Here is a 144,179-nt window from a genome sequence, read left to right as displayed (position 1 = left end):
GTAATTTCATCTGACTTTTTCCTCTTTTTTTGGTGAAGTTTTTTTTTTTTTAAATTTTAAGTCTATATTCCTGCTTGGATCACAGAGAGTAAACTGGAGTGATATGAACAACGCACATTCCAGGTAGGCATGACATAGAGCAAAATATGTCCTTCGACCTAAAGATAGTCAGGAAGGAATCAACCCGTTGTTCCCTGGACTATACATTGACAGTCTGACCTTGTGATATCTGAACAATGTGGGTTAAAACTCAAGGGAAGGACCTGTTCTCAAAGGATTTGTGTACCTGCTCATTGATATGCTTTATGAAGTAACTTGAGCCATTCAATTTTTCAGTGTAATGAGAAAAATCAACCCACAGATTGACTCTTAACCTTAAAGATTTGTAAGGTTTAACTAGATAAAATGTTTCTCTTTCCTTAGAAGCCAAGGATTTGTTATACTAGTCTCAACCAAGATAAATCAAGTATTTTCTTTTTCTTGAATTTCTTTGTTTTTCTGACAAAGCCGTTTTTATTTATTATACCCAATTCCACTGAACTCTCTAATTTCAATAGCTGCTAAAAATAATCCCCTAGAGGAGGAGAAATACTGAACAAAGAAAATAAGCCAACAACATGACATGGAGCTGCATGCACAGCTGGCTGTGTACTAATAAACAACATCCAAGAAGATTGGGTTCTTAAGAACGTTTCCCTCATTATGATCATGATCTGTGCCTTCCAAGAATAATATGTGCAATATTTTAACAAGGGTAGAGAAGACGTTGGTAACATGATCTCTATTTTCATTAGTTTTTAAGTCATGACATGTAAACAAAGATGTTTGTCTTATATATTCCTAGGAAAGTATGATAAGAAATCTTTAAACCCTTTATCAAAAGGTTAATAATTTTGAAAATATTTTTAAACTAAAATGATAAATCTATGATACTTTAAATAAAACCTCAAGGTTTCTAGGATGCTCAGGAGTTTCAAGGCGTGGATATTGTTTTCCCCTCTAATCCAAAGCAAGTTCTTTTGGAAATAACACTGCCAATTTCCTCTTTGTTTAATTTAGGTTATATTGTGTAATGGTCAGGGTTTATAACTGAATCTTCCCAGATGTATTTTGTTTCAGTGTTCTCTCTCTGGACTGTCTCCTCGTTTTTTCTGGTGTAAAGATTGTCTAATGTAATTTTGATGCTGAATGTTACTTGAGGTGAGAAAACAAACTGAAATCAAAGCATTCTGATGGAAAAAGAGAAAGCCATATACCTGTTTGCCTGTACTTCATATTTTCTTATTACTTGGCTTTCTACTCTTTACTACCTCCTCTATTTTGTGTGAAATTCAGAAATTTCAAACTGATTCTTTATCTTCCAATTTGCTAGATAAACTGTGTCTGGATTAGGAATTAAAGAACAGAGATTAGGAAATGAAGTATAAAATAGAATGAAGAATCTGCAGGAAAAGAAAAACAAAGGGAACCAGAAATCTGGAAAGGGACTTATGAAGCAGACAAACATTTACCTTCTGTTATCCTTGTTCAGCCTTTCTCCCCACCTCCATCATCCTTTCTGTTCTTTCATCCTCTTCCTGCCTAGCCTGATTTTCCTTTCTATAAGGCCTTGCCCTTTGCTACCTTGTCAGTTATTTCCTCGAAGATTAATGGACACATCTAAAAGTATTATTCTCACAGGCATTTGCATTTTACTAAAAGGCTGCTACAGATTAGAATTAATTAGAATTAATTCTAGTCCCAAGAATGAAATGGAATTGGCTGCACCATTTGTATAAGTGTTTTCCTTGTGGCACTACTTCCATACTTCTCACTTATATATCTGCTTCCCTCCCAAATCGCATTCTTCCATCTACCCCAGTCTGGCCAAGCTTTCTACATGTTCAGTTCCCAGAAGATATTAGTACTTTCACCAGGATGCTGTTGGATATGTATATGAGGAGAAGTGTGGACAATCACTAAATGTACACATACATACAAATATATGTAGGGATAGGTTTGGAAACTTGATTGAGGGCTATAATTCCAGTCTATGAAGAATGAAGACTATTTGTCTATGCAAACAACAACATAGGAAATACTGTTACAGGGGACATCTGCTTGACCACTACCTTCAGGAAAAGAGGATTTTATCTATTTCAGGAAACTCTTCTTCTACCTATGATCACTTAGTTGCTAGCTTATTGGATTGTCTTCCAGTGAGATTCGATTATTAGATCTGTGATACAGGTTTGAAAATAAGCTTTTTTTTTTTTTTGTTATTCAGAAACATTTAAGTCTCCATTTCTCTCTCTGTTTCTCTGTATCTGTGTGTGTGTGTGTGTGTGTGTGTGTGTGTGTGTGTGTGTATTCCCTTTGAATTGGCTTTTCTCCTCTTTCAGGGGAGCAGTATATGTAGGGCACTTATGCTTTATTGCTCTAGGGAACTGTAGGAGGCAGCCAAGATGATCTTGGGGAATATGGAAGGGAAGAGAGGACATACAGAGGCTTAATTCTTTTAATACCAACCTGATCTTAAATATGGACTGAAAAAAAAGGAAAAAACAAAATATAAACCTTGACAATTCATGAGGAAATCATCTGTTTTAGTATGATACTCTACGATCCCCTTGGAAAAGAACAGTTTGTGTGCAAAAAAGTACAGAAAGGACCATAAGGAATTGGAAGATATGTAAACACGGTGATCTGGTTGTGAACCTTTTCTCTAATAGCAGGAGTCTGAATATGTTCCCCCAGCCTTTCTTAAACTTGATTCCCTATGCATCGCAATATTGTTGTCTTTCTCTTGTCTCTTTAAGAATCAACTGCAAGCTGATAGCTGTTTACCAATATCTGTTCTTCCCTTTCTTTCTGTGCACACAGCTAGATTACATTTCCTAGCTTTTCTTGAACTTAGGTTAGGCCATCTGACTAAGTTCTCTCCAATAGAATAATAGTAGAAGTTACAGATGTAAATTCTAGGACTTTTCCATAGAATCTTCACATATGTATTTCCAAGCTTCATTTGCCTCCGCATAAGAAGGAATGATGGTAACCAAAGCAACAGTGGAATCTACATGTTGAAAATGAAATTCTGGGGTGCCTGGGTGGTTCAGTCAGTTAAGCATCTGCTTTCAGCTCAGGTCATAATCCCAGGGTCCTGGGATCGAGCCCTGCATCGGGCTCCCTGCTCGGCGGGAAGCCTGTTTCTCCCTCTCACACTCCCCTTGCTTGTGTTCCCTCTCTCGCTGTCTCTCTCTGTCAAATAAATAAATAAAATAAAAAATAAAAAGTTAAAAAAAGAGCTATTTCTTTGAAAAAGTAATCTGTTTTATTATATAAAATAATTATAAAATATAAATAATATAATGAAATAAATATGATTGCACACAAACACTCATGCACACATATAAAAACAATGTTATCAGTGTGTTTGACAACAGAGGGTTAAACATAATGGCATATATTTATGAGTTGTCTAGAGCAAAAGTGTGGAACAGTGGACAGAAACACTCATTTATTAGTTTAATTTCATCATCTTTCAAGATGTTGCAGTTTATATGTTCCCAGTTAAATTTTTCAGATTATCAAGTTTGTTTTTAATGAACTAACCATCATTTTGTGAGATTAATGCAAAGTATATTGATATTACTAATAATGTAAACACAAGTTAAAAGAATTGACAGTATTCTTTTCCAACCACACTATTAATTTAAATACAAAACAAAAGAAAAATAAATACAAACAAAAATTCAAAAACCATGATGATCTAATTAGACCTGCTAAAATGTTGTCCTACAAAGTTCAAAATTAACAAGAAGACTTTGACATATCAATTTATATCCTGTATAGAATCAGTAAATTTTACCCTAAATGTGTTTCGTGCCTTAAGACATTAGCAAATTATGACACTACACATGTATAATTTGTAAATAAACACTTCTACTGAGAGGGTACATTCAAAAGAAAACACCATAGAGTTTATTATCAACAAAGTTGGGAGACCAGTATCTTAACATAATCCCTTATCTTAATGTATTGGCAATATTTATTTACATATCTGTTTTCTGTGTTAAATACGAATTTCCTTGAGGGGAGAGGGGTTGGGTATTATGTCTGTATCTACAGTATGTAGCTCTTGGTTTTGCAGTGGTGGGTGCTTAATATCTGCTAAATGAAAATAGAAGTTGTAGCCAATATTAAATGACAGCAAGGACTAAAACAGCCTGAGTTCTTTTACTAAATACATATATAGTTTTTTGGTCATATGAACTTGAAATATGCAATTTTATTTTTCTCCCCTAGAAAACGGGGTGAATACTTCCTGTTCTACCTATTTCAGTGGTTTCTTATGAAACTCACATGCAAAAATAAAGATAAGGGGGCCTGGGTGGCTCATTAAGAGTCAGCCTTTGGCTCAGGTCATGATCCCAGGGTCCTGGGATGGAGTTCTGCATCAGGCTCCTTGCTCAGGGAGGAGCCCGCTTCTTCCTTTGACTGCCGCTCCCCCTGCTTGTGCTGTCTCTCTGACAAATAAATAAAATCTTTTGAAAAATAAAGATAAATTTTAAAGCCATGTATAGCTCTGATGTGTTCATATTATTTTTCAAGTATAAATTACTTTGGAAGCTTAGTATTATGAAAAAACTAAGAAAAGGAAATGACAGAAGAGAAAAATATTAACTAGGTCTTGAAAGTTAAAACAAATGCCTCTTAATGTGTTTAGCCTTTGGAATGCTGCCACTTTCCTCCAGCTGTTGGAACGAATTGTTTCAATGAACATGCTATAAAAGTTACAGAAGTTTCTGAAAGGAGAGAAGGAGCTGTAAGGCAAATGGCTTTGCCTACCATTTCCAAATGCCTCCTATAGTTGAAGTGGTTCAGCATTACCTTTGTTCTTGTTTTCGTCAATTATACTTAAAAATAACTCATTTAGAGATAAGAAATGAAAGTGGAAAGCACAAAAGAGAAATCAGTGGGGCAGCTTCCCTGTTCTGAGAACTCATTTCCTGAGAATGTGAAGGTTACAATCACAGGAGAAGGCAAGTCTTATACCTCACTTCTATTTTGTTAAGTAAGGTAACCAAATACTTTTTTGTGCATGCCTGAGAAAATGCACTATAGCAGTTTAATGAAACTAGGGAGATGTGGCACCTTGGGAGAAAGGAGCTTGCTACTAAAATGTCAAGTTTTTAGTAGGTGTGGATACCAGAAACAGGAATAAAAGGAGTGAGGCTTATATGGAGTGAGGCTGACTTATCCAGTCTGATCAAAGTTAAGGTTCATGAGGGGTGCCTGGGTGGCTCAGTTGGTTAAGCATCTGTTTTCTTTCTTTTCTTTTTTTTTTTAAAGATTTTATTTATTTATTTGACAGAGAGAGACAGTCAGCGAGAGAGGGAACACAAGCAGGGGAAGTGGGAGAGGAAGAAGCAGGCTCCCAGTGGAGGAGCCCGATGGGGCTCGATCCCAGAATGCCAGGATCACGCCCCAAGCCAAAGGCAGACTAAGCATCTGTTTTCTGCTCAGTTCATGATCCCAGAGACCTGGGATTGAGCCCCAGGTTGGTCTCCCTGCTTGGTAGGAACCCTGCTTCTCCCTCTCTTTCTGCCCCTCTCCCCACTCCTTCTCTCTCTCGCTTACTCTCTTTCCCAAATAAATTAAAAAAAAATCTTTTTAAAAAAAGAAGAAAAAAACAAAGTTAAGTTCATGAGAGACCCAGTTGAGATATTTCCTAATTATGCTCTGACATCACCTTTTGATTTTTTCCTGAACATTTTTGTATTCTCTTAAGTTCTGCACAAACCACTTGCTGTCACAAATCAGTCCATGCTTGTCTCCATTGTATTTTTGCATTCATTCTGCTATTCTCCTTTACTCTTTTTGCTTCTTGCATGTGTGCCCTTGTCTAAGTGTTTATAAACAATACATGTAATTTATATATGATTATATAGCTCTATATAAATAATGATAAAGTACAACTTCTGAGCACTGAATAAATGTTTTGAAATAAGTGAACAAAAGCAACATCCAATAATTGCAGTTGGATGAATAATACGGGCTATTTTCAACTTAGCAATTTAGCTGATGATTGATGCCTTCATTACTATATTAAAATAGCATGTCAGAGTGCCAATGTGTATACTAGCTATCCCTCATATGGATTGTTCAACACATTCATTCATTTAGAATGTATTTATTAAGCACTTAATGTGTGTCGGGTACTATTTCAGATACTTGGGTGTCATCAGTGAATGAAATAGACAAAAATATATCCTGCCTAGAACTTATGGTCTAGAGGAGGGAGACAAGTAACAAATGACAAAATAACCAACTATGTAACTAAATAAGTACATGATACTGTGTATTAGAAGGAAATACATGCTTTGTAAAATACAGAAATAGTAGGTGTACTGGGGGGTATGGATTGGTACAGGTTGAAATTCTAAATAGTGTGGCCACAGTGTAGGTCTTACTGAGGAGACATTTGAGACCTGAAGAAGCAAGTCACATACTGATCAAGACTGATTTTTTTTAGGACTCCTCAAATCTTATTACAAAGCTGCCTATGTGTAGGGTTGGTCCCAATTGTAAGCCACACCAGGGTTAAATTCAGAGGGCACCATTCCCTTCTCTTGTCGGGAGTCTGATTCAGTAATAGAAGACAGAAACGTTAGAGAGGCATTAGTTCTCGTCCTATTGTGTAATATATAGGAAGACAGCTTTTATATTGGCAATACCTTCATATGTTCCAAGAGTTCAAGTTTCAAATATATAGCATATGGCAATTACACCATAAAAATACACCTTGGGATGCACTATGTAAAACTTCATTAAATGAAGTGGTCTGGAAATGAGGATGAGTCTCTAGTGCTCAGCCAAAATATTTCTCTGGTGACATAAGAACTGGGGAGCCAAGAACCACATCACCCACTCCAGATTTCTGGCTTCCTCCCAGGAGTCTAAACATTTGTTTCCTGAGAAATACCACTTGAATAATTTCTTGGCTTCTGGACAGGAATACCACAGAGCTAAAATTGCATTGCCCTTATTTTATTTTGTGAGCTAGAGTCAGGACTTTATAATTTTTAAAAATTTGTATTTGCACTGTGATAACAAAGCTCTATTTTGGATAATCTGAGTAATATTGCTTAATATTATTCTGGGAGATAAAAAATTTTAGCAAGGAAGCAGATTCCATAGGCCCCATGGGAGTTCTGAATACATTCTAAAGAGTTTCAGAGTACAAAACAAAAAAGAGAAACTCACGGGCACCTGGGTGGCTCAGTTGGTTGGGTGCCTGCCTTTGGCTAGGGTCTGGTCCCAAGCCTGGTCCCGGGGTCCTGGGATCAAGCTCCTGCTGAGCAGGGAGCCTGCTTCTCCCTCTCCCCAGCTCGTGCTCTCTCTCACTCTCTCTCTCTTTCAAATAAATACATAAAATCTTTAAAAAAAGAAAAAAGAAAAAAAAAAAAAAGAAAAGAAAAATCCAGGCAGACCAGACCTTACCAGAATCCTGAAAAAACAAATAGGTCACAGGATGTAAGAAATGTGCTCTGAGGGGAATGTTGAAGGAATAATATAAATTAACGCAGAAGAAGAGAAGCCTTGTAGATAATTTAATAATTGTCTTAAAATGTCAATGACTCAGATGCAGAGGATAGTCAATAAATATTCTCTTTATTCTTAGATGACTAAGTAGACTTAAGAGAGGCCATGGGAGATTTTGGTTAGACTTAAGGAGGAATCGTGATTGTGAAACACTGGAAATGGTTCCTAAGGAAAGTTGTGGAATCTTCTCTAGAGAGGTTTATAAATAGGAAAAAGTCTCATCTGTCTGACGGTTTGAGTGTAGCAGCAAGACCTAGCGGTCCTAAGGTTTCTTCTGTAGTATTATATTTGGTACATCAGCTTTATTGGAATCATGCTGTCTGTATATAATGTTGGAGTGTACTGGCATGATTTGCATTAAAACTATTGGTTAAATAATATTAAAAATATATATCTTCTATAAACAAATTATAACCTTTAGTAGTTACCTCTCATTTCTAAACATTATATCATGACAGTCTGAGTATGTTTCTTTACCCTGTCATTAATAATTATTTCAGTGATGATTGGTATTAATATTACCCATTCTTCTTGAAAAGAGGGAAAATAATGTGAACTATGCCAGTCTACTCAAGTTCTGTTACCTTAAACATTTTGTAAAAAAATACAGTATTATTTAAATAATTTCCTTTCCACAGATATCATCAGGAGGTTATCACATTTAATGTTCTTTTCCTATAAGTTCATTTGCTTTTAACCCATATTACTCTCGTTACATAGGGCTTGTAAGACAATTCACAAGAAGTGGCTGGATCTCACACACATTTGGAAAGGTAAGTTTTAATTTTCTTAAAACTTGTTTTAAAAGTATAAAATAAATGTATTTGTAATGAAGAAAAATTTATTTTAAACTATTTTTCAGACTGGTTAGTGCTGGATATAACTTTGAAGGTCATCAAGCTTATTTTACTATTGAGGAAACAAATCCTGAGAAGAGGAAGTTTGTATCCAATATAGCATCAGGGCCAAATGTCAGGTCCCCTAACTCACAATCTAGTGCTTTTTGCGACACACATCACTAAATCTTTTTCTGTTTTGGTGGTTATTTAGTGGTTATTTGGTGGAATGAGTATGTGCATGTCTGTTAGGGTTAAGAATCTGTCGGTCCATAGAAGTGTGACAGCCATATGTAGGAGTGGAAAAAATTTCCCTTCTTCCCTTCTAGGTTCTTTGGCTGGTCTAATAATCAAATTGACATAAGGCAGGTTAACAGGAGAAAAATAAGTTTCATTTGTGCAGGAGCCCCATTAAAATCTGAAGCCCAGGAGGTAGTGAGGTTTTTGAGGCATCTATGTAACATGCTGAGCTAAGGAAAGAAGCAGGAGTCTGGGGACACAAAGGTAAGGAAGGCCATTCACAGGAAGGCAGGTGAGGTGAGATGTTTGGAAAACAGAGGTTGCCCTGTTATGCAAAGTTTCTTGGGTATCTCTCTTAATAGCACTCTTCCTGGTATAGGACCCCTTTCCAGTATAAATTAAGGCAGTTGATGGGGGAGGTTAAGAACTTCACCTGAATCTGCTGGGTTTTGATTATCTTCAGCTCAAAATAATCCTCATGACAAAGTGACATATTTTGGGGTGGTAAATTCTGCTCCCCTTCAGTCCAGTCTTTGAAACTTCAAATAAGAAATTTCACAGTCTAGAAGTTCAGTTGATTGTTTGTTGTATATCTCATTATACCAGTGTCAGTCTTGAGAATAGGTCAGTTCAGTTAAATGGTTTTGTCTCATTTCAGGAGGTGGTCTTGCAGGTGGACTCTCAAGGTTAGGCTTATATTGTGCAAGCAGTCAGGTAATTAACAAGAGGAATTTCTATGGAAAGAAGAGGAAAAGCTTAATGGTTAGAGCCAATTATAAACCCAGTATCAGTCCTAAAAGCTGCCAGTCAAGATTTCTAGATGTCTGGCTCAAAGCAACTTCAGAATAAGTGAGGGCAGGCAGTGGCAATCTGACAGATTTTCCTGGTTTGCAGTTTGAATGTCTTTAATGATGTCATATGGTAAACTCTCTGAGTTGTGCATATAGCAACAGGCATAGGGAAGATTGTCTAAGCATGAGCTATTGTGATTTCTCTGAAGTTTATATCAAGTCATCTAGTTTAGTTTGAGGGCTTCAGGAAAAGGGGCAGTTTTAGTTCCCAATGATTCCAGGTCAAAAGGATGAGAAAAAAAATTGAAATGTTAGTTTGCATATTTGTAGCCAGATATTTAAAGAAACTAGAATTCAGGATCCAGTCCAGTTTAAAGATAAATCATAAAACTTCAAAGACAATTAGTAGAACTAGAATCTGTTATCTACACATATGTACTATAGTTTCTATTGAAACAAAATTTTTCTCTCTACAATTACCTCCCTTTCTACCCAAGATAATTATAGTAAAACGAATTTGCTAAAATAAGTCTAGTTGTATTAAATTTGGCCTGATTATTTATATAAGTATAGCAAAGCAAGAATAGTGATTGATCATTTTAGGCTTTTTTAAATCTGCTTTGCTGGTACTTTTCATAAGGACTTTCAGAACTCTTAAAAGCCTCTCCAGGCTAGTAAGCCAAGCCTAGGACTTGCCATCAGAATTCACCTGCAATACCTATAGATTTGGGTAAATTCCTTTCTTTTTGAGGTCCCCAAAATATCCTGAGGTTCCTGCAGCTGCCAGAAAGTGACTTTCCTTACTTCTCTGGTTTGGCTGATGGGACCCTGTAAGCAAGTACCAGGCTGTTTTGCAAAGGGGCTTTATTGGCTCCATAAAGTCCACCTTAGTTCCTTAAAGCGATCTAGAATATCTGATTCTAAGTATATTCTCAAATCTGACATTGCAGTCAAAGCCTTGGTAATATAACCAATGTTTCCAGTAGTGTCCTGTCACAAAGAGAACAGATTCTTATTGAACTTTTGCAGATAAATATATTACCATGAAAATGAGAAGACTCACTAAGAATTTCCAAATTCTGGAGGGATCAGGTACGGAGAAAAAGTAATTGTTTCATTTTTGTTTACAAAGGTACACTTTACCAAGTTGCTCTAAGGGTTAGGTACCTTAGGAGATGTTTCCTTAAATCTAGAAAAACAGAACCAGCAATATTTCTTTCTTTCTTTTTTTTTAAAGATTTTATTTATTTATTTTGACAGAGAGACGCCAGTGAGAGAGGGAACACAAGCAGGGAGAGTGGGAGAGGAAGAAGCAGGCGCCCAGCGGAGGAGCCTGATGTGGGGCTCGATCCCAGAAAGCTGGGATCATGCCCTGAGCCGAAGGCAGATGCTTAACGGCTGTGCCACCCAGGCACCCCAGAACCAGCAATATTTCAAATAAAAAGTCATACAAATTGTAATCATCATGAGTTCATTCAGGCCCATGTAATTAATTAATTAATTCTTGTTCTGCCTGAATCCACTTTTTTCCATTAGTTTTGGAAAATTCTTATCCAGTTCAGTTTTATGATCTAAAAATTATCAGAAACATGTGCTTGCCAGAGTGCTTTCCGTAAATTTCCTTGAATATGAAGCACTTAAGCTGACGTCTAGGGGACGTGAATTCTTTGCTGTGGGTGTCCAGGATCCATTCATAAAGGGCATTGCATAGGAAGGCCTAAAGATGGCAGCACCTGATTACTGTGCCCTGGAAAGTAGGAGGAATAGTAAGGGGCAACAAAGCAAGTCATCCCTCTTGTCTCAGGTGTTTCTGCTAGATACATTTCCTGGCTTTTAGTATATACTTGTGTGATCTTTTTACTCTGGGTGGAGATCAGGCTGGAGTGCTGTCTGTAAACCTTATGAAGAAAAGGAAGTCAAATAGGCAGCTGGGAGTTTAAGGGATTTTCTGGGGAAGCTGTAGGAATTTTGGAATTTAAGGGAATTTGCTGAAGCAATGTGGATGGATTTTGAGAGGGGGATTTTAGACCAGGGGTCCAGAGATACAAAAGATCTTCTGGAGTGTCAGGGACAGGGAGTTGGGGATTTTAAAAGTGTATTTAAGAGTGCAGAGAAGGGGGGCGCCTGGGTGGCACAGCGGTTAAGCGTCTGCCTTCGGCTCAGGGCGTGATCCTGGCGTTCTGGGATCGAGCCCCACATCAGGCTCCTTTGCTGTGAGCCTGCTTCTTCCTCTCCCACTCCCCCTGCTTGTGTTCCCTCTCTCGCTGGTTGTCTCTATCTCTGTCAAATAAATAAATAAAATCTTTAAAAAAAAAAACAGAAAAAAGTGCAGAGAAGGAATTCACATTAGATGTGGATTAAATTTTTGTTTTAAGTCCAATTTATGTTCTTTCATCTTATTAAAGGGGTCCCTAAGGCTAGCTACTCCTTTGTATTCACTTTCAATCTAGTCTTTCCATAGGTACCAATACGACATTTGTTTAGGATGAGAGCTTTTTTTTTTTTTTCTTTTAAATCTGGCCAATTCAAAGGATCCATCATCTGGCCACCGACAAGTATGATCTTATATTCCTCTCAATAGTGGATCAAACCAATAAGTCTTTATGAAAGAGACATTTCTAAAGGAGAGTGAAAAAGATGCAGTCCTCATAATCCAAAAATTTTAGTTCCAAAGATAACAACAACAACAAAAGACAAAGACACATCTAGCTGCAAGTGAGATACAACCCACATTTTGTCTGGCCAAATTTTACAACAGAGAAAAAAGAAAACAAAAACCATCTTTGGGAGAAAAGGCATTTATAGAAAACAAGTGTCCTTATAACACACTTTTACCAAAGTGGCTATACCCAAGGAACTAGTTCACCCAACTCTTTTCTTTTGCTAATCTAAATTTAGAAAAAGAAAAGGACTCTCATAACTCTCACTTCCATCAGACTTGCAGGCAGAGATCTGGGAGACTGAGATGGTAAGAATTCTAAACTTCTGCTGGCTTTTGTCATAGGTCCCAGGATCTCACAGCTGCAGCAGCCCAAAGAGAGCAGTGTCCAGCCACTGAGGATTCCTTTGTTGTTGCCTACTGTGGGGTGGAATAATTTTCCTTTCATCCCTTCTAGCTTCTTTGACTGGTCTAATAATAAAATTGACAAAAGATTAACAGGAGAGGGGTGCTTGGGTGGCTCAGTCTGTTAAACCTCTGCCTTCGACTCAGGCCATGATCCCAGAGTCCTAGGATTGAGTCACTCTTAGTGCTCCCTGCTCATTGGGGAGTCTGCTTCTCCCTCTGCTCCTCCCCCAACTCGTGCTCTTTCTTTCACTCTCTCTCTCTCAAAAAAAAAAAAATAAATAAAATCTTAAAAAAAAAAGATTAACAGGAGAAAAATAAATTTCATATGTATGGGAGCCCCATAAAAATATAAGATCTAAAGGGCATCCAGATAATTGAGTCTTATAAGACATCCTGAGCCAAGGAAAGGGTTAGGGGTCTGGGGATATAAAATGAAGGAAGGCCATTCACAAGAAGGTGAAAAACCCTGCTATGCAGATAAGGTTCTTAGGAAAAAAGGTATCTCTGTTAATAGTTCTTTTCCTGGTTCAGGCTCCCTTTCAAATGTAAATTTTAGGCAGTTGATGGGGAGGTGAAAGGCTTTTCCTTTTTTTTTTTTTTTAAGATTTTATTTCTTTATTTGACCAAGAGAGACAGCGAAAGAGGGAACACAAGCAAGGGGAGTGTGAGAGGGAGAAGCAAGCTTCCTGCCGAGCAGGATCATGCCCTGAGCTGAAGGCAGATGTTTAACGGCTGTGCCACCCAGGCGCCCCTAAAAGGCTTTTCCTACATCTGCAGTTAAAAAAAATAATCAGCCTAAAACAAATCCTTATACCAAAGAAGCGTATTTCAGGGTGAAATATTCTGTTTCACTTCAAAAGTGGGAGATGATTCAAAAGAATTTGTTCTTTTTAAAAAAGTTTTTGTTTAAATTCCAGTTAGTTAACATACAGTGTAATATTAGTTTCACATGTATGATACAGTGATTCAGCACTTCCATACAATACCCAGTGGTCATCACAAGTGCCCTTCTTAATTCCCATCACCTATTTCACCCATACCCCCACCCACCTCCCCTCTGGTGACCATCAGTTTGTTCTCTATATTTAAGAGTCTGTTTACTGGTTTGTCTTTCTCTCTCTCTTTTTTCCCATTGCTTGTTTGTTTTGTTTCTTAAATTCCACATATGAGTGAGATCATATGGTATTTGCCTTTCTCTGACTGACTTATTTCACTTAGCATTATACTGTCTGGCACTATCATGTCCTTGCAAATATATTCTTTTTTTATACTAAGTAATATTCCTATATATATATATAAATATCTATCTATCTAACTGTCTATATCTTTTTTATCCATTGATTAATTGATGGACGCTTGGGCTGTTCCCATGATTTGGCTAAGGTTAATAATGCTGCTGTCAACATTGGGGTGCATGTATCCCTTTGAATTAATATTTTTGGATTCTTTGGATAAATAACTAGTAGTGCAATTGCTAAATCATAGGATAGTTTCTACTTTTAACCTTCATACTGTTTTCCACACTGGCTGCACCAGTTTGCATTCCCACCAAAAGTACAAGAGAGTTGCCCTTTCTCTACATTCTTGCCAACAGGTCTTGTTTCTTGCGTTGTTGATTTTAGCCATTCTGACAGGTGTGAAGTGATATCTCATTGTAGTACTGATTTGCATTTCCCTGATCATGAGTGATGTTGAGCATCTTTTCATGTGTCTATTGGCCATCTGTATGTCTTCTTGGAGAAATGTCTGTTCATGTCTTCTGCCCATTTTTTAATTGGATTATTTGTTTTTTGGGTATTGAGTTTTATCAGTTCTTTTTTAAAAGATTTTATTTATTCATTTGAGAGAGGGAGACAGAAAGTGAGCAAGCGTGAGAGGGTCAGAGGGACAGGGAAAAGCAGACTTCCCACTGAGTGTGGAGCCCAACATGGGGCTCTGTCCCTTAACCCCGAGATCATGACCTGAGCTGAAGTCAGCCACTAAACCAACTGAGCCACCCAGGCACCCCTCAGTTCTTTATGCATTTTGGATACTAACCCTTTATTAGATATGTCCTTTGCAGATATCTTCGCCCATTCTGTAGGTTGCATTTTAGTTTTGTTGATTGTTTTCTTCACTGTGCAGAAGATTTTTATTTTGATGTAGTCCCAATAGTTCCTTTTTGCTTTTGCTTCCCTTGCCTCAGGAGACATATCTAGAAAGAAGTTGCTATGGCTGAAGTCAAAGAAGTTACTGCCTGTGTTCTCTTCTATGAGTTTTATGGCTTCAGATCTCACATTTAGGTCTTTAATCCATTTTGAGTTTATTTTTGTATATGGTGTAAGAAAGTGGTCCAGTGTCATTCTTTTCCATGTTGCTGTCCAGTTTTCCCAACACCATTTGTTGAAGAGACTGTCTTTTTCCCATTGGATATTCTTTCTTGCTTTGTTGAAGATCAATTGACCACATAATTTGGGGGTCATTTCTGGGTTTTCTGTTCTGTTCCATTGATCTGTGTGTCTATTTTTGTGCCAGTACCATACTGTCTTGATGACTACAGCTTTGTAATATAACCTGAAGTCTGGAATTCTGATGCCTCTAGCTTTGCCTTTCTTTTTCAAGATTGCTTTGGCTATTTGGTGTCTTTACAGTTCCATACAAATGTTAGGATTGTTTGTTCTAGCTCTGCAAAGAATGTTGTTGGTGTTTTGATGTAGATTGCATTAAATGTGTAGTTTGCTTTGGTTAGTATAGACATTTTAATGATATTTGTTCTTCTAATCCATGAGCATGGAATATCTTTCCATTTCTTTGTGTCATCTTCAATTTTTTTCATTAGTGTTATATAGTTTTCAGAGTGTAGATTTCTCAACCTCTTTAGTGATATGTTTGGATTTCTTTCTCTTTATTCTTTGCATGTTTATTAGTGGTTTTTAACATATGGTTACCACTAGATTTGTATGTAACCTGTTATGCATGTAGCAATCTGTATTAAGTTGATGCTCTTTCAGCTTGAACCCATTCTTTTTTTTTTTTTTTAAGATTTATTTATTTATTTATTAGACAGAGACAGCCAGTGAGAGAGGGAACACAAGCAGGGGGAGTGGGAGAGGAAGAAGCAGGCTTCTAGTGGAAGAGCGTGATGTGGGGCTCGATCCCGGAATGCCAGGATCACGCCCTGAGCCAAAGGCAGACACTCAACGACTGCGCCACCCAGGCACCCCTGAACCCATTCTTTATTCATCTCCTCCCTACGTTTTAGGTATATGTTTTTATGTTTTATATCCTTTTTTGTGAGTTCTTTGGCTGATTTTTTTTTACAGAAATATTCATTTTTACTGCTTTTGTGTTTCCTGCTTTTATACTGTCACTTTTGGTCTCTCTTTTCCACTAAGTCCCTTTTAATATTTCTTGCAGGACTGGCTTAGTGGTCATGAACTCCTTCAGTTCTTGTTTTTCTGGGAAACTCTTTCTCTCTCCTTCTATTCTGAGTGATAGTCTTGCTGGATAGACTATTCTTGGCTGCAGATGTTTTTTCCGTTCAGCACATTGAATATATCATGCCACTCCCTTTGGTTTTGGAAAGTTTCTGTTTAAAAATGTCCTGCTTGGGGTGCCTGGGTGGCTCAGTTGGTTAAGTGTCTGCCTTCAGCTTAGGTCATGATCTCAGGGTCCTGGGATAGAGCCTCACATTGAGCTCCCTGCTCAGTTTGTCCCTCTCTCTCTGCCGCTCACCCCTGCTCACTCTCTCTCTCTCTCTCTCACTCTGCTCTCTCTCGAATAAATAAATAAATAAAGTCTTAAGAAAAAGATGTCCTGCTAGCTTTACAGTTTTCCTTTGTAATTTAAGGACTTCTTTTGTCTTGCTACTTTTGATATTTTTTTTCTTTATTGCTATATATGGCAAATTTAATTGCAATATGTCTTGTTGTGGGCCTACTTTTGTTGATTTTGATGGCGATTCTCGGTGTCTCCTGGATCTGGATGTCTGTTTCCTTCCCCAGATTAGGGAAGTTTTCATCTATTATTTCTTCAAATAAATTTTCTGCCTCCTTTTCTCTCTTCTTCTTCTGGGACTCCTATACATGAATGTTATTATCTTTGATGGAGTCACTGAGTTCCCCAAGTCTATTTTCATTTTGCGTAATTCTTTTTTCTCTTTTATGTTCATCTTCTTGTTTTCCCTTACCTTGTTGTCTAAGTCATTAATTCGTTCCTCTCCTTCTTCCAGCCTGCTGTCCATTATATCAAGCCTGTTTCTAATCTCATTTATTGCACTTTTCATCTCTGATTGATTCTTTTTAAACTTTTTTTTTATTTCTGTGGTAAGGGTCTCCCTGATGTCTTCTATTCTTTTCTGAAGTCCAGTTAGTGTCCTTACGATAGTTGCTTTAAATTCTCCATCAGGCATGTTACTTATATCTGTTTTGCTTGGATCTCTGGTTTGACCTTACCTTGTTCTTTCATTTGGAATAAATTTCTTTGTTTTCTCTTTTTGTCAAAGTCTCTGCCTTCTTCTCTTTGTTAGAAAAGCCAGTCTCTTGTTCCTGAAAGTAATGGTCTTATGAAGAAGAGGTCATGTAGTGCCCAGGGGCTGGTGCTTCAGGGATTGTCTTCAGTGTGTCTACATGAGCTCTGCTGTTGTGTTCTGGCTGCCCTACCCTTTAGGCCAGTCATCTACAGAGGCTCTCCTTACCTGGTGTTTGTTTCCTGGTCTGCATGTGGTGAGTTTTAACTAGGTCTGCTCTGGTCTGCTTTTGAAATGAGACCTGTCACCACCTCCACTGGACTGAGGCCCTGCAAAACTCTCCAGTTGGGAGATGTGGTGTGGGCAGGAATTTGTGCTGGTCTTCTGAGTGAGAGGCCTGCACCATTGGGACTGAGGCAAGTGTAACTGAGAAAGGTTGTTCCACTGGAGCACAAGAAGGTGCAACTTAGTGTAAGCAGTTTCCAGGAGTCAGTGTCTTTGCTTTGCTGCTTTCCACAGGTGGCTCTGTGTTTATGCTAAGGGGTCAGGGGAGGGAAATGGCACCAGCCAGCTCCTTTGTTCTGGGAGAGTTGTCTCTGTGAATGCTGCCTATCAGGTGTATGCTCAGAAAAGAGCAAATATTCTCCCCACTGTGTGCCCCAGACACTCCTCAGATTGCTGTTTCCACACTGTGTGTTCCCAGGTTGTTTCCCTGCTTTCTCTCCAAGAGCAGCACTGTGCCTTCTGGGCTCAATCCCTGTTAACCCCACTGAACTTAAAAATTCCAGGCTTTAAGGCCTGCTGGTTGGAAGAACTCATGAAATTCAACCCCTCTCATTTTCCAAGCCAATAGCTATGTGGAAACATTCTCCTTGTGCAGTCCCCTGTGTGCTCCTCTCTCTCTCTCTCTCTCTCTCTCTCTCTCTCTCTCTCTCTCTCTCGCCCTTCATCTCTGTAACCATAGCTCCCTCCCCTCCACAGCAGCCAGAATCCATTTGTCCCCTAAACCACCTCTCTGCTTTTCTTACCTTGTTTGATGTGGCCTTTTCTCTCCCTTTAGTTGTGGGGTTTGTTCTGTCAGTCTTCAGGTTGATTTCTGAGGGAGACTCATAAAGAAGGTATGTCTTGTGATTTTAGAGATGATATTTTTCTTTTTGGGCTCTTCCAGAATAAAGGGTGAGGAGAAGGGAGAGGTACTAACTTGCCATTTATGGAAATACAAACAAATGGTTGGTATTATGGGAATTTTCCTCATATTAAATATCATAGACAATAGTTAAGAAATTGAATGTGGCATGTTTAGTCACAACAAAATCCCACTAAACTTTATGTAATAGAATGTTCATAGCTATCAAATTTTTTTTCCCCTAAGGTGTCCATAGTAAGCAGTATCTATGTAGCTTGGAATTAGATTCTGTTTTATCATTAAGTATTTGAGTGACATAGCAAATAAGAATTGTCAAGCAATGTGGCCGTGTAAAAGATTCATGGCAACGTGGAAGGCCAATATCACTAATCTATTAAATGAAGGAAAAAGCAGCCCAAATTTATACACACTCAAGCTACTTTGTCCTAAATAAAAACCATGTTTGCTGGACCCATATCAAGTTTTGCTTTCCCAGACAACTCAAGTCCTCCCTCATTGCTTTCCTCCCTCTGACCCATCTCTCTGGCCCTACCAGATATGCACTTTATGTTAGATTCCAAGGACTCAGAGACAAATAACAATTTATTTCATTTCCTCAAGAAGCTCACAGTCCAGTTCAGGGAGGAAGAGAAATAAAGAGACAATTATGACACATTCTACTTAATACTATGATAGCAGGAAAAAATTTTCCATATGTGTTTATGGAAACTTAAGCTGTGTTTCAGTGAGGAGATGATGTCTGAGTGGAGTTTTGAGTGATAAATAGGAAGATCTCATCATCTCCTCTTTGGATTATTGAAAGTATTTCCTAACTGAACGTCTTGCCAACGTGCTTGCCCTACTACATTTTGATGGAGCTCCCTGTTGAAAGGCAGTGAGGCATAAGAAATTCATGGTGTGGGGGCGCCTGGGTGGCACAGCGGTTAAGTGTCTACCTTCGGCTCAGGGCGTGATCCTGGCATTCCGGGATCGAGCCCCACATCAGGCTCCTCCGCTAGGAGCCTGCTTCTTCCTCTCCCACTCCCCTGCTTGTGTTCCCTCTCTCGCTGGCTGTCTCTATCTCTGTTGAATAAATAAATAAAATCTTTAAAAAAAAAAAAAGGAAATTCATGGTGTGTCTGGGGGAAATGCCAGATGTTTGGTATGGTTTTACTGAGAGGTGAAAAGATCCAAATCAAGAAGATAAGCAGAGGCTCAACCATGAGGTGCCTTGTATACCGTGAACCCTATCTTGTTGAAATTGAAGAGCAGTAGAATATGTTGCAAGTGGAAGAATAACCCAGTCCAATCTGCATTTTGATCTTGTGATAGCTAAGTAAAGAATGGGTTGGAGGGAGGGTAAGCATGGTGGCAGGAAGCCCAGTTCAGAGGCACCATGAAGAAGATGATGACATCCTCAGCTAGGGCAATGGTGGTGGGAATAGAGGGAAATGGATAGATTTGAGAAGTGTTAGAAATTACTGTTGACAGAACTTGGTGTTAGATTGATTGCGGTAGATGAAATGAGGGGAAAGAACTAGGATTATCTTATCTGGCTTGAGCAACTAGATAGCAGTGCCATTCTCTGAAATCTGAAACAGAGGAGGAAGACCTGTTCTGGGTGGGGGAGGAAGATGATCAGTTCAGATTTGGACATGTTGAGCTTGACTCACCTGTGAAATATCCAGGTAAAAATTTCTAAGCAATTTGATACGATGGTCTGGAGCTCAGGAGAGTAGTTTGTATTCACCCTTTTCTGCCTCTTCTGAATGCACTTAGAATCCATCTTCAGTAATTTAACCCTTGATTTCATACTGTCCTAGGCTAGTCCTTTAGTTTCCCTCATTTTCAAAGTACTTCCCAGGTATTGTATACCCATCTGTGTCTTTTGCAATGGTTACCTGACTTTTGGGCATGAGTTGAGGACTTTGAAAAGGCTTCTGAAGATTTGCATGGCTACCTCACTGCTGAGGTTATTCAGGAAAAAAAAATAGCACTTTAGTAATTATTAAAAGTGTAAAGGATATTTAAGTCTTTATAAATAGCTACAAATATCACAAATCAAGTTTACATGTGTGACCAATTTTACTTGAAAGATTTGTAAGATAGTTTCCATGTCCCCATTCCCCTAATTTAAGTTTTCCAACCTTTAGGAAGAAGTGAAAATGAAAACAGCTTTTCTACACTGGCTTCCTCACAATCCTTTATTCTATCATCTGTCCCTGAGGTTCTGTAACCCACTTTGGCATATGGAGTTGATAAACCAGGGAAACGATCTGGTCATTGTTATTTCATGTTTGGGCAATTACAATTATTTGTGGATATTGTATCCTGAGACACTCTGCACTTCATTTTTTCCAAAGGAGGGGCCTCTTTTATATCAACAGTGGAACTTAAGAGATTTCTGTTAAGCATTTACAGAAAATGGTTCCTCTTAAAAAAATGTAGGAGGCTTAGGAACAGTTGCCAAGTGGGGAATGAGATCTTTGGTGGCTTAGCAGTTTTTGCTTTCTCATTTCCCTCCCTTTTGATACTTTTTCATTATGTTTATCCTCCTTTTTCTAGACTTTTTTGTTTCATTTATGCATGCATCCACATATTCATTCCTTATACATCACTAAAGTTTACCAGTCCTAGTCTTTGTACTTTGCAAAATACTCAAGATAAGAATTAGTCATGCGGTACAAATGTGAAAGACTAACACTGCTTCTTTCCCACACAGACCTGTTGAGTACTTTATGTAAATATCAATGGGTTTTTTAGAGAAAGAAATTCCTGCTTTAGGAGCTTGTCTTGAAGGAGTGATGCTAATATTGGGACTTAAAAAAACAAGTAGGTAGCAAGGGGAAATATTGGCAAGTAAATGACGGATGGAGCTTTACCCTTTTTTTTTTTTTTAAGATTTTATTTATTTATTTGACAGAGAGAGCACTAACAGAGGGAGTGGCAGGTAGAGGGAGAAGCAGGTTCCCCGACAAGCAAGGAGCCCAATGCAGGACTCGATCCCAGGTCACTGAGATCCTGACCTGAGGGCAGACACTTAACCAACTGAGCCACCCTGGCATCCCGGAGGTTTACCCTTCTGATCAAAATCTTCCATCACCTAATTCACACATAGGCTTACTGTGTGTGTGTCAGGCATATAGTAGGTGCCTTATACATATATATTCATTTAATTCTTACTATGATCCTGTGACGTAAGCCCTATTACTATCTCCCATTTTAAAGATGAGGAAACAGAGGGATAAAGATGTTTAGTACATTTTCCAGGGTCACAAGCTAGTAAATGATGGTTATGAGATTCAAACCCAGGCAATCTGACTCCAGATTTAATGCTCTTAGGTACTATATTCAGATATGGAACTAGTATGATCAATTTAGTATGTATATATTCATTTTCTCTTAGCTATTCTATGTCTTCTTCTAACTATGTGTCATATGTGTATGCTAGAGAGTAGCTCAGAACCAAAGAAAATGATATGTAACTTTGCTCTCAACATTTAAAGACAGCACACAACAAATTGGGGGGAATGTACCAAAAAGATCACCTAAAACTAGCAGTAACTGGAAATCAGTGCAACATTGGTGACACAAGAAAGAAGGATTAACAAAAAAAACTCCATGTTATTTATTTAAGTTTCTTTCTTTCTTTCTTTCTTTCTTTCTTTCTTTCTATCTTTCTTTCTTCCTTCCTTCCTTCCTTCCTTCCTTCCTTCCTTCCTTCCTTCCTTCCTTTCTTTCTTTCTTTCTTTCTTTCTTTCTTTCTTTCTTTCTTTCTTTCTTTCTTATCTCTCTGTCCAACATGGGGCTCAAACTCACAACTCTGAGAGCAAGCATTGCATCTCTACCAACTGAACTGAACCAGCCAGGTCCTCCACATTTCTTTTTTATTTGAGTATTGTTGATACACAATGTTATATACGTTTCAGGTGTCCAGGGGCCCCTGGATGGCTCAGTCAGTTAAGTGTCTGCCTTCGGCTCAGGTCATGATCCCAGGGTCCTAGGACTGAGCCCTGCTTCGGGCTCCTTAATTCAGCAGGGAGCCTGCTTATCCCTCCCCTCTGCTTGCTGCTCCCCCTGCTTGTGCTCTCTCTCTGTCTCTGTCAAATAAATAAATAAAATATTTTTTAAAAAAGTTTTAGATGTACAACATAGTGATTCAACATCTCCGTACATTACACTTTGCTCACTGCAAGTGTAGCTACCATCTGTCACCATACAATGCTATTACAATATCATTAACTATATTCCCTATACTGTACCTTTTATTCCCGTGACTTATTCATTCCATAACTGGAAGACTGTATCTCCCACTCCCCTTCACCCACTTTGTCCATACCCCCACTCCCTTTCCCTTTGGCAACCATCAGTTTGTTCCCTGTAATTATAGGTCTTTTTTGTTTGTTTATTCATTTGTTTTGATTTTTTAGTTTCCATATATGAGTGAAATTGTATGGTATTTGTCTTTCTCAGTCTGACTCATTTTAGTTAGCATCATACCCTTAAGGTCCATCCATGTTACCACAAATGGCAAGGTCTCACATCTTTATCCATTCATCTATCAAAAGACACTTCCATATCTTGGCTATTATAAATAATGTTGCAATAAACATAGGAGTGCAATTATCTTTTTGAATTAATGTTTTGGGGGGTTTTTTTTGGGTAGATACCCAGTAGCAGAATTATTGGATCATATGGTATTTCATTTTTAATTTTTTGAGGAACCTCCATACTGGTTTCCACAACAATCTGCTCATTTTTAAATTGAATTGCTTGTTTTGGGGTTTTGGGGTGTTCATTTGTATAAGTTTTTTATTTTTTATTTTTTGAGAGAGAGAGAGTGCACAAGTAGTTGTGAGGGGCAGAGGGAGGGAGAAGCAGGCTCCACACTCAGCTCGGAGCATGGCGCAGGGCTCAATCTCATGAACTCATGATCTGAGCCGAAATTAAGAGTTGGACAGTTAACTGACTGAGCCACCCAGGAGCCCCGAGTTGTATAAGTTCTTTATATATTTTGGATATTAACCCCTTGTCAGATATAAACTGTTGAGACTATATCAAAATAAAAAGGTTTTGCACAGTAAAGGAAACCATCCACAAAAGAAAGAGGCAACCTACTGAATAAAAAATTATTTTTAATAGCTTAATGAAGTTATCAGTGATATACATAGAAGTGAATATATTTAATGTGTACAAGTTGCTGGGTTTGGAGGATTTTTTTTTTTAAAGATTTTATTTATTTATTTGACAGAGATAGAGACAGCCAGCGAGAGAGGCAACACAAGCAGGGGGAGTGGGAGAGGAAGAAGCAGGCTCATAGCAGAGGAGTCTGATGTGGGGCTCGATCCCAGAACGCCAGGATCACGCCCTGAGCCGAAGGCAGACGCTTAACCACTGTGCCACCCAGGCGCCCCTGGAGGATTTTTTAAGTGTGTCATTTGAGTACTGAAATTTTGAGTCTTTGAAGAGCTTTGTCTTCAGAGAAATAGTCAGTTATTGTCCCCTAGTTGTCACATGAGCGCAACATTTTTTAAAATGATTTGTTTTTAAAATTTTATTTATTTGAAAGAGTGAGAGAGCATGAGTGGGGGAGGGGCAGGGGGAGAAGCAGACTCCCTGCTGAGCAAGGAGCCTGATGCAGAACTCGATCCCAGGACCCTAGGATCATGACCCAAGCTGAAGGCAGATGCCCAACTGACTGAGCCACCCAGGTGCCCCAAGCACAACATTTTTTTAATTGGTCTTCAACTTCCTTTGAAAAAGAATGAAATGTGTTGTCTAAAAGTAAGAGAGTTTCATATTTTAATGTGGTAATGCTATCAGCCAGGCAATGAAAATTTCTAGAAAAATATAAGAGCTTTTGTAAGAATGAGTTTTATAAAGTGAATAAAAGACTGTGGCTTTTAGAAGCTCAGTGATTAGCAATGTAGTGTTAGCATTGCTGAAACTTTGACTATTTAAAACAACTCAGAATAAGTTAAGGAAAGAGACTAAATTAGTTCTTACAGGTTACCATGTGAGATAATACACTTTTGTAATTGAGAATAAAGAACAAAAAGGTTAAAACCAACTAACCTCATTTGGTTTTGGGATGTTTGATAATTGTCCCAATCAGTAAATGTTCATCTTTCTTTAATGGTGTTGCAATTCTCTAGAATTCCTAATTTTTGAGTTTTAGAACTACCCATGCCTAAATTTGTTACACAGCCCAGACAAATGGTCACCAGGGAATCTCATTCAGTGTCAGGGATTTCAGTACCAAATATATATCATTAACTCTCAAAATTTTATCTTTAGTACTAAACTCTCCCCGAAGTTCCAGACTCATATATCCAGCTGTCTACTCTGTATCTCAATTTGTAAGTTGAATAAGCAGCTCAACTTGTCATGGCCCAAACTGAATACTTTATTCCCATACCAAGCCTGCTCCTCCCCGAGTGTGCCTCCTTTCAATAAATGTCATCACTGTTTACCTAGTTGCTTAAATTAGAGTACTTGGCATCATTTTTGATTATTCTCTCTTGTGCATACCCCATGTCCAATCCTTAGAAAATTATATCAGCCCTACTTTCACAATATATTTAGAATATGGCACTTCTCACCATCATCGCATATGCTGCCATTGTCTCCTGGCTAGACAGTTGCAAGAGCTTCCCAAGTTGTCTCCCTGCTATCATCTTGTGCCCACATATTTGGTTATTTACTCAGCAGCCAGAGTTATCTTTATTTTTTTTACGATTTTTTATTTATTTGAGAGAGAGAGAGAGCACACACAAGTTGGGGGGAGGGGCAGAGGGAGAAGCAGGCTTCCTGCTGAGCAGGAAGCCTGACTCAGGGCTCCATACCAGGACACTGGCATCATGACTGGAGCCAAAGGCATACGCTTAACACACTGAGCCACCCAGGTGCCCCCAGAGTTGTCTTTAAAACACTAATTTTACATACTTTCCTGATCAAAACCTTCCAGTGGCTCCCTATCTCACTCGGAACAAAAGTCAAAGTAAACTAGCCTACAAGGCACCACACAAACTGTCCTCTCTACCTCTCTGACTTTTCCTCCTCCTTTCTTCCCTACTCCAGTAACACAGGCACCCTAGCAGCCGCCCACCAGACATGGTCCCTCTTCAGGGCCATTGCACTTGCTATACCATCTGCCTGAAACACCCTCTACTCAGTCATCTTCATGCCTCCCTCCATCCTTTATTCAGGTTCTTCCTATAGAGACCTTCCTTATCTTCCTTTCTAAAATAGCCTCTTTCCCTCACTTCACACATCACTATCTAACATCTTACCCTGCTCTTTTTTAATGGCATTTATCATTACCTAATATATTTTTGATTATTTGTCTGTGATCTATCTCCATTACTGGAAAGTTAATTCAGTGAGGGCAGGAATTTGTTCACTCGTTGTATCCCAATTACCTAGCACAAACTCAATAACTATTTGTTGAATAAATGACTGACTGAATCAATGAATCACTAAATGGCAGTAACCTAGGGAGAAAGTAGGTCATGGTCGGAGGAAAGAAAGAAAACATTTCTTCAAAGATGTGCTGCCAATCTGAAATACCACTCAGAAGATCATCTCAATATTAGCGTAAAAGATCTAGCTGTTCTCTTTTCAGGGAATATAGCCACTTTAAAGTCACATGTTAATATGCAGTAAATATGACCCATAAAATCTGTGGTCTTCTTCTAGATTAAATGTAAAGAATAATAGATGAGATGATTTTGAAACCCTGTTTAGTAGCCTGCTTAAGCATTTGAAAACTCATATGTTTGCCACTAATAGAGTGACAACTTGAGAAAATTAATATGTGTTGTTGATCTTTATTTTTCCTGAAAGTATGATGTGCCCTGGCTGTTAGGAATTTTCTGCTGGTTGTCTGGTCTCCAGCTGGAACTTAACTTCCTGATTTTATTAAGCCTCAATCTAAGGACACACATGTGTACACTCTGGTTTCCTGTTACTAGTTCATTAAGAAGTTCATTATGTGGTTGTTCCTTTCTCAGCATTATCAAGAGACAAATCAGGAAAGATCATGATGTTACGGTAATATTCTATATGATTTTTTCTCTGGATTCTTTTGATTGAAGAACTGTTTATTTTATAATTCATTTATATATGAAAGGGGATAAATGGGAGAGTTGTTTTGTAACTCATATTCTTGGAAAAATTTAGTTAGAAGAGACTTATATTTGGAGAATAGCCTAATCTGTTTTAATGCATTTATAGAGAAAAGGCTTTTATTGCATTTCATTAATTGTTTTCAAAGAATTCAAGTAAATTAAAGAGTGCTTAACACTAAATAGCAATATGAATCAGAATATGGATTTTTTTTAAGATTTTATGTATTTGTAAGAGACAGAGAGAGAGAACACAAATGGGGGAGCAGCAGGCAGAGGGTTAAGCAGGCTCCCTACTGAGTCAGAAGCCTGATATGGGACTCCATCCCAGGACTCTGGGATCATGACCTGAGGTGAAGGCAGATGCTTAACCTACTGAGCCCCCCAGGATCCCAGAAAACTGATGGTTATTTAGGCTAATAAATGACCTTGATCAGATCATCTCTTCATTCAGGTCCTTGATTTTCTTGGCTATAAAAAGAGAGTGTTAGACTAGAGTTTTTAGATTTGTTTCAGCATTACCAGTTTCAGTTTCTGTGAACATACTGATGTCTGAGAATAGGAATATCAGTTCTCATTATATGATTAATAAATATGTTATCTTGATAGTTGTTGAATCTGAATAATGGGTACATTTGATTTCATTTAGCTATTTCTACTTTTCTTCTTTTTTTAAGATTTTATTTATTTATTTGACAGAAAGAGAGTGAGAGCACAAGCCAGGAGACAGAGGGAGAGGGAGAAGCAGGCTCCTCATTGAGCAGGGAGCCCGATGCGGGGCTCAGTAGGACCCTGGGATCATGACCTGAGCCCAAGGCAGCCGCTTAACAGACTGAGCCACTCAGGTGCCCCAGCTATTTCTACTTTTATGTATGTTTGAATATTTTTATACAATAGCAAATTTAGAAATGTAATTGTTTAACCAAATTCTTGATAGCAGATACTACATTCAAAATGGTCTTGTGAAGTCTATTTTCTGTCTATGCTGTTTTCTCCCATTGTTCTCTGAAATATTTACACAAATTAGCAGCCCTGGGGCACCTGGATGGCTCAGTCAGTTAAAAGTCTGCCTTCAGCTCAGGTCATGGTCCCAGGGTCCTGGGATTGAAGCCTGCTCAGCCTGCTTCTCCCTCTGCCTCTGCTCCCCCTGCTTGTGCTCTCTCTCTCTCTCTGTGTCAAATAAATAAATAAATAAATAAATAAATAAATAAATAAATAAATAGCAGTCCTTATGAACATTCCAGGGCTGTTTTCTTCAGTTTTTAGATAACTGTGCTAAGGGTTAGACCAGATTAAAAAATTTCCCCATGAACAGATTTTTCAAGGTAAAGTTATTCATTGATCAGGAAACTAACAAAAGTTTTTTTTACAAGTATGATATAATTTATATTGATTTGGCTCTCTCATAATATGTAATTTAGATTAGCTTAATTATCCGTAATTCATTCTTAAACCAGGCTGATTTTTTCCCTTGCCACCCTACACATTACCAGGCCATTTCTGGAGGATAATATGGTAGACCACATTGTAGCTAAGAAAGTATCTTTTAATGTTAAGCAATCCTGGGTTCAAATCTCTATTTCCGGGGCACGTGGGTGGCTCAGTTGGTTAAGCGTCTGCCTTTAGCTCAGGTCATGATTTCCAGGTCCTGGGATGGAGCCCTGTGTTGGGCCTCCTGCTCAGCAGGGAGTCTGCTTCTCTATCTCTCTTTCTCCCTCTGCCCCTCGCCACTGCTCGTTCTCTCTCTCAAATAAATAAAAAACCTTTAATAAAAAAAGTCCCTATTTCAGCTGTTTCCTAAATGTGAGATCTTGAGAAAGGTTTTTTTGTTTGTTTGTTTTTTTTTCCTTCCTTGAGCCTCAGTTATCTTTGCTGTACAATGGGAATGTCTATGGTAGTATATACATCATGGGGTCATTGTGACAACTAAAGACCATGGGTAATAATTAAACATACAGCCTGACATGTTTCAACCAACAATAACAGCTTATTCTGTCATTATTATTTTGGTCATTTAGTTATTTGCATTATTAGAATAAAAGTTATATGTGGCGGAATTTTTTTAAAAAGACAGGAAATATGGCTCTTTTGGTTACCTTCACTAGGAGCATTCAATACATATTTATTGAACATATGCTATATTCTAGGAACTAGTTTTATGAGGCAAGTAAGGCACACTTCCTGCTCTTAGGGAAATCACATACTAGGGAGAGAACCAGATATGTGAGAGCTTAGAGTCCCGGGCCAAATGTAAAGGAGTAACAGAGTAGGCAATTACTATCATGCTGAGATTCAAAGGGAGGTAAAAACAAACCAAAACCCAAACCAAAAACCTCTGGTCTGTCTCTAGGTCTGAAATATCATTAGGATATTTTTCCTTTGGACTTTACACATTCTTTGATTTGGGGGTTCTAGGTACAAATGACTTTGGGAAGAATAACAAATTATGTAATATCACTTGCACTTTAATGAGAATTTATTTCTGTATTATTTAGGGTACGAGATAAGTTGCTATAATCAAGAGACCTCAAAATATCATGGCTCAAGCAACAGACCAAAGGTGGGCAGGCAGCACTGCTGCAGGTCAGCCATAGCCCAGAATCCTTCTACCTTGTGGCTTTGCCATCTCCTAGTATGCTAACTTTGTGTCTTTGGTCAGATATGGTCCCTACTGTCAGGTCTGTGGGATAGCCTACTGGTTGAGTGAGGGCAGAGAAGGGAGGAAAAGAGATTTTCTTGTCAAAACATGATCCAAATGTTGCACATATCACTGTGCTTGCATACCATCTTCAAAATTTCTGTCATATCTTCATATCAAACTGCAAAGGAGTCTGGAAAATACAGTCTTTGATTGGGGGACTGTGTACACAGCTCAAGTTCATGAGTTTCAATTACTAAAAGGAAGAATAGGAGAATGGATACTTAGAAAAAATTAGCAAACTCTGCCACAGTGTATCAGACAACGTTATTTTGATAAACTTCCTGAAAGACCTAGGCCTTTCCAAATAGGTAGGCTATTTGATGCATAAAGAAACAGTTATAAAGAAGGTTGACTTGTCAGGGGTGTTTTCCGACATCAAGCAATTATCCAGTCTCAAATTCTGTGACACCAACTGGGTATCCTACCATTCAGTTCAATTCTGACATTATCCATGTAGTTATATTACACATGCTATACTACATTATACATGTAGTTAACAAATACCCCACAGGATAAGGGCCCAGGCCCAGAAGACTATCCCCACTTTAGATGCCAACTAAGAGTCCTGGTACTTATGACTAACCAGTGATAAATTTAGGAGTTCCCATGACCCCTCTCAGGTTTGATAATTCACTAGAACAACTCAGGAAAATACTTTACTTACTCTTGCATGTTTGTTATAAAGGATACAACTCAGGCATAGCCAAATGGAAAAGATGCTTAGGGCAAGGTGTGTGTGTGTAGAGGTGATACATCTTGAGGAGCTTCCATTCTCTCTCCAGGCAGGTCCCCTTCCTAGCACCTCCATGTGTTCACCCATGTGAACACTCTGGGCACCTGGCTGTTCAGGCATTTTTATGGAAGCTTTATTACAAAGGCATGGACCTGGATGTCGGGTCCACCTAGATTTTATTGCTCATGAATTTTTGACTTCTGGAAAGTAACTTAACCTATTGAAACTTGAATGATATCCATTTGTAAAACTGAAATAGTATCTACTTAGCTATCTCAGGGAGATAAATGGATAAAATAAAGTAATACCTATGTTCCTGCTAGAGAGGCCAGGGATAGCACTTGTCTCCCTTAGGTCCATCCTAGCTCATTTAATCATTGGCCATTGGTGATTGAACTCAACTTCCAGTTCCTCTCCCCTCCCAGGAGTTGGGGGGGGGGGATGAGGGATAGGGCTGATAGTTCCTACCCTCTAATCATAGGGTAGATTCCTTTGGCAAGTGACCCCCCCCCATCCTTGAAGATATCTAGGAGCTTAACAATAGTCACCTCACTAGCATAAGCTCAGGTATGGTTGAAAGGGGCTCATTATGAATAACAAAAGACACTCCTGTCACTCAAGAATTTCTAAGGGTTTTAGGAGCTCTGTGCCGGGAACTGGAGACAAAGACCAAATATGTTTTTTTTATACCACAATTTGACATCTGCCTGAAGATACCCTTCTCATGACAAAGCAGATAGAACGAGTTGTTCTCTTCTCTGAGCTCCTTAGCTGCCAATGATTGTGTAGCTTCTGTCATAGTATGCTGTTCTTATCACACTGTACTACAATTATTCAGTAGCTTCTAGTTTCTATAGCTCTAACTAGAATTGAGCTACATGAGATAGTATTAAACTCATCTTTATACCCCCAGCATCGAGCCCAGTGCTTGGCACATCGTTGCTCTGTAAGTGATTGAATGAATGTGAGCGAATAGAAAGCAGAGTCTGGCACTGCTGACCTCTGTGGTCTGTGGGTCTGTGTTTAAGCCTGTTTGGTGTTAATCTGGGGGCTGGATCATGATGTCGCTAATTGTATTTTTTAGCTCATGTGGGCTTCCTGAGAATCTCAGCTCTGGAATTCTATTGTTGAATCTATGGTAGTCTGGAGGGGAATTCAGGATTCATAAATTAGTTGGTTTCAAAATAAAAAGACTGGAATTTAGGGAAAGCAGGCAGTCTAGATGACTTTTGTCTCACAGACTGTGTTCTTTATAAGACACTGCTTTTCTGTACAATATGCCAAGCCTACCAAATAACTTTTCAGGTCAGTTTTCTGCAGGTGTCATGTGAAAAGAAAAGCTCTCAGAACATTATAAGTTTGACATTTGCCTGAAGGTTTAAAAACTGTTCTCAAATCTAGTAATTTTGTTAAGAGTTGTGTGTGTTTGTGTGTGTACATATAAACTAAATAGTGGTTATTTTATTTTTATTTTTTTAATATTTATTTTTCTTGTTTTTGCTTATTTAGTGTCCTTTAAACTTACAAAGGAAATAACACTTTGGGGCACTAAATACTGACTTTGCTGATTGCTTCATTTGAGCAGGAGTTCAGGAATACCCATTTCCTGTTTTGATGGTCAGGAGAATAGGAGCTATATAGCTTTACACAGTGAAAGAGAGATTACGATCCCTGCTAGTCAACTAGTTCAGCTACTGAGGTATCAGAGACAATTCTAGCAGTAGTGTGACTGCAGGAAAAGCACTGGGCTAGGTGTCAGTCCCACTTAGATTTTTTTTCTCTTGAATTTTTGACTTCTGGAAAGTAACAGCCTATTGAAACTTGAGTGATGTCCATTTGTGAAACTAAATAGTATTTACTTAGCTATCTCAGGGCGATAATGGATAAAATAAAGTACTAACTATGTTCCTGCTGGAAAGGCCAGGGATAGTACTTGTGTACCCTAGGTCTGTCCTAGTTTCACGTCATGGTGTCAGGCTAGGAAGTCTTAGTTCTTATGCATTTCTGGCCCAGTGAGAGCCATTCTCTTGTAGCAGGTAGAAATCTGGAAATAACCTAGTGTGTGCTATGCCTCTGGAATGGATTTGGGCCCCTAGGAAACTTTGTATCAGGTTTTAGCCTTTGTTTCTTACTCCACCATCTGCTGTTGGCTGTTTAATTGGACTTTGGCTCCCATATGGAAGCTCAATTCTCTGTGTCTCTGTTGAAATTAGGGCCCAGGCCTAAATCTTTTTGCCTAGTTTCTGCTGGCCCCCTTCCAGAACTGAATGTTCGTTGCTTGCAGAATCGTTTGTGTTATCTTGCCCGATTCTCCCAGAGGACTGACTTGATCCCCACTATCCTGAAGAACTTTCCCACACTGGGGCTTTGATATACTCTTCATTTCATGCCCCGTGGGTGACACTGACCTGGCCTGCATCAAATGTTGGTTTATATTCTCTTGATTTTGGACTAACTTCCAACTAGGGAGGGACTGCTCTAATCAGTCTTATCTAGCCTCCTTTCTCTGCAGCAATCAGGTTTACTCCCAAATTCTCTTTATTAGGAGTTGCAACATGCCTTGTATCTGGGGCAGAGTAATGAATGTTAAGGTACAAGCACACAATTATCATTGGCAACTTCTACTCATATCAGTAGAAAGCCATCAAGTAAGACTTTTAGTATATTAAAATAAATTGTCTTTTTTTTTTCTTTCTAAAGATTCTTTGAGAGAGAGTGTGGCAAGCAGGGAAGGGGCAGAGGGGGAGGGAGAGGGACAAGTAGATTCCTCACTGAGGTCGGAGCCTGACTCGGGGCTCAATCTCATGACCCTGAAATTATGACCTGAGCCAACATCAAGAGTCAGACGCTTAACTGACTGAGCCACCCAGGTGCCCTGGATTGTCTTTTTAACGTCTTTCTCTTCACAACATGAAACAAACCTTAGCCAATGTTTTCACTGATTAAGCTATAAAATCAGGGTAGAAGTTCATATTTAATGAAATTTAACATCTGAGGCATGGTACATTATTGCTTCCAACTGTATTTTATTTTATTTTAAAAATTTTTTCCCAACTGTATTTTATTAACTATATTTAGGTTATGATTTGCAAGCCTATGAGTAAATGCACTGTACCATTCCAAGATATGATTATACTTGTATTTCTTTGAATTGTACCTCTCCATTAAAACTATAAAGTATAGTGTAATGAGATGTTTGCAAGAGCCAGGAGATTTGGGGAAAACAGGAAGCTTGAAGAAAACTTCATGGAGAGTTTTTTTTTAATGGAAGAAGATAAATAAGTTAATTGAAATTGCAATCACAGGAAAAGGAAAGAAGATTTTGAATTTTGGTCTTTTTCTTACCATCATGTCAGCAAATTCTGATTATGATATTCCTCGTGTAAGTCTGATAAATGATTTTTGAAAAAATGATTGTGAAATAGACAAACTAGCTGACATCTGAAAAACAGATACCAAACTCCCTAAACAATGCTCAAGTTTTTTCCCACCTTCCAATTTCAATTTAAGGTGAACCATCAACTATACAGTGAAATAAAAAAGAAAAAAACCATCCTAGAGTAAAAGATAAAGTTAGCAATGGAGAGAAGGCTGTATCCATGGTTTTCTCTTCTTTCAGACTCATTGCCTTTTATTTGTTTTTTCACATATTTATTGTAAAATGTATTTTTGGTATCTGAGAGAATTTATCAAGTCTGAACCTGTGTTCTGAACCAAGGAAGACACTTTTTAACCAGTGGAATATTAGGTGATATATGGACTGGATTCAATCCCAATTTACTTGTATTTTGGAATAAGTACCTAACATCATGTCATGTACTTTAGAAAAGCATCCAAAGTGTTCCACCTTCTTATGGCTTTGCATGGTTCCTGGACATGGAGATTACTTTGTGGAGACTGGAAGGTTGAGGGGCTATTTGGTGGCAATCTCAGCTTCTTTACTTACTTTTACCTAGGCTGAAATAAAATCTTGTTTGGTTATGTAAAGATATATTTGATAAACTTTCAGTGGGAAAAAAATATACTTGACAATTACTGAATTTGATTACAGCACCAGGGATTTTAGAAACCAGAAACTTAAGACATCATTCAGTTCCAGCAGCTAATTTTACATACAAGAAACTGACCACCTCTTTGGTGAAATGCGGAGTCAATTTTTGCTTGGAATTGAAGGTTAAACTAGATGACTTCTGAGGTTCCATTTAATACATTTTTTTGAAACTGAGTCCTAAAGAATTTAAGGAAATTGACCAAGGTCACCTACACCTAGCTGATTGTGGGAGGGAGAGCCTAGAGTAGAACCTAGGTTTCCGGATTCCTTGTCCATTTACGACTCTTTTTCATACTTAAGGTATTTGAAACTCAAAACAGTGAAGTACTTTGGATAATACACTCTGAGGAAAGAGCATAGACCTGCCAATCACATACCTACCTTTGGATTATCTCTTAATTCCCAATGTGGTGAGTCACATAGTAAAATAACATTGGCATACTGAAATGCCATATCAGGAACTAATTAAAAGGGAAAGAAAATCACTCAGATGAACTTCGTGATTTCCTCTGAATCTTTTGACAAATGTAACCTTGAATGCTGACCTGCTTTGAATGCAGATTTTCTCATGACAGTACATTCAGTGGATAAACCAGAGCTCCTCCTACATAAAGGCTTCATTTCTTAGGTCATTTAAAATCCATTAAGCTAAGAAGCTGTTCATTGAGACAGATTTCAGTGGTATTTCAGAAGAATTTGATTATAACTGGACACATTATTCACTCACAGTAAGTCTGAAACTGAAGTCTGGGAGAGGGAGTGTGGGGATGAGAGGTAATGTATTTTAAAATTTAATTATTTCTTTTAAAAGAAATAATTAAAACTTTTTAAATAAAAAATAGGCTCATAAGTCTTTTTATGGCAAAAATTGAATTGATAGATATTAATTTGATGAAATACTGAATTTTTTTGCAGGCAGCTAATTAATAGGTACTGGATAATCAGTATGAATAACATTATTGCTTTTAATTTCTAGTTGTTTTCTTATTGGCCTTTATTTCCTATAAAAATCATACCTCTAATAAGCAAACCTGGTTCTTTGGAAATGGTAAGGATAATTGCATTTTAGAGTTAAGAAGTTTTCTGAAATTATTTTCTATGTGATTTTTCCCCCTATAAATGAGAATTCTCTACTTTGCAGCAACTTTTCTCTCTTAAGCTCAGAAATAACCATAGAGCTCCTCTAAAATGTATGACTTAATATATTTTATATGATGTTTTGATTTAATTTATGGAAAATGCATATCTTCTAATGTGATGATCTCATTTATTTGTGTAGTATGGTTAAACACATTTATTTGTGTAGTATGGTTAAACACATATAGTAGAGTTATTAAAATAAAAATTCCAATTTTCACTGCTTTTGCTCTGAAATGAGTTAGCATCTTATACATTTGATGCTTGTTTTCTTCTGAAAAAAGTACATATTTAACACTTAAATCTGACCATCACTTTTACACACTGCGCTCACTTTGGATATTTCCAGATTCATTTTCTTTAATATGTAAGAGGGTATATGAAGCCATGACACGAATACAGGAGATTTACCAGCTGTTTTTGTTACAAATTTTATTGAAGTATGAAATGTTTTAGAGAGTTTAAGACTTAAGTAAATTGCATAAAATTATAATTATTATTATTTTGAGCAAAGAATAATAAAGTAAGGACTAAGCGATCTTCATCTTAGTTTCTTCATCTGTAGAATGAGCCAAATGTCCTGATGACTAATGTTGTGAAGGCAACAGAAATGTTAAAAACAGGGGCACCTGGGTGGCTCAGTTGGTTAAGTGGCCGACTCTTGATTTTGGCTCAGGTCATGATCTTGGGGTGAGATTGAGACCTGCATAGGTCTCCGTGCTCAGCAGAGTCTGCTTGAGCTCCTCTCTCCCTCTTCTGAGTCATATGCTCTCTGTCTCTCAAATAAATAAATAATCTTTTTTTTAAAAGAAGTGTTAAAAACCAGTATTTAAATGGTAGGATTAAACAAAAGGAATGGGGGTGGAGTGCGTTGCTTGTTCTTTTTGATGTATTTTTCTGGGTGGCTCTTGGATGTGGAAGAAGTGGAAGGCAACTAATAACAATTGAGTTATGCCTACTATGCTGCAGACATTTATATCCACTATCTCATTTAATCATTTCCTAAACCCTATGGTGGCAAGTATTGTTGCCTTCATTTTATAGATAAGAAAATTGAGGCATAGAGAGCTGAAGTGTCTTGCCCAGATCTGTGTGGCTGCAATATCCATGCTGTTTCCATCATTCCATGCTGCTTCTAGTCTAGGGTCACACTGAGGCAATGCTGAGAAGATAAGCACTTTTGAATTTATTTCTTCCATTCTGTCTGTATAATCAAGACTTATGTTGAGGAGATGGATAATGTACAGGGTCATAGAGTATGACCAATCATACCACAGGTGCCTACATGGTATGATTTAGGAGACTGCTGACAGGTGCCTGCCCATAAATATTCTCTCCGTTGACCTGTCTCAGTCACTTTGCCTGAGATTTTACCACTAAAGTCATTACTTTGGATGTGGAAGTGTTTTGTTTGTTTGTTTTGTTTTGTTTTGCCAGTGGGGATATTGGGGGGACTTTCAAATGCACATATCCCTAGGAAGGTTCATAGATTAAATCTTTTATCACTTAATACCTTAGCAGGCAGCATGGAATAAAAGAAAGAACTCAGATCTTGGAGCCAGGAAGACTTGCAATTGAATTCTGATTCCACCACATCCTAGCTGTTTAATTTGCATATGATACTGCATCTTTCAGAGCTTCATTTTCTTCTTGAGTGAAACAGAGTTGGGGTGCCTGGGTGGTACAGTTGGTTAAGCATCCAACTCATAGTTTCGGCTCAGGGCTCAGGTTGTGATCTCATGGGTTGTGAGATTGAGCCCCATGTTGGGCTCCATGCTGGGTGTGGAGCCTGCTTAAGACTATCTCTCTCCCTCTGCTCCACACCCCATCCCCCCACTCTCTCTAACATAAATAAATACATTAAAAAAAAACAGAGGTAATAATGCATATGCATAGGCCCTTATTACAGTAATCAATATATTGAACATCTCATATGGGTTACTGTGGTAGAATGGGAAGAGCACTGGAATGGAATTCAGGAGACTTGGTGTTCTGCCATTATCTGTTTCATTTATTCAGGTAAGTATTTATTGAGTATCTACTATGTGTCTTGCACTGTGCTAGGCACTGAGGATATAACATAACCCATTTGAAGTCCCTGCTTCCTTATATCTTAAATTCTAGTTTGTTGCTAACCTAACTGTATCCATATTCTGGTCATGCAGAGCAGTATTAATATTCTTCACATCTTAGGGATGGGAAATGAAGGATTAAATTGTGAACAAAATAAATATAGTGGTGAACAAAATGAATATGATCCCTGACCTCACTGAGTTTAAATTAAATTAAATTAAAATTAGTATAAGATTAAAACCATTATAAGCCTTTAAAAAAGGAAATACAATGCTCATAAAGCACATAACAGGGGCTGCATTTCAACTTCTCTCAGCAAGTGACATCTGAGCTGAAATCTGAAGAATGAATAGGTACTAACCAGGCTGTCCTTCTACATGTCTTCTCTCAGAGTCTTCTGGATTTTCCTCAGTTCTTTTACACCCTCTTTGGTGGCTATTGCAAACTTTCTCCTCTGCTTTTGAGCCTTCTACTCAGCTACTACATATTTATTCTCGGGAGGTAGGCTTGTCTCCTATTTCACACAGAAAATAGGTGCCATCAGGTGTGCCTGAACCTCCTATCCACCAACCTCACTGTCTTTTATAAACCCATCAATTTTTGTCTTCATCCATGCTTTTGTCTTATCTTAGAGCCCTCTGTGAGTCCAAATTCAATCTTTCTACTTTTTGTTTTAGATTACATGCTGGTCTCTTGCTTTTTCAGGGATCTCTTTACATAATTACTCCCTTTCTCTTCTGTCTTTTAGTCTCTTCCTCTGTATGGGTTCTTTTCTTAGCAAAGAAATAAAAGATATCTTTTCTTAACCCTTCTCTGTACAGCCAACACCAGCACAACCCATACAACTAAACTTCAATAAAAAATAGCCCATACATATAACTGCCTTTACCAAAGTCACTAATTACTTTTTATTTCCAAGTACAACAGACACATTTCAGTTCTTGGCTTACTTTCCCCTATGCCATCCCTGTTGGCATCTGAGGCACTTGGCTTTTTAATACCTTTTCCTTGAAATCTTCTACTTCAGTAGTTTTCCTCAATACCGTTTCCTGTCAATAACACTTATTATCATCAGTGTAAGTCCAGGGTCTTTTAACATGGCTCAGAAAGCATGCCTGCATACATCTTACACTGCAACCAAATCAAACCACTTGTAGATGCCTGAATTCATTAAGCTTTCTCACTTCCCTGCTTTTGCCTAGTCAGTTTCCATTGAGGAGGAATCCTTCCCTCATATTCCCTGCCCCTGGAAATACCTACTCCTTATATATGAGATAGTTTAGGTACTACTTCCTCTAAGGACTCTTACTTGACCCTTTCATCTCCCCAGACCAGATTAGGTACCTGTCGTCTGTGCTTCTAAGTGTTTGCCTTTCTCTTAGAATTTACCACAACTGAAGTTAGTGTGAAGTTAGCCTGCAACTTTGGTATCCAAGAAATTTCACATTTTAATGTGTTCTTTAAGCTACCCTGTATTCAGCATTCTGCCAGGAAAGTAAGATATGCAATTTCAGTTAATACTTGAGACTCCTACCAGGTTATGCAAACATTCTGAGGCCTTAGACAACACCAAAATACTAGAGAGGCTCTTTTGGTCACTGATCTTTACTTTTCTGTCAACTCTCTGATACAGTCTCTGAGATACCATTTTGTCTCAACCAGGGATGGCCCTTTCAGGTTTTCCCCTTTGTAGGCTGCTACCATCAAATGTCGAGCTGCTCTCCTGGCTACCTCTAACCCCTGCCAGACCCCTGACTTCCTTTTGTCTAAAGGATTTGTTCCTTTCCCTCCTGAATACCCTAAAAGGAATTTCATCTGTCTTCCTGAGACCTGCATTGGCACTCCTAAGCATAATCTCTCCTATGAGGTTGACTTTTGGCAATATAAAAACTAGGAAGGTGAGTCAGTGTGCACAACTTCTGCTTTTAGTCTTGGCAACAGGGGAGGAAGAAATCCCTTGGGTGAGGTAAGGAAAATAAAAAAGCCTGGATATCTTCTTGAAATGGGAGGGAGAAGAAAAAAAGCTTTGAGCAAAACACAAATAATTATCTCAAAATATGTTGCCATATACTTGTCTGTTTATGAGTCTCTTTCATTAAATTGTGAGTGCCTTTTAATGTATTCTGGAATTTCATTTCCTAATATTTCAGTAGAGAGTGCAGACGTAACTCACAGTCTAGTCTGGGAGAAGGTGTACTCAGAAAGCATATAGAGGGAAGTGCTGCTACCTGAGCTAAATCTCAGTGACTAGGAGTAAAACAATATTAGTATCAGGGGACCTGCATAGACAAAAATTTAGAGATAAAACATGACCTTACTTTTTAAGATCTACATATAGGAAATGAGACTGAAAGTGTTGGTAAAGTCCAGATAATGAAAAGTGTAGATTGCCATGCTAAAGAGCTCGTGCTTTATTTTATGAAAGGCAATACAGCATAGAGGTTAGGGCACAAATTCTGGAATGACACTTGCCTGGCATTTAATCTGGCTCTATCACTTACCAGCTATGAGACCCTGCAATAATCATTTAGCTTCTCTGTGCCTCAGTTTCCTTATTAGTAAAATGGGATGACATCAATACCTATCTCATAATGCTGTGATGAGGATTAAGTGAATTAATACAGTAAAATGCTTTCAGAAGCACTGGCACACTATGAGCACATTGAATTATGAGCTATTATTATAAATTATTCTGTAGGGCAATGGGAAACTAGTGAAGGAGTTTGAAGGGACATATTTGTGTTTTGAAAAGGTCACACTGACTACAGCATGGAAAATGACATGAATCTGTCTTGTTAGAAGATGAAAATGCATCAGGAGTTTATTGCAGTTGATCAGTCAAGAGATGTTAAGGGCTGGGATTAGGGTTGTGGTAGTGAAGATGGAGTGATTATGGATGGCCGCCTAAGGTATTTAGAGAATGGAATCTTTATGATATTGTGTGTGTGTGTGTATTAAATGGTGATTGAAGATAAATGAGAAAAAGGAATCTAGGATGACTCTTATGTTTCTATTTTAGGACACTGCTTGAGAAGCCATGCTACTGTTTGCTACTGGAAATAGAGGAAAGGAAAGTGATGATAAGTTACGTTAATGTTTTGAGTATTCATAGTCCCCATGTGTATTCATGTTCTTTGAAACAGAGAAAACTATTTCTAAACTGTTATATCGTCTATCAGAGTTTTGAAATCACACGTAGAAGGATTATCTGGATATTTTAAGATCATCTGCATAAGTGGAATTTATCACCGTTCTTGGGTAGATATACATTCTTCAAGCTGTTCTTTGACAAGTACTGGTATGTTATTTACATGCTCAAAAATGTTATTGAGAAGAATCCTTTGGTGACTAATGTTGTGGAAGTATCAAGGTACCATGATAGAGCATTGGTAAATTTATTTTGGATTAGGAGTCTGTCAGTTTTCCAAAATAAGAGGACCTTTGGAAATAACTAGTTTAAAGTCTTAAGACCATATCAGTTCATTCATTCATTAACCAAAAAACTTATTGCCTATTGTGTTATAGGCATATGCTAATGTAAAAGTTCCTACTTTGAAAACAGAAGAAAGGCACTCTGCCTATAATGTAGAAATAGAGCAGGGCCAGAGTAAGTTCAAGGAGATGTATGAAGAAGCTGTTGTAGGGGCCCCTGGCTGACTCAGTCTGTACAGCATGTGACTCTTGGTCTTGGGGTCATGAGTTCAAGCCCCATGTTCAGCATATAGATTACTTAAAAACATGATTGTTAGTGCCCGTTGGTGATGGTTAAAGGTTGGATACAATTTTTTTTTTAAAGCTATTGTAATAGTCCTGGCAAATTATGATGGTGATTTGGCTTGGACTAGCATGGGGGGGTATAGATGGATATAAGAAGTTTCAAGGGATGTTTGAAAATGGAATAGAATTTGATTATGGATTGGACATGGGAGATGTAATGTCAGGTGTCTAGGGTGTCTGGTTTCTGGCTTGTACTGTTGAATGGACACTGCTGCTAACTAGTAAGATGGAACTACTACACCTTGAAACTACATCTCTGACAAGAGAACCCATTTTCAGATGGAAGATCATGATTTTGGTGTTTGGCATTTTACTTTTGAGGTGTGTTTGAGACTTCCAAGTGAAGATCTTAATAAAGCAATTAGATATACAAGTCTGGAGCTTAGAGCACTAGTTTGGATGAGAGATATATATTTGAAACTCATTGTCATATTGATGGTAATGGAAGGTGTAGGAGTGGATAAAATTACCTAGGGAGAACATAGAGTCAGAAGAAATGAAGGCCAAAGAACTGAGATGTGTAATATGAGGATAAGTAAAGGATAAGCCTAAAAATGAAATGAAGAGTAGCCAGAGAGATAGGAGGAAAACTGGGAAGCTGTTGTCAGAAGAGCCAAAGGGATAGTGTTTGAAGGATGGTGGTAAACAGGTGAATGCCACTAAAAGAAAAACAAGATTGGAATGAAAAATATTGATTCAGTAACATGAAGGTCAGTAATTATTCTAGTGGGACCTGTTTTAAGAGAGTCATGGATTGGTCGTGGGATGAAGGAAAAAACTAGAAGAAAATGGAGTGATAAAGAGTGAGTGGGGGCATGTGGAGAAAATAGCAAATATAGACAGCTCTTTCTGGAAGTTTGGCTGTAAAGAAATATTGGAGCAATAGCTGGAGGCACATATGTGGGCAAGGTAGTTTATGTTTTTTAAGCTTAGGGAGAGATGAGCATGCTTGAATGCTAATGGGATGTATCTGGATGAGACATACATACATACATACATCTTTTGTATGTTGAAGATATTAAAGAGAAGAAAAAAATTAAATTGTAAGATTTCTGATAATATGAGCAGGGTGGGAATTCAAAACACACAAGAAGTGTTTTATCTTAGATAGTAGGAAATACACGTCCTTCATTATAGCAGAAGGGAAGGAAGAGAGGATATGGGGAAAATATGGAATTAGGAAGATGAGGGAATTTCCATCTGATGGCTTAATTTTGTTTTTAAAGAGGTAAGATCATGTGCTGAGATTGGAGGAAAGGGGACGAAAGGGGATGAAATTGAAGATACTAGAAAAAGGCTTTAATTGTTGTTGATAATGGAATAAAGTTGAACAGAGAAGTGTGATAGTGTTTTTGAGTAGTACAGTGGATTTATATAAAATGGAATGTCAGGAATTTATCATGGAACTAATATATTGTGGGACTTGTTCCATTAGCAGTCACCTGCTCAGTAACAGGCACAGGGGAGGCCTGAGAGTTGAATTCATTTAGGGTTGGGATTTTGTTAGGAAGTTATAACAAAAAAGCAGACAGGCAAGTTTAGTTTGGGGCATGGAAGCCAATCTAGATGGCATAAAGGAAGGAAATAAGGCCAAATCTGATGGATGAATTTGGGAAAAAACAGTCAAGTCTTTGCAAAGCTGAAAACTGATCAAAGTGGCAGTACTTAAAGACCTAAGCTAGAATGAAATGAAATTATGGGAAAATCATTTAATTTCTCTGACCTCTGTTTTCTCATTTATTTTTAAGCCATGGTGATAGATGGTGGAACCTAAGTATGTGTTGTGTGTGTGTAAATTTGTATACATATCTCATTGTCTTTTGGTAGTAAGTATCAATAGAATCAGATGGGCCTAGAAACTCCTGAAGAGCATCCCACCGCTTTCAAAGGAATGAAGTGGAGTTGGGAATAGGAGGTATTAGTCATTCTAACTTTCCCATGGATGCTAAGGCAAAGAAAGACAAAGCCATGTTCTAAAGGTGTGATTCTATTACAGGTAGTGTTCTTTTCCCTAGGCATGTTTGACTTTGCTCATCCAGGAGTGACTAATCGCTAATTATTAAATCAGCCATTTGCTTTATCTAGTACTTTTTCAGGAAGAACAGTGTACGTTGTTGACAAAATGAGTACTGATTTATTGAGAGGAAACTTGAACTCCAGGGTATCCTGATAATAGCCAAAGCACGTGGGGTGAATTGTCAATATCTGGAAAAGGAGAAGTTACGTATAATTAAAGATATGTGAGTGCATCATCACAGCATCATTCAGAACACTGTGGCTGCAGCTTGTTGTGTTGGGAAGAAGTGCGGTGCTTCGCAAGAGCAATTATTACGAGCAGAACCTCCAGAGGGCCATAGAGACTCCTTCGGCACTTGTGTCCTCTTGTTTACCCCTATAAGGACTTCGAAGGCCTCAGAGGGGGAAATCGAAATGTTCTTTTGGTCACTGTAAAAAGTTTCTACTTCGGCATTTTGTGATTATAATATTTGCAAGTGGGGTGGTTCAAGTATGTTCCCCCCTCCCCAGCCCCAGGTATCTGGTTGCAGATTTTAGCCAAAGGAAGTGCTACATAGTTTAAATGTGGCCCTTTACAGGAATGAGCTTCTGACTCAGGCTATGTAGATAATGAGAGGTTGGACTGTAGAAGTGCAAACTTCTTTTATTTCTTGGAAATTTGTGTTTGAAAGGTTATGAGCCTTTGAAGTATTTTAATACACAATGCTAAATACTCCTTTAATTAGGTTATTGGTTCTGCTTAAATAAGAAAGTGGTTTATTTTGCTCTCACATGACTGTCTTGAGACAGCTAATCGAAGGCTGCAGGAAGAATATTCAGCTTTATTGCATGAGATCAAGAGCCTGGGCTACTCCAAACTCGTACCACACCTAGGGTGTTTCCCTCATCTACTTGATCAAAGGTGGCTCGCTACAAGACCATACTCTTTTTTAAAAATATTTTTTAAAAGATTTTATGTATTTATTTGAGAGAGAGAGAGAGTGAGAGAGCATGAACAGGTGGAGGGGCCAAGGGAGAAGCAGACCCCCTGCTAAGCACAGAGCCTGACATTGACACTGGGGCTCTGTCCCAGGGCCCTGAGATCAGGACCTGAGCCAAAGTCAAACACTTAACCGACTGAGCCACCCAGGTGCCCCTACCAAAACCCTATTCTAAGCAGCAGGATAGAGAAAGGAGAAAAGGGAAAGGGGAGAAAACCTCCATTCTTTTTAAAGGTAAGACCCAGAGAGGTGAGTGGGGTGATGGGGTAACTGGGTGATGGGCATTAACGAGGGCACTTGATGGAATGAGCACTGGGTGTTATACGCAACCAGTGAATCACTAAATTCTACCCCTGAAACTAATAATACAGTATATGTTAACGAAATTGAGTTTATTTATTTACTTATGATTTTATTTATTTATTTGAGAGGGACAGACAGAGATAGCAACAGGGATAGTGAGAGAGAGCATGAGCGGGAGGGAGAGGGAGAAGCGGGTTCCCCGCTGAGCAGGGGGTCTGATGCAGGGCTTGATCCCAGGACCCTGGGATCATGACCTGAGCCAAAGGCAGATGCTTAAGCCACTGAGCCACAAAGGTGCCCCGCTAAATTGAATTTAAATTAAAAAAAAAAAAAAAAAGGTATGACCCAGAGATTGGAGATGACATTTCCATTTACATCTCTTGGGCCAGGACTTAATCACATGTCACATGTAGCTGAGAAGATGTTCAGAAATGTAGTTTTCATTTTGTGTGGCCATGTGTCCTGCTAAACCTTGGGGACTCCATTACTACTGAAGGAGATGAATATTATGAGACAGCTAGTAATCTTACCAGCACCACCTCCAAAAAAAGATTTTACCAATTTATATTTCTACCAGTAGGCTGAGAAAAGGCTCACACTTTATTAATTTTGCTTGTATTATATTTTGCTTAACTCTAAGTTTATATAATTTATTTTTTAAAAGACTAATTTTAGGTTCATAGGAAAATAAAGAGGAAGGTATGGAAATTTCCCATATGCCCCCTGCTCCCACACGTGCATAGCCTTCCCATTTTCAATATCCCACACTAGAGTGTTTCATTTGTTACTATTGATGAACCTACGTTGACTCATCCTTACCACTCAAAGTCCATAGTTTACATTAGGGTTTACTCTTGATGGTTGTACATCCTATGTGTTTGAACAAATGTATCATGGCATGTATACACTATTATAATATCATACAGAGTGTTTTCGCTGCCCTAAATATCCTCTGTGCTCTGCCTATTCATCCCTGTCCCTCACTCCCTTGTCCCTGGCAACCATTGTTTTTATTGTCTTCATACTTTTGGCTTTTCCAGAATGTCATATAATTGGAATCTTATAGTATGTAGCCTTTTCAGGTTGGCTTCTTTCACTAAATAATAGGCATTTAAGGTTCCTCCATGTCCTTTCATGGCTTGATAACTCATTTCTTCTTAGCACTAAAAATATTCCATTGTCTGGATATGCCATAGTTTGTTTATCTGTTCACCTACTTGAAAGACATCTTGGGTTGCTTCTAAGTTTTAGCAGTTATGAATAAAGCTACTAGAAACATCCATGCTCAGATTTTTGTGTAGACCTAAGTTTTCAACTTCTTTGGGTAAATACCAAGGAGTACGATTGCTGGGTGGTAGAGTAAGAATATGTTTAGCTTTTAAGAAATCACCCAACTGTCTTCCAAAGTGGCTGTACTACTTTGTATTCCCAACAGCAATGAATGATAGTTCCTGTTGCTCCACATCCTCTTTATTATTTGTTGTTGTCAGTGTTCCAGATTTTGGCCATTCTAATAGGTGTGTAATGAGTGTTTTTTTTTTTTTGACTGCTGCTTCAGGAGACTTTAGGGTAGGGAACACTATGTCTTGCTTGTTTTTATATCTGTAGCCTTGAGTGCAAAATAGATGCTCAGGAAATGTCTGTGAAATGATCTGGATAGATGCCTATGACTGTGTCAGCACCAACACAGCAATCAGAGGACAGGCTGGAAAAATAGAGACTTTGAGGTTGCACTTTGATGAGAGGGCTCTAAAGTCACTTAGGAAATATTGTCTCACCCAGGCTCAAAAGCAGCTATTAAAAATAGTGAGAGGGCTGCCTGGGTGTCTCAGTTGTTAAACGTCTGCCTTTGGCTCAGGTCATGTTCCCAGGGTGCTGGGATTGAACCCCACATTGGGCTCCCTGCTCAGAGGGAAGCCTGCTTCTCTCTTTCCCACTCCCCCTGCTTGTGTTCCCTCTCTTAATGTCTCTCCCTCTGTCAAATAAATAAATAAAATCTTTAAAAAAAAAAACAAGACAGTGAGAAACTGGGTAGGTAAGCAGATCACTTAGGATTATGAAGTGGGTTTTGAACTTTTAAGCAGATATGATTATAAAAACCAGTTGTCTTAAAGCCGGAAATTCATTTTTATGAAGGGCAGTAAGTCCACTGAAGAACAATAAATCTCTGCCCACATACAAGTAGAGAAATAACTCTTTTTTTGGTCACTTTAGAAAAGCACTTTTCTAAAAAAAATATTTATTTATTTTGGGGGGTGCAAAGGGAGAGGGAAAGAGAATCTCAAGCAGACTCCCCACTAAGCGCAGAACTTGCCAGTGGGCTCCATCCCACGACTCTGAGATCATGACCTGAGCCAAAACCAAGAGTCTGACGCTCAACTGACTGAGCCACCCAGGTGCCCCTGTCATAAGCACTTTTGAAAAGTAAGCTTACAAGATTCCAAAACTGGTTTAATCTTCAAGTGATCAAGTGATTATTCTGAAGCCAAAGAACTAATGAAAATGTACTGAGAAGAGAGAATGCTCCAGTGTTTTAAAAATGAGGACAGCCAGTGATCCAAAAATATATTAATTTATACTTAATGGAAAAGAGAAACATCAGTAAGAAAGCGGGAAAAGAGGGAAAAAAACAGAAACAGAAAAGAAAAGGAAGTGGGGGCAGGAAAGAGAGGGGCAGGAGGGAGAAGAAGCAAACAGCAAGAGCCTGAAATGATGGATGAGCTACCCTCCGTGGTCTGAGTCTCAGATATTATACAGATCCTCTTGCCTAGAGAGATGCACTTTATTGGAACTCTGGGAGTTTGTCCAGTTGTATTGTTTGATCCCTCAGTTTCAAAGTTTCAACATATAATAAAGGCTATGTGTTCCTATTTTGCATTTTGAAATCAGGACCAGAACCAGAATCACTGGTATTCCTCAATTCAGATCCTCAATTATGTTTCTAGACTAACAGCTGAATTTTTTTATATGCCTTATAAAAATAAAATAGTTTCTGATGACTTTTGCTGCAGAAGACAAATTTAGAAGGAAAAAAATGAAATCTCAGTTGCAAATAGAAAGTAAAGATGTTCTATAGTCTGGAGAAATGGTAAGTTTTTAAAAATATTATTTCATTAGAAATGTGAGAAGTTAGGGGCGCCTGGGTGGCACAGCGGTTAAGCATCTGCCTTCGGCTCAGGGCGTGATCCCGGGGTTATGGGATCGAGCCCCACATCAGGCTCTTCTGCTATGAGCCTGCTTCTTCCTCTCCCACTCCCCCTGCTTGTGTTCCCTCTCTCGCTGGCTGTCTCTATCTCTGTCGAATAAATAAATAAAATCTTTAAAAAAAAAAAGAAATGTGAGAAGTTAGAGATAGCTTTGCAAAACAATTTGAATAGATGGAAAGTATTTGTTAAAGTAATCATTAGTGAAACTAAACTTTAATAGTTTCTAGTTGCCCTAGAAAAAATGTTCTGTCTTGGTATGGTACACTTTCATAGTATAATTCTAAAATACTCTGGCCTGTGTCCCTCAAATAAGAACACCTGCCGTTACTGAACAGCTATGGCAAAAATCCAAGGAGGCACGCCTGGGTGGTGCAGCAGGTTGTGTGTGTGATTCTTGGTTTTGGCTCGACTTGTGATCTTGTGGTTGTGGGGATTGAGCCCCAAGCTGGTAAGTGTGGAGCCTGCTTAAGGATTTTCTCTCCCTCAGGGTGCCAGGGTGGCTCAGTTGGTTGAATGTCCTACTCGGGGTTTCCGCTCAGGTTGTGATCTCAGGGTCCAGAGATTGAGCCCCGCCTCAAGTTCCCCACTCAGTGGGAAGTCTGCTTCCCTTCTCCCTCTGCCCATCCCCCTGGCTTGTGCACACACACTCTCTCTCTGAAATAAATAAATCAATCTTTTTTTAAAAATTATTCTCTCTCCCTCTTCCCCACCCTCTGCACATGCTCTCTCTCTTTCTCTCTCTCATATAAATAAGTAAATCTTAAAAAAAAATCCAAGGAAGAGTAGGATCAGACCATGTGAGATATTCTCCATTTATGTTTTCAAGAGGGAAGAAATGAGTGATTGCCTCCCAGCAGGAGCACCTATGATCTCATAGAGGTACCTATGTCCCTGTATAGCAAACTTCTCAGCAAAGTTAAATGTACTCATTGTCTCCATTGGCCCATCCATTCTTTCCTGAGCCCACTTTAATCCGAGTTTTGCTCCATATTCCACCTGTTCCCTTATCAGTGTCACCAGTTATTTCCCCTTTGCCAAATCCATTAGATCTTTTTCAGGTCTCATCTTAACTTGTCCTATCAATCAGCAGCTTTTGACATTATCTTTCACTGTCTCCTTGAAATATTTTTCTTTCAAGATTTTATTTATTTATTTGACAGAGAGAGAGAGCACAAGTAGGCAGAGGGGCAGACAGAGGGAAGGGAGAAGCAGGCTGCCCGCTGAGCAGGGAGCCCAATGCGGGGCTTGATCCCAGGATCCTGGGATCATGGCCTGAGCTGAAGGCAGCTGCCCAATCGACTGAGCCACCCAGGCACCCCAAAACATTTTTTTACTTGGTTTCTGGGTCACCACAAACTCTAGATTTTCCTCTTACTTCCCTGGCCTCTCCTTAGTCTCCCTTGTTGGTACATCCTCATTTCTTTGACATCTATATATTGGAGGGTTCCAGATCTCAGTTCTTGGTCCTGTTTTCTTTATTTCATCTATTTTATACCCTAGGGGACTTCAGTTGTTCCTGTGGCTTTAAATACTATCTATCTACTGGTGACTGTCAAATATATATCTATAGCTGTAGCCTTTCCCCTGATCTCCAGAGTCAAATATCCAACTGCCTATTCATCTTCCTCCCTTGGGTGTTTAGTTAGGCAGCTTAAACTGAACCATACAAAGCTGATCTTTTGTCCATCATCCCCAGGCTGCATAAATAATTACCCAGTTGCCCATGACAAAAATAGAAGCATCATTCTCTGATACTCTGCACTCAATCCATCAGTAGATCCTATCAGCATCTCCACTTCTATCAATTTGATCCCCGTCACCACCAGCTCTAGCCTGCATTATTGCCTCTACCCTTTCCTTCCATACATCATTTTGCTATACTCACAACTGTCCAGTTGCCTACCATTTTACTAAAATAAATGAGAACTTCATTACCATGGTCTACAGCCTGCCTATCTTTATGAGATCATAAAACCTTTCTCTTTCCTATCCTACTGGTCTTGCTATTTCTAGAACTACTGAGCTGATTACCACTTCAGGGTTTTTGAATGTGCCGTTCCTTCTACCTGGAAGATTCTTCTCCTGTGTCTTTTACCTGATTCGTTTCCTCACTTCATTGAGGTCCTTAATGCCACTTTCAGAGAGGCATTCCCTGACCACCCCATCTAAAAGGAGCCCTCATTACTCTCTTTCATATTTTCTTGTTTTATTTTTCTTTATAAAAATCAAAATTAGAAATTTTAATTATCTGGTATGTTTATTGTCTGTCTCCCACACCAGAAAGTTCCAGGAGGGCAGGTTTTTTGTCTTGTTCACTGTTGTATCCCTCATGCTTGGAAGAGGGCCTGGCTTTCAAAACTAATTGTTAAATAATGAATACATGATAGAAATATGTATTTGTTTTTGTTAGCATTCTTTTCTAGAATTGATGGTACTGTATATAATACCATATTTTCAGGTATTTACAGTTTATACCTCATGGACATGAAGGAATATACTGGTAGAATAACCTTGAAGTCATATAAACCGTGCTATGTTGGGGCACCTGGGTGGCTTAGTCGGTTAAGCGTCTGCCTTTGGCTCAGGTCATGATCCCAGAGTCCTGGGATCAGGCCGCTTCTGGCTCCTTGCTCAGTGGGGAGCCTGCTTCTTCCTCTTCCTCTGCCTGCTGTTCATGCTTGTGTTCTCTCTGTCAAATAAATAAATAAATAAAATCTTTAAAAAAATAAATAAAACCTGCTATGGTACATTTTGTATTCTGTTTTTGCTTAATTGGAGGGGGTGGGGCACACTCTATTATTTACTTTTGAAGTTGTTACGCGAAGTTAATGTTTTGAGTACACAGTGTTTGCTTGCTGACAAGTATTTGGGAGCATCTGGTAGTGGGGAGAAGGGTGTTGAACAAAAGAGATTGTTTTGCTAGTTCCAGAGAAGTGGTGCCTTTCAAGATACTGCATTGCTCTTCAGCTGTGACTTCACTTGAATAGAATGTAAGGTATATTTCATAATAACAATTTGACCTGTTCTAAAAAGTGGATGAAGTGGGTTCTTTTTTTTAAAGGGTTGTAAAAGCCTGTTGGTGTTTGTTTTTGTTTTTGTTTTGTGGGATTATAAACTAATAAAGCTCTGATCGGCTCAGATTAGGGACTGATTCTGAAATGTGTAAACTGCTTTATGAATTAACACTGTAAACCTGGGAGTTGGTATTGTAGCTCAAAACTGAATTCACTGGCTTTGTGCGTGCTTTAGGAAACTTGTTAGCTGGATGAACTCAGGGTGTCATACAGGAAAGCATCTTACAGAAAGAATGTTTTTTGTATACAGTGTTAGAATGTAATGTTGTCAAGGACACAAATATAATCATAGGTAACCAGTTGTTACAGTGGTATTTGTTAAAAAGAGATCCTACCTGTATTTCATTGGTCTACAGTGATTTTTATCATTCAGCACGTACCTAACGTATTTGTGTATTTTTGTGGGAGGTGACTTAACACTTGACTAGTGGCAAGTATGATGAATCTGTCTGATTCAAAGTTTTTTGTGTGTGTTTGAAAGTACACAGTCATTTTCAGCATTCTTTATGAATTACTCCACTGCAGAACAAATTATTTGCTAGTTATTATCTAAATTAAATTTGACTCACCACTAGTTCATATGCTGATTGAGCCATGTATTGATCTCAGCATGTTGTCAGGCCTCAGGATCTGGCAGGTTCCAGAGGTGCTGATTATGATGCTGAGTCATGGCCATACGCCAGAAGCTATGAATAGACATTTGTGCATGTTGGATAGTCTCCTTGAAATGAGATTAGTTATTCAGGAAGCTAGGCTTTTGAGTCACATCCTGAAACCGTTCATGGATACACAGCAGATTAACTGATGAAACAGAGTGGTATCCCAGGGATAATTTGTATGAGAGGAAATTTAGCTTTACTAAAGTGATATTAGTTGAAAGACAGTATTATATGTTAAAAGGGACATAGTCTGTAAGAATCAGATATACACATCTTCTCTTGCTTAAGTTACATGACCTTGAGTAATTGACTTAACTTTTCTGAGCCTCGAATGACTAATTTGTAATATTGGGATAATAATATAGTAACTATCAATGTTTGTGAGACTTAAGTGAGCTAATCCATATTGATGTGGTTTTAGAATATAGGTGAGGTTCAGTGGGGTGAAGTCCGGAGCCGACGACCAAGAAAGAATGCTTGAGATGTCTTTGGTGCAAAAAGATGGTTTATTAAAGCATGGGGACAGGATCCTTGGGCAGAAAGAGCTGCTGCACCGGGGTCTTGAGGAGTGGCAGATTATATACTCTGGGAATTGGGAGAAGTAAGGAAAAGGGAGGTTCAAAAGGATTTTCATAAGTTAAAGAAGACCCTCAGGATACTGGAGGACTGGCTATTAGGAAGCTAAGATTGTTTTTTCCTCTGGCAAGGCATTAACCTTAAGATAATTGGGAGATTCCTGGAAGAATGTTACACATTTCCCACCCAGGAATGGGGAGTGAGGGGAGGCTGCAGGATGTCAGCTTACTCTTTTCTCTTCAGCTAGCCCTCTGCTCCCTCATCACATATCAAGCATCTGGCACGGAGCTTGACACCTGGTAAGAGCTTAAAAAACTATAGTCCCTGTTATTATTATTTTCTAAATCCCCTGGCAAAGTTGGTGCTAGAGCCCAGATCTCCTAGTCAGTGTGCCTTCTCACTTAAGACCACGTAAATTGTTTCACCCACAGATGACATTTAAGCTTTTGCAATCACCCCACTTTTCCATTTTTCTCTCCTCAAGCTCTACTTCTCTATTTGCCCATTTTCTTTTTCCCCAAGCCCTATTCTTATTACTTTGGCTGGTTTTTTAGATTACCTTAAATAATGTGAATGGTAAGTATCAAATTTTGTAACACTGTTTTTTTTCTCAGTCTAATGGCAACATAAATGACATGGCCATACTTTGTGTTTTTTCAGAAGTCACTTCAGTGGCATTGCAAAACTACATTCATTAATTTTTAAAAAATAATTATTTGTCTCTTCAACTTGCTCACTGCCTTTATAAATGAAACAAGAACCTGTGGTCATTTCAGATACTTTGGAATAGTCTTTTTGTATTTCTTTGTCAAGGCAGAAAAGGAACTTTTCCGCAAAGCCATATTATCTAAGCAACTGCATTCTTAGGCTTGCAACATTTTTCTGTCCCTTACTACTTTTACCTTGCCTTTCCATGCAGATTGTATCAGCTGTGAGATCTTGTGCAAGTCACATCACTTCTCCAAGCTGCAATGTTACTGATTGTTAATATGTAATACCAACCTTATACACCTGCAGATTTGTTAAAATAATTAATAAGTTCTTTGTAAACTGTAAAAGATAAGCAAAACGCATGAAATTATTATTATTAAGGCAAATATCAGTAAAGGTAACTGATGGATCAAAAAGGGTGGTGAAAGTTGGAGGTTGATAGTAATTGTCTACTTAACTGTGGAAAGGTCAATTTTGCTGAATTAGTAGGAGCAAATGTGTAGGGTTGCAGCAAGTTATTTTCAAATTTTTTATTAGTAGCAAGGTGCTCAGAAGCAAACTCCTCCTATGCATTCAGAGCAACTTAACTCTTCTTATAGTACTTTCACATACATTGTCTCATTTAATCTTCAGCACAAATCTGCCAGGCTGGTGTCATTACCTCCATTTTATAGATGGAAATTGAATTATAATTTGCTTCTAGGAACATTAGTGGTTGAAGCAGGGCTGAAATCCAAGTTGATACTTACACCATTGTGCCTTTTGTTATGACAAGTTCTTCAGCTATATATCTATTTGTTTATCCAAAGATTAATTAGTCCTGTCAGCTTTTATATACCTTGCTGTAATACTAAATTTGCTTTAGATCCTTTTAGCCCCACCCATAACCTCCCCTGTCTTGTGACTTACAGAATCTGTATCCTGGCCTGCTGGTTATTTCAGGAACACCTATCTTTTTTTTTTTTTTTCCCCAGTGTGCTCGATCAGCAGACAAGAAGGGAAGTATTAGAGATTCTAATTAATGTCTCCAAAGTGAAGAAGAGAAAAAAAAGAGGACCTGTGATAATTCCTGTGATAATTGCCTATGATAATTCATTTCTTGGGAAACCATATTATTGGTAAGTACCTGGAGTTTCTCCAGTCATGCAAGGATTATCCTTGTCCAACTCCTAGAACAAGGGAATAATGTAGCATGGCTTTGAAGAGGTGGGGAAGTGAGGCTGAAAAAAGGAAATAGTTTAGGCTTGCCATTCCAAAGGAGATTCTCAGTGGGAAACTCTTTAAGCAATAGTGTTGTATGAAACTGAGTGGGTAGAAACAGGAAGCTGCCCTCCACATTGATTTTAGCAGTGGAAAATGCCTAGCCTAGTGATTGTCATTAAGGACTCTGGTACTAGACTGTCTGGATTCAAATCCAAGCTTCACCATTTATGGTCTGCATGACTTACAGGAAGTTGTTTAATTTCTCTGTGTCTCAGCTTCTGGTCTTTAAAATGGGAATGAAAATAGTACATACATCCAAGGCTGACTATGAGTATTATACAATATAATGTATGTAGAGTGCTTAGCACAGGGCAGTGCCTGGAATGCTGTTGAATGCTGAATAAATAGTAGGAGGATTGCTACTATTGCAGATATTATAACTTGTCACTTGCACCTCGTATCTTGGACAAGATTTACCTGAAATAGTATCTGGCCAAAAAACAAAAAACAAAACAAAACCAAAAAAAAGTGCTCTGTGAAAGCTTATTGAATTATTACTCTGCCAGAAATGTCATGACGGTAAAACTGTGTGGTGGGTTGATGGTTTAAGTGGTGAAAGTAGGTTGACCAAGGTTCAGGGGAGGCTTCTGGTAAAAGAGGCTCAGGACAGACTCTTTATAACAAGAAAATTTATTGTTTAGTCAGTGTAAAGGGCTCATTAGAACTGGTTTTCAGTCCTAGTTCTGCCACCAATAAGTTGTGTCAGTTTGGACAATTCATCTACCTCTCTTGGTATTTCCTCATTTTTAAAAATAAGGAGTTAAGGCCAGATGAGGCTGTTGTTAACTGTGGTTGTTAACTATGGTCTGGGGTCGGAGAGTATGAGTGGTTGTTAATTGTGGGCTGGGGGTGGAAAGTATATCAGAAACTTTTAAATTTTGCATGTCTGTGTTTTCATCTGCCGTCTTCACTTTGTCTTCAGGTCTCTTCCCCTCTTGTGAAAAATCCTGTCTTTCCTGGTAACCATATAGCATGTGAGGCACCTCATTGCTCAAGTGGCAATCGTGTAACCCAGAAGCCAAGGAAAGAGCTGTCTTCACAACCATTTGTGTGAGAAAGTCTAGGTGGGGCCCTAAGTGTATTGTAATTCAGGGAACTCCTTTCATAGGTTTATAGAAAAGTGACTCAGGAAATGACTATTCCATTTCCTACCTTTGCTTAAATGTGTTGGGCTGATCTAGGAAATATGCCATTTGATAGCCTGAATCAAATTTCAGTAGCCTATAAAAGAGTAGAAGCAAGGGATTTTTAATTCTCACCATTTGAGCTGCACATGACACAGGGCTATGAAAGTATATAAGGACAGATTGATATGGGGAGAGAACTTTAAGATCTCTCTGGGAGCATTTTAAGGGAATTCTGATAGGCCTCGTCCTTATTAGTAACAGGAAAGGATTTCTCTTTGTCAGACGTATTTGCTGCCTTAGATCCCAAAGTAACCAGTGTGTTAATCTCAATTCACGAGAGCAGCTCTGTGGAAGATCTGTTGACAGACCTACCTACTACTTATAGATGCTTTAGAGGACAGCAGTGGGTTTGCATGTGGGCAGGGAGGAATTGAGGAGAGAGATTTATTGGACCTCAGTAAGAGAAATGCTATTCTCTAATGATTTTATGAGACATAGAAAAAAATAGCATGGTGTGGATTCAGCCTGGCTAGCTAATTGAAGAAATGGTGGAGTCCCAGAGGAAGAGCTTTCATAATCCTCAAACGTGTGGGGTCCGGCATAATAGGGCGGAAGTACACTGGGTTAAGAATCATGTTTCTGGCCTACTTCCAGCTCTGTTACTAACTTGCTGTGTAATCTTGGGCAAGTCTGAGTTTTACTTCCCAATATATAGATGAGGCTGGGCTAACATGGTCTCCAAAATACATGCTGGCTTTAGTAGTTTGATCTCAGAACTCTATGATGTAATAATTGAAACCTACCAACGTTAGAACATTACAGATGGACCAGGTAGGTTGAAGAGGGTGGTGCAGGGGGAGAGGGTCTCCCCTGCTTAGTGAATTTATGTAGGAGAAAAGAAAGGTAATCACTGAATATTGAAATAGTAACCTTTACTCCTTAACTTCCTGTAAAATTGTTGGTTCCAGGAATATAGACTTAAAGAGAAGTATAGAACTGGGAGTAGTGATTTTTCTTTGAAAGAAGAGTGGTTGTTGATTAGGTATGTGGAGACATGAATCCTTTAAATTTTGGTCATACAACCAACATTCTTCAAGAATGTAAAGACTATTAAGTTGTATTCTATGACAGTGAAGTATTGTTTTAAGAAACAGGTGAAAAGTAAGATTTGCCCTTTAGAGAGGTCATTCTTGCTGTATGTGGTATGGAGGATGGTTTGGAGGCAGGAAAGACTGGATAATGAAATCCTGATGATAAGTTCCTCATCTTGGAAAGGGTAGTGATAATGAAGAAGTTGTATGGGAGAGGGAGAAGTTGAAGAAAACTGCCAGGTTTCTGGTTTGGGCAACTGGGCAGATGAAAATGCTCTTTACTGATACGGCAAACAGCAAAGGGTGGAACAGATAAAGAGTAGAGGACAGTGGTTTAATATTTATGGAACAAAAACAGTTCTGAGGTATCTGAGGCTTTGGTGTGGGTTCTGTGCTTTCTTAGTAATCAGATAACTTTCAAATACTTTTTAATTTCAGAAAAGAGTATCTGTATCAGTGTATTTACTTTGTTGCTAGGGCAGAGGGTTGCTATGGAGATTAATGATATCATAACCCCCACTGTGAACCAATAAGGACACTCTAGTGGGTCTGACTCAGTCTTCAGGATGAAGACTATTTGAAGTTATCCTATCCTGGCCAGCACATGTGTTGTATGGAAAAGACTCTGTATGTGTGTGGGGGTGGGGGGTATGAATGGGTACAGGCAGTTGTATGTTTGTATGTCTGTTTTGCTTTTTTTTTTTTTTTTACTCTTATAGAAAAATGAGCCTAGAATCCTCCCTTTCCACTTTATTAGTTCCAAACCTGATTTTTTCTGTTTCCATGGCTCAAAGGGGCACAGTTTTCCCAATTCCTGGTAGAAAGTACACAGAGTTTCCAAATGAGTTTTTAATCACATATAGTCATTTGGTTATTTTTTTATTTGAAGTAAAATACAGTTAAAATGTTGTATTTTTCCTTCTTAGAGTGGAAATTTCAAAGTATTGAATCTTGGAGAAATGGCTTTCATTCATTTGGATATCAGATGTCTCTATACCCTACTTATTTGCACAGCATTTGGCTCTGTGCCTTCAAATGCTGAGATAAAAGGTAAACCAACAACGGAGTAGTTTTAAAATTTGGGATACTAACTGTCTTTTCAACCTACCCCTTGGAAGTGCATAACAAATAGTTACTGGAAATATTTCAGGAAGTTCATACACAAAAGATATGTCAGCCTCACATCTAAAGTAACTAATGATAACAAACATTTTACAGGATAAAAGCCAATCTAAAAGACACTTTCCATACCTTTTTGTATAGTCTTCTAAGAAATAGGTTAATTATATGAAGCCTCATTGCCTGATACTCAGATAACTGGAAACTTTCCTTATTTGCCATTCTTAACTTTTGAGACAATTAGATAAATATGGAAATATATACAGAGATTTAAAGTAAAATTTAAAAATAATTACAGAATTATTAAATCATGTCTAATGAGTTTTTCTTATTGCACAAGGTAATCAGAACAATGCATTTCACAAAGATTTGTAACCATAAGAGTTGAAACAACAGGATTGCCATTTCATCCTCAATAGAGACCTTCTTTATTGGTACCTGGTGGGGGTCCCATGTCAAATCATAATTTGTGCCACAATTTCTTTTTGTAGATTCTTTTCTTCACCTCAGTAAGTATTATGAAGTTAGGCATTAAAATGAACAAATGGGCAGAAATGAAAGGAAATTATTAGCAGAATGGCAACATGAGGGCAGTACTATAATACTATTAGATTTGCTAGTAGGAAAATTTATAGAATTATTTGTTTGTTTGCTTTTTAAACCACCGGTTGGGAGAGCCATTGCTGTCCACTGCTCCCTCCCCACAAATAAAATGGCTTTTTCCTGATGCCACTCTGCTGAGCTGCCTGACACTTTTTCTTAAGTCCTTCCAATGAGTGGCCCTGGTTTGCCCTGGGATAGCTCTGAACTTTAGAGGATTCAGTTAACCAGAATGAAGTGACAAGATCTGCTTGTTCTAATCCTTAAGGTGTTTAGCCATAGTAGTCATATTTTACATTTTCTATCCCTTTTGTGTTATGTGCATATAGTAAACACTGAATTAATACTAATTGGTTCTTGCTATTAACGAGATTTACGTAATAAAGTGTTCCCATTCTAGGCCAAATTCTGGTCTATATATAACCACAGAGATAGCTCCATGTTGAATTGCCTGTTTCTTTGAAAACTTAGTACCTAGATAGGCAAAGTCATATTTGCATAAAGCAGTAATCTAGACTTTATAACAGCTTTATTGATATGATTTCCATAGCATAAAACACAGCCTTTTAAAGTGTACTGTTCAGTGGTCTGTAGTATCTTCACAATATACTTGTGTAACAGCCTCAACTACTCAATTCCAGAATATTTATATCCCCTCCTCCAAAGAAATCGAATATTTATACAGCAGTCATGTGTTATTCTTCCTTTCCTCCAGCCCCTGGCAACTACTAATTGACTTTTGTCTCTATGGATTTGCCTATTCTGGATATTTCATATAAATTGGTCTTATGTGATCTTTTGTGACTGGTTTCTTTCAAATTAGCTTAATGTTTTCAGCGCTCTTGCATGTTGTAGCATGGATCAGTACTTCATTCTTTCTTATGGCTGAATAATATTCCATTGTATAGATATACTACAGTTTATTTATCCATTCACCATCTGATGGACATATGGATGTAATCTAGATTTAGCAAGTTTTGTTATAAGATACAGGAAAAAAGTAAAAATATCTTATTGATTTTATTTCAGTTAATCCTCCTGAGAATTTTGAGATAGTGGATCCTGGATATTTAGGTTATCTGTCTTTGCAATGGCAACCTCCACTGTTTCTGGATAATTTTAAAGGATGTACAATAGAATATGAATTAAAATACCGAAACATTGATAGTGAACACTGGAAGGTAAGTAAAGCATGTACTTGCAATTCTGTGTGATAACTAGGACCTTTCTTATAATTTTTGATGTCACTATCCACTCTTATTCCTGTATCTCAATAGCTGTTATTTTTTTTTTTTAAGATTTATTTATTTGACAGAGAACACAAGTAGGCAGGGCGGCAGGCAGAGGGAGAAGGAGAAGCAGGCTCCCCACTGAATGGAGAGCCCGATACAGGGCTCGATCCCAGGACCCTGAGATCATGACCTGAGCCAAAGGCAGATGCTTAACCAACCGAGCCACCCAGGTTCCTCCTCAGTAGCTACTATTAAGAAATATCAAGCTGCCATGCCTGCTGCTATCTCCTATGCATCCTGCCACATCTATTTTTACCCCATCCAGTATTAAGACTACCATTAAAAGTATAGGAAAAAAAATTTGGTGCCATGGAATATGGACTTGAATAATACATACAGATTTTACTGTAGTTTACAGTTACTTACATACCCGTATAAGGATCTTATATATGCTATTGGACCGTAAGCTTTTTCTTTGTAGGAATTAAGCCTTATTTATCTTTGTACTTGCCCCACAGAACACAGGATAGTTCTTTGCATATATTATAGTAAGTGTTCAATGAAAGTTTATTGACTTATTAGCAACATAGTCAAGCATGTTCATTCAAAGATTTCTGTTGTATGAGGCATACTGTTATCTTCCTCATTCAGTTTAGGTAGTTTCAAGAGACAATTCTTTTCTTTTCTTTTCTTTTCTTTTCTTTTCTTTTCTTTTCTTTTTCTTTTCTTTCTTTCTTTCTTTTTTTTTTTTTTAAGATTTTATTTATTTATTTGACAGAGAGAGAGACAGCCAGCAAGAGAGGGAACACAAGCAGGGGGAGTGGGTGAGGAAGAAGCAGGCTCCAAGTGGAGGAGCCTGACGCGGGGCTCGATCCCAGAACGCCAGGATCACACCCTGAGCAAAAGGCAGATGCTTAACGACTCAGCCACCCAGGCACCCCTCAAGAGGCAATTCAAATACAACATTTATTGAGCAACATTTTCTGCCAGGCACTTGGCTAGGTATCAGGAATACAAGGATATATAACATAATTGTAGTCCTCTGGGAGCTCACAGTTTGTCTGGCTTTCTCCAGTTACCTCCAAGATTTTACTGTATATAATTCCTGAAGAGTTCAAGTGATATTTGAAATGTGATTAGATCATTTGTCATGTAATATGCATATGGTATCTGAAAATTATCTCTTGATTTCAAGTTTGTTATGGCTCAAGTTCTTGCCATAGAGACTCTTTTCTTTTTCAGAGTTTTTTGGGGTTATTTTTGGTTTTCTTTTGTTTTGTTTGTTGTTGTTGTCATCATTGTTTGTTTGATTTTTTTTTAAAGATTTTATTTATTTGACACAGAGAGAGACAGCCAGAGAGAGAGGGAACACAAGCAGGGGGAGTGGGAGGGGAAGAAGCAGGCTCCCAACGGAGGAGCCTGATGTGGGGCTCAATCCCAGACCGCTGGGATCACACCCTGAGCCGAAGGCAAACGCTTAACAACTGAGCCACCCAGGCGCCCCTGTTTGTTTGTTTTTAAGTAGGCTCTACACTGAACATGGGGCTTGAACTCAGGATCCCAAGATCAAGAGTTGCATGCTCTACTGACTTGGCCAGCCAGGCACCCATGGGGTTATTTTGAATAAGATGTTAAGATTCTGGGGCGCCTGGGTGGCACAGCGGTTAAGCGTCTGCCTTCGGCTCAGGGCGTGATCCCGGCGTTATGGGATCGAGCCCCACATCAGGCTCCTCTGCTATGAGCCTGCTTCTTCCTCTCCCACTCCCCCTGCTTGTGTTCCCTCTCTCGCTGGCTGTCTCTATCTCTGTCAAATAAATAAATAAAATCTTTAAAAAAAAAAAAAAAAAGATTCAGATGATCTCATCAAATGATATAATATGCAGAAATGAGCTCTGCCAGGAATATATCTAGGACACTGTATCAGATAATCATTAGAAATTTCTTAGATATTGGGAACATTCCAGGGTGACTTCTTAGCCCTAATAATATGGCTCATGATGCTGTCACTGTTTATAAGTTTGACTTTGTCTCATCTTCTTATCAAACAGACCGTCATTACCAAGAATCTACATTACAAAGACGGGTTTGATCTTAACAAGGGTGTTGAAGCAAAGATACACACACTTCTGCCAGCCCAATGCACAAATGGATCAGAAGTTCGAAGTTCATGGTCAGAAACTGCTTATTGGACATCACCAGAAGGTTAAAATTAAGCTCTCTTTTCATATTTAATACTGTCAGAACAATCCATACCAGGCATAAGGCCCTTAACCCTTATTTACCAGATTGTATGTATAAATGAAAGTGTGGCAACAAATAGATTCTTCTTAGGAGTGTGTGACTGGCCTTTTGGAATCCTTTAAATCAGCAAACAAATTTGGCGAAACCTGCATCTTATTAGGTTAATATAGTCCCCAGTTTTGAGGTCATATTAGTAAATATGTATGTGAGTATTTGCTCAACTGCTTAGAGCATTCTAGAATTATTTTGTACCTTTGCATCTGTTTACTACCTTTAAATGAGCCCTCAGAGTTTTTGATTTTTATATGCCCCATTACAGGGAAGTGATTTCTAACAATTTCCTTTTGGAATGTTCCTGATTATATATTAATTGCTAAATGAAATAGAGAGATCAAAAGAAATGAATTAAAATTGCATAGCGATTTCCCAAATGATTCATCACCATGCCTTTCAAGCATTCACAGTTCATTCATTCCGTAGGAAATCTGGAAACTAAAATTCAGGATATGGACTGTGTATATTACAACTGGCAAAATTTACTCTGCTCTTGGAAATCTGGCATGGGTGTCCATTTTGATACCAATTACCAATTGTTTTACTGGTAAGTATTTTTATAATAAGAATTCCATCTTAAGAAAGTATCTATAAAAACTAATTTATAGTATAAGTAACTATATTTTTACAAAATTAAATTTATTATTTTTCAGAGTTGAATTTATGATGAAGGTTGCTTACAATTATTTGGGGTTTTCAATGGGAGTAAGTAGGTTTAAGCTGCAGCTACTGGATGATATAAAGATGTAGCTATGGGTGATATAAGGAATGCAACACTGTTCCTGTACTGGATTAAATTTTGTATCCTTTAGATATATAGGATTATAACCTAAGAAGTTTTGGCATATTTTAAAAACGGGTACCTAATAACACTGGATCCTTTTTCTGACTTCCCTTTTTTAACTATCACTGAGGCTTTTAAACTTAGAGCCATCTGAATCTTCTATCTCCTTCATTCCTTCATCGTTTCATGATAACATTGAATACTGCATTCTCACACCAAGGTTGCACATCTGTTCTTTACTTCCCATCTCTACTATAAGAACTCTACTGTAGGCTCACCTCATTCCACACCTGGATGACTGCCGTAGTTTCCCAAACAATGGTGTCTGCTTCCAGTCTCTTCCCTTCCTATTCGCTCTGCACCCTGTAGCCAGACTTATCTTCCTATATTGCTATTTTCATATATCAAAAACTTCCAGAGGCTATTCATTGCCTCCAGGATAAAAATCTAGTCTGGCATTCAAATTTCTGCCTCACTGTATCACTGCTTTTGCAACATTACCTTCTACTATCACCAGTGTGAGTGTTCTACTCCCGTTATGCCCATCTCTACGTTTTTTTCTCATCCATGTTACGATCTTTTATGCCTTTGTGTGCATTACTATCTGAAATGCTCTCTGGCCTTCTCACCAACTCTTACCCATCTTTCAGGGGCCATTTGGTATTCAATTTCATTAACTCTTTACTGATCACATCAACTTCTCTTCAGTTTTTCTCTGAACTATTACTTATTTTAGCTCTTAATTCCGTGTCCGGATGGCATTTAAATTTTTGTCATGTATGTGTGCTTTGTCTGCTCCCTTAAGTTTTTAAGAGATTGATGGGCATGAACTGTTTCTTACATTTCTCTTCACTATGCTGTGCTATGTCTATAGTAGATCATCACAAAATATTCATTAAATGAATGAAACAAATGAGAGTATTGGTACATTGATAAATATGTATCAGAATTTATGCATTTATTAAGTAACATAAAAAAGCAAGAGAGGACAAAGTGTTACTCTTTGTGTTTCAGGCCCAAATTATCATGGATTTTTTCTTTAGACAAATCATAAGATATAAGTGATAAGGCATAAGCTATTAAGGATACTGAGAACTGGGTTCTAATGCCTGCTCTGGCATCATTGAGTTTGGTGGTCTTGAACAAGCAGTTTTCCTTTCTGGGGTCTCAGTTTCTTCATCTGGAATTGGCGGGTCAATTTCTACAGTCTAATTCATTTGTTCATTAATTCAACAAATATTAAGCAATTATTAAATGACAGGCACTGTTCTAGATAAAAAGGCCAAAAGTATGAATAAGACAAAGTCTCTGCCCTTTTATATATTGTAGTTCTTATTTAACATAGCTTTATCCTCATCTTAGTAGTGAGGGATAAATATTGACATTTCAGGAACTGGAAAATAAGGGTGCCATGAGGCTTTGCACTGGCACATAGTAAATCTGGGTAAAGTCAAGCCTAGAACTCAAGTCTCCCAAACATAATCAGGTGAATTAACCAAGAGACTGTAACTTTGCAACTCTGCCCAAATAAATACTTGGCTACTTGAAAAGGGAAATTAAAGCTTATTATAGAATGCTTATATTTTTTTCCCTCTCTCTAGAACAAGTATACTGCTGGCAGCAATAGCATTAAAAAATAAGGTATATTTTCACTATCATAAAGTTCTTTTTTCACTCCCCTCAGGCAAATAAATAACAACTTGGGGTGAAAAACAAACAAACAACAGAAACAAACTAAATATTGGCATAGTGAATTCAGTAAAGTCTGGCTGTTTGTATCAGCACCTGATCAACTGCTAGATTGGCCTAATTTCAAAAGGGATTTTGGCTGCTTTTACAGATGTCACATTTTGCATTGCAAAGTATAATTTAGGAAAATAAACCAGGCATTTGTGCTTTGAAAATCAGTAGGGAAATCCACCCTAATTCCCATTAGCTTTATTACTGGAAAGAGGTTAACTTTCAATGATATGGCAACATTTCTTGGCTAGGAGAATGGGAAATTAGATATTTGCTTGCCAGACAGCTATTTTTCTTTTTGACCCCTCTGTTGGCTTTTCTGAGGCTTATCTCTTGATGTGTATTATATCTTCAGAGGACTTTCATTCACTTTATTACACATAACAATATTTTGTAAGTCTGCTTTTAGATGTGCTTTCTTCTAATATAAATTCTCCAGTACAATATAAAAAACGCAGTATCACCCAGCATTATCTATATAAACCCCAGGTTTTCTTAATAGAAATCTTACCCTTTGATTCTTGTGGGTAAGTCAACATAACCTAAGTACATGAGTAAGAATCCTTGCCTTATCTTTGATATTTTGTAAAGACTCCCACCAGATTGTAATCTCCATGAAATTATGGACTATGTCTGCTTGCTTTACTATTGTATCCCTAGCACATAGCATAGGATTTGGCACAGAGTTGGTGCTCAATAAATATTGCATGTTATTAAATGATTTTTTTATTTACTTGGTATCTTAAGATAATTGAAAACTGAATACCACGATACTTTAAGATATTGGTAAGCACAATTCTTACAGTATTTCTTTTTACAGGTATGAGGGCTTGGGTCGTACAACACAGTGTGCTGATTACATCAAGATTAATGGAAAAAATATGGGATGCAAGTTTCCCTATTTGGAGTCATCAGACTATAAAGATTTCTACATCTGTGTTAATGGGTCATCAGAATCCCATCCTATCAGACCTAACTATTTTATTTTTCAGCTTCAAAATATAGGTGAGTTCAACAACTTCAAAATACTTCTAGTTTAGGCCATTTACAACCACATGGAAGAGAAGAGATGGAGACAAAGATATAGAGAAACTTATGGAAATGCAAAGCCAGAAAAATGAGGGCCAAGAGAGGGTATGAAGAAGCTCTAATTAAATACAAAAGTACAGGAATAAGGAATTGAATGAAGAATAATTTTTTTTAGAATTTTTTAGAATTTAGTTTATCCCTCAGCTTCAAAGATTGCTGTAAAGTATTTTTGTCTAGTGTTAATGATGGAGTAATTATAGAATCCCTTATTCCCACATTTCAATAGGTCAATGGTTGGATATTCTGAGTTCTTAGTTCTAACAGTTACAATAATGACAGGTTTTAGAGTCAGCCATACCTGCATCTGAATCTTGGATTTACTACTTTCTAGCTGTATGACTTTGGGCAAGTTACTTTTGATGTCTGTTTCAATTTCCTTATCAGTAAAATGAGGATAATAGAGGACACTTCATAGATTTATTGTGAGACATGAGTGAGGTGTTTTTTTGTTTTGTTTTGTTTTTAAGATTTTATGTATTTGAGAGAGAGAGAGTGAGCAAGAGAGAGCATGAACAGGGTGGTGGGGGAGAGGGAGGAAGGAGAAACAGACTCTGCTGCTGAGCAGGAGCCCAATGAGGGGCTTGATCCCAGGACCTGAGCTGAAGGCAGATGCTTAACCAACTGAGCCACCCAGGCACTGCCATGAGTGAGTTTATGATGTGACATCCCTGGTTCAGTGCCTGACACATCATAAGGTCTAAATGAGAATTAGCTATTGATAAAAATAGTAGTAGTAATGGTTGTGGTGGTTTTTCCTAATGCTACCAAATGGAAAAATGACTGTAATGATATGGATCTTCTAACTTTTCTTTTGGGCTTAAATATTTGTCAAAATGTGACTTACCAAAATTTAGTTTCCAAAATAACCAAGTTTCTCAATAAACTAATCTTGGTTGGCAAGCAACTTTGATTTTAATTCACATTATAGAGATTAGTCTTGACCCACCCAATTTATCTTAGAAGCTTCTCTTATTAGCTGTCCCTAGCTTTTGATAAGAGCTACTGCTAAACTTAGTGACCTCCATGTTGAAATGCCTTCCTTTTGCTTTTCAGTTAAACCTTTGCCACCAGAGTATCTTAGTCTTACTGTGAAGAATTCAGAGGAAATTAACCTGAAATGGAGCATTCCTAAAGGACCCATTCCAGCAAAATGTTTCATTTATGAAATTGAATTCACAGAAGATGATTCTACCTGGGTGGTATGAACATTGCATTTATTTGGGAAAATCACAAACATAGCCTTTTATTTTTTTTAAACATAGCCTTTTGAATAAAATAAGCAAACATGAGAACCAAAATCAGTTGCTATCCATATGAGGAATAGAATATGACATGTATCTTAGTATAATTTCCGGAAAACAATATAATGTAGGGGACAAAAGAAAGATGCTTGCTTGTAGTCTGAAAGCATAATCAGTCATACCAATTTTAAAGCTACATTAGGACTTTAGAGATAATGTAGTCATTTGTTTCTAATATTGTGCCAACAAATTAAAGTTGCCAAGTGTAAGTATGAGATGGATTATGATGAGGCCTTAGGTGAAAAGAAAAGGAAAAAATACAAACGTAGAAACCACTTCTTGAGAAACAAGCATCAGGTCAGAATTAGACTCTGATGGGGCTACTTGAATTGCTTGTAGTGCAGAAGGGGGGCTGACGGAGGAAGTAGGCAATGATTGCAAGACTCTTTACCCCCTAGCAACAACAATGTGATGATGCCTTTAGCCCTACATTGTTATATGTTATTTTTATTCATTGGTTTCCAACTTAGAAAGTGTTGGAGACATGTAGGTGAGCCATTAGTTCTAATCAATTAATTTCATATACGGGTGAGAAAACTGGGAGTTGAATTGATTTACATGCCCCAAGGAAGTGAATTGACTTACAAATTACTCCGCTATTCCCAGTCTACTACATTATGCTGGCTCCCAAGAAAAGTCGCAACAAAAGAGAAGCTGTTATTTTGGATGAGAAATACTGTTCAGTTCTTTGAAATGCAAAACTGAGGCAGTTTCTTCAGTGATTTTTTTTTCCCCTTTGAGATCATCCAGCCTTGTGTATTCTCATATCTGAAGAAGTTTCATGCTAAGCCCTGAGCACTGTTACACAGCTTTTACGGCAGTTAACCAAAATAAGGAGAGAAAAAAAAAAAAAGACTATGTGTATGAACTCTATAGTTTCCATAGAAGTAACATTCACATGATGGCTCCTTTTGCTAACTCAGTATATGTAGCATTTTCCAGTTTATGTAATCTGAGAAATCTGACACTAATCCAAATACTGGGTATCATAAACACTAAAGCTATCTAGGCGTTTTGCTCTGTCGCATGAACCTTTACTACAGGTGATCCATTATCACTATAGAAAAATTTTGTAAGTAAGGAAGGGAAGGAAAAAAAATGAAAAAAAAAACCAAAAACACCCCACCATACAGAGAGAGAATCACTGTTAAGATTTGGTATATAGCTTTCTAGTCATTTGATATGTGTATTTTAGGTAACAAAATCCACTACAAAAGTGACAAATCAAATGGGATCTATCTAGCTGCAATTAGATCAAATAACAGCATCTTATTTTTTACTTGGCTTTCAGACTACCACAGTTGAAAATGAGATACAAGTCACAAGAACATCAAATGAAAGCCAAAAATTATGCTTTTTGGTAAGAAGTAAAGTGAATATGTATTGCTCAGATGATGGAATCTGGAGTGAGTGGAGTGATGAACAATGCTGGAAAGGTATGAGATAAGAGCAGTAACTAAATAGCTATTTGCTAGCAAATTTATTTTCTTTCAGTGTATTTTCTAATTATGGAAATCAAAATGCTTTTGCATATAGTCTATAAACAGAAGATAAATTAGCAAGCACCTCAAACATAGATTTATGGAAAATATATTCAGTTTTAACTAGGAGTAAACTAGTTTAAGTAAGAATCTTGTTATAGTTCTCTCATCAACATTCTTGTTTCTCTGGCTGTTGGTAAAGAGAATATGCTAGTTCTTTTTTGGGGAAGCCTATTTTAATCAATATTTTTCTAGACTCTCAATTTTGAAGAGAACAGAAATCTTAAAGCAAGGATGGGTCAGCATACACTTGTTTTTGAGTGTCTAGTACTGTGCCTAATGAGTATTTTTCTAATTAATATATCATCATGAGTAAAAGCAATTCCATTCACTTCCAATTCTGATTTAAAGTGACTTATGATAGGAGCCGAAGGCAGATGCTCAACCAGCTGAGCCTCCCAGGTGCCCTGAAGTTGGTAAAATATTTTTAAAGGGAAACTAAGTATTGTCTATCAAATTATAGAAATAGGGATTGGAGGTTAAGATGGCGGAGGAGTAGGGGACCCCTTTTTCAGCCGGTCCCCTGAATTGAGCTGGATAGGTACCAGACCAGCAGGAACATCCACGGAATCAGCCTGAGATGCAGGAAGATACATCTGGATCTCTACAAATGAACATCTCCAGCGCTGAGTATCGAGGTACGAAGCGGGGAGCCGTGAAACCGCGCACAGATATCGGAAGCTAAACAGAAGGGGGAGGGAGCCGCCGTGTCAGGGCGCCGGGAAGCGGTAGCCACCTGCAAGGGGGAGCGGACAGACCGCGGACCCGCACGCTTGAGACAGCAGGCTGAGAAGGGAGCTCCGGGAGCGCACGCGGGACGGCTGGCGGTTGGCGGGCCACCTGCACGGGGGAGCAGGCGGACTCGCGGACGGCACCCGCGAGACAACAGACTTAGAACGCGAGCTCCAGGAGCGCGCGCGCAGGGCGGCTGGCGGGCCACCTGCACCGGGGAGCGGGCGGACCGCGGACCCGCACTCTGGAAACGGCAGACTGAGTCCGTGAGCCGGGAGCGTGCACCACCAAGCATCTCACGGAGCTCCGGAGCTCCGGTGTGCTCACTGGATCGAGGCTGAGACCGGGAGCTCCGGGAGCGTCCGCGGGGCGGCTGGCGGCTGGAGGGCCACCTGCACGGGGGAGCAGGCGGACTCGCGGTCAGCACCCGTGAGACACCAGACTGAGACGGGGAGCTCCGGGAGCCCGCGCGGGGCGGCTGGCGGCTGGCGGGGTTGGAAACACAAAGGACAGAGACGTGCCGGCCCTGGAAGTGAGGGCTGGGACGCCGGGTGTGGGGCGCACAGCCCGGGATGCTGCAGGGTTGAGCAGCACCAACAGAAACAGAGTTAAAGTGGCCAGAACATCAGTGGAGAACGATCCGCGATCCCTCTGTTCTGAGACAGAGGCTGAATTTCAGCCGCTGCTGCTCTCTCAGAAGAGGCATAGCAAACCGCCAGGGAAAGCCGCCAGAGAACAAAAGCCCGGAAATACCGGCTCACAGGGTGCCCATCCCCATCCCCCCTCGCAAGGGACACAGAGACTCTACCCAAACAGGGTTTTCTGAGTACCGGCAGGCAGGCCCCTCCCCCAGAAGGCAGGCTGAAAAATCAAGAAGCCCACAACCCGGAGCGCCTGAGTGGCGCAGTCACCAAGCACCTGTCTTCGGATTAGGGTGTGATCACAACGCTCCGTAAGGAGTCCTTCATCGGGCTTCTCCACCGGGAACCTGCTTCTTCCTCTCCCACTCCTCTGCTTGGGTTCCCTTTCTTGCTGACTGTCTCTCTCTCTCTCAAATAAATAAATAAACTCTTTAAGGAAGAAGCCCACATCCCTAAGATCTCTATAAAACAAGGGCGCACGGCCTGGGTCCCAGTCAACACTTGGGCTCTGGACAACCCTGCAATCTCTCTTCATCAGAATGACGAGAAGGAGAAGTCCCCCCCAGCAAAGAAAAGATAATGAGTCTGTGGCCTCTGCCACAGAATTGGCCTCGGCCACAGAATTAATACATATGGATGTATCCCAATTATCAGAAATGGAATTCAGAGCAACAATGGTCAAGATGATGAGTAAACTTGAAAAAAGCATCAGAGAAAGCGTTGCTGAGAATATAGAATCCCTAAGGGCAGAAATGAGAGCGAATCTGACAGAAATTAAAAACTCAGTGGGCCAAATACAGTCAAAACTAGAGGCTCTGACGGCCAGGGTCACCGAGGCAGAGGAACGCGTTAGCGAATTGGAGGATGGGTTAGTAGAAGAAAAAACGAAAATAGAAGCTGGTCTTAAAAAAATCCACGCCCACGAATGTAGATTACGGGAGATTACTGACTCTATGAAACGATCCAATGTCAGAATCATCGGCATCCCTGAAGGGGTGGAGAAAAACAGAGGTCTAGAAGAGATATTTGAACAAATTGTAGCTGAAAACTTCCCTAATCTAGCAAGGGAAACAAGCATTCGTGTCCAAGAGGCAGAGAGGACCCCATCCAAGCTCAACCAGGACAAACCTACGCCACGGCATGTCATAGTGCAATTCGCAAATATTAGATCCAAGGATACAGTATTGAAAGCGGCCAGGGCAAAGAAATTTCTCACGTACCAAGGCAAAGGTATCAGGATTACGTCAGACCTGTCTACAGAGACCTGGAATGAGAGAAAGGCTTGGGGGGGCATTTTTAAAGCTCTTTCAGAGAAAAACATGCAGCCAAGGATCCTTTATCCAGCAAAGCTGTCATTCAGAATTGATGGAGAAATAAAGACGTTCCAAAATCGCCAATCATTAACCAATTTCGTAACCACGAAACCAGCCCTACAGGAGATATTAAGGGGGGCTCTATAAAGGTAAAAAGGCCCCAAGAGTGATACAGAGCAGCAAGTCACAACCGATACAAAGACTTTAAAGAGAAATGGCATCATTAAAATCATATCTGTCAATAATCTCTATCAATCTAAATGGCTTAAACTCTCCCATAAAACGCCACAGGGTTGCAGATTGGATAAAAAGACATGACCCATCCATTTGCTGTCTACAAGAGACTCATTTTGAACCCAAAGATGCATTCAGACTTAGAGTAAGGGGATGGAGTACCATCTTCCACGCAAATGGACCTCAAAAGAAAGCTGGAGTAGCAATTCTCATATCAGATAGACTGGATTTTAAACTAGAGGCCATAGAGAGAGATACAGAAGGGCACTATATTATTCTTAAAGGAAGTATTCAACAAGTGGATATGACAATTATTAATATATATGCCCCCAACAGGGGAGCAGCAAGATACACAAGCCAACTCTTAACCAAAATAAAGAGACATATAGATAAGAACACAGTAATAGTAGGGGACCTCAACACCCCACTATCAGAAATAGACAGAACACCCTGGCAAAAACTAAGCAAAGAATCAAAGGCTTTGAATGCCATACTCGACGAGTTGGACCTCATAGATATATATAGAACACTACACCCCAGAACCAAAGAATACTCATTCTATTCAAATGCCCATGGAACATTCTCAAGAATAGATCATGCTCTGGGACACAAAACAGGTCTCAGCCAATACCAAAAGATTGAAATTATCCCCTGCATATTCTCAGACCACAACGCTCTGAAATTGGAACTCAACCACAAGGAAAAACCTGGAAGAAACTCAAACACTTGGAGGCTAAGAACCATCCTGCTCAAGAATGACTCGATAAACCAGGAAATCAAAAAACAAATTAAACAATTTATGGAGACCAACGAGAATGAATACACAACGGTCCAAAACCTATGGGATACTGCAAAGGCAGTCCTAAGGGGGAAATACATAGCCATCCAAGCCTCACTCAAAAGAATAGAAAAATCTAAAATGCAGTTTCTATATTCTCACCTCAAGAAACTGGAACAGCAACAGAGGGACAGGCCTAACCCACTGACAAGGAAGGAGTTGACCAAGATTAGAGCAGAAATCAATGAATTAGAGACCAGAACCACAGTAGAGCAGATCAACAGGACTAGAAGCTGGTTCTTTGAGAGAATCCATAAAATTGATAGACCACTGGCAAAACTTGTCCAAAAACAAAGAGAAAGGACTGAGATTATTAAAATTATGACTGAAAAGGGAGAGGTCACGACCAGCACCATTGAAATTGCAAGGATTATTAGAAACTTTTATCAACAGCTATATGCCAAAAAACTAAACAATCTGGAAGAGATGGAGGCCTTCCTGGAAACCTATAAACTACCAAGACTGAAACAGGAAGAAATAGATTTCTTAAATAGGCCAATTAACTATGAAGAAATTGAGTCAGTGATAAACAACCTTCCAAATAATAAAACTCCAGGCCCAGACGGTTTTCCTGGGGAATTCTACCAAACATTCAAAGAAGAAATAATACCTATTCTCCTAAAGCTATTTCAAAAAATAGAAACAGAAGGAAAGCTACCAAACTCATTCTATGAGGCTAATATTACCTTGATCCCCAAACCAGGCAAAGACCCCCTCAAAAAGGAGAATTACAGACCGATTTCTCTAATGAATATGGATGCCAAAATCCTCAACAAGATCCTTGCTAATAGAATCCAACAGTACATTAAAAGGATTATCCATCATGACCAAGTGGGATTCATACCTGGGATGCAAGCATGGTTCAACACTCGCAAATCAATCAATGTGATACATCATATCAACAAGAAAAGACTCAAGAACCATATGATCCTCTCAATTGATGCAGAAAAAGCATTTGACAAAATACAGCATCCTTTCCTGATTAAAACCCTTCAGAGTGTAGGAATAGAGGGTACATTTCTCAATCTCATAAAAGCCATCTATGAAAAGCCTACTGCAAGCATTATTCTCAATGGGGAAAAGCTGGAAGCCTTTCCCTTAAGATCAGGAACACGACAAGGATGCCCACTCTCGCCACTATTATTCAACATAGTACTAGAAGTCCTTGCAACAGCAATCAGAAGACAAAAAGGGATCAAAGGTATCCAAATCGGCAAAGAAGAAGTCAAACTGTCTCTCTTTGCAGATGACATGATACTCTATATGGAAAACCCAAAGGAATCCACTCCCAAACTATTAGAAGTTATAGAACAATTCAGTAAGGTGGCAGGATACAAAATCAATGCCCAGAAATCAGTTGCATTTCTATACACGAATAACGAGACTGAAGAAAGAGAAATTAGGGAATCCATCCCATTTACAATAACACCAAAAACCATGCGTTACCTTGGAATTAACTTAACCAGAGACGTAAAGGACCTATATGCTAGAAACTATAGATCACTTTTGAAAGATATTGAGGAAGACATAAAAAGATGGAAAAATATTCCATGCTCATGGATTGGAAGAATTAACATAGTTAAAATGTCCATACTACCCAGAGCAATCTACACTTTCAATGCTATCCCGATCAAAATACCGAGGACATTTTTCAAAGAACTGGAACAAATAGTCCTTAAATTTGTATGGAACCAGAAAAGGCCCCGAATCTCCAAGGAACTGTTGAAAAGGAAAAACAAAGCTGGGGGCATCACAATGCCGGATTTCGAGCTGTACTACAAAGCTGTGATCACAAAGACAGCATGGTACTGGCACAAAAACAGACACATCGACCAATGGAACAGAATAGAGAACCCAGAAATGGACCCTCGGCTCTTTGGGCAACTAATCTTTGATAAAGCAGGAAAAAACATCCGGTGGAAAAAAGACAGTCTCTTCAATAAATGGTGCTGGGAAAATTGGACAGCTACATGCAAAAGAATGAAACTTGACCACTCTCTCACACCATACACAAAAATAAACTCCAAATGGATGAAAGACCTCAATGTGAGACAGGAATCCATCAAAATTCTAGAGGAGAACATAGGCAACAACTTCTATGACATCGGCCAGAGCAACCTTTTTCACGACACATCTCCAAAGGCAAGAGAAATAAAAGATAAAATGAACTTATGGGACTTTATCAGGATAAAGAGCTTCTGCACAGCCAAGGAAACAGTCAAAAAAACTAAGAGACAGCCCACGGAATGGGAGAATATATTTGCAAAGGACACCACAGATAAAGGACTGGTATCCAAGATCTACAAAGAACTTCTCAAACTCAATACACGAGAAACAAATAAACAAATCATAAAATGGGCAGAAGATATGAACAGACACTTTTCCAATGAAGACATACAAATGGCTAACAGACACATGAAAAAATGTTCAAAATCATTAGCCATCAGGGAAATTCAAATCAAAACCACACTGAGATACCACCTTACGCCAGTTAGAATGGCAAAGATAGACAAGGCAAGAAACAACAATTGTTGGAGAGGATGTGGAGAAAGGGGATCCCTCCTACATTGTTGGTGGGAATGCAAGTTGGTACAGCCACTCTGGAAAACAGTGTGGAGGTCCCTTAAAAAGTTAAAAATTGAACTACCCTATGACCCAGCCATTGCACTACTGGGTGTTTACCCCAAAGATACAGACGTAGTAAAGAGAAGGGCCATATGCACCCCAATGTTCATAGCTGCATTGTCCACAATAGCCAAATCATGGAAGGAGCCGAGATGCCCTTCAACAGATGACTGGATTAAGAAGCTGTGGTCCATATATACAATGGAATATTACTCAGCTATCAGAAAGAACGAATTCTCAACATTTGCTGCAACATGGACGGCACTGGAGGAGATAATGCTAAGTGAAATAAGTCAAGCAGAGAAAGACAATTATCATATGATTTCTCTCATCTATGGAACATAAGAACTAGGATGATCGGTAGGGGAAGAAAGGGATAAAGAAAAGGGGGGTAATCAGAAGGGGGAATGAAACATGAGAGACTATGGACTATGAGAAACAAACTGAAGACTTCAGAGGGGGGGGGGTGGGGGAATGGGATAGACTGGTGATGGGTAGTAAGGAGGGCACGTATTGCATGGTGCACTGGGTGTTATACGCAACTAATGGCATCAAACTTTACATCGGAATCTGGGGATGTACTGTATGGTGATTAACATAATATAATAAAATAAAATAAAAAAAAATAAAGTGACTTATGATAAAAAAGACATTTAAATTAAATAACAATATAAACTAAAAAGCTTTGAAAGTGAGGCAAAATATTATTGTGCTTTACAGTATACTAGCTTTATCAACAGAAATTGCTAATAATTGTTCAAAAGTGAAGGAAATTAACTCAGCATTACTTTGTCAGGTATATAGATATGTAAATACATATACAGATACAGATACTGTCATCTATCAATCATTCATCTCTTTTCCTATTGTTCCATTTTAATAGAATCCCTGTTTGACTGTTATCTCACTATTATATTGATATTGTTATCTTTCATTCATCAAATATTTATAAAGCACCTAATATGTGTCAGGACTTTTTCAGGCATCAGAGATATAACAATAAAAAAAAAATCCCTGTCCTCACAGAATTGATATTTTATTCTCATATTGAATAGAGATAAGCAATAAACAAAGAAGCTAACTGTATCATATAATCACTAAGGGCTATGAAGAAAAAACAGGTAGAAAGGGAGAACTCAATTAACCAAGAGATGTATGGAATCAGAAAGAACACACACTGGTTCTGTTATTTATTTTTGTCACTGCTATAAGATATCTGGAGACACTATGGAATTGACATTGAGAAAATCATATCCTGAATTATATCTTATCATTAGTCAATGCATAGTTTAAAGTGGGTATGGTGAGTTTTTAGCCACGTTCTTTTTTTCTTTTTTTAAGATTTTATTTATTTGACACAGAGAAAGCACACAAGCAGGGGGAGAGCCAGAGGGAGAGGGAGAAGCAGATTCCCCACTGAGCAGGGAGCCCCACATGGGGCTCGATCCCAGACCCTGGGATCATGACCCGAGCCGAAGACAGACACTTAACGAACTGAGCCACCCAGGTGCCCCCTTTAGCCACATTCTCAAAATAATACATCCTTTATGTGTATTACATACAATCTTTAGTGCAATATTGATGTCCGAGATTTATTTTGCCCTGATGGGTATCTCCTGGTAGAATCTTAATAACTCTGAGATTAGGAAGAAAGAACTTCCTGAGATACATGTGGTCTTAGCTCCTTAGGAGATTACTTGAATGTTTCAAGTAATAGAAATATAGGACAATACTTTCTTTTGGAAATGAAAATATATCTTCTTTAGGATTGATTCCGTGTGTAGGGAAAGCAACCGGAACCTCAAAGAAGTCTGCTTTCCCACTGTTAATTTTGTATGCCAAAAAGCTTACACATTGGTCATTTCTATGGATTATATCCTTGCAGATCTTAATTGAGCTAAACATACAAACTTGGTAATTTTTTAGTGGAAAATAAGATCCTAAGGGAACAGGACAAAGAAAACGATGGGGTTGAGGGTAGGTTTGAGTGTAGGTATGGGCCTAGGATTTAAGATGTTCTGTAGTACTTCAAAATAAGTGGAAGATATTCATTTTGGAAGGACAAGTTTTGTCTACTTTTTAAGTTTGTGTAGTGATTGCTCACTTCTTGCTATGCAGGGGAACCATTAAAACTTTATCCTAAAAAGAAAAGAAAAGAAAAGAAAAACAACCTCATCTCATTTAGTCTCTAAAATGTAAAACAACTTTAAAAACGTGACCTTTAACGACTAGCTCCATTATTCACACAGGGACTTTTATAAAGACCAGTGTAGGAGAGGAAAAATGTTACTTCTACCCTTCTATGTCCTTTGGCTGGTCTAATAGTTAACTTGGTATATGACAGACTAACAGGAGAAAAACAAATTTAATTTTGTTTGTATAGGATCCCATAAAAATATGAAACTCAAGGACAGTCAGGGCTTATTATATACCATCATGAGTTAAGAAATGGGATAGGGGCCTGGAGCTTCTAAGGGGAATAGGACTCATGGGACAATAAGAAGAGCAGATGTTTGGTAATTAGATGTTTGCCCTACCATGCAGATGGGTCATTCAGATAAAAGTTATCTTTGGTGATAGTTCCCTCTCTGAGGCAGACCCACTATCTAAATTCTTTAGGTAGTTAAGAGAGAGGTAAGTGTTTTTCTAAAGACTGCTGGAGCTTGATTGTCTTCAGCTCAAAATAATAGCCAATGTGGCACATTTTGATTCATGTATTCTGCTCCTCTTCAGTCTTGCCTTTGAAACTTCCCTAAGAAGTTTCATAGCCAAGAAGCAGTTTAGTCAAATAGTTGTGTCTCATTTCAAGAGTTGGTGATGCAGGCGGGCTCCAAAAGTTAGGTCTATAATGCAAGCAATCAGGTATTTAAGAAGAGGGACTTCTGTGGAAACAAACAAAAAATGGTTAGTATTTGGGGAAGATTGTGATTTCAGTTTCTGACTTTTGAAGGCAACCAGTCAAGAAGATTTCTAGATGTAACTGCTTAGAGCATCTTTAGATAGACCAAGGGCAGGAAGTGGCAACCTGATAGATTTTCCTGGTTTGCAGTTTGAGTGTCTCTAGTGATCTTTCTCAGTAGCCCACACTGCAATAGGCATAAAGATTGTCTATACATGAGCTGTTGTGTTGATTTCTTCGAAGTTTATATCGAGTTGTTTAGCTTTAGCTTACAGGGCTTCAGGATAAGGGATTTTTTCTTCTCATTGATTCCAAGGCAGAAGGGTGAGAGAACGTTGGAAATGTTAGTTTGGAGGGTCGTACCCATATATGGAAGGAAACTAGAAGAGTTCAGGATATAGTCCATTTTATAGGTAGAACACAAAGCCTCAAAGATAATTAACAGTACTAGAATTTGATATCCACAAAGGTGTATTGCTAAAACATAAGTTTCCTCTCTATAGTCAACTCCTTTTTTTTATCAAAGAGAACCACAGTAAGATAAATGTGTTTGCAAAGTCTAGTTTCAATAAACTTGGCCTCATTATTTACATAAGTGCAGCAAGAATAGTGATTGATCATATAGGCTCCTCTAAATCTGCATTGCTGGAACTTTTCATTAGGAATCTCAGATTGGATTTTTAAAAGCCTCTGGAGGCTAAGAATTCAAGCTGAATTCTCATCATTAGACTTTACTTGCACTACCTATAGATTTGGATGAATTCCTCTCTTCTTGAGGTTCCTCAAATTTTCTGAGGTTCCTGAACCTGCCAGGAAGTGACCTTCCTTACTTACCTGGTAATGCTGCCAGGAACCCTGTAAATAAGGCACCAGGCTGATTTTTTTCCAAGGGGCTTTATTGCCCCCATAAAGTCCACCTTAGTTCCTTAAAACTGTCTGATGATATCTGAGTCTATGTAGATCTCTCTCAAATATGACATTGTAGTCAAAGCTTTAGTAATATAACCAACATTTTCAATGTGTCCTGTTAACAAGGAGGACAGCTTCTCATTGAACTTACACAAATATTGCCATGAAATAAGAATACTCACTCCCAGTTCTGGAGGGATCAGGTAGGGTGAAAAGTTGTTCCATTTTTGTTCACAAAGATACACTTTACCAAGTTGCTCTAAGATGTAGGTAGTTCAAGAGAAAAAAGTTTCTTCGAATCTGGAAAAAGAAGCCATTAAAAAGCCAGCGAAGTTTCAAACAAAAAATTTTTTAAATTGTAATTGTCCTCATCAGTTCATTAAGTCCCATGTATTTAATTCTTTTTCAGCTTTAATCTAGTTTTTTTCATTAGTTCTGGAAATTCTTCTCTAGTTCAGTTTTATGATCTTAAAGTTATCAGAAACCTATTCTTGTCAAAAGTGCTTTCCTTGAATCTCCTTGAAGTCCTTTTTTTAAAAAAAGATTTTATTTATTTATTTGAGAAAGAGAGCATGAGCAAGAGAGCACAAGCAGGGGGATCAGCAGAGGGAGAGGGAGAAGCAGAATCCCCACTGAGCAAGGAGCCTCATGTGGGGCTCCATCCCAGGACCTCGGGACCGTGACCCAAGCCAGAGGCAGCTGCCCAATCAACTGTGCCACCCAGATGCCTGGAAGATGAAGTACTTTTAAAGGAATACTCTTGCAAAAGCATATGAGTAAAACAGTAACTCTGTAAATGAAAAAAGTTTTTAAAAATCCTTATTGAGTTAAAGGTCTGATGAAAGTTCTTTACAATGGAATTGACAAGGAAATTTGATAATTTATGTAACATACAACATTTTAAGATAATAACTGGAATTATGACTGACAATCATTATACCAAACATGCCACATTTCTAGGAATTTCACATAATTTTGGAATACTTATAATACTAACATATATCCACACAAATATAATCTAGGAAGTTTCAGCATCACTTATTTGGCAATGCTTCCCATGTAATTACATAGCAAATAAGCTTAATTAGTTTAACATCTCACTTTTTATAAGGAGAAAGAACATATCTTTGGGATGTTCCAGAAACTCTCGAGAAAATCCCCAATTTCTGAGTCAGGACTTCATTTAGAATTTGATTTTAGGAAGTTTGTCAAAAATATCAAAAGGTTTGGACACTTGACTAAATAGGATCACATATCATTATGAAACAATATTTAATTATTTATTTGACCAAAGTGACAATAAAGTATTTCAAAGGCAAGTACAGAAGGTTACATAGTTATTAACAAAACTTTCCTCTTTCAGTATTGAGGAGATCCAGTTTTCTTAACTGTTGAAGACCAGACATGAAGCACAGGAAATTACTTAGATAAAACACAAAATCTTCACTTTCTAGGTAAACTACTTAAAAGTTAAGAAAAAAACCTTTTATAATCTCTTATCAAGAGCAGGTCAAGAGTCCAAGAAAATTTTGTCCTTTTAACAGATAAAAGAAAATTAAGTTCCAGTTTTATGTAAGTGCATTACTGATTTTAAAGCTTAATTTTATAACCCCTGTAATAAACTAATTCTATTTTAGCTAACTTGAGCACACAAGGCATGATTCTCTTTTTTTCTTTCTTCCCAATTTTCTATATAATTTGTCCTTTATTTTCTTCTTTCTGCTTCTGCAACAGCCAGTTTCACTTTAGGATAAAATTACTTTCTTTTGCCTCAACAAAAAATGCATCTCCATTCCTCATAACTTCTCTTACCAAAAATACATATCCTACTTTCCTTGCATGCAGAGGTGTTTTCCTTATTATTTCTAGCAGCTTTAATTACATATATTAATTAGAATTCTTAACCCTTAGAAATCTTAATTTGTAGTGAAACTAAGAAGTAATTGTGAACTGTATGTTATGCCAGCATTCTTTAGATGGAAAATTTATGAATACAGTTCATAATTTCTAGAAACATATGTTTCTTCACAATATAGTCTTTCAGTATAACACAAGACATGCTCACCAATGGACCCAAATATCTTAGTTTCTTTGTAATAGTGTTTAAGAAACAAAATTAAACTGTGTAAATTTGAAGATCTAATTGGCTTTTGTAAGATTTATAAATTGAGCAGCAACCAATTTAGCAAATAGGAAGGAGCTCTGAGGAGCTGTATGAAATGGAAGGCTTTTATAGGCAGAAGGGGGAAAATCATGGATTATTTCTGGAATGATCACCTTTCTTTATGGGATGAAAGGGGTCAGGGGTCTACCAGGCAGATTACCTCACTAGTACTGATCAGGTAATGCCAGACACTCGATAAAGGTCATGTCCCTGGCAGAATGCTGAAACTGTAATTAAGTTAGATATTAAGTCTTAGTTTGCTGGTGTGGGGCTTAGTGATTCCATTTTGAACCTATTGTCTTTTTCTTTTAACAACAAGAAGTAAAAAGATTAATCTATGTTCAGTAATTAATGTTTTAGTATTTTATCTTATTTAAAAATGATTTTTTCTTTTTTTAAAGAATTTATTTATTTGTATGAGTAAAAGAGAGAGAGCATGAGCAGGGAGAAGGGCAGAGGGGCAGAGGGAGAAGCAGACTCCCCACTGAGCGGGAAGCCAGATATGGGGCTGGATGCAGGGCTAGATGTAGGGCTCCATCCTGGGACTCCGGATTATGACCTCAGCTGAAGGTAGACACTTAATGACTGAGCCACCCAGGTGCTCCCAAAATGATCTTTATTTATGACTATATTATGGGTATTTAGAGCTATCCATCATTTAACTTAACTTAGCAAAACTTTAAGGCTTTAGGTTACCAAAAAGATCTGGGGAAACCGAAAATTTCACCTAAAAACTCTTATTTCATAAACATCTATCTAATTCACTTGTTCTCAACAATTACGTTTAGATTACTCACAAAAACTTGATGAGACATTAAACAAAGTCAGCCATGATCTCAAGCCATTTTTTCATGCTGACAGATAACTCTTTTGACCTTTAATAAGCCTTGGTAGAATAAAAGAATTATGCTTAATCCTGATAACTCTAAAGACATGCCTGTTTTAATTAAACCAACAAACTTGAAGTAGCTTTAATACCCAATATCTTCCCAGATCAGTTAAATAGAATTCTTTCACAAATTAATTTTGTCAGCACTATCCGTAGGCAGAAAAATACCTTACAATACATATATATAAACACACACAAGCAGGGGCACCTGGGTGGCTCAGTTGGTTAAGCATCTGACTTCAGCTCAGGTCATGAACTCAGGGCCCTGGGATCCAGCCCCAGTACGGCTCCAAGCTCAGCAGGGAGTCTGCTTTTCCTTTTCCCTCTGCCCTTCCCCCTGCGTGTGCATGTGTGCTCTCTCTGTTTCAAAAAATAAATAAAAACTTTAAAAAAATCTATAAATATACAGATAGACAAACAGAACTTATAGCTTCCATTTAAAAATTACTGCCGTTGAATCAGGTACAATAATACAAATTAATATTTGTGAGAAGCATTCATCTTAAGTTTCAAATGACCTTTTCCTTTTTGTGTTCTTCTGATAAGAATTACTTCTCTGAAGTTTGTACTTTAAAGAGATGACCTAGATGCACTCACAATACTTACAAGCCTTTAGACATAAAGAGGGGAGATTTGGGGAGTGATAAAAAGGAATAAGTGAACTTTAAACTACCTCTACAGCTGCGTTTCTAGTTCTGTAAAGATTTATAAGATAAAGACAGTTACTCTCAGTTTCTCCAAGAATTGGATTGCAGCCTAAATGATATCATAGGTTGATCCACCCAGTCAAGTACTTTATCTTCAATTTGCCTTTTAATACCAGGGATATTTGGAATGTTTTATTAAATCCTTTTACAAATGCTTCAGAAGGTTTTTCTTTCTGGGTGCATAATTTCATTTTAGTTTAGGGAAGGAAACCTAAAAAAATTTCTTTCAGGCTTGGTATATCAGCTTTCAATTTCTGACCAACTTCTGACCATAGAGCTACTAAAAAATCCTTTGGACTATCTTGTCAGTTTTCAGCTAGGACAAATAGTATTTCTAGTGGTACTTAACAACCCCCACTTGGGTGGAAGAGGGGCCCCAAAGAGGATGCAAAAGGTATTACCTTCCCAAGATCCAGAGTCAGTCCCAAAGATAGCCAAAGGAAAGAATCAACCACCTGCATGTCCCAGGCATATAGCTATCTCTGGGAAAAAAAATAAATAAAGGTTTTTAATTAATTTTAGTTCTAGTTTCCCCTGGCTGTTTAAGGAAATAACGTAGCAGTTTACCAGAAAATCCCTCAGGGTCTCATCAAACTCTGGGTGGGGCCCATACAGGAACCTTCCCTTTAAGGATAGATACGAGGGCATTTGAGTTGATGTTGAAGAATTTGCACAGGGCCTTTATAAAATCTGTATAAAACTTTTAAGCAAAGGCCTTCTTTCTGAGTGTACAATTTAAACTTGGACCAATTCACCTTTGTCGTGGGGTTGGAGGGAAGCATCTCCTGTTGCTTCTATCAGCCCCTCCTGTTGCTTCTATCAGCCCCTGAACATTGGCCATCAGCTGATCATTTGTAGGAGGACCTAGGAGAAATTCTGGTCATCTGTTTCCTGGGGGGGGGCAGTTTTCTCAGGGAACCATATGATTTGTCTCTTAACTGCTATATCCCTGTGGGTGGGAAGAACACCCCTTAGTGTCTAATAAGGTCCTTGTGAGTGGGGGGGTTGAACGGCCACTAATCTTTCCAACTCCTCTCTAAATTGGTATGATCTTCTGAAAGTGAAGGTAAAGGGGTTTTATCATTTAAAAGATAGGCTGCTGTTCATGAGACATGAATTCTTTGCAGGCGGGGTCCAGGATATACCTGAAAAGGACATCGTGTGGGAAGGCCTGAAGCTGGTAGAGCCTGATTAAAGTGTCCTGGAAAGTAGAATTTATAAGGGATAGCAAAGTGAGCCCCATCACCCTTCTTGGGTGCTTCTGCTAAAATCACTTCCTAGCTTGCAGCATTTACACAAGTAACCCGTATACCCTGGACCTGGAGATCAGGCAAGAGTGTTCTCTGTAAATGTTAGAGGAAAAGGGAAGCTGAACTAGGCAAATGGAGCCAGATTTTGAAAAGGAGAATTTACATTGGATGTAGACTTTAATTTTTTTTCTAATTTTTGTCCCTTCATTTTGTTAGGGGAGTCCCTAAGTCTAGCCATTATTTTCCTTTGTGTCCCATTTTTAATTTAGTTTTTCCGCAGGTGTCAATAGGATGAATGCTCTCTAAAAATTTTAATCTAGAAGTCCAATTCAAAAGTCCATTGTCTGACCATTGATAAGGAGAGTGCAAAACATGTAGACCTCACAAGATCCAGCCTAAGAAAATGAAGACCTTTATTATCACAATGAGACAGTGAAGGTTGAGATGGCAAAGGCCCCTTATGGAATGGACCCCTTCCCCTGACAGCTGGCAGAGTCAAACAAAGAAACCTCACTCCAGACCTAGTTTAGCCCAAGTTCTGGTTTTTAAGTTGGACCCAGGCCTAACTCCAGTCAGCTCAGATCCACAGCCTGTTCAGCTGTCTTCCAAATACATACTGGTACATGTACCCTTTGGTTGGCAGAATATTTTCAGTGCTCATAAAGCCAAGCTCTCAAATTGTAGAAAGTGACAAGGGGAAACAGAGGAAAAGGATCAATAGAAAACAAAAGTACTAATACCAAATCTTTACCAGACGTACTATACCCGAGGAACTTGTTCCGTAAGTATTTCCTCTTGCTAATCTAAATTTAGAAAAAGAAAAGGACTCTTACCACTCTTGCTTTCATGAGACTCTGTAGACAGAGATCCAGGAGACTGACATAGTAAGAATTCTTGCCAGCCAGTTAAAGTTTATCCTGCTGAATACGCTCACTGTTGTGGAGGAAAAATGTTCCTTCTAGTCTTCTAGGTTCTTTGGCTGCTCTAATAATTAAAATGACATAAGACAGGGGCACCTGGGTGGCTCAGTCAGTTAAGCGTCTGTCTTCGGCTCGGGTCATGATTCCAGGGTCCTGGGTTCGAGCCCCGCATCAGACTCTCTGCTCAGCAGGGAGCCTGCTTCTCCCTCTCCCTCTGCCTGTCGCTCTGCCTACTTGTGATGTCTCTCTCTCTGTCAAATAAATAAATAAAATCTTTAAAAATAAATAAATAAAATGACACAAGACAGATTAACAATAAAAAAATTTAATTTCATACAGGGACCCCATGGAAATATGAGACCCAAGGGCAAGTAGGGCAGTTGAGGCTTGTATGCTATCATGAGCTAAAGAATGGGATTGGAGCCTGGGACTTCAAAGGGGGAGAAGGGTAATTCACAGGACAATAAGAAGAGATGTTTGGTACAGTAGATCCCCCTCTTATCAACAGGGGATATGTTCCAAGACCCCCCAGTGGATGCCTAAAACCATGGAGAGTACTGAATCCTATATAAACTGTTTTTTCCTATATAATCTATGGTAAAGTTTAATTTATAAGTAGGCACAGTGAGAGATTAACAGCAATAACTAATAAAATAGAACAGTTATAACATATACAGTGATAAAAGCTATGTGAGTGTGGTCTTTCGAAATACCTTATTATACTCAGTGTTCTTCTTGTGATGATGTGAGATGATAAAATGCCTAAGCAATGAGATGAAGTGAGGTGAATAATGTAGGCCTTATGACATGGCATTAGGCTACTAATGATCTTCTGATGATACTTCAGAGGGAGGAGCATCTGCTTCTGGACTTCAGTTGACCACGCCTAACTGAAACCATAGAAAGCAAAACCATGGATAAGGACGTGGAGGTGGGGGGGGGACTACTGTAATTAGATGTTTGCCCTGCCATACAGATACATCATTCAAATAAAAGTTGTTTCTGGTAATAGCTGTCTCTCAGACCAGGCCATCTAATCTAAGTTCTTTTATGTAGTTAAGGGAAAGATAAATGTTTTTCTTGAGTCTGCTGGGTCTTGATTGCCTTCAACTCAAAATAATCCCCATGCCAATGTGGCATATTTTCTGGTCGTATATTCTGCTCCCTGTCACCAGCTCTTGCTCACTATAGCGTTAGGTGATACAATATAAAGCTTTGACTCAGTAAGAGTTAAGAGGTAAACAAGACCTGTTTCTCTAATCACTTAGCTAATATTTTATCATTTTGTTATGAAATTTCACAAGGTCAAATTTTAAATAAAATCATATCAGAAAATAAGAATTGAGCTTTGGGGAGTTGTTTCTCTAAGTGAAATGAAGAGATGTTAGCAGTTTAATAAAGTAATTGTTCTATATACAAAGTGCACAGATGAAAGCAATGCTATACTCAAACACAACTGGTATCTATGCACTAGCAAATATGGCAGATGTTACCAAGTTTAACTCAGTTCTTCACCAGTTACCAGTTTATTTGTAAACTAATTCAGTTTCAAAAATAATTGTAAACATCTAACCTTTCCCCTTTTTTCGTGATTTTTAATCCTAGGTGACATATGGAAGGAAATCTTAATATTTTTCCTGATACCATTTGCTTTTGTCTCATTATTTGTTTTGGTAATAACTTGTCTGCTTTTGTATAAGCAAAGGGCTTTACTGAAAACGGTAAGTTGTGTAACATACTGTTTAGTCTGAGATAGTGAACAAATAAATGTTCTGCATTTAGAACTGATGGACCTATGTTTTATAATTTTTCCTATAAACTGTGGGTGTACAATTAATGTTGTATGGATTATGATGATGTCTTCAGAAAATACAATGATTTAAAAAACCCTATAAAACTAAATTTGGAGGTGGATTTACTTTTGTTGAAATATAGGAATAATGCTTTAGAATATGAAACACTATTTACCTCTAGATTAGGGAACAATATCAGGAAAGAGTTACAGGAGAAAAGCAGGATTGGGAGGAGAGTGACTTAAACTGGATGTAGATTAGTATGTCACAGACAAAAATCACAAAAATTGAAAAAGATAGTATCTGCACTCCAAGAGCTTATACTCTAGTTGGGGGAGATAGAATCCATAAAAAATATAACCTGTACTGTGAGCTGTTTTCAGATGATTCGTATTTGAGCTGTACAGATGTTATAGAATTTCAGACATTGAAGGTCACTACTGATTGGTGGGCTTTAAGGAGAAATTGTGACTGGAGAAAAATATCTTAATACCAAGTCTTTTAAAGATAAAGGGAAATTTGAATGTGTATGAAATGTTTTACTTTTTTTCTCTGCTGAATGCTTTTTTAAAATCTATTTCTCTGAGTTACTGATCTGAGTTGAAATAGTTTGTGTTATTGTTGACTATTTGTTAATAATGGAGCTCTTTTTTTAATTTCAGATCTTTCATACAAAAAAAGAAGTCTTTTCTCATCAAGAGACATTCTGTTGACTCATTAACTTTCAGTCTTATGGCCAAATGTTAAATATGAGTCTTAAGCTGAAGCTTTTCTCCAAATATTGAATAAACCTTATTTTAAAAGCATTGTTGTATTTAAATAGGCTTTAGTATACTCAAACCCTCAACTAGTAGTACATTTTCTGGATTCTATTAATAGGTCTTTTCCTCATTAATATATGGTCAGGGTGCTACACATAAAGAAGTCAAGGGTTGGGTCAGATTCTATTCACTGATGTGTTAATAAAACAATGTGATTTTATAACTTGCACTAAGCCAGAAATGTTGAATCCTGAAAGATGAGATTCTAATTTCTTTTTTAAATTGTACTTGGGATGAATGTATTCACCGTAAGTTGTTTGGCTTTAAAAGTAACCTGTGGAGAGGGTTAATAAGAAGTGAGAAGTTTTCACTATGGACTATGAGAAACAAACTGAGGGCCTCAGAGGGGAGGAGGGTGGGGGATTGGAATAGGCCGGTGATGGGTAGTAAGGAGGGCACGTATTGCATGGTGCACTGGGTGTTATACGCAACTAATGAAGCATCAAACTTTACATCAGAAACCGGGGATGTACTGTATGGTGACTAACATAATATAATAAAAAAACACTAAAAAAAAAAAAGAAAGAAAGAAAGAAGTTTTCAATACATTCATAGTCTAAATGTGTGCTTTACATTTCATGAAAAAGGTGGAAGAAATGCAATGCATAGAAGGCTGAAAAAAATAAAATGAGTATAGAGAGATCATATTTGAAAAATGCAGATGTCACAAATATGCAGTAAAAGCTTGGGAGTTCCCTGTACTAGTTGGCAGGCAGCATCTCCTACTTTCTGATGGTGTGATTTTTTTTTTTTTTTTTTAAGTTCAGGAACCAAAAGGCAGACGCCTTTTAAAAGTGCATCCAACTTTCAGACTAATTGATGATTGATTTCTGGGAGAGAACGTGACAACCTAAGTGTAGAGAGTTGCTTTAAAACTTAGGGAATAGGGGCGCCTGGGTGGCACAGCGATTAAGCGTCTGCCTTCGGCTCAGGGCGTGATCCCGGCGTTGTGGGATTGAGCCCCACATCAGGCTCTTCTGCTGTGAGCCTGCTTCTTCCTCTCCCCACTCCCCCTGCTTGTGTTCCCTCTCTCGCTGGCTGTCTCTATCTCTGTCGAATAAATAAATAAAATCTTTAAAAAAAAAAAAAGAAAAAAAAAGAAAAAAAAAAAACTTAGGGAATAATGACCTATATATTACAATCAAGAGCTGAGTTTTAGTTTGGACCAATTTCTGTTTAATATTATTCAGAGTGTTTCTTCTCTGTGGTCCATAGACCTATAGAGTAGGGATTTCCTGGGAGCTTATTAGAAATGCAGAATCTCAGACCTTAACCCAAATCTACTCAATTAGCAATCTGCATTTTAAGCACTTCCCCAGGTGATTCATTTGCATATTCAATTTGAAAAGCACTGATATATAGGCGCATTTTAGAATGAAAAGGCTTAAAATAGTATAATGAAGAGATAAGCCCATGAACTGGATAACCACAACTTTGACTATTATTGGTAGTGACCATTTTTCTCTAAAAGGGGGAAAAGAGCTAAAACTGAGGTGTAAACCAGAATACCATCCTCTACTGTCACTTGTAATCTATGACAGGTTGCGCACCACTTCCCTAAGTAGACCTATCCCTATTAAACATTAAAACCCCCGTGGTAATGTATAATATGTACTCTCAAACCAGGTCTTGCTAAAGATGTTTTTGATGCATTGAGAGGTGTTGGGGAGGAAGGAGGAATGTGGAGGGAAAAGGTCAAGGCTAGACAGGGAAATGGCAGTCAACCACATGAGTGGGTCTAAGGGAACTAGTATTTCAATTCCCCTCTTCAGAGCTGCATAAAAATCTCTACTAATCAAAAGATTTCTGGAGTTCCTGCCATAAACCTAGAAGTCCCTACCAGAATTGCCCTAATAAACTGGATATGACAACAAAATGACAACAAATCTGGACAAAAGGCCCTTGCAAAAGGACCCCTGGAACTCCTGGCCTGCTAGCTGTATAGGTTTATTAACCTTTTGATAATATGACTCCAAATTTTCTGAAATTGAATTTTTTAAAGTCCTTTTTTTTGCATTATGATAGAATTTTAAGATATCAAATATTTCCCAAATGCTCGGTATACAGACAGTACTCTAAGTTACATTCCCCCCTCTCTCACATCTGACTTCTGTCACCTAGGGCTGCCCTATGCCCTCACTTAGAAGCCTCTCCCTAAGATCTCCCAGAAACACCTTTAATAACCTTTAAATAACACCTTTCATAGCAGGAGTTCCCTAGGATCCTACTCTAGGGCAAAAATGAGTGAGGATGACTTCATGATTATATGTCCTGGGCAATTACAAGGTCCCTATGCTTGGGGGCTTGGAAGGACCTCAAACGTGATTTAGTGATCATCTGCTGTCACCATCTTGAAATTCCTAATGAGTTTTGAAGAAGGAGCCCCATATTTTATTCTTCACTGTACCCTGTTAATTATATAACCACTCCTGATAGCCAGCATCAGTTCTGATTAGACTGCTCAGGTTGTACATAAAAACATCCATATTCCAGTTTTTGACTATGATTTTTCCTCAGGAGGGGTTGGCCACCAGCATTACTTATCCTTTCCAGTTCTGTGTTGCAGAAGCTCTCTTGGCAAGGAATGTTTGAGGCTCCCTCCCTGCACCTAGCTCCCATTCCCAAGCACAGCAAGCTGAGAATACTGGGTTCCAGTAATCTTCACCCCAGCTTCCATGTAGGGCTGAGGTCCTATGCTGAAAGGGACAAATGAAGAAGACCAGAGATGCCCCTTCCCTTCCTGCCCCCCAGTCCAGAGTCTTGCTTGAAATGGGTGGTACTGCAAGAGTAAAATTTCCTGCCCCCATCTCTGGAACAGTAGCACAGAGCTTCACATATGGGGAGAGTCCGGCCATAAGAACAGAGAGCTTGGTGGCTCTCCCTAAAGGGGTTGACTTTATTTGGAATAGAGACTGGAAAAGTTCGTTTATGGATGTTGTCAAAAAATGCAGATTTGGGGGCGCCTGGGTGGCACAGCGGTTAAGCGTCCGCCTTCGGCTCAGGGCGTGATCCCGGCATTATGGGATCGAGCCCCACATCAGGCTCCTCCGCTATGAGCCTGCTTCTTCCTCTCCCACTCCCCCTGCTTGTGTTCCCTCTCTCGCTGTCTGTCTCTATCTCTGTCGAATAAATAAATAAAATCTTTTAAAAAAAATGCAGATTTGGGGCACCTGGGTGGCTCAATCAGTTAAGCATCTGCCTTTGGCTCAGGTCATGATCTCAGTGTCTTGGGATTGAGTCCTGCATCGGGCTCCCTGCTCTCTGGGGAGTCTGCTTCTCCCTCTGTCCCTCCCCGGGCTCATGTGTACGTGTCTCTCTCTCACAAAAATAAATCAATAAAATCCTTAAAAAATGCAGATTTTGCTGGTGAGCAAACATCAAACAAAAAGGCAGAAGAGGGTAGAGCTACATAGGAGTAACATTTCCCTATCTCACTGTCCTTAAGTTGGTATAAATTTGAAGTAGATCTGAGAAGTTAAGATGTACACTGAAAGCCCCAGTGTAACCAAGAAAATAAATTTTAAAAATAGTGAACAATTATTAAAATAATTGAAACACTACACTAAAAATATTCACTTACAAACAAAGACCATGAAGAGGAAAAGAATGAGAAAATAACAAGAATCATAGGAAAGCATAAAGTAAAATGACAGTTGTAAAACCAGTCATGTTAATAACAATAAAGCTGTGAATTAGTTAATCTATGCAAAAAGCAGACATTTTGAGACTGGATTTTAAAAAAAGATCCAACTATATACTATAAACAGGAGACAGATTTTAGATTTAAAGATACAGGATTTTAAATGAAATGACTGAAAAAGATATACCACATAAGCATCACCCAAAGACAGCAGAATTGTCTGCACTAATATCAAACAAAAAGAATTTTAATTTTAAAAAGTCACTAGAGATAGAGACATTTTATAATGATGAAAGAGTGACTCCATCAGGAAGATATAACAACTATATATGCACGTAACAAGACTGTCCAAAAAAACATGGAGAAAAAAACTGATAGAATGGGAGAAATAGACAACTCAGTAATAATAAACTTCAATAACTCTCTTTTTTAAAAAAGATTTTAATTTATTTGAGAAAGAAAATACAAGCAGGGGGAGAGGGAGAAGCAGACTCCCTGCCGAGCGCAGAGCCCGATATGGGGCTCGATCCCAGGACCTTGGGCCTTGATCTCTGAGATCAAGACCTGAGCCGAAGGCAGACACTTAACTGACTGAGCCACTCAGGTGCCCCAATAACTCACTTTCAATGATAGAACATGTAGGCGGAAGATAACCAGGAAACAGAGAGCTTGAACATGATATAAACCTGCTAGGCCTAACACATCTATAGAAAGTTTATCCAACAGCAGCATACACATTCTTCTTAAGAGTACATGGAACATTACTCAGGATACACCATATGCTAGGACTTAAATTTTAAAGGATCTAAATCATTTGAAGTATGTTCTCTGAATATAATGTAATGAAATTAGAAAATAATAAAAAATAAATATTTAGAAATAAACAAATATGTGGAAATTAAATAACACTCCTAAATAACCAGTGGGTCAAAGAAGGAATCACAAGGCAAAGTAGAAAATGCATTGATAAGACTGAAAAAAAAGAACATACCTAACATGGGATCCAGCCAAAGCAGTGTTTAACAGTAAATTTATAGCTACAAATTCATATATTAAAAAGGAAGAAAAAAATCAACAATGTAAGCTTCCACTTAAGACACTGGAAAAGGAGAGCAAACTCAACCCAAAGTAAGCAGAAGATAGTATATGATACAAATTAGCGCAAAATAAATGAAATAGAGAATAGAAAAACAAAGACAATAAATCAAAAAAGGGCTACTTGAAAAGATCAATAAATTGACAAACTTTTAGCTATATTGATAAAAAGGAGAGAGAAGATTCATATTATTAAAATTAGGAATGAAAAAGAAATTACTACTAACCTTAGAGAAATAAAAATGATTTTAAGGGAATATCATGCCACAAAGCAAAAAACTTAGATGAAATGGATAATTTCCTAGAAAGACGCAAATGACTGAAATTGACTCAAAAGGAAATAAAAGATCTGAATAGTAAAGAAAAGAGATGGAATTAGTAACTTTGAAACTTCTCCACACAACAGCCTAGGCCCAGATGGCCTTGCTGTGAGTTCTACCAATATTTAAACAAGAATTCATGTCAAATTCTCCACAAACTCATTCTAAATATAGATGGGGAAGAAACATTGCCCAACTCAATTCTCTGAGGCCAGTATTACCTGGATGCCAAAACCAGAAGCCAGTTATTTTGTAGGAATCTCTTCAATTTTGGTTCACCCAGTGTTTCCTCATGATTAGACTCATGTCATACATCTTTGACAGAAACATCACAAAAACAACGCTGTGTTCCTCTCATTGCGTTTTATCAGGTAGTGCATGATTTCAATGTGTCCCGTTATTGATGATGTTCACTTTGGTAACTTCATTAAAGTGGTTGCTATCAAGCTTTTCCCTGTAAAGTTACTCTCCCTCCACCTTGTAATTATTATTTTCTATTTTAAAGAATGTAAATATTCGATTCCTCATCAAACTTTAGACTTGTTGATTTATATCTGTTAAATTAGTGGTTTCTTCTTTTACTCACTAAATTATAATCCATCACTAATGTTTATTTTGGTGTTAACGTTGTTCCAGATGTGTTGGACAATGGGAACTTTTCAAGCTGGATTCTCCGTCCTTTTGACACGTCCCTGTTGTTCTTTGAGCAATTCCACGCTTTCAGTACAAATATTCTGGGCCCATTTTGTACTATTCCTGCCCTAGCCATGAAATTAACTATTTCTCTAAGAAGTCCCAATTCCTGTCAGTGGAGAATGAAATTTAGAAGCCAATATGTAAGAGATGTATGTACTCATTATTTTCCAACTTTTCTCATTGGACTCTGCCATGTGCGGACAACTTCCTTACTCCAGTCAGTCTCTGGCCACGTAGGGCAGCCCCACCCCTTGCATGGATTTGCTCCTCATCTCGCTTCGCTTCTGACTTTCCATGCCAGCCTGCTATGTGGTGAATTTCTTCCTCTCCCCACTCAGGCTATGACTCTATACCACAGGCCAGGCTCCTATTTGGATACTGAGCTGCTTCCCTGTACAGATGCCTTCCTAATTCCACTTAGGCACTGACTGCCAATGTCAGGACAGGTTCTAGCATGAACATTCTATTTACACTAATCAGGCTCTGTCATCTCATACTACACCCCCCTCCACCTTTGTGGATCTCATCTTCTCACTCTATTTGAGTTCTGACACCCAATACTAGGTTACCCTGACTGCATGGATATCCTCTTCACCCCCCTTCACCTCTAACATCTCACTCTGGAACACCATGGCTCTACTCCTGTACATCATGGATGCCTACCTAGATCTATCCCAGCTGCTTAGCAAGAGGAAGAAGGGGAAAGGGGGAGGGGGTGCTTGAGTTGAATTTTGAAGGAAAAGTGGGCATTGCCAATCAAAGGTAAAGGGAATTTCAGTAGGGAACTTATATGTGACTAATGGGGTATAGAAAAACAATTTTTCAAGTTTATCATCTTTTCCAGAAAGTTACCCAATAATTGCATCACAATTTGGTGATCAAACTGTTTTCTCCCAATGTAAAATGACACTTTCCACATTTACCTTTTATTTAATCGGTGTGTGTGTGTATATCTTAGTTTGTTCAGGCTGCTATAACAAAAAACCACACAGTGGGTGGCTTGTAAATAACAGAAATTTATTTCTCGTAGTTCTGAAGGCTCGAAGTCCATGATCAGTGTATGAGCATGATCAAGTGAGGGCTGTCTTCCAGACTGCAGACTTCCCTTATATCCTCACATGGTGAAAGAGGCTAGGGAGCCCTGTGGGGTCTCTTCCATAAGGGCACTAATCCCAATCGTGTGGGCTCTGCCCTTATGGCCTAAGCATCTCCCAAAGGCTCCACCCCATAATATCTTCACATTGAGCATTAGGATTTCAACATTAATTTTGAGGGGACAAAAACATTCAGACAAAATTAGTGTGGTTGTGTAGTCGAGTTTGTTTTCGGACTCCTTTCTTTCCATTGAGCTAAGTCAAATCATGTACCACTACTAGCCATGCACCAGTACCTCTGTTTAATTATGTAGCCTAATAATATGCTTTAAGATCCAGTAAGGAGGGGCACCTGGGTGGCTCAGTTGGTTAAGCATCTGCCTTTGGCTCAACACATGATTCAGGGTCCTGGGACTCTCTGCTAAGCACGGAGTCTGCTTCTCCCTCTCCCTCTGCCCCTGCTGTCCCCCTGCCCATGCCACTCTCTCTCTCTCAAATAAATAAAATTGTTAAAAAAAAAAAAAAGATCCAGTATGGACAGCACTCCCCTCTCATCAGTCTTTCTTTTCAGAAAGTTCCTGCTTCTTGTTACATCTTTGTTTTTCCCTATATATTTTGGAATTAGCTTGCTTTATTCTCCACTTCAATCATATTGGTATTTTTTTTAAAGATTTTATTTATTTATTCGACAGAGATAGAGACAGCCAGCGAGAGAGGGAACACAAGCAGGGGGAGTGGGAGAGGAAGAAGCAGGCTCACAGCAGAGGAGACTGATGTAGGGCTCGATCCCATAACGCCGGGATCACGCCCTGAGCCGAAGGCAGACGCTTAACCGCTGTGCCACCCAGGCGCCCCCATATTGGTATTTTTTTTTAATTGAGATCACATCATAATTACATAATAATTAGGGGAGAATATTTAAGTATACAAGATTGAGTTTTCCTGTTAAAGAAAATGGATGCCTTCCACTTTGTCGGCTAATATATTGTGTTTTTCAGTACCTTTACAAAATTGTCTTCAAACAGATGTTGAATGTTTCCTGTTAAATTTCTTTTTTTTGTATTTTATTTTATTTTATTGGCTTTTTATTGCCTTTTATTTTAATTCCAGTTGGTTAACACAGTGTTATATTAATTTCAGGTGTATAATATAGTGTTCTGGCAATTCCATGCATCATTCTATGCTCATCATGACAAGTGCACTCCTTAATCCCCATCATCATTTCCCCCATCCTGCCACGGCCCTCCCTCTTGGTAACCATCAGTTTGTTCTCTAGAGTTAAGAGTCTGTTTCTTTATTTGTCTCTCTCTCTCTCTTTTCTTTCTCTTTCTCACTACAGGTTTGTAGTATAACTTGAAGTGTAGAATTGTGATGCCTCCAGCTTTGCTTTGCTTTTTCAGGGCTGCTTTGTCTGTTCGGGGACTTTTGTGGTTCCATACACATTTTAAGATTGTTCTCCCTCTGTGTAAAATGCTTCTGGTAATTTCATAGGAATTGCATTATTGCCTTGGGCAATATAGACAATATAGTAAAACAGTATTTATTCTTCCAATTCATGAGCATAGAATGTCTTTCCAGTTCTTTGTGTCATCTTCAATTTCTTTCACCAGTGTTTTATAGTTTTCGGAGCACGGATCTTTTACCTCTTTGGTTAGGTTTATTCCTAGGTATCCTATGGTTTTTGGTGCAGTTGTAAATTGGATAAATTCCTTCCTTTCTCCTTCTGCTGCTTTATTATTGGTGTATAGAAATGCAACAGGTTTCTGTACGTTGATTTTGTATCCTGCAACTTTACTGAATTCGTGTATCAGTTGTAGCAATTTTTTGGTGGAGTCCTTCAGGTTTTCTATATATGGTATCATGTTGTCTGCAAATAGTGAAGGTTTGATCTCTTCCTTGCTCATTTGGATGCCTTTTATTTCTTTTTGTTGTCTGACTGCTAAGGCTAGGACTTCCAGTACTATGTTGAATAAAAGTGGGGAGAGTAAATATCCTTGTCTTGTTCCTGACCTCATGGAGGTCTTTTCCCCATTAAGAATGATGTTAGCTGTGGATTTTTCATATATGGCCTTTATTATGTTGAGGTATGTTCCCTCTGAATCTACTTTATTGAGGGTTTTTATCATATATGGATGTTGTACTTTGTTAAATGCTTTTTATGCATCTATTGAAATGATTAGATGGTTTCTCTTATTGATGAGATGTATCTCATTGATTGATTTGTGAATATTGAACCCCCTGGCAACCCAGGAATAAATCCCACTTCATCTTGATGAATCATTTTTTTAATGGATTTTTTTATTTGGTTTGCTAGTATTTTGTTGGAGATGTTTGCATCTATGTTCATCAGGGATATTGGCCTGTAATTCTCTCTTTCAGTGGAGTCTTTATCTGGTTTTGGTATCAGTGTCATGCTGGCCTCATAGAATAAATTTGGAAGTTTTCCCTTCTCTTCTATTTTTTGTAATAGTTTGAGAAGAATAGATATTAACTCTTCTTTAAATGTTGGTAGAATTCATCCATGAAGCCATCTGGCCCTGGACTTTTGTTTGTTAAGAGTTTTTTGGTAACGGATTTAATTTCTTTGCTGGTTATCAGTCTGTTCAAGTTTTCTATTTCTTCCTGTTTCAGTTTTGTTAGTTTATATGTTTCTAGGAATTTATCCATTTCTTCCAGGTTGTCCAATTAATTGGCATATAATTTTTCCATAATATTGTCTTACAGTTGTTTGTATTTCTGTATTGTGGGTTGTTATTTCTCCTCTCTCATTTGTGATTTATTTGGGTCCTTTCTCTTTTCTTTTTGATAAGTCTGGATAGAGGCTTGTCGATTTTAATGAGGTGCCAGTTTCACTGATCAGTTCTTTTTTTTTTTCCTTTAAGATTTTATTTATTGATTTGTCAGAGAGAGAGAGAGCACAGCAAGGGGAGCAGCAAGCAGAGGGAGAAGCAGGCTCCCCACTAAGCAGGGAACCTGATGCGGGACTCTATCCCAGGACCTTGAGATCATGATTTGAGCCAAAGTCAGACGCTTAACTGACTGAACCACCCAGGTGTCCCTCAGTGATCAGTTCTATTGGTTTTTTTGTTTTTGTGTTTTTAGTTTCTATATCATTTATTTCTGCTCTAATCTTTATTATTTCCTTCCATTTGCTGGGTTTGAGTTTTTTTTTTTTTTTAAGATTTTATTTATTTATTTGACAGAGAGAGAGACAGGCAGCGAGAGAGGGAACACAAGCAGGTGGAGTGAGAGAGGAAGAAGCAGGCTCCCAGCGGAGCAGGGAACCCGACGCAGGGCTCAATCCCAGGACCCTGGGATCATGCCCTGGGCTGAAGGCAGACACTTAACGAATGAGCCACCCAGGTGCCCTGGGTTTGGGTTTTGTTTGTTGTTTTTTTCTAGCTCCTTTACATGTAAGGTTAGGTTGTTTATTTGAGATTCTTTTTCTTTCTTGGGTATGCCTATATTGCTACAAACTTCCCTCTTAGAACCACTTTTGCTGCATCCCAAAGATTTTGGACTGTTGTGTATTCATTTTCATTTGTTTCCATGCACTTTTTAATTTCTTCTTTGATTTTCTGATGTTTTTCTTGTGGTTGACTTCTATTTCATAGTGGTGTTGTCAGAAGAGATACATGGCATCCATCTTCTTGAATTTTTGAGGCTTGTTTGTGGGCCAATATGTGATCTATTCTGGAGAATGTTCCATGTGCACTTGAAAAGAATGTGTACTCTGCTGTTTTAGGATGGAATGTTCTGAATATATCTATTAAATCCATCTGTTCCGTGTGTCATTTAAAGTCATTGTTTCCCTGTTGATTTTCTCATTAGATGATCTGTCCATTGATGTAAGTGAGGGTATTAAAGTCCCCATACTATTATTGTCTTATTATCAATTAGTTGATTTATGTTTGTTATTGTTTTGTATATTTGGGTGCTCCTATGTTAGGTGCAAAAATATTTACAATTGTTATAGCTTCGTGTAGTTTGTGTCCATTGTTATTATAGGTCCTTCTTTGTCTCTTACAGTTTTTGTTTTAAAGTTCTATTTTTTTTTCAGATGTAAGTATTGCTATTCTGGCTTTCTCTTGACATCTATTTGCATGGTAGATGTTTCTCCATCCCCTCATTTTAAATCTGCAAGTGTCTTTAGGTCTAAAATGAGTCTCTTGTAGGTTGCATATAGATGGGTCTTGTTTTTTAATCCATTCTGACACCCTTTGTCTTTTGATTGGCGAGTTTAGTCCATTTACATTTAAAATAATTATTAATATACATTTATTGTCATTTTATTATTTGTTTTGTGGTTGTTTCTGAAGATTTGCTCTGATCCATTTTTGTCTTTCTCCCATGGTTTGGTGATTTTCTTTAGTAATGTAGTTGGATTTCTTTCTATTTACTCTTTGCATATTTATTAGTGGTTTTTGATATATGGTTACCATTAGGTTTGTATATAACCTGTTCTGCACATAGCAACGTATATTAAGTTGATGGTCATTTAAGTTTGAACCCTTTCTTTACTCCTCTCCTCCCAACATTTTAGGTATGTGTTTTTATATTTCTTACCTTTTATTTTGTGAGTTCCTTGACTTTTTACAGAAGTATTCATTTTAACTGCTTTTGTATTTCCTACCTTTATACTGTCACTTTTGGTCTCTTCTTTCCACTCAGAGTCCCCTTTAAGATTTCTTGTAGGGCTGGTTTAGTGGTCATGAACTCCTTTAGTTTTTGTTTGTTTGGGAAACTCTTTATCTCTCCTATTCTGAATGATAGCCTTGCTTGATAGAGTATTCTTGCCTACAAATTTTTCCCATTTATCACTTGGAATATATGTAATTGCCACTCCCTTCTGGCTTGGAAAATTTTTGCTGAAAATGCCCCTACTAGCATTATGGGTTTTCCCTTATAAGTTACTGTCTTCTTTTGTCTTACTGCTTTTAGAATGTTTTCTTTATCACTATATTTTACCAATTTAATTACAATATGTCTCTGTGTGGATCTGCTTTTGTTGATTTTTGTGGGAATTCTCTGGATCTGGATATTTGTTTCCTGCCCCAAATTAAGGATGTTTTCAGCTATTATTTATTCAAATAAAATTTCTGGCCCCTTTCTCTCTCTTCTGGAACTCCTATAATACAAATGTTATTACGTTTGATGGTCATTGAGTTCCCCAAGTCTATTCTTGTTTTGCATAATTCTTTTTTCTCTCTTTTGTTCAGCTTGACAACTTTCTGTTACTGTCTTCTAGGTCACTAATTTGTTCCTCTGCTTCCTCCATCCTGCTGTTCATTCCATCACGTGTGTTTCTTACTTCGTTTATTGAGCTCTTTATCTCTGCCATGTTATTTATCTCTGTGTTAAGAGTCTCACTCATGTGTTCCACTCTTTTCTTAAGTCCGCTGAGTATCTTTATGATCATTACCTTAAATTCTCTATCAGGCATGTTACTTATATCTGTTTTACTTAAATCTCTGGCCATGGCCATGTCCTATTCTTTCATTTGGGATCAATTTCTCTGTCTTCCCATTTTGTCTAAGTCAGTGCACCTGTGTCTGTATGTTAGGAAAGTCACCTATGTCTCCTGTTCTTGAGGGTAATGGCCTTATGAAAAAGAGGTCATGTAGTGCTCTGCCATGTAGTGTCCCCTGTTTCCCAGGGCCTGGTGCTTCAGGAAGTGTCTCCAGTGTGTGTTGCGTGTGCTCTGCTATTGTGTCCTGGCCACTTTATCCTTCAGGCAAGCTGTCTGCAGAGGCTTTTTGCCTGTTTTGGGCAGTGTTGATCCCTGGCCTGAATGTGGCACATTTTAACTAGGTGTGCTCTGGTCTGCTTGTGAAATGAGACCTGTCACCACTGTTGCTACAACTGAGATACCACAAAACTCCCACATGGTATGACATGGTGTGAGCAGGGGTATGGGCTGTTCTTCTTGGGGCAGCGGCCCACTTCACTGGGACTGACGGAAGCATGGCTGAGTGGGGTGGTTCCACTGGAGTATGGGGGGGCAGGGCTTGGTGTAAGCAAGTTAGGTAACTAGTTCGGGTGCTGTGCTGGTTCCCACAGGTGGTCCTGTGCTTATGCTGAGGGATAAGGGAAGGGGCTGGGAAGGAAATGTTGCTGGCCAATTCCTTTATCCCTGGAGGGGTTTCTCCATGAATGCTCTCTCTCTGGGATGTGCTGTGACATGAGCAAATAATCTCCCCACTGTGTGCCTCATGCACCCTTCAGATTTCTGTTTCCATGCTGTATGACCTCAAGGCATTTGCCTGCCTTCTCTCCAAGAGCAGCAGAGCGCCCCCCAGGCTCTATTGCATCCAAGCCTGATGACCTTTAAAATTCCAGGCTCTAAGCCCCACTGGTTGCAAAAACTCACAAAATTCATCCTTTCTCACTTTCCATGCCAGTTGGTTTGAGGATTCATTTTCCCCATGTGCTCCCCTCTATGCTCATCTGTCTCTCCTCCTTCTCTGCAGCTGTGGCTCCCTCCCCACTTCAGTAGCCACAATCATTTCTCTCCCAAACTGAATCTCGGCACTGCCTACCTTCTACAATCTGATCTCTTCACTACCTTTAGTTGTGGAGTTTGTTCTGCCAGTCTTCAGGTCAACTTCTGGGGTATTTAGGATGATTTAATAGCTATCTAGTTGTATTCATGGGACAAAGCAAGCCTAGGATCCTTCTACTTCACCACCATCTTCCAACCTCTCCAGTGCAAAGTACACCAGGGCATCGTAGCAGAGCCAGGGAAGCACCTTGGGGTCTACTGCTCCTCACTGATAGCCCAAGATGCAGGTGCAGATAGCCCAAGGTGCAGGTGCAGTGTGCAGCCCATGACCAACAGTGTGGTGCACAGGGAGTAGCCCTGTTAAATTTATTTCTAAGTTATCTGTTTATAACTATTGTAAATGGTATCTTTCTTCCATTATAAATGTAACTGGTTGTTACTACATAGAAACACTTTTTTTTAAAATATTTTATTCATTTATTTGACAGAGATAGAGACAGCCAGCGAGAGAGGGAACACAAGCAGGGGAAATGGGAGAGGAAGAAGCCGGCTCATAGCGGAAGAGCCTGATGTGGGGCTCGATCCCATAATGCCGGGATCACGCCCTGAGTCGAAGGCAGACGCTTAACTGCTGTGCCACCCAGGTGCCCCAGAAACACTTTTTTTTATATATTATTTTTATCTAGCCATCTTGCTCAATTCTTTTAAAGTATATGGTAATTTTCTGTGGGCTCTCCATATATACAACAATGTCATCAACAAATAATGCTAATACTATATCCATCATCCTACTTTTTAAAAAATAAACTTAAAAAAATTTATGGGGCACCTGGGTGGCTCAGTTGGTTAAGCAACTGCCTTCGGCTCAGGTCATGATCCTGGAGTCCCAGGATCAAGTCCCACATCGGGCTCCCTGCTCGGCAGGGAGCTTGCTTCTCCTTCTGACCCTCCTCCCTCTCATGCTCTCTCTCTCCCACTCTCTCTCAAATAAATAAAATAAAATCCCTAAAAAAAAGTTAAAAAAAATTAAAACAGTTTGATATTTACAAAAAAATGTGAAGATACTACAGCAAGTTCCCATATATCATACACATTATTTATTATTATTATTATTATTATTATTGTTATTATTATTATTGATAGAGAGATGGAAGGGTGGGAGGCAGAGGGAGAGAGATCAAGAATCTTAAGTAGGCTCCTTGCCCAGCACAAAGCCTAAGGCAGGACTCAATCTCATGACTCTGAGATCACAATGACCTGAACTGAAATCAAAAGTCAAAAGCTTAACTGACTGAGCCACCCAGGGGCCCCTCACATACATTATTATTAACTAAAGTCCATACTTCATTTAGATTTCCTTAGTTTTTACCTAATGCCCTTTTTCTGTTCCAGGAACCCAACCAGGATACCACATGGCATTTAGTAATCATGTCTCCTTAGACTCCTCTGGCTGTGAGAATTTCTCAGACTTTCCTTATTTTTAATAAACTTGACAGTTTTGAGGAATGCTATTAAGGTATTTTATAGAATTTCCCTCAACTGGGGATATTTTTCTCATGATTAGATTGAGGCTATGGGTTTTTGATGAGGAAGACCACAGAAGTTAAGTGCCATTTTCATCACATTATATCAAGGGTATGTATTATCAACATAACTTGTCCCTATTGTTCTTGACCTTATCACTTGGCTGAGGTAGTGTTTGTCAAGTTATTCTACTGTAAAATTACTCTTTTTCTCTCTTTCTATATTTTATTCTTTGGAAGGAAGTCACTATGTATAGCTCACATTTAAGGAATAGAGAGTTATACTTCAGCTCCTTGAAAGCAGAGTTAATCTACATAAATTATTTGGAATTCTCCTGCATTGGAGATTGATCTATTTCCCCACATTTATTTATTTATTCAATCATTTCTTTATATCAATATAGACTCATGGATACTTTTATTTTTTTAATTTTTGAAAATTTTTAAAGATTTATTTATTTATTTTAGAGAAAGAGAGAGAGAGAGAGAGCTCAAGTGGGAATGGCAATGAGAGGGAGAGAGACTCTCAAGCAGACTCTGCACTGAGTGGGGAGCCTGACTTGGGACCCTGAGATCACAGCCTGAGCCAAAACCAGGAGTTGGACATTCAGCAGACTGCACCACCTAGGCACCCCATGGATACTTCTTTTATTCTTTGAGTTTTATTTATATATTTATTTTTATTTATTTATAAAGATTTTATTTATTCATTTGAGACAGAGAGAGACAGAGAGTGAGAGAGCATGAGCAGGGGGGAGAGGCAGAGGGAGAGGGAGAAGGAGGCTCCCCACTAAGCCAGGAGCCCAATATGGGGCTTGATCCCAGGACCTGGAGATCATGACCTGAGCTGAAGGCAGACACTTAACCATCTGAGCCACCCAGGGGTTCCTATACTTTGGGTTTTAATCCAATACTATTGTATTTATGTTATTGCTAATATTTTTATAGCTTTGGCCATTGGGAGCTCTTTCCTGTCTCCCTTTGACATACCCCCATCATTGTGGGGCTTTTATGTTTTAGCACTTCCTTACTTTTTGACATTATAAGACCCTCTAGTATCATCTTCTGTTTTCCTTCTCTGAGCCCTAGAATGAGTCATTTCTCCAAAGAGCCTGGTCCTTTTATTGGAAAATGGTATTAGAAACCAAAATCTGGGCACATCATGTGCTTATTGCTACCTAGTAGTTTTCTTTTAGATTTCTGAATTGTCATGTTTTTTAGGTCTTTTCAGCTAATAGACCAAAGAAATATATGTGTGTATACTCATATCTTATAATCATATCATATACCCATATTATATTAGTGTATAGATGCACATATATAAGTATTTCTATATGTAGCCACCTGTATCCATAAAAGTTAAATATGAATTAGACTGATGTATCCAGCAGTAATCCATTGCCACACAAATAAATCATTTTAGCCTTCTCCTGTTGCTTATCTATAACCTCCCACTCCAACAATGAGAAACCTGTCTCCCACCATCTGCTATCTATTTAATTAATTATTCAATTTAAGTCTACATGTATAGTGGTATGATTGTTAACCTGTACCCCCATAATAAAGAACATCATCAACTAGAGGACAGTGCTTTTTTCTTTTGCCTTTAGTGTTACAGATTCTACTAATTTCCGTTAGTGTTACAGACTCAACTTGTTTCCAAAGTTACTCAAGTCAGTGCTGTTTTTCCCCTTCCCCTTCTTACCATATGCGCTATCCATCATGCTCCTAGGTATTTAACCAACTGATCTGATAGCTTATGCCCCCACAAAAACCTGCACATAAATTTTATAGCAGCTTTATGCATAATCACACACGCACACACACCTGGAAGCAAACAAGCTAACTCCAAGGACTGGAATATTACTCGGGAGGAGATAGACATTAAAGGATGGCATTTGTGTATCTTGGGCTCGTGGAGGATTAGATTTGATTACCGCCTACTTAACCAAAATCTGTGATTCAGTCTGATGCTGAATGAGAAACAAGTTGTCCTTCAGAGTCTTTAAGGTTGGGAAAAAATATTTAGTAGGAAGATGACTGCCAGCAAATAAGACAATACTGATAGTGGAGTTCTTACACCTGCTTCAAGTGCTGCCCAGCCAACAGCTGATGGGACTGTGGACTGAGTGAGATAGATAGAAGTGCAGTCTGTCCTCTGCTCACTTCCCTGGCGAGTCTTCCTCTTCTCGGCCCTGCCACTGCCATGTAGTCAGGCCCCAGATTTCTGTTCTGAGCACTCTCTCTTTCCTTTCCTTTCCTCTCCCTTCCCTTCCTTTTTCCTTCATTTTCTCCTTGCATAACCTTGTCCATTCTCTTGGCTTTGGGTACCTCCTCCATTTCTGGGTCTTCAACCCAGATTTCTGACCTGAGCCTTAGATCTGCATCTCTACTCAAATGTCTCACAATCACCTCAAAGTCATCCTCTTCAAAATCCAACTTCTCCCTCCTTCCCACTTCAAACCCCTAGTTTCTTCTTCTGCTTGGAGCTCTGTGAAAGGAATGTTCCCAGGCAGAAGATGGGATGTATTGGTGCTGAGGACATGATCTGAGTGGTAGTGTGAAAGCAACCATCTCCAGGCCCTCTTCTACATGTTGGTTTAAAAGGAGAAGTGGTGGGATGCCTGGGTGGCTCAGCTGGTTGAGCATCCGTCTCTTGATTTCAGCTCAGGTCTTGATCTCGGGGTCGTGAGTTCAAACCCCACACTGGGCTCCATGCTCAGTGTGGAGCCTACTTAAGAAAAATTAAAATAAAAAGAGAAGTGGAGAATTAGAAGTCCCTGAGCAGGTATAGCTCAGGGTCAGAGATCTTATGACTTCTTGTTTTAAGGGAGAAGTTGGAGAGAAAAGGGGTGAAAGGTGAGAAGTCTGGCTGAGATAAAGACATAGTTTTTGTTAATAGATGTGCACTCCTGGCAGGAAGGAGCTCAGGCACGCTGTCCTTCTATTCTCCCTGGATGTAAAGAAACAAGGATTAGGGGAGGCAAAGAGAATAGCAAGAATGTTCTTTTATTTACTTTTGAGAATCCAATAGTTGTGATAAAGTGTTTATGACAAAGCAAAGTTATTGGCAAAGGAAAAAATCACTTTATAAAGGCTTTAGATTTCAAAGTATTTTGAAACAGTGACCACATACTGTGGTGTGGAAAAAGTGATTTTTTTTTCCTTTTTTTTCTCTAGATTAAGAGATTTGGTTGTGGTGAGGCGGTTGCGGCTGGGGTGGGTTTTGTGGTGTTCTAGCCAAACCAAGGGTTAAAGTTAAGATTAATTAACATCTCCAAGATCAAGATTCCAAATGGGAGAAGAATACAACTTTGTAGCATTTTCTTTAGGATTAAATGACCATAGTATGTAGCACTTCACTAATCACAAGGTAAGAGCTCAATAAACATTATGTTTGTTTTTATTTCTCTTAAAAGATGTAAAATGACATCCTTCTCCCCAGAATACAGCTTATCAATAGTGTCTGAGCCAATTTACAGCTTGAGGACTGTTGCATTATGAATATCCAAGGAAAAAAGGGAACACATATGCACAGGCAAAGCGGACCTTCCTTCAAGACAGGATTTGAGTTCTGAGTTTGTGAGTGCTTTCCAAAAAATATTTTCACACTAATTTTTTACACTAATATTAATAATGTCATGTTATAATATTATCCATATAGGACAACAAAAAGTGTTGTCATATTTTTCTGCCCTTTAAGGAAGGGCACTACTAACAACTGGGGGGTTCTTGGTTTGCTAAGTAGGTTTTTGAGTTTGGAAGTCCCTAGACAGAGATAATGGAATATAAGAATAAGAAAGAGAAGAATAATGTTGCTGAATGGAGAAACTAAAGCTGGGGAGGCTAAGCATCACAGAAGAGGGTGTAGGAAAGGAGACCCACTGGAAAGATTTAACAAATGAGGATTTTTGAAGAAAAATATTTTGTTTAGTGAACCTACTCCAATTTGCCTCTGAAATCTTTAGTATGATATGCATATGACAAAAAGGGCTTCTTTATATAGAATGCAAAGAATTTCTGAGTCCTGTTTCACAGTTGGTGCAGGGGCAAAAAGAGGTATTGTCTGTGGATACTGCCGACACGTGGATTATACTAGTTCACAAATAAAGGTACAATAGCGAGGTTCACAGAGATTACGAAATGTGTTCAAGGTCAATAGCTAGGAAATGAAGGAGCCAAGATTTAACTCTTGCTCTATAATGTCCCAATACCTATGATCTTAACCTTTAAAACAGACTACCTCTCTGAATATTTTAGTTTTAAATGCTTTTATCAGTTTATAATCTCAGACCCTAACCTTTAATCTGGGGCCCATTGTATTCTTCTGGCTCACTGGAGCACTACAATGTGTCCTCCTTGGCCAGAGGGTAGGGGATTCCTTTACTCTTCCGCCTTTTACAAAGTGGCTTTGAGGAAGGTAAGCAAAGTGTGACCTTTTCTGGAATAAATTTTAGAGGGCTGCCTGTCAAATGTATGGCTTCTGACTTTCAACTGAAGAGCTGAATAGCGTAAAATGTTCACCATGAAATGAATAACACAATGTAAAAGCGTATGGCAGAAGCTTAACCTTTAAACACCGTTTCTTTGCTTAAAACACTTCTTCAGTGGCTACTTTCCCCTCCTGAATAGAAAATGTGCAAACACTTCCTACATTTTTTCCTCTCAAATTCCCCTCTTCAGCTCCCCCCACCTTTGACTCCCTCTTCTTCACTGAATTTTCCAAAGCAACTTTATACGGTTTAGTGCTTCAAATTCCCATTGAATTCGCGTTCCCCCTCCAAGGTGTTTCCTGTGGGGTTATTGAGCTAAGTTTAGACCCAGATTTATCAAGAGCTACCTGAGAGCCCAGGCCTCAATTCAGTGGCAAGGGTCTCTGGTAGGAATTATCTGCTGGAGCTGGTTGTAAATCCAGGACCTGAAAATGCAGAATCTCCTGCCTTCCAAATGCATCCACAACTGAGTGACTAGAATCATCTGTAGCTGGTCAGTTGGTCAGGAAAGTGTGAATAGACCAAGTCTCCGCCATCTTTTAGAACTCCAGAACCAGCCTCACTGTGTCTCTTTGGTGTGCCAGAATCATTTGGGCAGTGGCCCCTCAGAAATCTGAGGCCAGAGCTGGGCATTGTGTTGCCTCAGTGCTCCCTTTTTGCATTTTCAATCTTTTACCGCCTGTTTACCCAGTTCCTTATGTTAGAATACATGTTGAAATACCTAATACAGTTTCTGTTTTTCTATGGAAGTGGTTTTTTTTTTCAGTGTCTTGATAGATAGATTGAGTCAGTCAAGAGATTTGTTGCATTTCCCATAATTTTCAAGATTTTTGACACTGACCCAAATCCTAAGCAACAAAATAGGCCAGGAGGCTAAAAGGGCAAAATTTTTTTGTAAGTCCTTCATTGGCTTCTTTTAACTTAATTATCTGCAATTAGTCTTCAAGGAAGAGAAACACATGGAGGTCATTTGTGGGTGTGTTTTAGTCTATTCAGAGCTTCACAACCTATATATGCCTGATTTCTGTATGTATCAGAGGATTACAGGAGTGCTGAGGTAGTAATCCCCTCGAATACCCCACTTCCCTAGCCCCTGTTTTCCAGCTATAAGGAGCCTCGTTCGTTTCCCTGTTTATACTTCCTTCCGAGGTAGGCATTGACAAGAAATGATTGGGAAGAACTGGTCTATTGCATTTCAAGCAGACTTTGCTAAGACCTCTAAGTTTAGTGTTCCCTGAAGTATATTCTGTGGAATAATGGTCTCTCATGAGGTGTGCAGGTGTAGCAAGGGGTAAAAGATGTTCTGTGGCCAAACTAATTTGGAAAGTTCTGGGTTAAGTAGCAGACTAACCATAGGTCTCAATTTACACAGGACATTTCCAGTATGTGCTTGCAGTCTCCGTGTAATTATTAACAACATCCCCTTTGGCACTCAGAAGTGGCCTAGTTTGGGTGATTAATTATAGGTCACCCTATCTTTGAGACACAGAGTTTACTGCAGCATTTCCAACACTTAATTGTCCGTGAAACTTTTTTCAAGGGGTGTCTTACACGCTCCATGGAATATGTTTAGGAAACATTGTATTTGGATATATTTGATCTTTTATGACTGTTAAGTAGCTTGAAGCAGTGTAAAGGGCATTTAGTTTCATGAGGCCCATTCCCTTGCTTCTGGGCAGAACAGAGGAAATGTGACCTTATAATCCACAAGATTAGCCCTGGGCAGGCTTTTGAGGCTTGGAGTCTGAAGTCAACTGAGATATTAGGAGGTGGGGAATTGATGTTGCAGCTGTTTTCTTTAGAATAATTCCCCATTCTTTCTATACTCTTGGAATCAGAGACTTTAACCACTGCAGGAGGAAAGAGAGAAAAAAAGATCCCTGTGTTTCACATATGATCTCTATTCCCTAGATTCCCTGCTGGATTCTATACCAGGTCTTTACAGCTGTGCTGATCCCAGTGTCATTCTGGAGTTCCATTCCCTCAGCTCTCAGTTGACCATCAACCAATCTCTGTGAAAGTGTTAGTGGGTAAGAACTTGAAACAATGGACCTCTACCTTAGAAACCATGAATGGCTGTCTTCTTTTGAAATCGCAGGGCCATGGAGTTCCATGGGGAGTAGGGAACTACTGCTTTATGTTATCATATTCTAATGGTGTAGATCGTGGTTAAACACACGGACTTAGAATCAGACAAATCTAGGGGCGCCCGGGTGGCTCAGTTGGTTAAGTGTCTGCCTTCGGCTCAGGTCATGATCCCAGGGTCCTGGGATGGAGCCCCGCATCGGGCTCCCTGCTCAGAGGCGAGTCTGCTTCTCCCTCTCCTGTTCACCCTGCTTGTGCTCTCTCTCTCTCCCCCACCCTGTCAAATAAATAAAACCTTTATTTAAAAAAAAAGAAATCAGACAAATCTAGATCTGAGTAACCATTGGCAATTAAATATTTTGAGCTTTGATTTCTTCATCTGTAAAATAAGGATAATGTTACTTTTCAGTAGGTTTGTTTGAAGGTTAAATGATGTAATTCTTATACATTTACTGGCACAGTTCCAAGTATATAGTAACTGCTATATAACAAGTAACTAGAAATATTAGAAAATACAGAATTGACTTAGGTTTTGCACTCATACAGATCTGGATTTGAATTCTGATTTTGATCACAAGCTGTCTGATCACAAACTTAATCTCTCTAAGGATTAGTTTATTCATCTGTCAAATTGGGATATTAACAGTATCTAACTCACAGGATTTTGTACATGTATGAGATAATGCATATAGTTTCTAGTACAGTACCTGGGATATAGAAAGTACTGCATTATTAGTATCATTTTTGTTTCTATTATTTATGCTTCTATTATAATTATTACTTGTGCTTCTATGGGGACTTGAAGACAACAAAGAATTTAAGGCACCAGAGAATGGTTTTATGATATTGGAATTATGGAGGTCCAATGACAGTTAAGTGGGACAAGGGCTCTAATATCGTCCGCTTTCATTGAAATAATTCTTTGTAAAATGAATGCTGGTTCAGGTAGACTGGTCATGAGAATCACTGCATTGCAGCTATTATAGGATCTTCAAAATTGTGGTAAAGAGCTTCTTCAATGTAATTCCTGAGATAAAGGTAGTTGAGACAATTTCCTGGTGGATAATTGACTCTAAAACAATGATGAGTTAGAATAAATTATGAAATAAAATTCAAAATTTTCATTTCTTTCAACAAGAATATTATAAACCTTAACACAACTTAAAAATAGTGTTCTCATTGAATCTTTACGGAAATATCAAGTATGAATTTCCTTGTGAACTATATTTTTGGTGACCTCAACTGAAATACTTACTGACTTGGACAATTTATGTTACTGCTTATGAGTCAGCTGTGCCCTTTTGATGAGTGGACTGTTTCACCGTAATCTCTGGATGATTTCAATTGTCAGAATTTCTCTTTAGACTCTGTAGATTAATCATTCAGCTCTCAGAATGAAGTCCATGCTGGTTAAGAAAATAGAAATTAAGCACCAGAACAATTTGAGCACATTATAAACTTCCTTCTGTGAGAAAGTGTGGATTTGTCATCTGAATGATTTTTCTATAATACAAATCTGATTATTCAAATTCTCCTGATTAAACCTTTCAACATGTTACTATTGCTCTCATGATAAAGATCAATTCCATTGCATGGGATACAAGACCCTTTGTCACCTGGCCCCTCATTAGTTCTTCACTATGTTCTTCACTCTTCCTCACCACCCTACTCTCTTGGTTCCTCCTCCTCCTCCTCCTGCCTGTTCTCTCTTTCAGCCATACTAAACTATTGGCAATCCCTTAGTCATGGCACCATCTCTCATGCCTCTAGTCCTTAAAATTTACTACCATCTCTGCCTGGAACACACTTCAACCACTCCTGCTTTGGCTTGACTGGCTGACTACTATTTGTTCATTGTGGGACTAAATGTCATTTCCTCCAGAAAGTCTAACATGAGACAATCTTTTGTTGTTGTTGGTTTTTTTTTTTTTTTATTATTTATTTGAGAGAGAGAGCAAACACGAGGGAGGGGAGGGGCAGAGGGAGAAACAGACTCTCCACTGAGCAGGGAGTCCATCGATCCCAGGACCCCAAGACAATGACCTGATCTGAAGGCAGACATTTAACTGACTGAGCCACCGAGGTGCCCCCTCCCCTTTATGTATATTCTTATTGTCAGTGTTTTGCAAACTTTTAAAATCCATATGTACTTTAAGTAAATAAGGATGCCCTATTCTCTTTGTAATTTAAAATATGAAACATTGGGGCACCTGGGTGGCTCACTGGGTTAAGCATCTGACTCTTGATTTCAGCTCAGGTCATGATCTCAGGGTCCTGGAATTGAGCCCCAATTTGGCCTCCCCACTCAGCGGGGAATCTGCTTGAGGATTTCTCTCCCTCTCCCTCTGCTGTGCTCCCTGCGTACAGGTGCTCTCTTTTTCTTTCTCTAAAATAGATAAGTAAATAAATCTTAAAAAAAAATGAAGCATTATTAGAAATTATTTCTTTCTAAATAAAAAAATATACTTTAACATTTAATATGCTTTAAAAATATACCTCTCCTTGCCCTACAAATTCTGTGAACACCTCTTCCTGATTTCCCTTAGCACCCTGCTCATCTCATTAAAAATCACTGTGATAGGTAATAAAATTTTCCTTATAGAGGGTATGAGGGAGAATGCCAAGAAACCAATTTGTTGTTATATTTGCAATGTTATCCTTCCCCAGGGATTTGGAGACACTGAAGGCAGAGTAGAGGAATGTTCCAGACTTGTAAGCTGCCTTGATACCTGAGTTGTAGTCCTGGCTCTGCAACTAAGTAGTTTTGTTGACTTGAGCATTTTGCAAATTTTCTGGGTCTTTTCTCCAACATCTTTAAAATGAAAGAAAAATTAACTAGGTTAGTGTTTCTTGGAGTACATTTGACGTACACTATTATTTTGCTGGGTGTTACTAAAGAAGTTTAGTTGCTGTTAGATATATTTGAGACACACTAAATTAAGCAACTTAAATAGGTTTTTTTTTTTTTCCCAATCAAGATCTTGTAATACGCTAATGTCTTTTAGAATCCTCTAGAGGGGACTTTGGTCTGAAGTTTTTGTTTTGTTTTTGTTTTTTTACATACTTTAACCATGAAATCCTTCTGACTTCAAATCTCTTGTAGAACTTGTGTTCTGTGTAATACAGCTGGAAAAATGATCTCTTGTGGTCTTTTCTATTCTGGACATATTTTGATTCTTTAATGAAGTTGTTTGGCACTCAGCCTCTAGGTCTTGTTTAGTTGCTTTTCCAAAGCAAACTTAAGCATTCATCTCTGATTCATTGATAATCTGAATATTGACACACCCTATAGAGCTGCTGGTGTATAATTTTCATTGTTCAATTTCTTCTGCCTTTTGAAATGACTCAACATTTCTGGAATGCAAAATATAGAAGATGGTGACTAGCTTCAACTAGTTGCTTTTCTATATACAAGAGGGTTTGGGACATTCTTTGTCTGTCATTAGTTATGCAATACGGGGGGGTCATGTTGAAAAACTTTCTGGAGAAAATATCTTGGGAAACCACCTACGGAAATAGGGAAATTTTGACAATACGCACAAGCTCTTATTGCCTGAGGGCTGTCTGTTCCCTTTTCTAGATTTAGAATGACTAATTTTAGGACAAAACAAAATGGAACAGACTTTCCTCTGAAACAGTGGCTTCTTGTCATGAGAAGTGTATTGTTTGGAAGACTACAGCTGAGTTAGTTCATGAAAAATGCCAGCAATGTGAAAGAAGAAATTCTCACATTGCAAGGGGAATTAGACCAGATTACCCATCTATGGGAAGGTCTCTTCCAGATCTAAGAATGGTCTGCAGTGGCATAAGCCTGTCATTCTGAATTGTTAGTTGCACCCTTAAAATCTCTTTTCTGAAGGTTAGTTAGCCTCCAGAGATCCAATTTAGAAGTGAACAAATAATACCTGGGAAAGGTCTCCTATGGATTTTTCTTTTAGTTATTAATAGGGCTTTATTCTTCACTTAATTGTTCCCTTCGAAAGCCCAGAAATTCAGGACATGATGGATAATGGACCAAAAATATACCAATGAGTAGATGATCAAGACTAGGTAGTGGAAATATAACTTGGATGAGGAGGAGGATATAGATGTGTGAGTGTCGCTTCATGTATCTGACAGAGGGGGAAAAAGACTTGGGTAATTGTTAGGGAAGGAAACCACTGGAGTGCCAAATCAAGGGAAAAGTAAAACATCTTTCCTAAAACTCTCTTCTTTCATGTGTTGTAGAGATACAACCAACACATACCAGGGTGAGGGGGAAGATAAAATTAATAGGATATAGTCCTTATCCTCAAGTAGTTATCAGTTCAAAAGAGTAGACAATAAAATAAACCGTTGTGATCCTATGTAAAATTAGACAACAGAATTTTGGAAATAAGGAATAGGTGCTATGGGACTGTTTCCACGGTTAGTCCTTATGTTCTCCTGTTTAAGAAATTATTTCCTATTCTAAGGTCCTATAAACATTTTTTATAATTCCTTTTAGAAGTTTTAATGTTTTCTCTTTCACATTTAAGTCTTTAATCTATCTTAAATTAAATGATGTGTATAATGTAATATAAGCCTCCAACTTCATTTTTTCTAACTGGATAACCAATTTATCTCAGTACATCTTATTGAACCATCTTTCCTTTCCCACACTGATTTACATTGAGCTCTAACATACATTATTTCCATATGCGATGAGCATTTCTGATCTCCCTATTCTGTTCCATTGATTGTTGCCTATTTCTGTGGCAAAACCACACTGTCTTTATTTCTATTGCATTGTAATCAGTCTTGAGATCTGCTAGGGCAAGTTTTCATACCATATCTCCCAGCCTTCTCCTCTCCTTCCTCCTTTTTTCTCCTCCTCCTTCACTTTCTCTTTGTTCCTCTTCAAGACTGTCTCAGTTATTCTTGGCTCTTTTCTGTTACATATAAATTTTAGAATCAGCTTGTTAAGTTCCTGGAAAAGCTCTGTTGGGATTTTTATTAGAATATTGTTGAATCTATACATGAATTTTGGTAGCATTGACATATTTATAATGTCAAGACTTCTATCCACAAACAGATTTCATTTACTTGGGTCTTCTTAATTATTTTTCAATAACATTAATAATTTTCTACATGTATAGACATTTCACAACTTTATTAGCTTTATTCCTATGTACCTTAATATTTTGCTATTGAAAGGACTTTTAAAATTTATATTTTCTGTTTGTTGCTGGTATATAAAATTGATTTTTGTATATTGATTTTTACATTCATCAACTTTGCTAAATGATTATTATCTCTATTAAGGTGTAGATTCTTTGCATTTTCCTCTATAAATAATCATATCTTCTACAAATGTATTTGTTAAGGTAAAAGTTGCTCTCTGACAAATACACCCATAAGAACCAGTGTCTTAACTCAATAGTAGTTTGTTATTCACATAGAGTGCAGTTTTGGGTGTTGGTCTTCCATTGGTGACTCAAGGACACAGACACCTTTCCTCTTGATGCTTTGCATAGTAGGTATCACAGTATTATTTTTTCTTTCTTAACCTCATACCTTTTGTTTCTTGCTCTTGCCTTTCTGCTTCATCTAGTTAACTACAGTATATTGTTAAATGGAAGTGTAATAATGGATGGCAATAATAGATATAATTTTTTTCTTTTCTTTTTTTAAAGCTTTTTTTTTAAAAAAGATTTTATTTATTTATTTGACACAGAGAGAGAGAGAGAGAGAGCGCAAGCAGGGAGAGCAGCAGGCAGAGGGAGAGGGAGAAGCAGGCTGCCCGCAGAGCAAGACCCTGGGATCATGACCCGAGCCAAAGGCAGACACTCAACTGACTGAGCCATCCAGGCACCCTATCATTTTTTTTTCTTGATTTTAAGTGAAGTTCTTCTAACCTTTAACTATTAAGAATGATATTTGCTATATTTTTCTGTTGATACCCTTTAACAAGTTAGCAAAATTCCATATTATTCATCATTGGTAAGGTTTAATTTCTTTATTTTGAATTTTATTAAAAAATTATCTATTTTTTAAAGATTTATTCATTTACTTGAGACCAAGAGAGAGAATGCTAGTGGGGTAGGAGCAGAGGGAGGAGAGAGAATCCTCAAACAGAGGGCTCCATCCAATGTGGAGCTCCATCCCAAGACCCTGAGATCCTGACCTGAGCTGAAACCAAAAGTCTGAGGCTTAACTGACTGAGCCACCCAGGTGTTCCCCTGAAATTTTATCTATTGAGATTGTTATATATCTTTGCTCTTTTAATGTGTTAAAAAGTTGAAATACATTTATGTAATTCTTTTCCTGAGATCAACCTAACATTGATAAAGTATTATTTTTACACACTACTGGTTTCTGTTTGCTTTTTAAAAGAATCTTTGTATCTATGATTTATGGGTAAGATTTGTCTATAAATTCCCTTAGTCATACTGTTATTTTAAAATAAAAAATAAAGTAACACTGTGTTGTTTATGTTCTGGTCTCTGGAAAATTTCAAATAATATTTGAATAATTGGTACTCACTTGAAAAGTTATGACACCCATAAATCATCTAAGACTAGTGTTTACTTTGTGAGAAGAATTTAGACTATATTTTACATCTTTAGAAATTGTGAATTATTCAGTCTTTCTATATCATCGTTAGCCAGTTTTAGTGGGTTATATTTTTCTGGGTAATTATCCATTCAATCTAGAATGTCAAGATTTTGTCATAAAGTTGTTTATACTATTCTTTAATTATTTTAAAACGAGTTATATTAAGATATAATTTATTCAGGACTTAGGTACATCCATTCAAAGTGTACAATTCAGTGTTTCTTAGTATACTAACACAGTGTGTAACCATCATGTAATTGAATTTTAGAACATTTTCATCACTCCAAAAATAACTTTGTACCTATTAGCAGTCACTCCCCATTCTTTCTCCAACCCTTTTCTCAGCCCCAGGCAACAATTAGTCTATGTTCTGTCTCCATAGGTTTTCTTATCATAGACATTTCATATAAATGGAATCATCTATTAAGTGGCCTTCTGTGTCTGGCTTCCTTTACTTGGTATAATGTTTTCAAGGTTTATTTGTGTTGTGGCATGAATCAGTATTTCATTCCTTTTTATGGCTGAATAGTATTCCATCGTAAGAAGATACCACATTTTGTTTATCCATTCTTCAGTCCATGGGTGTTTATGTTGTTTCCACTATTTATTTTTTTTTTAAGATTTTATTTATTTATGAGAGAGAGAGGGAGACAGAGAGCACAAGCCAGGGGAGCAGGAGAAGGAGAAGCAGGCTCCCTGCCAAACAGGGAGCCCGATGTGGGGCTTGATCCCAGGATCCTGGGATCATGACCTGATCAGATGCCTAACCAATTGAACCACTCTGGTGCCCCTCCACTATTTCTTTATTATGAATAATGAGGCTATGAATATTCATCAACATGTTTTTGTTTCGATGCCTGTTTTCAATTCTCTTGGTTATCTACTTGGGAGTAGAATTGCTCAGTCGTATGGTAATGTTATGAAGTTTTTGTCTAGTAAGTTCAATATTTAACTTCCTCAAGGATCGTTTCTACGATTTTTTTAAAAGATTTTATTTATTTATTTGACAGAGAGAGAGAGACAGCCAGCGAGTGAGGGAACACAAGCAGGGGAAATGGGAGACGAAGAAGCAGGCTCCCAGCGGAGGAGTCTGATGTGGAGCTCGATCCCAGGACTCCAGGATCATGCCCTGAGCCAAAGGCAGACACTTCATGACCAAGCCACCCAGGCATCCCTGATTTCTTCTCTTCCTGTATATGTGTTATACTTTCTTGTTTCCTAACATATCTCATAATTTTTTTTCAAAATGAGACATTTTAATTAATAAAATGTATTAACTCTGGAAATCAGATTCTTGCCCCTGCCTAGTGTTTTTGTTGCGACTTTAATATTATTGCTGATGGTTTCTTAGTTATTTTACAGAGTTAATTCTGTAAAGCCTTTGTTCTTTCTTGTGTATGGTCACTGAAATCTCAGTTCACTTAGCTAATTCATTAAGCTGGTGAATCAATATAGATTTCCTCAAACACCTGGAACCAAGCAGTCTCCTAATATTTGCTGAAGGGTTTTGTGTGTGTGTGTGTGTGTGTGTGTGTGTGTGTGTGTGTGTGTTGGGGTATACCTACAACACTTAGCCAGGTTATTGACAACTGTACCTGAGCCTTTGCTTATTGCTTGTGTATAGTTTTGAGGTCAACCAGACAGAGAGTTTAGGTCTCTGGGTATGTGCATAGTCCTATACGTGCTTGTGGCATTCTGGATTCACAGGGGTATGTCAGAGTTTTTCAAATCCTCTATGGATATCTCATTCCCCAGCTTTTCCTCTTCAAGTTTTTGGTTCGTCTATCATTTGCCCTAACTCTTATCAACCTCTTCAGGAAGTCTGAAATTCAAACAACTACCTCTAAATGATTTCATCAAAATGCCCTGAATAAAGGTTTTTTTTTTTTTAAAGGATTTTATTTATTTATTTGTCAGAGAGACAGCCAGCGAGAGAGGGAACACAAGCAGGGGGAGTGGGAGAGGAAGAGGCAGGCTCCCAGTGGAAGAGCCTGACGTGGGGCTCGATCCCAGAACTCCGGGATCATACCCTGAGCCTAAGGCAGACGCTTAACGACTGAGCCACCCAGGCGCCCCTGAATAAAGGTTTTTTGCATTAGGTGAGCTCTAAGTCAAGTGAAATGAAGATAGTCCGAAACTGTGGTGTTCTGGGGAACTACCAGTTATGTAAAGTGATAACACATCTGTGAGAATGAGGTTATGAAGAACCTCCAATCCTGTTCGGCCCCTGTGTTGGCTGCCAGGCTGCTGATTCCCACCATGATAGCTAGCTGTTAGTTTTCTAGGGTATCATGGAGGTTGAGAGAAGGGGATAAGAATAGTACAAGTCAATAAACACCAAAACTCATTGTTTTTAGGGGCGCCTGGGTGGCACAGCGGTTGGGCGTCTGCCTTCGGCTCAGGGCGTGATCCCAGCATTGTGGGATTGAGCCCCACATCAGGCTCCCCCGCTGGGAGCCTGCTTCTTCCTCTCCCACTCCCCCTGCTTGTGTTCCCTCTCTCACTGGCTGTCTCTATATCTGTCGAATAAATAAATAAAATCTTTTAAAAAAACTCATTGTTTTTAATCAAGATTTCTTGAATAAATTCTCCCTGGATTGCTGCAAGCCTTTAGTTAATTTGCAGAGTTTTAAAAATAGAGATTCCAACAATTTTTGCAAGTTTTCTAATTGCTTTTACATAGGAGAGAATTTTTTGTTAGGTCACCCTGACAGTTATGTTTTGCGACTATTTTCTCCCGCACTGATCTTTGTCTTTTTAAATTTTAATTATGTCTTTGATGAGCAGGTATGATTAATTATCTTTTTTCTCTTTCAAGATACATTTTTATTCAGGGGCGCCTGGTGGCTCAGTCGTTAAGCGTCTGCCTTTGGCTCAGGGCGTGATCCCATCATTCTGGGATCAAGTCCCATATCAGGCTCCTCCGCTAGGAGCCTGCTTCTTCTTCTCCCACTCCCCCTGCTTGTGTTCCCTCTCTTGCCAGCTATCTCTTTCTCTGTCAAATAAATAAAATCTTTAAAAAAAAGATACATTTTTATTTATTTAAAGTGAATGCTTGATTGCTAATTAAATAGCATTTGATATCAGAATTTTTTATTTAGTTTTTTCTTCTCTAGCATTTTTTGTTTGTTTAAAAATAAACTTTAAAAATAAGCTTTTAACTGTTAGTGGAAATGTAAACTGGTACAGGCACTGTGGAAAACAGTAAGGAGGTTCCTCAAAAAGTTGAAAATAGAGCTACCCTATGATGCAGTAATCACACTAGTGGGTATTTATCCAAATAATACAAAAACATTAATTCAAACCCCTATGTTTATTGTAGCATTATTTACAATAGCCAAGATACGGAAACAGCCCATTCCATCGATAGATGAATGGATACACACACACACACGTGCACGCGTGCACACACACACTGGAATATTATTCTGCCATAAAAAAGAATGAAATCTTGCCATCTGCAACAACGTGGATAAAACTAAAGAGTACAATGCTAAGCAAAATAAGTCAGTCAGAAAAAGAAAGACAAACACCATATGATTTCACTCATGTGGAATTTAAGAAACAAAACAAATAAACAAAAAAGAGAGAGAGACAAACCAAGAAACAGATTCTTAACTATAGAAAACAAACTGATGGTTACCAGAGAAGAGGGGTGTGGGGGGGTTGGGTGAAATAGGTGATGGGGATTGAAGAGTACACTTACCATGATGAGCACTGAGTAATATATGGAATTGTTAAATCACTATATTGTACATCCGAAACCAATACAACATTGTATGCTAACTATACTGGAATTAAAATTAAAAACTTAATAAAAATTTGTATAAATAAAACAATACAAACTAAACTAGTTTGTCTTCTTTAGCACTTTTTTGTTTGTTTAAAAATAAACTTTTTCGAAGTTTAATTCACATAGAATAAAATGCATCCATTTACGGTGTACATTTAGATAAGACTTAAAAATATTTCCACCCATGTAAATTCCATCACATTTAAGATATGGAATATTTTCATTACCGCAAGAATTTTCCTCATGACCATTTGTACTCAAACTCCTTTCTCCACCACTAACTTTTGGCATCCACCCATTGTTTCCTGTCCCTATAGTTTTATCTTTTCCATAATGTCATCTTAATGGAATCACTGAGCATGTAGTCTTTTACATCTGGTCTCTTTCACTTAGTTTAATGGCTTTGAGATTCATTCATGTAGTTGTATGTATAAGTATTTTGTTTCTTTTTATTTTTAAGTACTCTTCCATTGTTTGCATGTACCTTTTGTTTATCCATTCATTGATTAATGGACATTTGAGTTGTTTCCTGCATTTGGCTATTATGAATAAAGTTGCAATGAACATAAAGTCATATGTAATTATTTGTGTGGAGATATGTTTTCTTTTCTCCTAAATAAATATCTGGGAGTAGTCTTTGTGTCACATGGTAAATGTGTGTTCAACTTTATGAAAATATGCAGTCTTTTTTTCCCAAAGTGTTTGTAACAATATATGAATTCTAGTTACTCTACATAAACACCCACACTTGACATTGTCAGTTTTTATAATTATTCCTATTCTGGTGTTTATGTAATGCTATGTCATTTTTTAAAATTTTGCACTTCCATTATTAGTAATGAGGTTGAGGACTTTTTTGGCTATACTGTTTTATAAAATGCCTGTTGAAGTTTTCTGCCTAATATTATATTGGGTTGTCTGTCATTTCTTTTTGATTTTTATGAATTCTTTATGCCTTATGGATAGGAATTATTTCCAGGTTATGTTTTGCAAATTATCTTTTACCATTCCATGACTTGCTTTTCTAGTCTGTTGTGACATCAATGAACAGATGTCCTTAAGTTTAATGTGGTTTGTCACTCGCTTCCTTTATGGTTAGTCTTTAAGTGTCCTGTTTAAGAAAGCTTTTCTTAACCCAAGGTGACCAAGATATTTTTGATGTTATCCCTTCCATAAGCTTTATTTTTAAAATGTTTACATTTAGACCTACAGTCTACCTACAATTGATTTTTGTGTCTAGTGAAGCCATTTTTTTTTTCTCTTTCACATGTGGGTATTCAATTTATGTAATGCCATTTATTGAATAACAAAGTATTTTCCTCACTTTTTTCCAGCAACATCATTGTTATAATTTAAGTGATTGAATAATTGTGAATCTATTTTGGACTCTTCTGTTCTACTGGTCTATTTTGCTATCCTTGTGCAATGCCACACTATCTTATTTACTGTAGTTTTATGAGTTTTGATATCTGGTTGTATAAGTCCTCTGGCTTTGTTCTATTTCTTCCACAAAATTATCTGGATATTCTTGGCCTTGCATGTCCATATATATTTTGCTATGAATTTGCCAATTTCTACGAAAAACTTTCTGAGATGTTTATTGAGATTGTACTGAATATCTATATTACTTTTGGGGAGAAGTGTAATCGTTACAATACTGAGTCTTCTAAGTCATTAGCTTAGTATGAGACTCCATTTATTTAGGTTTTTTTTTTTCATTTCTTTCCAAAATGTTTTGTAGTTTTCTGTATAGAATTCTTTCTTATTGTTCATTAGACTTATTAATAGTAATGTGTTAACATTTGATGACATTATACATATGTCATATAGTATATATATATATATCTCTTCATCTTTTGTTTGTTGCTGGTATATAAAAATGCATTTTAAAAATACTGATTTTTGTATATAGCTGTGGTATAAGGCTTAAAATTAAGGCCAAATATTATGTGTTACCTCGCTTCTGGTAAAACTGGAAGGATGTCTAATGCACTAACAGCCAAGTTTTCCCCATTCTGCCTCTATAGATAAGGTCCTCTAGTTAAAATATCCTCCTCATCAAGGGGACCAGGCATAGTTTCTGCTTGTCCTAAAGAAATGAGCTTCGGTTCCCTGATAGCCTGTTGGTGTTAATGTAAAGCATGAAATCAGCCGTAATACCTGGCTCGCCAAAATGTAACACGAAGGCCACTGAGGGCAGGGAAGGGTTTGGAGAAGGGCGTAGGCCTTTGGAATGCCGAGGCCTGCGTGACCACTCTGCCTTTGGAGTGCCGTGGAGACTTGCCTTCCCGAAACTTTCCTAGCCCAAACAGCCGCCCTGTGATCTAAGAGATGTAGGCATTGTCCTTCAGGCTATGTTTAGCAGAACTCGTAGACCACGCATACTAGCCTATCCCACAGTATCTTTCCCGTAAACAGATCCTCCCAGTTTCAGTAAGACCCCTTGTCACACATCATGTGCTTGAGAAGCGGTGGTAAGGATTTGTGATTATCCTGAAGGACCAGTAAAAGCGGGAGCAAAGAAGAGCAAGGGTCTTTGCCTCTGAGTGTTGACCTCTTGCCTTCTCCTCTCTTTCACAGCAAAGTTCGGAGTAATCTTTCATCCATCGGTACAGGGATTGCTGGCCATTCCCAGCAATAGGTCACAGAATTATTCAAATAGGCCAAACATATTCTCCCCCCAAAATCAGGGTCACTCCATCCTCTTGCTACAAAGCCTCCTACAGATCTTGGTTGTTCACTGTGTTCCTGTGTGGTGTGCAGTACCCTCCTCCCATGGGCTGTGAGTTTATATGACTAATATACCTGTATTTTTGCTAAACTCACTTAACTTGTACTTTATTTGAATATTCTTTGAATTTTCTGAAAACATAATCATGTGTTTGAAAGTAACATCAGTTTTATTCCTCCCTTTAAAATTCTTTTGTTATTTATTTTTCTTGCTTTATATAAGTAGCTAGGACTTCCAGTACAATGTTGACTGTAAGTAGAGATTGTGGAAGTTTTTGGTCTTTCTCAACCTCAGAAGGAAAGTTTCAACATTTTGCTCCTAAGTTTTTTGTTTGTGATAGTACTTTTTTGTAGATACCATTCATCGGATTAAGTGTATTCCCTTCTATTTCTAGTTTTCTAATAGTTTTCACCATATATATTAATCAGATCTTCTTAGGTACTTTTTTTGCATCTATTGAGATAATATTTTTCTCCTTTGTTCTATTAATGTGGTGAATTACACTGATTGATTTCTCATACACTAAACCAACCTTATATTCCTGGGTTAAACTTGATTATTTATTTATTTTTCTAATTTAGAATTTTTGCTACTGTGTTATTGAGTTATTTAAACTTTTTATATGAAATATAACTTTTTATATCTAACGAAGACTTTTACCTTAAAATCTACTTTTTGTGATATTAGTTTTGGCAGCATTCTTTCGATTAGTGTCTGCCTGCTATGTTGTATTCCACCTTTTTACTTTTACCTTTACATTTAAAATGATTTTTCAAAAAGCAACATGTAGTTGTTGGAAATAATTATCTTTTAATTGTAGCATTTAATCCATTTTTGTGGGATGTATTTATTAATATATTTTAGCTTAAATTTAATACCTTGCTGTTCACTTTCTCTTTGTGCCACAATTGTATGTCTTCCTTTCTTTCTCGCCTTCTTTTGTATTATTTTCATTATACTCCTTTATATTAACTTTATACTTAAAGTCTTTTTTTTTAGTCCTCCACATTCCCCTCTTTAATATGGCATTTTGCACTATGTACATTAATGAAAATTTGAAACAAACAAAAAGAACTTTAGTCAAACTCCCCTCCCTCCTCCAGCTTTATTGGATAGTTTAAAATTACATTCTAGGACTTCAGTTGCTTTTCCCATCTGACTTTTATTTTTTTATTTTTTATTTTTTAAGATTTTATTTATTTATTCAACAGAGATAGAGACAGCCAGCGAGAGAGGGAACACAAGCAGGGGGAGTGGGAGAGGAAGAAGCAGGCTCCTAGCGGAGGAGCCTGACATGGGGCTCGATCCCATTGCGCCGGGATCACGCCCTGAGCCGAAGGCAGACGCTTAACCGCTGTGCCACCCAGGTGCCCCTACCATCTGACTTTTAAAAACTGATTACAGCAAATGAATCAGTTGTCTAAGTGATATAAGTACACAAAAATAACATCTTGATTTCTGTGAAATGCATTTCTCTGCAATTCCTGAATAACTCCAAATTATACTATCTCTGAGCATAGATGTTTACTCTGGGTTTTAGATAGAGTCTTTGAAAAAATTTGTTCTAAACCTTTGCTATCACCTTATGTATACCGAACATCAAGGCTGTGATGCAGTTTTTTCTGTTTGGGTCTTTATCCCGATTTTTCTTGCACAGCCATTTATTTTGTTTATTCCCACTCAACTGTATGTTCTATGTAAGGCCTGATAAAGATGTTACTTGATGTTATTTAATAGCTACTGAGGTCAGATAATCCAAGGCAATCATTATACTAAAATTAAAATTATTTATGGAAGCTCATAGATACTTCTAGAATTGGTTTTACCTCCTACATGAGGACATATCCAAGAAATCCAGAATGGTCTTACTGGTTCAACTCAACTCTTCTAATTCATTAATCCTTATTCACCAGTGGCATGGAAAGGGGGTTCTTTTTTTTTTTTTTTTTTAAAGATTTAATTTATTTATTTGACAGAGAGAAAGACAGCCAGCAAGAGAGGGAACACAAGCATGGGGAGTGGGAGAGGGAGAAGCAGGCTCCCAGCAGAGGAGCCTGATGCGGGGCTTGATCCCAGGATGGGATCACGCCCTGAGCCAAAGGCAGACACCCAAAGACTGAGCCACCCAGGCACCCCAGGAAAGGGAGTACTTTAACAAAGCATTATGCATACCACCTCTATCAAACTCGACATAAACTCTATTTTTTAGTTAAATGTAGGAAATTGATTTTTCCCCCCACCCGTTTCCTCCTTTTACATGGCAAGTAAAGCTCACTGGCCTGGGAGTAGCTTCTATCTACCAACCTTTGGCCAGTGAAGAGGATTCAGAGAAAATAATACAACCATCAATCAGAAAAAGGAGGGGCAACAAATGAAAATAAACTGTGGCTTCAATTGTGCATTCCCGTGCAGGGTGCATTGACTTGCCACAGCAATAACAGTTGACTTCACTTGTCTTGTGGCAGTTGATGGCTACGTGACCAGTTTCACCACACCTATAGCACTTTGCTCTGGTGCAGTCTTTCTGAATGTGTTCAAATTCTCCACAAGAAGAGCACTGCTGTTTATCCACATGGTCACAGTCACGAGTCAGATGGCCTGGTTTGCCACAGTTGTAGCAGCATTGCTCTCGATCTCTCTTGGGTTCCCGGCAGTCCTTGGCCATGTGGCCGCTTCTACCGCAGTGATAATAGGCATCGTCCTGAAGATCGCAATCCTTGACAAGATGACCAGACTCACCACAACAATAACAGATGTCTGGAAGAGGTGAGGAAACAAACAGGAAACTTCCATCCGAGGTAAAATCACCTCTGCCACAGCTTCTCATTCCATGACCGTGGCCTCCATTAGCAGGGCACTCCAGTGGCTAGAGCTCCCACACTTGAAGCACTCATTGGTGCTCAAGGCTGCAGTAAGATCTTTGGCATCTAGGCAGGCCTGCAGTGGCAGAGACTCTGACATGGGCCAGCGAAAGGCAGTTTACGAGGTAGTGGCTGTTTATTTTTAGGGTCCTTTCCTATGCCACACATGGATCTGCACCCATACTTAAATGTTCTTGTAGTATTCATAGTAGCTACCATAAATATCTTCATGTGTATTCCTGATATCAAAGTACTATAAATTAGTACTTTTACCTCTTCCTGGACAGTTTAATACCATAACATTTTTGGACTCCATTTACCCTCTTTTTATCTTGTATATTATCTTTGTTATGAATCTTAACTCTCTATTTTTAAACCACTAAATACATTATTATTAGTAATAATCAATACTAATTTTTGTGTGGTCACATATTTACCCTTTTGCCACTCTTTGTTTTTTCCCCATCTGCAAATTTGTTCTCATTTTCTTTCTGCCTGAATATCACCCTTTAGTAATTCTTCAACTATGTGACTGCTGTTGGCAGTTAATTTCCATTTTTTTGGGGGGGGGTCTAAAAATGTCTTTCCTTTTTAATGGGTATTTTTATTATATACAGATCTATAGTCTGGTCATTTTATTTTTTACTAACTTGAAATTATGCCAATGTTTTCTGGCTTTCATTTTTTGTTTAAGAAATCACTTGTCATATAGCAATACAGGCCTACCTCAAGAAGCAAGAAAAATCTCAAACAACCTAACCTTACACCTAAAGGAGCTAGTAAAAGAACAACAACTGAAGCTTAAAGCCAGCAGAAGAAAGAAGTTAACAAAGATTAGAGCAGAAATAAATGATATGGAAACTAAAAAAACAGTAGAACAGATTAATGAGAGCAGAAGCTCATTCTTTGAAAAAAATAATAAAATTAATAAACCTCTAGCCAGTATAATCAAAAAGAAAAGAGAAAAGACTCAAATAAATAAAATCACAAATGAGAGAAGAGAAATAACAACCCACACCATGGAAATACAATTATAAACGAATATTATGAATAACTATATGCCAACAAATTGGACAATCTGGAAGAAATAAATAAATTCCTAGAAACATATAAACTACCAAAACTGAAAAAGAATAGAAAACTGGAACAGACTGATAACCAGCAAAGAAATTGAATCAGTAATCAAAAAACTCCCAACAAACAAAAGTCCAGGGCCAGATGGCTTCACAGGCAAATTCTACCAAACATTTACAGAAGAGTTAACATCTGTTCTTCTCAAACTATTTCCCCCCACCAAAAAAAATGAAAGGAAGGAAAACTTCCAAATCCATTCTATAAGGTCAGCATATTCCTGATACCAAAACCAGATAAAGCTCCACTGAGAAAGAGAATTACAAGCCAATATCCCTGATGAACATAAATGCAAAATTTCTCAATAAAAAACTAGCAAATCAAATCCAACAATACATTAAAAAAATTAATCATCACAATCAAGTGGGACTTATTCCTGGGTTGCAAGGGTGATTCAATATTTCCAAATCAATTAATGTTATACACTGCAATAATAAAATAAAGGATAAGAACCATATGATCATTTCAATAGATGTGGAAAAAACATTCAATGAAGCACAACATCCATTCATTATGAAAATCCTCAACAAAGTAAGTTTAGAGGGACCATACCTCAACATTATAAAGGCCATATATGAAAAACTCATAACTAATATCATTCTCAAGGGGAAAACTGAGAGCTTTTCCTCCAGTCAGGAACAAGACAGGGATGTCCATTCTCATCACTTCTATTTAACATAGTACTAAAAGTCCTAGCCATGATAATCAGAGAACAAAAAGAAATAAAATGCATCTAAATCAGCAAAGATGAAGTAAAACTTTCACTATTTGCAGATGACATTGATAGCCTATATAAAAAACATGAAAGACTCCATCAAAAAACTATTAAAACTGATAAATCAATAAGGTCAGAGGATACAAAATCAATGTACAGAAATTTGTTGCATTTCTTTACACCAATAATGAAGCAGCAGAAAGAGAAATTAAGGAATCAATCCTATTTACAATTGCACCAAAAAATAAAGATAACTAGGAATAAACCTAACCAAAGAGGTGAAAGACCTGTATTCTGAAAACTATAAAACACTAATAAGAGAAATTGAATATGAGACAAAGAAATGGAAAAACATTCCATGCCTATGGATTGGAAGAACAAATACTGTTAACATGTCTATACTACCCAAAGCAATCTACACATTTAATGCAATCCCCATCAAAATACCAACAGCATTCTTCATAGAGCTAGAACAAACAATCCTAATTCTGTATGGAACCACGAAAGGTCCCGAATAGCCAAAGCAATCTTGAAAAAACGAAGCAAAGCTGGAGGCATCACAATTCTGGATTTCAAGTTATATTACAAAGCTATGGTGATCAAAACAGTATGGTACTGGCACAAAAATAGACACAGGGATCAGTGGAACAGAATAGAAAGCCCAGAAATGAACCCACAAGTATATAGTCGATTAATCTTCGACAAAGCAGGAAAGAATATCCAGTGGAAAAAAGTCTCTTCAACAAATGATGTTGAGAAATCTGGACAGCAGCATACAAAAGAAAAAACCGGGCCACTTTCTTACATCATTGACAAGAATAAATTCAAAATGGATGAAAGACCTAAATGGGAGACCTGAAACCATCAGAATCCTACAGGAGAACACACAGGCAGTAATTGACATTGGCCAGAGCCAATTCTTTCTAGCTATGTCTCCTGAGGCAGGGGAAACAAAAGCAAAATAAACTATCAGGACCTCATCAAAATGAAAAGCTTCTGTGCAGCAAAGAAAACAATCAACAAAACTAAAAGGCAACCTTCAGAATGGGAGAAGATATTTGCAAATCACAAATCTGAGAAAGGGTTAGTATCCAAAATTTATGAAGAACTTAGACAACTCAACTCCCCAAAAACAAATAATCCAGTTAAAAATGGGCAGAAGGCATGAATATTTTTCCAAAGAAGACATCCAGATGGCCAGCAGACACACAAAAAGGTGCCCAACATCACTGATCATCAGGGAAATGTAAATCAAAACCACAATGAGCTATCACATCACACCTGTCAGAATGGCCAAAATCAGCAACACAAGAAACAGCAAGTGTTGGTGAAGCTATGAAGAAAGGGGAACTCTCTTGTACTGTTGGTGGGAATACAAACAGATGCAGCCATTCTGGAAAACACTATGGAGATTTCTCAAAAAGTTAAAAATAGAACCACCCTACAATCCAGCGATTTCCCTAGTAGGTATTTACCCAAAGAATACAAAAATACTAATTCAAAGGGATACATGCACCCCAGTGTTTATAGGAGCATTATCTACAATAGCCACATTATAGAAACAACTCAAGTGTCCATGGACTGATGAATGGATAAAGAAGATGTAGTATAATACATACAATGGAATATTACTCTGCCATAAAAAGAATGAAATCTTTCCATTTGTAATGACATGGATGAAGCTAGAAATATTATGCTAAGCAGAATAAGTCGGTTAGAGAATGAGAAATACCTCATGGTTTCACTCATATGTGGAATTTAAGAAATTAAAACAATTAGGGCACCTGGGTGGCTCAGTTGGTTGGGTAACTGCCTTTGGCTCAGGTCATGATCCTGCAGTCCTGGGATCGAGTCCTGCATAGGGCTCCCTGCTCACTGGGGAGTGTGCTTCTCCCTCTGACCCTCTCCCATCTCATGCTTTCTCTCTCTCTCAAATAAATAAATAAAATCTTAAAAAAAAAGAAATTAAAACTAATTAGCAAAGAAAAAAAAAAGAGAGAGAGAGAGACAAATGAAGAAACAGACTCTTAACTATAGAGTCCAAACTGATGGTTACCAGAGGGGAGGTGGGTGGGGGGATGGGGGAAATAGGTGATGGGGATTAAGAAGGACACTTGTTGTGATGAACACCAGGTGTTGGTTGTGTGCAAGTGCTGGATCACTATATGGTACACCTGAAACTAATATTACATTGCATGTTAACAACTGCAATTTAAATAAAAAGTTGAAATCAGGCATCTCTCTTCTATTTGCTGCTTTATAGAAGAAAATAAAAATTTAAAAATCTGTTTTTAACTTTTTCTTCATTTTTGGTTTTTAGGAGTTTTAGTGTAATGTGCATAGGAGTGATACGGTTATTATTTATCCTGCCTGAAGTTTGTGGGTCTTCTTGAATCTATAGACTGATGTGTTTATTCAGTTTGGGGAAATTATCTTCCATTATCTCAACCAATATTTTGTTTTCCTCATTCTTTCTCTTCTCTCCTTTGGAGACTCAAATTACATACATATGTGGTGTTTTCACTGCATTCTCAATGGTCACTTAGGATACAAAATTGCCTACATTAAATTGAAGAATGACACAGTCAGAATCTAATAGTGAAAATATCACTCTAGTCGTTCATGTACAGGATGGACATGAAGCACAGACTGGAGGCAGAAAGCAGAGTTATAAAACTATAACTATAATCTATTTTGACCACTTGTAATGTGTTTCCTTCACTGGCTTCCCTTTCTCCTCCCATTTTCTAAATTTGGGTATTCCTCAAAGTTGTGTTTTTGTCTTTCTTACCTTCTTTTCTTTCTACACTCCGATAGTCACCTCTGCATAGGTGTCTATGAGATAAAACTTTCCAGTTCTCGGGGCACCTGGGTGGCACAGTCGTTAAGCATCTGCCTTCGGCTCAGGGCGTGATCCCAGCGTTGTGGGATCGAGCCCCACATCAGGCTCCTCTGCTAGGAGCCTGCTTCTTCCTCTCCCTCTCCCCCTGCTTGTGTTCCCTCTCTCACTGGCTGTCTCTATCTCTGTCGAATAAATAAATAAAATCTTTTAAAAAATTAAAAAAAAAACCTTTCCAGCTCTCATTCCCTCTTCCAAGAACCCATGCTGCAGTTGAAACTGCCCACTATATATCTACTCACACTGCAAACCAGGGCACTTAAAAACAAATTTTCTTCTGTCTCATTTTAGTTCTGTCCTCTGACTTATAGTTTCTGTTAATGGTATGATCATACATCAGCCACTGGGCTCATATCTCTCATCTCTTGCTCCTTCCTCCATTGATTCCAACATTTCACAAGTGACAAAACTTTTAGCATTTTTATCCACATTATCTTCCCCATCCTTCTTTCTATTGCCAAAATCCAATATCAACTCTCATCTCCTGGACTATCGTAAATTTTTTAACTGGTCTTTCTGTATGGTCTCTTTCTATTCTATCCACCTAATAAAAAGTTTCCAGTTTATTTTCCTAAAGACTCATCAAATATTGGTGTATGTATATATAATAGAATATTACTCAGCCATCAAAAAGAATGAAATCTTGCCATTTGCAACCACATGGGTGGAACTAAAGGGTGTTATGCTAAGCAAAATAAGTCAGTTAGACAAATATCAGAGGATTTCACTCATATGTGGAATTTAAGAAACAAAACAAACGAGTAAAGGAAAAAAGAAAAAGAGAGGCAAAGAAACAGACTCTTTTTTTTTTAATTTGACAGAGATAGAGACAGCCAGCGAGAGAGGGAACACAAGCAGGGGGAGTGGGAGAGGAAGAAGCAGGCTCATAGCAGAAGAGCCTGATGTGGGGCTCGATCCCAGAACGCTGGGATCACGCCCTGAGCCGAAGGCAGACGCTTAACCGCTGTGCCACCCAGGCGCCCCAAGAAACAGACTCTTAACTATAGAGAACAACCTGAAGGTTTCCAGATGAACATATGGGAAGGAAGGAAAAAAAACAGAGAGGGAGGCAAACCAAAAGAGACTCTTAATGATAGGAAACAAACTGAGGGTTGCTGGAGGGGTTGTGGGTGGGGGGATGGGGTAACTGGGTGATGGGCGATAAGGAGGGCACTTGATGGAATGAGCACTGGGTGTTACATGCAACTGATGAATCACTAAATCCTACCTCTGAAACTAACAACACACTATATGTTAATTAAATTGAATTTAAGTTAAAAAATTGTAAAGACTGATCATATGTTATTTGCCTGCTCAAAACATTCAATGAGTCCCCTTTGTTTACTGAGTAAAGTACAATTCCTTAGCGAAGCATTCAAAGCCCACACAAAAGTTCCCTACCCAATCTCCATATTTCTCTCTCATCATACCTCAACAGAGACATTTTGCTTCAGTCACATTGAACGAATTGTCGTTCCCTACACATGTTCCAAACATTCCTTCCTTAGAATCTTTGTTTGGTGTTTTTTACCTTTCACCACAAAAGCATGTGACAGTGAACAGCATTTCTTCAGCAGCAGAGTGACAACTATCTTTAGGGACATGAAAAATACTTCACACTTAAGCCAGATCACATCATGTACTATTTTACTTTCATCCACCAAATTGTTTACCTTTAAAATTAGGTCAAAATTTATAGAGACACTCCTTGGAAACATAAGTCACTTAATAATGACTTGAAATTTGGCAGAGAAAAGTAACAAAGAAGAGGGGCATTTATGCATATACATTTTAACTGGATGGAAACAGAATGAAAAGACCTGAAGTTCATTTATTATCATAGTGTACAATTTTGTGAAGCCTTTACTAAAGAGGTGTTAGACTTATTTCACTAACAGACTTAATTGATTCATTTTTATATGGTAACTTCTGGTATTAGTAAATTTTTACCTCATATTGTAAGTCCGTAGGCTTTCTTCCCAAGTAGAAACTATAAGGGCATGGATGTTAAAACCATAAAGTGAGTGGGTAATAATAACTTTTATACATGGTGCTTAGCATTTGCCAGGGATTAGTCTAACAGCGTTACTTGTATTACCTTATTTAAACCTCACAAGTACCCTAAGAAGCAAGTAATAATGATCATTTTTATTTTACCAAAGAGCAAACTGAGGCATACAGAAATTATATAGTTTGCTCAGAGTCACGCACATAGCTGTTATGTAAATGTGAACCCAAGAAATCTGGCTCCAGAATTTATGCTCTTGTCTACTACGCCATATTATGTAAACTTCATTTTTCTAATATATTCGATCTATGGAGAGAATAACATTCTTTGGTAAGGAAGGTAAGGTCTCCCTTCAGAATTTAATAAATATTCAAGTTCTACTGCGTCTGTCTACTCTGGGATTATTCTGTTTGCCCTTTACGATCTATGGGCCTCCTCCCTCCTTTTGCTTTCAGTAGTAACCAACCGTCACCTGCCAAGCTGATGCGGTCGTCTTTACCACATTCATCTTTACCACAACATCTCTGCACCTATTGTCTCTAATCTCGGCAACCTTGTAAAAAGCCCATCTACTACGAACTTCTGAGAAGACCGAACTTCTGGTTTTATTTTATTTTTTTAAGATTTTATTTATTGAAGATGGAGAGAGAGAGGGAGAGAGCACGATCAGGGAGGAGGGGGCAGAAGCAGTCTCCCCACTGAGCAGGGAGCCCAATGCATGGCTGCATTCCAGGACCCTGGGATCATGACCTGAGCCAAAGGCAGAGGCTTAACTAACTAAGTGACCAACCCAGGTGCCTCCATGGACTTCCGGTTTTATACTTTCATTCACTTTTAGGATATATTTCTCCTCCATTTTGATTATGTATCCTCTGCCGAGAAAGGCAAAACCTTAGTGCTTCCCAGTTTCCCTCCATACTACCCTAGTTAATAGGTGTTATAATAGTTAATAGATATTATATGAAATAAAAGGACTTTTCAGGGAAAATAAGTTTGGGAAATATTGGCTAAAATCTTGAATCTGCCCCTTACTAATTGTATGAACTTGCTAAAATGATTTCATCTATCTGCATCTCATTTTTGTCCTTCAATAAAATGAAACTAAATGTATTATCTGCCTCACTGATTTGTTGCAGGTATTATACGAGGTAATGCATGTAAATCACTTTGTATTATGCTTTACTCATAATTAGTATTCAACACACGTCAGCCTCTATTATTAAATTGTGACTATTACTATTACAAGCCGGGACACAGCTACTAAGTTTGAGCTGTGTCCAAGTCTGCAATCTCCTGGTAGAGGGTTGTAGCTCAGATTTACATGCAGTGGATCCCCAATTCTGCTCTGTGGATGGCTGACTCAGAAGTTCTGCCAATACTGTTTAAAAATACAAATGCCCATATTCTGTTCCTGGAAATAATGATTTAATACATTTTGTAAATTATTTTTTATAAAATTCCATTTTCTTTTTTTTTTTTTTAAAGATTTTTTATTTATTTGACAGAGATAGAGACAGCTAGCGAGAGAGGGAACACAAGCAGGGGGAGTGGGAGAGGAAGAAGCAGGCTCATAGCAGAGGAGCCTGATGTGGGGCTCAAACCCATAACGCCGGGATCACGCCCTGAGCCGAAGGCAGATGCTTAACCGCTGTGCCACCCAGGCGCCCCTAAAATTCCATTTTCAATAGAACCAACTTGCAGTGAGATTTGGGAACCACTAATTTAGAAAATAATATTCATCTTCCTTAGCACAGCATTCAAGGCTTTGCATGACCTAGCTCTATCCTGCCTTTACATTCTCAGCTTCTGCTGTAGTAGTAGGGAATACTTCTGAAATAAAAGCTTTGGAACCCCACATAGTATTTAGAAAAGAAGAGTTGTAACTGACAGGTAAAAATCCTGGTTTCCTGTGCTCTACAACAGAAGTTTCGAACCTGGGCATATGAAGAATCACTCGGGGCACTTGTTAAATATACATATCCCTGGGCTACGCTCTGAGAGTTTCTGGTGGAGCAAATCTGAGATAGGACTTGCGGAAATATACATTTTTAAAAAGACCTCTAGGTGATTCCAATGAGGAGCCAGTATTGGAAACTATGGTGTATTTTTCTCTTGGTCTATATTTCTTGAGAACAGAGACCAGATATTTTTTTACTCCTTTGTTTTGTCCAAAAAGTAATAGCCCAATGCTGACACAAACCAGGTGCTCATTTATTGAGCCAAGTAAGAAAGAAGGATTGGTTGGGTGAGAATGGGAGGTAAGTTTTTGCTGTGCCACTACAATGCCTCAATTTGTACCAGACATATTCTCCTCTGGAATGAAGAAGGAGAAACAAGGCAACAAACTATTCTATTGTGACTCCCTTGATACCACTTTTAAGGTCACTAGAGATGTAGACTTTATGCTCTTTGATGGAAAGTCCAAATGTGGCCTACTTAGCCTAGCGGTATCCAATTGAAATTGATTTAATTTTTTTCTATTCGTTGTCCCTATCTATGAAAGCAAGGTGAATAAACTATTCAAATCCAAAGTTATATAGCATTTTAACTAACAGCACAGGCTCTGGATTCATACTTCTTGTAGTCAAATACTTTCTTTACCTTTTGCCAACTGTATAACCCCAGGAATGTCACTTAAACTTTCTGTGCCTCAGTTTTCTCAACTGTAATATGGGGTAATATTAGTACTTATTTCCTATGATTGTGAGAATTTAATGAGATAATAAATATAACTCAAACAATTCTTGACACATAAGATGTACTAAGTATTTCCTTGTTTGTTTATTTCCTTAACTAATGAAGAACTTTGTACATACATATATCAGAATTTCCATAGAATTCTAATCCCTTTCCCTAAGGCACATGCTTTTGTGAATTAAACAACCTCTCATGTGGAAGCTGCATTTTCTAAATAGTGACAACGGGCAAGATTTAACAATGTGTTCTAGAGCTGGGGTTTCTAATTACAGGTACTTGATCACGTTTTCACCCATCTGTGAAAGGCAGGAAAAATAAAATAGTATAATTGTCAAATGTCATTTCTTAAGGATTGTCCTTTAGACACAGATTTATTTCATTCCTACATTTTTGTTTTGGACCAAAATACCCACTTTAAGGGAATGACATACCATAGTTTATTGTATTTTTTTAAACTTCCCATACTTAAAAAATTTCTTTTAATGACAAATTTATGTCAGACCATGGTACGAAGGCCTATGATCGCTATGAGATCCACTTAAAGCTAAAACATCAAAGCGAAAGTTCTCCCTTCCTTTGGCTATTTACGAGTGCAAGTACCCATTTCTTCCAGATGTCTTCGAATGAGATTTTGTTTTTCAGTTGACAAATTCCAAGAGTAGCTGCCCCCTTGACATTAAACACAGCAATAGACTTTGTGCAAACCTTGGATGAGAGGCAAGATGCATGATGATGGTGGCAGAGTGATTTTATCAGTTAAGCAATTAAGACATGAGACTATTAGAAGGGACTATTAATTCTGTTATTTAATGCTTTCACATTAGCTTTATCAGAAAAGAGATAACCTCTTATGTTGCACTGAGATATATAAAGCATTTAAAATGCTTCGCAAAGATTAAAGCACTACAGAAATGCAAAACATCATCAGATGACACTCTCTTGAAAATTACTTCCTTTGTTTTTTTATTTGCCTCCCTCATACTTTTAATTACATGGATATGACTTTCCATGTGCTAGAGGAAAGCCATAGGCTATGTGTTTGGATACTCCTAAATCACTATTGCTAAAACCTCAGTTATGTTTAAAATTGCCTTAAAAGAATAGAATTTTTTTTTTGCTAGTAAACAATATTCTTTGAAATTTCTTTACTTTTCATTTTTTCGAATAAGTATTACATATATAAAAAATAAAATATAAAGATAGTGAAATCATTCAATGTAGTTGGAAATGAAAATCATGTAAACCAAGCTTGTTTTATATCTGATTACCACTGGGTGTCAGCAACGTATGACTTTCAACTGACAATCTCTAAATAAAATTGTAGAATAGTCAAGTTTATTTTGTGTTAGTATTTGACTTAATATTTGTTTTCATTTGAGATTTTTATTACTGAATGAATTTTTAACTATACATTAGTGATAATTTTAACCCCTAGATGATGCTTCAGTATCATCATGATATTATAGAACACATACTAAAGGGCTCTTCCTTGTAATTTTTAAACTATAGAAATTAAAGACCTCAAGATAGTAAAAATGTAACCAACCTGTTAGCTTACGGGGTGTGTGTGTGTGTGTGTGTGTGTGTGTATGCTTGTCTACATGTGTGTTTTGTAGATTCAAATCATTTAAATATTAAATAGATCAGGATTGCTCAGAAAACACATTAGAGAAGCCATTCATTGATTCAACCCTATAGTCGTACACTCAACACACATTTACAGAATGGTTACTGTATTTTAGGATCTGTTCATGGTACAGGAAATAAAGGGGTGAATAGGACATCATCCCTTCTCTCAAATTGTTCAGCATAGCTGGGAAGACTATTAAAATCACAATTATAGGGGTGCCTGGGTGGCACAGCGGTTAAGCGTCTGCCTTCGGCTCAGGGCGTGATCCCGGCATTATGGGATCAAGCCCCACATCAGGCTCCTCCGCTATGAGCCTGCTTCTTCCTCTCCCACTCCCCCTCCTTGTGTTCCCTCTCTCGTTGGTTGTCTCTATCTCTGTGGAATAAATAAATAAAATCTTTTTAAAAAATAAAAAAATAAAATCACAATTATAGGGGAAGCATTCTGTGATATGTATTATGTGAAGGGGAGACTGTATGGTATTGGGTTGAGTGATCTACCCCTGGAGCCTGGCTTTCTGCTTGGATTCCCATCCCTGGTTTTATTGGTTATATGATCCACTACAGGAAACAGGAAACCATAGGAAAATATGAAAACAATGTCTCACCAAATAGAGAATATCAACAAAGAGAATATGTTAAAAAAACCAAAACCAAAACAACAACAAAAACAAACCTAAGTAGAAATTCTGGAGTTGAAAAGTACAATAACTGAAATGAAAAATTCACTAGAGGGGATGAACAACAGATCTGAGGAAACGGAAGAAACTATCAGGGAAGTCAAGATAGCTCAATTGAGATTAGTGAGTCTGAGGAACTAAAAAGAATAAAAGAATGAGGAAAAAGGAGTACAACCTCAGAGACCTGTCTGACGTAATCAAGCATATCGACATATGCACAATGGGAGTCCCAGAAAAGGACAGAGAAAAAAGAATACTCAAAAAATGATGGCTGAGAACTCCCCAATTTTTAATGTTTTTATTTAAATTCCAGTTAGTTAACATACAGTGTAATATTAGTTTCAGGTGTGCAGTATAGTGATTCAATAATTCTATCCATCGTCTGCTGCTCATCGCAAGTGCACACCTTGATCCCCATCACCTATTCCCCGCTCCCTCACCTCCTCTCTGGTACCATCAGTGTGTTCTCCAGAGTTAAGAGTCTCTTTCTTGATTTGCCTCTCTCTCTTTTTCCCCTTTGCTCATTTGTTTTGTTTCTTAAATTCCACATATGAGTAAAATCATGGTATTTGTCTTTCTCTGACTGACTTATTCTGCTTAACATACTACTTCTAGCTCCATCCATGTCACTGCAAATGGAAAGATTTCATGTTTTATGGCAGAGTAATATGGCAGTGTATATATATATATATATATATATATACACATATACATATATATATACATATGTATAGTATATATATATGACATCTTCTTTATCCATTCCTCAGTTGATGCACACTTGGGCTGGTTCCATAATTTAGTTATTGTAGAGAAAGCTGCTATAAACATTGGGGTGAATGTATCCCTTTGAATTAGTATTTTTGTATTCTTTGGGTAAATACCTAGCAGTGCAATTGCTGGATTGTAGGGTGGTTCTATTTTTAACTCTTTGAGGAAACTCCATAGTGTTTTCCACAATGGCTGCATCTGTTTGTATTCCCACCAACAGTACAAGAGTGTTCCCCTTTCTTCATAGCTTCACCAACACTTGTTTCTTGTGTTGCTGATTTTGGCCATTCTGACAGGTGTGACGTGATAGCTCATTGTGGTTTTGATTTACATTTCCCTGATGATCAGTGATGTTGGGCACCTTTTTGTGTGTCTGCTGGCCATCTGGATGTCTTCTTTGGAAAAATATTCATGCCTTCTGCCCATTTTTAACTGGATTATTTGTTTTTGGGGAGTTGAGTTGTCTAAGTTCTTCATAGATTTTGGATACTAACCCTTTCTCAGACTTGTGATTTGCAAATATCTTCTCCCATTCTGTAGGTTGCCTTTTAGTTTTGTTGATTGTTTCCTTTACTGCACAGAAGCTTTTCATTTTGATGAGGTCCTGATAGTTTATTTTGCTTTTGTTTCCCCTGCCTCAGGAGACATAGCTAGAAAGAATTGGCTTTGGCCAATGTCAAAGAGGTTACTGCCTGTGTGTTCTCCTCTAGGATTCTGATGGTTTCAGGTCTCCCATGTAGGTCTTCCAACCATTTTAAATTTATTTTTGTGTATGATATAAGAAAGTGGCCCAGTTTTTTCTTTTGCATGTTGCTGTCCAGATTTCTCAACATCATTTGTTGAAGAGACTTTTTTCCACTGGATATTCTTTCCTGTTTTGTTGAAGATTAATTGACCATAGAGTTGTGGGTTCATTTCTGGGTTTTGGGTTTTCCATTCTGTTCCACTGACCCCTGTGTCTATTTTTGTGCCAGTGCCATACTGTTTTGATCACTATAGCTTTGTAATATAACTTGAAATCCAGAATTGTGATGTCTCCAACTTTTTCTTTTTCAAGGTTGCTTTGGCTATTCAGGGTCTTTTGTGGTTCCATGCAAATTTTAGGATTGTTTGTTCTAGCTCTGTGAAGAATGCTGTTGGTGTTTTAATAGGGATTGCATTAAATGTGTAGATTGCTTTGGTAGTATAGACATGTTAACAATATTTGTTCTTCCAATCCTTGAGCATGAAATGTCTTTCCATTTCTTTGTGTCATCTTCAATTTCTTTCATCAGTGTTTTATAGTTTTTCACCTCTTTGGTTATGTTTATTCCTGGGTATCTTATTGTTGAAAACTCCCCAAATTTGATGGAAACACATTTATCTACACAACCAAAAAGCTCAATGAACTAAAAAAAATAAACTCAAAAAGTCATACCTAAACACGTCATAACTAAACTGTTAAAAATCAAAGATAGTGAAACTTGAATGTAACAAAAGAAAAGTTACTCATCATGTACAAGGGATACTCAGTACGTTTAACAGTTGATTTCTCTTCAGAGACTATGCAGGCTAGCAAGAAGTCAGATGACGTAATCAGAGTGTTGAAAGAAGAAATTTTAAATTAAGAATTATAAATTTTGCACAACTGTCCTTTAAAAGCAGGAAAAATTAAAACATTCCCACATAAAAACTGAGAGTCCCTTGCATACCTTTCCTACAGGAAATAATAAATAGAATCTTTCAGGCTGAAATGAAAAGACACTAAATTGTAAATCAAATCCACATGAGGAAATAGACCAATAAAAGTAACCACATAGATTAATATAAAACACAGTATAAATGTATGTTTTGTTTGTAAATCCTTTTCTTTTTCTATCTTATTTAAAAGTCAACTACATAAAGCAATAATTACAAAATTGTCTTTTGGGGAATAAAATTTATATAGATGTAGCTTGTACGACAATAACAGCCCAAAGGAGGGAGGAAGAAATGGAATAAAAAAGGAGCAACATTTTGTATCCTATTAAAATTAAGGTGGTATTAGATTGTTATAAATTAAGATGTTAATTTTAACCCCCAGGGCCTCCACTAAGAAATAAATAAAAGAAATGACAAGGGCATTAAAGTGACACTCCAGAAACTATCTAATAAACACATGAAAAGGCAGTAATGGAGGTATAGAGAGAAAAAAAAAATAAGAAAACAAATGGCAAAAAGGCACACATATATCTTACCTTATCAGTAATTACATTAACTGTAATGCATAAAGCACTCTAATTAAATGGCTGAGATTGATAGAATAGATGTCTTTTTTTTTTAAAGATTTTATTTATTTGACAGAGAGAGAGAGCACAAGCAGGGGAGCAGGAGAGGTAGAAACAGACTCCCCACTGAGCAGGGAGCCTGATGCAGGTCTGGATCCAGGACCCTGGGATCATCACCTGAGCCGAAGGCAGTTGCTTAACCAACTGAGCCACCCAGGCGCCTCAACAGAATAGATTCCTTTTAATGAGACAATTATATGTTGTCTACAAGAGACACTCGAATTTCAAAGGCACAAATACATCAAAATGGGAAAAGATAACTATGTAAATAGAAACAAAGGGAGATCTAGAGCAGCTGAAATAATATGAGACAAAATAGACTCTACTGGGTTGAATAGTGTCCCCCAAACTCATGTCCATTTGAAATCTCTGAATGTGACTTTATTTGAAAATAGTGTCTTTGTGGGCATAATCAAGTTATGATGAGGCTATACTGGATTATGGTGGGTTCTAATTCAATGACTGGTGTCCTTTTAAGAAGAGGGGAAGTTGGACAGAGACACAGAAAAACTGTCATGTGATGACAGAGGCAGAGATTGGAATAATGGATATACAAGCCAAGGTAAGTGCAGGACTGGCAGCAATCACCACAAGCTAGGAATAGGCAAATGTCCCTGCTGACACTTTGACTTCAACCTTCTAACCTCCAGAACTGTGAGAGAACAAATTTCTGTTGTTTTGAGCCACTCAATTTGTGGTAATTTGTTATGGCAGTCCTGAGAAACTAATAGAGACTTTAAGACAAAAATTGTTATGAGAGACAAAAAGGGATATTTTATAATAATAAAAAGATCAATCCATCCAAAAGTTAGAACAATTATAAACATATAAGAATCCAACAAGAGTCATGAGATACATGAAGCATAAACTAAGAGAACTTAAAGAAGAAATAGACAATTCAACAACAGTAATCGGATTTCAGCACCCCACTTTCAATAATGGGTAGAACAGCTAGACACATGATCAGAAATAGAAGACCTGACCAACATTATTAATTACCTAGACCCAACGGATATTTATAGACTACTCCACCCAACAGAAGAATAAATACATATTCTTCTCAATAATGTAATACATCATATTAATATAATATGAAACAAAAAAATATGTCATGATCTCAATAGACACAAAAAAATAGTTGACAATTCAATACCCATTGATGATAAAAACAGTCAACAAACTAGAAATATAAAGGAAGTTTCTCAGCATGGTAAAAGGCATTTATGAAAAACTCAGCCAACCTTATACTTAATGGTGAAAGAATGGATATTTCCCCCCTAAGATCAGGAGGAAGACAGGGATGTCTGTTCTCACCAGTTCCATCCAACATCATACTGGAGGTTTTAGCTGGGACAATTTGGCAAGACAAAGAAATACAACATATTCATGTAGAAAAAAAGAAGTAAAACTATTCATATTTGCAGGTGACATGATCTTGAATTTACAAAATCCTAAGCAATCCACTAAAAACCCCACTTTTGAAGCACTAAATAAGTTCAGCAAGATTGCAGGATATGAGAGCAATGTACAAAATTCAATTATATTTCTATACACTATCAGTAGACAATCTGAAAATGAATTTAATAAAGCAATTCCATTTACATTTGCATCCAGAAGAATCAAATACTTGGGAATAAATTTAACAAAGCAATGTAAAACTTGTACGTTGAAATCTACAAAACAGCATTGGAAGAAATTAAAGATCTAAATAAACGGAAAGCATCTTCTGTTCATGAATTGGATGTTTTAATGTTAAAATTTAATGTTAAAATTACCATTGTTAAATGGTAATATTCCCCAAATTGAACTATAGATTTAATGCAATCCTGCCCAAATCCCAATATTCTTGCAAAAATTGACAAATTGGTCCTAAAATATTAATATGGAGTTAAACGACTCAGAACAGCCAAGATAATCTTGAAAAAGAACAAAGTTGGAGAATTTATGTTTCCCTATTTCAAAACTTACTACAGAGCTACAGTCATCAAAACTGCATGGCATTGCCATAAGGACAACACACACAGAACAATGAAATAGCATTGAGAATCCATGAATAAACTCATATTTATATGATCACTTACTTTTCTATAAGGTTGCTAAGACTATTCAATGGGAGAAAGAATAGGTTCTTTGACAAAGGATGCTGGGACAACTGGATATCCATATGCAAAAGAAAGATGTTGGACTCCTATCTCACATCATAACCAAAAATTAACTCAAAAATGGATCAAAGACTTACATGTAAAAGTTAAAAATATAAAACTCTAAAGTAAAACCAGAAGGATGAATCTTCGTGAGCTTGGATTTGGTCATAGATTCTTAGATATGACACCAAAAGTATACGCAACAAAAGAAAAAAAAAAGAGAAGTTGGATTCTATCAAAACAAAGAACTTTTGTGCTTCAAATGACACTCTTAAGAAAGTGAAAAGAAAACCCACAGAATAGGAGAAAATGTCTGTAAATTGTATGTCTAATAGGGCTTTAGTGTCCAGAATATATCAAGAATTACGATCTGACAGCAGAAAGACAAACAATCCAATTAAAAAATGGGCAAAGGCCCTAAATAGACATTTTCTCAAAGAAGATATATAATGGCCAATAGGCACAAGGAAGGTGCTCATCATCATTAGACATTAAAAAAATAGAAATCAAAACCACACTGAGATACCACTTCACACGCACCAGGGTGATGTAATGGAAAAACCCAGTTTTGTCCTTCTTCTGTAGGGAAAAACCCAGCTGTGTGCTTCTTTATTTTGTAAATCTCCTTTACTAATCACACAAAATGCTTCACTTCCTGTCACCAAATGTGTGAAGGTTTTTCCCTATAGCACAAGCAATTCTCAGACACAGGCAGGGTATTCAAATATTCAACTCAATTCTGACACTATCTACCTAGAGATAGCATCAGGTTTCACAGGTTAGGGGTTTGGTCCTAGAGGATGCCCCCTCCCCCCCACTTTGGACATCAATCACAAGCTCAGGCTATCACCTGCGCTTCTGACCAAGCAGCTACAGATTGGGTTTGATTACTTTGCTAGCGTGGCTCACAGAACTCAGGGAAACATTTTACTTACTAGGTCACCAGTTTATTATAAGAGGATATAACTTAGGAACAACCAGACGGAAGAGATGTATAGAAAAAGGTGTGGGGAAAGGAGCTTCCATGGTCCCCCAGGGGGCCACTCTCCGCCTACTGCCATGTATTCACCAGCCCCAAAGCTCTCTGAACCTGGTACTTTTGGGATTTTCCAGAGGCTTCATCAGTGTAGGCATGATCGATTGTTAACTCCATTTCCAGCTAACTGAAAGAGAGCTGAAGAGGATTTTCACTTTTACAAAAAAGCCACTTCTGTACTACTGTCTTGTTTTTCATAAAAGTGAAGTGGCGTGATGCAAACTTTCAGAGAGCAGGAAAAACTCTTCACTTCACGCCACTTAGCTGATGAAAGGCTTCATGAAAATGCTCTCGTTTCAGATAGCCGGGGACACCTGCATTCTGATCAAGACTTCCATTGTGTCAGCCTTATTATTTCATACGAAGAAAGTTTCCTCTGACAGGTTGTTTCTCCAGGCAGAAAGCCTTCAGGAAATTCATTTTCTCTCCATCTATATATCTATGTTCTTGGTTAATAATTTCCAAATATATGGAATATATTTTAAATAAAACATACAAGACATTGAGGTTTTTAGAGGATGTGTTGAAAATGTAAATTGACATTCTAAATTATTTTTTTCAAACCTCAATAGATCATCTTGGGTCCCCTCTTGGGGAATGTGTACGTCTTTGGTATACATTGGACTAGAAAGAAAAGTGTTTCTCAATCTGTGATCTGAAGACCATTCATATCAGAATCCTCTGAGAATCCTATTCAAATCGTTTTGTACTCTTCACGTACCTACTTAATCAGAACATTAAGGGTGGTACTGTAAGATCTTCATTTTAACTAGATCCATAGGCCCATGGGATTTTTAGGAGTACTGAAGATTTAAAACCATTGGCTTAGAATAGTGTTTCTCAAAATCGGTTGATTATAGCAAGTATCAGTGTGTTTGAAATACCGATCCTTATTCCTCTCCACCAAACATACTGAATCTAAAATATGGGTAGGAACACTGAAATCTTAATATTAAAAAGTGCCCACGGGTGATTTATTTTTAGTAAGACATTGCATTAGTTTGCTAGGGCTGCCCTAACAAAATATCAACCAAGTTTATTTTCTCACGGTTCTGGAGGCTAGAAGTCCAAAGTCAAGGTATAGGTAGGTTTGGTTTCTTCTGAGGCCTTTCTTCTTGGTTTGCAGATGCCCACCTTCAAGCCATGTCCTCACATGGTCCCTTCTCTGTGTGTGAGCATATCTGATGTTTCTGTGTGTCTAAATTTCCTCTTCTTATAGGGATACCAGTCAGATTGGATTAGGGGCCACCCTAATGGCCTCATTTTAACTTAAACACCTCTTTAAAGACCCTATTTTCAAATACAGGTCACATTCAGAGGAACAGAGAATCAGGGCTTCCACATAGGGATTTTGGAGGCACGCAACTCAGCCCATAACAGACATGATAACTAAATGTAATGTGACATTCTAGATGGGATCCTGGAAAAGAAGAAGGACTTAGATAAAAACTAAGGAAATATGAATAGAGTGTGGACTTGAATTAATAATGATGTGTCAGTATTGATTCATTAATTGTAACAAATGTATCATACTGATTTAAGATATTAATTGTAGGGGAAACTGGGTGGGAGTTTGAGAAATCCTGGTAGACAAGTCTCTACTCTAGCATTTTATAAGCTATGCTATCAGCCGGATCTTTTAATTTCTCTAATTCTTAGTGTTCTCATTTATAAAATGGGAATACTAACAGTCCCACATAAAAGTTCTTTTGAATTTAAAATGGATAATGTAGGTTTAGATACTTTGTAATCTGTACATTATGATACATTCAGGTGTATTTTTTAAATGAGCTTTTTATTTCACAACAGTTACAGAGCTACGGAAAAATTGTTAATAGAGTGTTCCATCATACCCATACCCAGTTTCCCCTATTATTAACATTTCCTATCAGGATGGTGCCTTTGTTATTATTAATGAGCCAGTATTGACATGTCATTATTAAAATCCATTCTTTATTCAGATTTCCTTAGTTTTTACCTAATAATCCTTTTTCTGTTCCAGGATCCCATCTAGAATACTACATTACTTTTATTTATTTATCTTTAAAGATTTTACTTATTTATTTTAGAGAGAGAGAGTGTGAGCAGGGGGAGGGGCAGAGAGAGAGGGAGAGAGAGAATCTCAAGCAGAGTCCACACTGAGTGCAGAGCCCCACATGGGGCTCAACTCGGGGCTCTAGCTCACAACCCCTAGATCATGACCTGAGCCGAAATCAAGAGTCGGACGCTTAACTGACTGAGCCATCCAGGCGCCCCAAATACCACAGTACATTTAGTTACCATGTCTGCTTAAGTTCCTCTTGGCCGTGACAATTTTAACGTGGTGGTAGGAAATTTTCACATATGTGCAAAAATATACCTTTCTTTTGACACCGATAACATCTTGGAACTAAACCAGCACATTCTGAGTACCTTTATAGACTGTATGAGATACTCTGGAGCATTATTTCCCAAGTCAGGAAAAGCAGAAGAGGTTTTTGAATCACAAATCCCTGGACCCCACACGGCCAGAGTAAATGATTATCTCATGGGCTTGAGTGATTTGGGTGGGGCCCAGAAATACAGCTTTATTTATTTACTTATTTACTCACTTCCTTACTTACACAAATTTCCCTGGTGGTTA

At 38.0% G+C, this 144,179-nt stretch overlaps 2 protein-coding genes across 7 annotated transcripts; one reads left to right on the top strand and one right to left on the bottom strand.

Moving 5' to 3' along the window:
• The first annotated feature begins 26,125 nt into the window (after positions 1-26,125).
• On the top strand, positions 26,126-86,469 carry IL13RA2 (interleukin 13 receptor subunit alpha 2). 6 transcript variants are annotated; one of them, XM_034649761.1, is made up of 12 exons: positions 49,986-50,184; positions 53,189-53,332; positions 54,400-54,541; positions 56,622-56,745; positions 58,444-58,595; positions 60,695-60,848; positions 61,368-61,488; positions 64,286-64,470; positions 65,608-65,753; positions 67,147-67,291; positions 85,123-85,238; positions 85,973-86,469. In XM_034649761.1, exons 4-12 carry the CDS (start codon positions 56,655-56,657, stop codon positions 86,021-86,023), a joined length of 1,161 nt encoding a protein of 386 aa, XP_034505652.1. In that variant the 5' UTR covers positions 49,986-50,184; positions 53,189-53,332; positions 54,400-54,541; positions 56,622-56,654; the 3' UTR covers positions 86,024-86,469. The 6 variants fall into 6 exon arrangements, with proteins under 6 accessions (XP_034505656.1, XP_034505655.1, XP_034505652.1 ...); XM_034649765.1 differs by lacking the exons at positions 49,986-50,184; positions 54,400-54,541 and adding an exon at positions 26,126-26,143; XM_034649764.1 differs by lacking the exons at positions 49,986-50,184; positions 54,400-54,541 and adding an exon at positions 34,413-34,430.
• A 36,506-nt stretch (positions 86,470-122,975) lies between these two features.
• On the bottom strand, positions 122,976-123,640 carry LOC100463846 (cellular nucleic acid-binding protein-like). The gene is given in 2 exon segments (XM_034649041.1): positions 122,976-123,538; positions 123,541-123,640. Coding segments are annotated over 2 exon segments (663 nt in total).
• Between the last annotated feature and the right edge of the window lie 20,539 nt (positions 123,641-144,179).

The sequence above is a fragment of the Ailuropoda melanoleuca genome, chromosome X (genome assembly GCF_002007445.2).
Source record: "Ailuropoda melanoleuca isolate Jingjing chromosome X, ASM200744v2, whole genome shotgun sequence".
Classification (NCBI taxonomy): Eukaryota; Metazoa; Chordata; class Mammalia; order Carnivora; family Ursidae; genus Ailuropoda; species Ailuropoda melanoleuca.
The sequence above is the reverse complement of the archived record's forward strand: the minus strand, read 5'-3'. Positions and strand labels throughout refer to the sequence as shown.

Excerpts from the sequence above, each read along its gene's own strand:
- IL13RA2 (XM_034649765.1), top strand. The coding sequence starts at position 56,655 with ATGGCTTTCATTCATTTGGATATCAGATGTCTCTATACCCTACTTATT. Across the intron at positions 64,471-65,607 it reads TTTTCAGCTTCAAAATATAG|TTAAACCTTTGCCACCAGAG; the intron begins GTGAGTTCAACA and ends TTTGCTTTTCAG. Across the intron at positions 65,754-67,146 it reads AAGATGATTCTACCTGGGTG|ACTACCACAGTTGAAAATGA; the intron begins GTATGAACATTG and ends CTTGGCTTTCAG.